Source organism: Rissa tridactyla, chromosome 23 (assembly GCF_028500815.1).
Source record: "Rissa tridactyla isolate bRisTri1 chromosome 23, bRisTri1.patW.cur.20221130, whole genome shotgun sequence".
Classification (NCBI taxonomy): domain Eukaryota; kingdom Metazoa; phylum Chordata; class Aves; order Charadriiformes; family Laridae; genus Rissa; species Rissa tridactyla.
Genome location: NC_071488.1, coordinates 1,442,592 through 1,579,112, shown reverse-complemented (window position 1 = coordinate 1,579,112; position 136,521 = coordinate 1,442,592). Strand labels below are relative to the sequence as shown.

Here is a 136,521-nt window from a genome sequence, read left to right as displayed (position 1 = left end):
TGAATTCGACTGTAGGTTTGCCAAATTCCTCGCAAACAACAAGACAAATTCAGAAAAGAATATTGTTATAGAAATTACTTTGCAGAGCTTATGGCACTTAACCAGTCTCAAAGGTACTTACTGGGAAAGAGATATATTTGAAGGACCATGTTGTTTTACTTTCTTGACTCAGGAGACAGGATGAAAGAGTATCAGCAGTCTGATCTATTCATTTTAATATAAAACTACCACACTTCCATGAAGGAATTTGAGACACAGCTCTTCAATTTAGAAGCTGAGTGCCAAAGTCCTTAATCTAAAGAGTTGGCAGTTTTAGCTTTCTTCCTACATCAAACTCCATGAAAACAATCCAGGTCAGACTGAGGATGAATGTGAATTTTAGGCTAGTCAGAGACACTGGTACTCAGAGTCTTGCACAAGCTTACCCATGGGGTCATTAAAGTCGCTAAGGAGTTTTACATTTGGCATTAAATTATTATTTTCCCCTACTGTGTCTCGCACTATTACACAAAATTATACACCAAATTAATGGTGGCTACTTACAGATGTTTATAATATTCTCCTTCTTTTTTCCTCTTTTGAAAGCAAATAATGTCTTTATTTTGCATGGTCTTAAAGAACGTTGCAATGTGCGACAATTCAATTTCTTTTTCAAAGACAATTTCTAGATTAAAAAGGAATTGCATGCAATGCCTAAGCAGACTTTAGGAGAGCAGAGATTGGAAAACTGATCCCCTCCCTAATGTTTAAATCACTTAGCTAGAGACATGCAAATTGTCTCTGAACTGTGAGTATCTTGAAGATCTCCTGGGAAATAAATGCTGATTGTATGCTTTTGAAGAACAAAAGGCTTCAAAGTCCACAACAGGTCTTCATCAATGGCTCAGACACGCAAATAATGCATTATCAGAAAATGCAAAGGTATGTGACACTATTTGAACATCATCATCAGTGCTTAAAATTTGTGACCAGTTCATTGTGACTGACGAATCTCACAAGCTTCCTCATATTATAATGGTGTCATAAACTGGAGCCCTTCCAGTTTTTACTTAAAATGCAAGTATTTTATTTGCACGAAATCACATGTTAAAAACCCCATTCCAATCAGCAGTCACTGGGTGTGAGGTATGTGATGACCCCCATCATTGACACTACTGACTGAAGCTCTTCTCTTCCTTGGGGTTTACCAGGCTTTCCCCAATGCTCTGACCAATGCACACACACAGACACACTACCGCGGTACCAAAATGTTAAAGAAAAAAAAAAAATCCTTTCCAGCAATAACTATCTATTGACCATAAGACAACTTGTGGTTTTGAAAACAAACTCATCAAAAGGTATAACAATGAGAAGAAGAATCACAAGTCCTCTCCCGAAGGTGATCACGGAATCACGGAATCACGGAATCTTCAGAGTTGGAAGGGACCTCTAGAGATCATCTAGTCCAACTCCCCTGCTAGAGCAGGGTTGCCTAAAGCACATCCCTCAGGGCTGCATCCAGGCGGGCCTTGAAAATCTCCAGAGAAGGGGACTCCACAACCTCCCTGGGCAGCCTGTTCCAGTGCTCTGTCACCCTCACTGTAAAGAAGTTTTTCCGTGTATTTGAACGGAACTTCCTATGTTCTAGCTTGTGCCCATTGCCCCTTGTCCTGTCGCTGGGAACCATTGAAAAGAGCCTGGCTCCGTCCTCCTTAAACCCACCCTTTAGGTACTTGTAAACATTAATCAGGTCCCCCCTCAACCTTCTCTTCTCCAGGCTAAAGAGTCCCAGCTCTTTCAGCCTTTCCTCATAAGGGAGGTGCTCCAGTCCCACAATCATCTTGGTTGCCCTACGCTGGACTCGCTCCAGTAGTTCCCTGTCCCTCTTGAACTGGGGAGCCCAGAACTGGACACAGTACTCCAGTTGTGGCCTCACCAGTGCAGAGTAGAGGGGGAGAATGACCTCCCACGACCTACTGGCCATCATATGTCAGGTTAGCCTGGCTGGCTCGATCTCCTCATCCCAGGAGCTGAAAGTTTTGGGATATCATTCATTGGAACGTTACAAAGGGTACTCATCCTAAATCTCACAGTCACTTATCAGGGATGAAATTGCACACTCAGGACTTAAATTAAAAGCTCCTGCTGTGACAGCAGGTGATACTCCCATGGGCCAGTGTGACCAAAATGCTAAAGAGCAGACAAAATTCCTAAGCAAATTGAATTTTGACTCATCCACAATTTGGGAAGGTGGAGTCAGTATAATGGAGCCAGGCATATTTAATGGATGCAAACCAGAAAGATGAAAGAGACACCACGGATCGTGGTTTTCATCCAACACCAGGATAAGTCCAGGCAATAAACATAAACAGTAAACAAAACCATTTCACTAGTGGGAACCCAGCCATATGCAAAAAAAAAAAAAAAAAAAATTAATGCAGGAACTAGTTAGTCAATGTGCAAGAATGTCTCAGATCCTCCAGGCAGCCTGAGAAAGCTATAAGAGCTTTTGGTCTTCAGAGCCTTCCTGCGCCTGCCCTTGCCCCTGTACGCACAGCAGACGCTACAATTCTGGTTTCAGCTTTACAAAATTTGGTATTGAAATACATTTTCACTGACAGCAGCAGCAAATACTTGGTGTCCTGCAAAACCAGCTCACGTTACTCTTTTTTTCTATGGGACTAGCTTGTTCCAGCTATTCAGTGATACGTATTAACAGATGTAAGTTTATAAATTGAGAAAGAGAAGATACAGACAGTTCTTTTGCTCAGAGCACATGTACTCTACCATGCACCAGGTTTTATGCTGCTGTTTTTTCTGGTTGGTACCTGATTAGTATCTGAAATAGTACCTGATTTCTCTGGTACTATGTGTTATTGCACACAGGCTGCCTGTTTATGTAGCCCACAGTCCACCACACAATGACATTTCCAAAGCCAACACAATAACAACTTGAGAGGCAGCGCCTGGTCTTGTCTGGCCTAGAAAATTCTCTCTGTAAGATGATAGTGTAGCTCATATTCTGCAGCAGTGAATAAAATACTTTGTTTTTAACTACAAAAACAAACAGAGAAACCTTTTACTTTGGGACTGTGCTATACTTGTTGCTGCGATAAGTTTTAACCCAAAGAAGGTAGTCTGGGACAGGTATGAAGCGGGGAAATGATGCTTGAGGAGTGGTTTTGGGTTTTGTTTTGACGAAGCGAGCTGCATACCAGGCTTTCTGCTACAATTTCTAAATGCTTGAATAAAAGATCCCAACTTTGGAAAGAGTGTACATGCACAGGGGCTACCTCTGTGGAGAGGTTTCGTGCAGTTGATCGGAAGAAAGCTTAACAGAGAATTGCATAAGGGGATTGCAAGAGGAGGAAAATGTACTTTTTCCATGGGAAATGTCATTATCTGTCCACCTGAATATGTTAAAGGTACCTTCACTAATGTTCCTCAGCCATAAAACTATATCACTACCATGGAATTGTAACTTCTCTGCTGCATTAGATACATTAGATACTCTCTCCGTAAGAGAAATCTATTTTGCAACTGCAAAAGTATGATGACTCCTTTGGAGTTCACCCGCTTTGATAAAACAAAAGCTTCACTTGAGATGGCAAAAAACCATATTACACATTTGATTCAGACCAACCTTCTGCTGTATTATAACATCACACTGATAACTTTCCATTCTCTTCTGTTGCGCATTAACAAAACCTACTCCTTAAAATTATTAATTCTTTCATGGAACTGATGTACCACCTTTAATTTAGCTCCACTGATGACTGTAGTCAATATAACTTTGTCAACATCTTTCCCCGGCTTTAATTACAGTTCAGCATCAGGCTGTGCAGACACAGACAAAGGTTCCATGCAAGAAATTTCCCAGCTATCAGGCTGTGAGCCCTATGGCTCATCCAGAGCCTTCAAGTGGAACTTTTAAAACCTTCTTCCCTTAGAGACAAATTCTCCCAGTTTCTAAACACAACCTTTATTGCAACACAGATATCAAGCTAGAACAAAGCAACACCTGATAAAGTCCGCGTGTACTAAGCACAACAGGTAGGAAGCAGTTTATAAAGACACACTGAGAAAGGGTTAGCACTTAAAATCTTTTATCCTCTTTCTCCTAGATGTGCATCCCAGGCCTGCAAATTTTAAAGGCCAATTCCCTCTCAAAAACACCACAAAGCCTTCAAGACTTACCAGAGCCTGATCTCAGCTGCCAAGAGGTTCTGCACCCAGCAGAAAGCTGCACTCAAAGGACTGCACCAAGCGGCTGCACCAGCTTCTGCCCCTCTCCCACCACCTCCGCCCTGAGCAAGCTCAGCTGGGCTCAGGAAAAGCATCCTCTCCCCCTTCTTTTAGAGGGGTCTGCCTAAGTATGACTGAGGGGGTAAAGAAAGTCACAATCTTCTTCCAGGTTGCCCAGGTAATAGCACATGTATCCTATTTGTGCAGCAAGCTGAAAACAGATGAGTGGAGTCAGTGCTTCAGAAAAAGGGTTATCCCTATAATTTCTAATGTTCTTCATGCACCTGTAAATTTTCCTGCTGCATCTCTGTGTCCTCTTTTCTACGTAGATACTTTTGTCTACTACATCTACAGAAGGACACGGAGAAACAGTATCCCCCACAGTGAGCTTTCTCCTGAAATGAGGCTCTTCCACTTCTCAATGAAGGGGATTTAATTCCCCTCCTCAAATCAGCTTATTGACCCATTCTCATCCCTCTTCAAAGACATCAGCCTCAAAAAAAAAAAAAAATCTCATAAAAAAGAAATATTAAGGCAGTTAAAGGGCCTTTTTTCACCTCCGTGTTACAGTAGGTAAAGGGTCCTTAAAGTGTAAAGAGAAGCAGCTCCCTTACTTTAAGATTTCCTGCTTACAGGAGATGCACCCATTGCAGGGGAACATCATCTACTTCTAGCCTTCAATAAATTGTCTCAGACTGGATTTATCACGTATAGACAAAAGAAAAAAAAATTTCCACAACTGAAATTGGACTTGTTCTCCCGTGGCAATTGGCATGAAGGTTTTTGCATTTTTTTTCTGGAACTGATGACTTGCAATGGGACCTGTTTCACCACAGACAAGCTGGGAAAGGGGCTGGGAGAAAATAGAAGTACAGGCAGACTCAGAGTATGATGCAGCACAAATTTAATGAGGCTGAGGAATGGAAGGAAGCAATGTAAAGTGTAGGGAATACATTTCCATGGTCCACTAAGGACGGTACCCACTCGCACAATGACACACACGGCAAAACGAGATCTTCCTTCTTCATTGTTTAAATGGACTGTACTGTCAGTTATGCAGAATGATTTCTAATAATTACATATTTTACCTAGTCACTGTAAAATACAAAAAAGCATAAGAGAACAAGACATTTGATCAGAAATATAAAGTAAAGCATAACAAAAGTAAGACAAGCAAAGGCCTGATTTTAGGAGATGCCGAGTTCCCACAGCTCCAGTAACTTGAGCTGGAGCTGTGGGTATCTAACATCACTTCTGAAAACCATGGCCATGAGCTCAGTCCTGCATCGGGTTGTGCTTCAGCATTCCTGGTCATTCCTTCCTGCTTGCTCCTCACGCTTTAGCACGGCCCATAGAAGCCACTGCGGTAGGTGTTGTAGCGACGGTAGGGCCGGCTGTACCCACTGCCCAGGCCTGGATACCCAAAGCCGCCAAATCCCAAGGAGCTGCCGGAGGAGATGGGGACACCTCCAGCACTGAGGGCACTCCCGATGGCTGCAGATGCTGAGGAACCCACGGCAGTGTTCTGAGGGAAGGAGCTGAGGATGGGTCCAGGCAAGGTCACCACCACGGGAGATGGTTGGATCACCACTGTGGAGTCCTGGCACTGCCTGACGCAGGGCTCGTTGCAGCTATTTGCCAGCGGGGTTGGGCCACAGGGGGTGGGAGAACACAGGTCATAGCAGGACATGGCTGTGGGGTGAAAAGTCTGAAACACAAAAAAAAGATGGAAATGCAATACAAGAATTTAAATAAAACTCTATTTGTACAGCTGAATTTCTCTGATAAAGGGAGCGTATAGCATGCTAACATGAGTTTCCGTGCGGAGCAAGATGACGTTTTTCATCAGATCCACAGGAAGCACTTCGAAAACAGGGTTGAGCTTGTATTTTCTTTAAGGAGACTGCTAGAGAAGGTAGCACAGGTGCACCTCAGTCAGGAACTTACCCTGAAGCCTCCACGGTTAGTCAGCACACCTGGGAACCAGCGTACATGCTGGTGCCAAAAGCCTCTTAATTCCCATTTCAGAGTGCCCTAACCACACGGCCATAACACTACCCTTGGGAAAAGGCACTTTCAACACTTCCCCTTGCAGTTGTGGCCACACACTGGGAAACTATTAGGGTTCTGTGTGTCCTAGAGAAATGGAGGATGACTCTGTAGCCTTCAGATGAAGGTGCTCTGCTGGAACAGGTAAGACTCAGCTTGGTATTCTTGATCCAAGGCTTCCCTCTTTGCTAAAGAGTCAATGATGACAAACATTCTACCTAATGCTAATACAGCAAATAACCTTTCTGATTTCACTCCTGTAGCTTCCTCTCATGCATATTCCATCTTGGAGGTCCCTTCTCCCAGTTTTAGAAAGTGGAAAATAGAAGCTTAAGTACTTAAAATCTGTTCAGTAAGAAACGGAAGCACAGGCAACCGAATTCAGGAACACTTCCATTTTTGTGTATTGCTATTAATATTAAAATCAGCAGCAGATCTAAGAAGCTACAGTGCAAATCTGTCCACAGTTGTTTGGAGGATGGAGAAGCAACTGGTTAAAGGTCACTCCTTGCCTGTGGAAGAACTACGAGTTGTGTTTCAAAGGCGGGATGGACCGATGATTGCTTTCTCTGTGGAGAGCTGGTGGCCCAGGACTTCCAGTATTGGCCAGTATCCCCGTGTTCTTCTGATCTTCCGGCCTTAGCTGAATTTTCCACAGACCAGAACACTACTCTGAAAAGACCCAAGAATTCACTACAGATATTTTATTTTCATCTGCAAGACCTGAAAACTTGTTTGGATTCCAGAGTTGAATAAATAGACCCAACTGGGTAACTTGTGACTAACTGCCCCATTCAACGATTTTTATAACTGCCCACCAACAGAAAACTTCCTCTTTCATATGAAAACCCCTTCGTCCCTCAGAGAAAAATAGCTGAATGTACTACAACATTCGTGAGGGAAAGCTACAAAATCATCAAGGCAACAGTTCAACATATAAGAAGAGAATAAATGGGTTCAGACTTACCTTATTCACCAAGGCAAAGGCAAGAAGAATGGATGGAAGAGTCTTGAGTTGCTCAGGTTTTTATACTGAGGCCCAAGTTGCCCAACAACCTGGGACATTCTTTGTGCATGAAGTTATTTATGAGCCACTACTGATTACATGTTTTTTTGCCCCAGTATTTGCGTTTATTACTGCCTCACTTCCTTATCTTGTGGCACGTATATCTGACCACAAGCTTCTTTCATCTTAAAATATTCTGGCCAAGTTAATTTCTGGGAACACTAGAATGATTAATTCAGAAGGATTTATTCTCTCTTCAAAACCCTCTTGGATCTGCCTGGTGTCATTAAAGGAGATTAAGCATAATTTCCATAATGCAGTCCCTTGTACCCTCCTCTGCAAGGTAAATACTGTTGGAAATCATAAAGAACTTCAGCTTTTGGAATTCAGCCCATGAGCGCTTGTAGTTTGGGCATTCAAGCTGCTTTTAGGGAAAAGAGAAGAGAGAAAAATCAGTCTCTCTCTTTTCAGAAAATGGCCAGGAATACACGTACAATTTTCACCCAACTCCAGCCCCAAGACGAGAGAAGCGGCACAAATACTGTTAAAAGGGAAGGACACTGGAGAACCTTGTGAGAGTTGGGAGGAACTGAAAACTGTTATGTACAGAGGCTGAAATATAACTAGAAAAACATTTAAGATTCTGCTTCTTTGACACAGAAGAAGAAACAAAAGAGTATTAGAAGTCCAGTCTAAGATAATATCAAATGATAGCACTTCCATGAAGGAGTGTGGTGGACAAATCTTATTAATAGAAGAACTTCTCCGGCTGTTTCTAATTCTGGGCCTGATCTCTTAGGAGTTCTTGAAAGAATCCACAAATTCACTTTTATTCTTATCTCAGCCCTCAAAACATCAGCAGCTGGTTTTAGATTAGCTTCCACCTGCATAAATACATTACATTGCTTGGTGACATTTGTTCTCAAGGAAGACTTCTGCACCAGATAAGGCTTGGCAAGACTCAGCTGCGGAGGCAGAAGAAATCACATTCAAGTATTCTTTTTTTCCTTCAGCAGCATCACTGTCCCTGCAGTGTCTGCTACAGACATGTTAGAGACCAACGGGAACCAGTTGGAGGAGTATTAAAAGGGTATAAAACGTCAATAATTTCTTCATTGCAGTCAATTTTGCTGCCACTTTACAGCAGTCTTTGGATTGCACAATGGCATTGAGCCTCTGCTACGGGGGCAGGCTTGCAGGGTAAATAGTAAAGGGATGAAACACAGCAGCAATCCTAGACACAGAGAGCACTGAGGGTTTTGCTCTCCTAGCACTTTAACTAGTGAGACATGTAAATCAGCGCTAAATTAGGAGTGTCTTTGTGAAGATCCCCTGGGAACAGAAACTTGTTTGACTTGGTCATGGGCTCCTGAGAACTTCAAAGTTTATCAGAAGCTTTTATTAAAGCGCAAGGCATGCAAAGCATCACATTATGTGCAAATTTAAGATATGTGACCCATATTTGAATTCTCATATCACTTCTGTAACAATCTATTATTAAGATATGGGTGTGCAGGTCAGTCATTGGCTTCTAAAATTTATGTCATTGTTCTTGGCTGCAGGAATTGCAGCAATTTTATTTTTAATTAAAAAATAGCTCAAGGTTTGGTTTAAGCCATCTCATATTCCAAGGAGATTCTAAAATAAAATGCCAAAGCCTTTTTTAGCTTCACCAACCCTATTTGTTCCTCAGTACTTCTCCATGTTTTAAAGGGATTAACAGCCTTTTTCAAAAATAATTTCCACTTTAGAAGCTATTTGAGGAATTAATTTGCATAACAGTATCCATAAATTATTTTCTTTTTTTTTTTTTTATTCTTCCTGCATCCAAGTTCTGCTTGGAAAACAAAATACTTTTAAAATCAGACTATGCATTTAAAAAAGGGATCTAGCAACATTTTCAGATATGTCTACAACCTTTCTTGAAAATAATTACAATAATTATTGTTCTAACTCCAGCCACTTTCTTGTACAGTCAGACTGACTTAATGGCCTGATCTTTGAGATGAATTAAAGTGAGTGAAGTTCACAGCTTCTTTTTTTTGTATAATCAAGGACAGACCTATATATTGAGATTATAATTAAAACTTTTTTGCATAATATAAGAACATCCTCCTGAGACACCTCTGCGTGACTAAACATCTGAGAAAAAATTCTAAATCAAAATGGAACTGGAAGGTTACTCACAATAATCCCCACATAATGGCTCCAGACACAAACAAGACCCCAAAAATCTCTGCATGGGGAAAAAGAAAATGGAAGTTTCCCTGGCAAGAAGAGTACCATGTGCAGGAAATTCTGAATTGTAATTAATTAGCCCATTATAAAGAAGTGGATGCCTCAGAGGCTTTAAGCAGTTGAACAAATCTGTAAAAGTTCTTGCAACTCAGAGCCCTCCTGATTAGTTCCTTCCTCTCACCCTTCACACCAGCTCTGACTGTTCTTCCTTTTATCTCAGACTTCATTCTTCACTAATTGTACTAATATAGATGCTTATTGGCAGCATTAGCGACAGCCTGCGTACCCTACACAGCCATTTGCATTCACACAATAATCTAGAGCACCTGGTTCCTCACCACCAAGAGTGAACTCTGCTCACGCCCTTAAATTATTAACAATTTCTGGCTTATCACTTAAACCAGAAGATGTATCTACAGCCTCTGACTGGATCTTCACAGCCTCAGCTCTGCTGCTCAAATAGCTCCCCTGAAGGCAAAGGTGTTCAGACATCACTAGATATGTAATCCTCAAAGTTCATACCTTAACATAGTTACTTTCATTGTTAATGTCATTCAAATACTGTTAAGAAGAACTTTAAATTTTGAGGTTTGGGTTTGCATCTTGCTGTGGTCTAATAAGCGTAAACAATTTATGTTACAATTTCCCTTTTTGTCAAAAAATAAATGTAACTAACTACTGCATACGGATCTGTGGAGTATGCCTGCAAAAAAAACAGGTGTAGTGTAGTCATTATGCCGGAATTCAGTGGGGAACAGCAGAAGAAAACAATAACAAAAGTTAGTTTACACTGGAGGGTAGAAATTATTTACTCACCAGAACCTCTGCAAAACACCCCACCCAAAATGGGTGGGCTTTAGTTATTGTTTAAATATGTTTGAATAATTTTTCAAATGCAGATTCTAATCGTATTTCCAATTGTAAGGGTGCAATTAGTATTTCTCTTCCCACAAGGCCCTGTGTGTCAGATCCACCCTCCTTGCAGAACCATGTCTTGGTGCCACAAAGGCTGATGAATGGCCACCGGTAACCCATCACCTCAGAGCAAGGCATTGCCTGCAATCATTGGTGTAAACCCTTTTCACAAGGCGTCTTTTCTTTCTGCCAAGGGTTACATGAGATACCACTCAACTGCATTTTGCTGCAATTACTTGCTAATTCTCTGATTTTACTTTTCCTTCCATTAGTCATTTAGGAAGGACAGGGTCACAGCCTGCTTGTTTGGAGCTGGAGACCCAGGATTAACACGTTCATTTAAAGCCTTTCCATCCCAATAAGAAGAGAAGGGGTTTCATACTGAAAATAAACATTGAAATTACAGACTTTTGCATGGGGTGAAAATTCAGCCTCTCATTAAACTCCACACATGCCCTCAACCAGTGAGCGCACACAAGTGCCTCTGCCAAACCCAACCAACCTCAACCCAAACAGCCAACATGGGCTGTCAGCACCAGCCCATGAAGCTCCACACAGAGGCACCAGGAGCTCAGTTTACAACACGAGTTCCAAATCGACATTTAAGATAACTTGGCATTAATTGCAAAAAAATAATATAATTGGCGGGGTGAGGAGGTCTCTTCTTAGATCATTCCCCCCAAATTCCCCATGGCCTTTTCTCTTGCAGGTCCCGCTTTGCTCGGACGGTGGCCACCCGACACACTTTCAGAAGAACAAGAGGAATTGGATAACAAGCACTTCAAGTGAAAGTTTAAGCCTTACCCCTGCGACGAAAGCCAGAGTTGGGGAAGGAAATGTAGCAAAGCGAAAGTACTTGTCAACAAAGTACTGATTCTGTAGCTAATACCCACTTTGCTATGATGTATCTAATCTAGTTCCACAGACAGCCTCTAATTTGCATATAGAAAGTAGATAGGTTGTGTATATATAAAGTAGATACTTCGTAACAATGTTCCCAGAGTTTTGCAGCCCTAAAAGAGTTCTTGGCATCGAGGTCACCAGCCACAGCCTTGCTTCTAGTCGACATGAAAAAGTAGCTTTCAATCAATGCAACAGAGGAACGGTAAGAAAATTTGCAAAAAGGCTAAAATTCTTTCAAACAAACACCAGGAGACTTGGGTTGTGATGCTGCGTAACTTTAATGAGAGCAAAAAGCAGAATAAAAAAATTACAAAGTATATATTTCTAGGACACAGTAAGACAACAGCTGATATGTCTTCTCATCCTGGGTTTCTTTTCTTGCTGCTGCTGTGACCTGAGACAATGAGGTATCATCTACAGCAGTAGAAAAAACATATGTTTGATTCAGAAGTATTCAGAAGTATTCTATTCAGAAGTATTCAAGGAGTAAGACAAGCAAAGGCCTGATTTTAGGAGATGCCGAGTTCCCACAGCTCCAGTAACTTGAGCTGGAGCTGTGGGTATCTAACATCACTTCTGAAAACCATGGCCATGAGCTCAGTCCTGCATCGGGTTGTGCTTCAGCATTCCTGGTCATTCCTTCCTGCTTGCTCCTCACGCTTTAGCACGGCTCACTGAAGCTACTGCGGTAGGCGTTGTAGCGACGGTAGGGCCGGCTGTACCCACTGCCCAGGCCTGGATACCCAAAGCCGCCGAATCCCAAGGAGCTGCCAGAGGAGATGGGCACTCCCTCAGAGCTGAGGTTGCTGCCCACGGCTGCGGAGGTGGTGGATCCCACGGCAGTGTTCTGAGGGAAGGAGCTGAGGATGGGTCCAGGCAAGGTCACCACCACGGGAGGGGGTTGGATGACGTACGTGGAGTCCTGGCACTGCCTGACGCAGGGCTCGTTGCAGCTATTTGCCAGTGGGGTTGGGCCACAGGGGGTGGGTGAGCACAGGTCATAGGAAGACATGTCTGTCGGACAGAGGGAAGTCTGAAACACAGGGAAGAAAGTAAATGCAACATAAAAGCTGTATTAAGTTTATAAAAGTCAAGTAAGAGGATAACATAAGTGAGAGTACCCAGAGAAGGTGGTCAGATAGGACTGGTAGTAATGGGATGGGATGAGAGGTAAAGTGAAAGAGGGGAGATTTACAATAGATATCAGGAAGAAATTCTTTGCTGTGAGGGTGGTGAGCCCCTGGCCCAGGTTGCCCAGAGAAGCTGTGGCTGCCCCATCCCTGGAGGGGTTCAAGGCCAGGTTGGACGGGGCTTGGAGCAACCTGGGCTGGTGGAGGTGTCCCTGCCCAGGGCAGGGGGCTGGAATGAGATGAGCTTTAAGGTCCCTTCCAGCTCTAACTCTTCTATGATTTATAGACCAAAATCCACAGCACACAGTCTGAAAATAGCATAGAGGTTTCTCTTGGTTTTTATAAGGCTGCTGGAGGATGTTCCTGCTCTGCAGCTAGCCTCTGAACTGCAGTGCCAGTCCTGGTAAAGTTTGCTTGACCCCTTATCAGCAAAGGCATTTCCCGTTGTTTGGGAGTTGTCCTTCATGCTGTCTCTCTGGAGAAGGTGCAATTGTGACTGTACCAGGAGGTGGAGACCAGCAGCTGGAGCTCCCACCAGGCAGAGAAAGTGGCCCTGAGCTGAACATTGACACATAACTGCATTTAGTGCCTTAACGCTAGAACTTAGTCACTCACAGCCCAGCCAGTGGCATTTGCAGAACTATAGAAAAGTGTCTAAGAAGCATGCTTTGCTCCCAAAGGTCATATGACCAGAACAGACAAACTTGGGATGCGAAGAAGGATTATTTTCCCAATTGTAGGTTTCTGCCTTGATTTGAATTCAATGTATTAGAATCTGCTGGGATCCCTGCTCTTCTGCCTGTGGAAAACAGGACTTGGGGATAGATCCTGGTACTCAAAAAAATTTAATCTTTTTCAAAATTTATTTCTTTTTTTTTCTTTTCTTGGCCCAGTTTCTTAAGATGAGACCATATTTCCAACTGGGTTTATTGGCAAGCTACTGACTTAGCATTGATCTCTAAAATGGAGCGTGAAGCTGCTTCTTTTGAGGGACAATATTGCCCATAACCTCTAAGTCCTGTCTCTTTACACCCTGCTTCAGAGGTAAATAAAGCCTTTCTTTTTGATAGAAGTAAGCCTTTCTAATTTTCCTCCCAAAAGCAAAAAAGCTAGCAACATTTATAAAGAACTAAGAATAACAAAAAACCAAAACAACAACAACAAAAAAGCAGTCATCAAAGTAACAGTTTAGCATTTAAAAAGACACTGGGCAGATTCAGACTTACCTGTTCACCTGGGCGACTAAGGCAAGAGAAGTGGATGGAAGAGTCTTGTGTTGTATAGGCTTTTATACCACGTTCCAGACTGCCTGCAGACCAGGGACATATATTATGCATGAAATTATTTAATGATGCGTACTTTTGCATGCAAAATACCCCAAACTGATCAACACCTTTTTTTTTTTTCTTTCAAAATCTCTTTTACTATTGCTCTGTTTTCTCCCCTCCCCTCATTACATTCACATTCCAGTATACACAAAGCTTTCATCTTCACCAATGGGCACCCACTTAATTGCTTGGAAGACCGCGGTGACTCGTTTGAATTACAGCACTAATTATGTTGCCTCCTAAGGCCAATGTACATTTTATGTTTCATTTTAGCCATCAAGACGCTGCTTAAGGGGAGCGTATGCGATGCATAGTCCTTATTCAAGACTTCACTCCTTTAGGTGAATGATCATTTAGCTCTGAGGTGAGGGCCTGGGCTCAATTCACAAGTATTTCCATTTCAAGGACTCAGCTTTACCACAAGCTGTATAATAGGTATTCCCAAATTTTGCACTACTGCACTATTTCAATCCCAGAAAAACACAGCTGAGAAGAGCATCACATTCCCATCGGCATTCCAAAGGTTAAAGACAATTAAGACTGGTGAAAATTGCTGACCAGAGCCAATAAGACACGTTCTAAAATTGCTTCGGCTAAACTGCAGTTTTCCTACTTTGTATGAATACAGCTAATACAAACACATCTAAGACCACATTTCTTTACCCAATCATAAATTTTGACTTCATTTTCCATGCTCAAGTCAAACAATCACCCTTATAATGAAAGAGTTTGATTACTTGATCTCATCACTTTGTGACATTTATTAACTGCCTCTAATTCCAGACAGGATTTCTGTGCAGTCTCCCATCTGAGGAATCACCATTATTCCTACCTGAAATCCCAGCAAGTCACCTGGATGTGTAGCAATTTTCACATAAAATTAAGTATGAATGTGCATGTTAAAGATTGCTTTCAAGTATTGGAACTTAGAGGCAGTGGTCTGCCTGAGCCAAACTGCAGAGTCAATAGAAGTTACACCCGGGACTTCTCCACTACATACATCATTACGTGATCTTTTTTTTTTTACCTCTGTGGCCTGTCCTGACTCTACCCCAACCTGCTGGAAATAATTCCCCAGATGGAAAGTATGGAAAAAACACGAATCAGGCCTCTTCTCTTAGCACCACCATCCCCCAGCGAGAGATATGAATTAACCCTAAATAAAGAGTGTCTCTATACAGAGGTTGGTCTTGGTCTTCAGAAGAACAAAGGACTTCAAAGTTCAGAACAGCTTTTTGCTAATGGCTCAAATATGCAAAGTTTCATACTAGCTAATGTTCAAGGTACGCGACAAGATCTCAGCATCACCTGGCTAATAACCTAATTTAAAAGTGTGTGAGTCAAGATCACTCAAAGGACTTCACAAACTAATTCCAGGTAAACACCTTCAGAAACTTTAATTATTCTATTAAAAATTTTCATAATTGATTAAAAAATAAAGCTTTGGGTTGGAAGGTTTTTGAAGGTTTGCTTCATCTTCTGTAAAATCCTATAAGTCTACATATTTTAATGATTCTCCACAAGAAAATTCTCCTCCCCCTTTCTATAAAAGGAGAGCACCTTTTTCTTCCCTTTCCTCACAGTCTCTGCTGTCCAACATACTACCTGTCATCTTTTTATATATTTTAAAAAATTATAGTGGGTAGAAACAGTCACTCACCTGGAGAATTAATTTCCCTTCTGTCTGTAAACTGAGATAGCCAAAGAATGCTAACTTTTCCTCATTCTTCCCTCTAGGGGCATAAACAGGTTTTCTTGGAGGGTATGTAATATTTTAGAAACAGACTCATTAACAGCCTGGAAATATTTTCATTGATATTCTGCCAATTTAGTCTAATTAGTGCCTAGAGTTTACCCAAAAGGTTGAGAGCCTTTGGATCTTGTTTTTTGGGATTGTTAAGGCTGGTGAAGCAGGACGTAACAGCTCTCACTTATGGATCAGCGATGGAGTTTCGCGTTCCACACACTCAATTAAAACCCTTTGTGTAAGACAGGCTGGTGAGCTACCAAATTGCCAAAGAGCTGACAAATTACTTATATGAATTGAAATCTGTCTCATCCTTATGTTGACTTCAGAGGCTTGAGTGTACAAGCACAAGGCATTCAAATGATCTGCAGGTCTTTGAGATGAAAGAAGCTTTGAGGGAGGCTTTCCATCTGACGCCAAGAGGAGACCAGACTGGTCCATAAACCATACGCTATTTAACTACTGGGAACAATTTAACTGTTGGGGACAATTTAACCAGCTACAACAGAATTTATATAACTGCAATTATTTGAATGCTTCAGACCTTCCCAACATGAGAAGCTCTTCAATTTTCCCCCAAAACCTACTGGTTTAGTAGCTTCAGTGGCTGTTGCAAATCTGTTTTAAATCTCAGGTCATTACTTTTATTTAGCAAAAATAATTTACTTGCGAGGATTTCTAAAGGTTTTAATGGCTACAAATGTCCTATATTTCTTTGATGTTAGCATGCTTCATCTCTTGACATGAGCTTTTTGTTGTAATTCTGTAGGGCTGCAACCAGGACAGTAATGACGGCCAGGGTTTTATACGGAGACCTAAAATACACAGTACTTCTGCAGTAAATAGCAAGTAAATAGATCAAATAGTTTTGTCCCAAAAAGCTATGTGTATACCTCCTTTGAGGCTTCTGCTGCTGTTCATGTTTTACTTCACAAATCCGATTATTCAAGCAGTGATTTGATGGTAAAAGAATGTAAATCTTTCTTTGCACCCTGCAGCTTCAGGTCAGAGTTATTGAGAGTGTGAATCACAACAGGATTCCTTAAAACAAATATCATTATATGCTAGATTAGATACCCTGCCATTCTGTTAGATCATAAAATGCTTCCAGCCTTGAGAATAATTTCTTGGCAGAGATGCAAAAAAGCCAAGTATTAAGATGAGTCAGTGTGGAATCAACATGCATTTCAGATGGAAAAGTAAATATTTTCTTGATCTTCAGCTCTAAACATACGTTCTTCTCCTCTGATTAGTGGCCCCAGCAGCATTTATATCACGTCTGTGTCTGGTAGTGATGAAGAACAAGAGGAATTGGATAACAAGCACTTCAAGTGAAAGTTTAAGCCTTACCCCTGCGCCGAAAGCCAGAGTTGGGGAAGGAAATGTAGCAAAGTGAAAAGTACTTGTCAACAAAGTACTGATTCTGTAGCTAATACCCACTTTGCTATGATGTATCTAATCTAGTTCCACAGACAGCCTCTAATTTGCATATAGAAAGTAGATAGGTTGTGTATATATAAAGTAGATACTTCGTAACAATGTTCCCAGAGTTTTGCAGCCCTAAAAGAGTTCTTAGCATCGAGGTCACCGGCCACAGCCTTGCTTCTAGTCGGCATGAAAAAGTAGCTTTCAATCAATGCAACAGAGGAACGGTAAGAAAATTTGCAAAAAGGCTAAAATTCTTTCAAACAAACACCAGGAGACTTGGGTTGTGATGCTGCATAACTTTAATGAGAGCAAAAAGCAGAATAAAAAAATTACAAAGTTTATATTTCTAGGACACAGTAAGACAACAGCTGATATGTCTTCTCATCCTGGGTTTCTTTTCTTGCTGCTGCTGTGACCTGAGACAATGAGGTATCATCTACAGCAGTAGAAAAAACATATGTTTGATTCAGAAGTATTCAGAAGTATTCTATTCAGAAGTATTCAAGGAGTAAGACAAGCAAAGGCCTGATTTTAGGAGATGCCGAGTTCCCACAGCTCCAGTAACTTGAGCTGGAGCTGTGGGTATCTAACATCACTTCTGAAAACCATGGCCATGAGCTCAGTCCTGCATCGGGTTGTGCTTCAGCATTCCTGGTCATTCCTTCCTGCTTGCTCCTCACGCTTTAGCACGGCCCATAGAAGCCACTGCGGTAGGTGTTGTAGCGACGGTAGGGCCGGCTGTACCCACTGCCCAGGCCTGGATACCCAAAGCCGCCGAATCCCAAGGAGCTGCCGGAGGAGATGGGCACTCCCTCAGCACTGAGCACGCTCCCGATGGCTGCAGATGCTGAGGAACCCACAGTGGTGTTCTGAGGGAAGGAGCTGAGGATGGGTCCAGGCAGCGTCACCACCACGGGAGATGGTTGGATCACCACTGTGGAGTCCTGGCACTGCCTGACACAGGGCTCGTTGCAGCTATTTGCCAGCGGGGTTGGGCCACAGGGGTTGGACGGACACCGCTCATAGCAGGACATGGCTGTTGGATGGAGATACGTCTGTAACACAGGACCAGAAGTGAATGCAATGTAGGCGTCGTATTGCACTTACCTTTTCTCAGCTCAGGTATCAGGACAACAGGAGCTTCCCAGGGATTCTTTTAAGAATGGGGAGTGAGTTGAGAAGGAAAACAAATTCTTAAATATGCTACAAGAAGATGGAGACTGAAATAATCCTCTCTCAGTTGTTGGTGATCTAGTAGAATAGCTGGCAGCAGAACAAAAAGGCACATATCTGTATCATTACTTTCATTTTAGTATTTTGCTTGGCTGTATGTCTGGACAGACACTACTGAGATCCAGCCCCAGGTATTCAGAGCATTGCAGAAGTAGTAATTATGAGTAACACCAAGCCACAAATGTACTTATGGATAGAGTTCAATAGACAGCTGGAAAATGAAATGAAGACTTTCCAGGTTGCAACTTTGCCTAGGAAGAGGTACAAATTTCAATATAGTTAAGCATACTTGAAGCTGAGGTCTCTGGAAATCTCTCCCGGACAACTTGTCCACAGATATGCCAGCCATGAGAAAGCCAGGAGTTCCCTGCATGCTCCTGTGTCTGGTTCCAACACACCAACAAACACAAATGTTGCTGTTTCCTATGCCCATCTCAGCCTGTTGGTGCTCAGCTCTCCTCTGGTTTTGCTGTTCTTTCCCCTTGTCCTCACAGTCCCCGAAACCATTTCTCTAAGCTTGCAGGTGTCATTGCACCCTGGAACATAATTTCAAAACTGTAAGACACCAAGCAGAACTTTTTGATGATGTCTATTGTATCGAAGTCCATGTTGATTTCTACAGCAGAAGAAGGTTGAGGATGCATGATTAGAGCCAGTATCCTTGCTGAACTCAGTATGACTATTCCTTACAATCTCAGTATGGAGCTTCATTTTTTCTTCATTTAGAAAGTGGTATTTAGAGCTCAAAAGCTTGTGGTTCAACATAATTGATTTTTAAAACCCACAAACCTCTGCTTTGAGTCTTTCTAGTTCCCCTGCTCTCCAGCTGTTTCTTTTAGTATCTGGTTCATTTTACCCTCTTGTTTCTTACTGTGCCCAGTAATAAATTCATCATAACAAAAAAAAAAGGGGGGGGGGGGGGGAACACTGAAGAAGCCTCTCCTGGAATGAACAACAAAGAAAAGGATTTTTCTGGATGACATTTCTGAAGATACATGCATCCACATCCTTTACAAACACTGTTCATATCAACCCAGCTGAAATTTCAGGCATTACAGAAGATGGATTAGACCCTTAAAGGTGTAAAATTCACATTGCTACTTGAAAGATGACTGAGCATGTAGATGTCTGTAATCATAGAATTGTTTGAGTTGGAAGGGACCTTTAAAGATCACCTACTTCCAACCCCCTTGCACAGGTATTCTACCCATTCAGTTTGATAATCTTTATTATTATTATTACTACTGTTATCTAAGTCACCAAGCATGCCTGAAAGCCCGCATTTAAATAAATTTATATCACCATTTCAAGCATCCACATGGCCAAGTTGGGGCCCCAGAAATACCTGCAATTCTAACAGCAAAACACAACTTTTAAAGAGAAAAAGCCTTCCCCCCAACCAACCCAGCAACTAGCAAAACACTGTGGAGAAAAAAGAACAGCAATCAAATTGTTATGAAGGCAAGAATTCAGCAAACACAAAAAGAGGAGTAGATTTGAACTAACCTTGTTCACAAAAGAGGAAAAAAGTAAGAGAAGTGGTAGAAGGACGTTGAGTTGAGTTAGCTTTTATACTGCATCTCGGATGGCCTGAGGACCACAGACATCCTTTGTGCATGAAATTATTTACCAACGAGTACGTCCTGAATGCAAAATGCTTCCAACTGATTAAATGTCTTTTCCTTACTGTTTATTATTTTGTTTTCATTTCCTTATCTTCTGACATACGTATTCTGTCATACAAGTTTCTCTCATCTTCTGGTATTATGGACCAAATTTATTCCAGTGCCACCTTTCAGTCACAACAAAATTTATGCTCCTAGTGTATGTTTCATTTTAGTCATAAAGAAAAATATTAAGAAAAATTTATACAATACATAATTCATCATTTAAAGGTGTCCTTTTATTGAGAATATGAGTGTAAATCCTTAATAAATTCTGGTCTCCACCATGTTTGCAAAACTCCAACTCCAGCCAAGCATAAGAACAATCTAGACTGAACTTTTGTGTTTTGTGAAGGCCCTGCAAAAAAGCACAAGCGAATGCACACCTGAAATCCCCGAGTCCAACGAGAAAGTATCAGAGCCCTCTGTGAATTTCAGAGAATAATACTATTATATTCCATCAAATTCAGGTAGTATCACCCTATTACACTTCAGCGATGCAGTTTGAGGCACAGCTGCTGGCACAAGGGGACACTGAAACCTGATTTATCAGTTCTTTTATGAAGGGAACCTATAACTCCCCTCTGTACCATCTCAGACCACAAATATGAATAGTACTTCACAAGTCATCTTGAGGACACAAATGAATTTTAAACTATTTTGAGGCATTATCCTTGCACAAGTTAACTGTGGAGTCATTGCGGCAAAAAAACCCACACAAGGACACGTTTGCCATTGTATTTTTTCCCTTGCTACAGACAGCGGTACAACAGTGGTTACATCCAGATTGATGGAAGTTTATTGCATAAGTGGGATATTTATACAAAATTTTAATACAATTTTTAACTTTACTTTGCAGTCTCTCCTGTACAAGCTGCAGGGTTTGAACCTCTCCTTGCAGAGGAGTTTTTGAATATTGTGCCTAAGAATTCTTAGATATCTGGAAAATGAAAGTTCTAGGTCTTCGGTTCCTAAAGAAGAAGGGTTTCAAAGTCCTTCAAAATTTTTGTTAATAATGTGCTTATTCACAGAATTAAGTTATCAAACTCTTCGTGATGTATGATGAAGTTTTCATACCCTCATCGTAGGGACTGTCTTTAAAACCTCTGAACCAAGAAGTTTATACCTTCACAAAGTGAAGCCGTTTGTATTTTAACACTACAAAAACCAACCCTGAACAATTCTTTAAATTAAAAAATCAACTTTTTACAATTTTTTAAAGTGCTTCTCATATCCCAATAACATTATCTAAAGTGACCCACCTACTCTCTTAAATATTTCCCTTCCTTTACATGTCTAAACAATGCTACCAACCCATAAACATGTAAACATGGACATTTTTGAAATACAAATTCTTCATAGCATCAGGTGCTTACTGACAACCTGGAGAATTATTTTCCCTGTAAAACTTGTAACAATAGCCACAGAAGTTTTCAACACTTCTGTTCTGCTTCCTTCCATTAATCCAAGAGCTTCTATTTGGTAGACTATCTCACATTTAAAAAACAAACTCATCATACATCACTGCTGTGTTTTCACAAAGACTTCTGATCTGTCTCCTGACCATGGCTTGACTCCAGGTTGGTCTGATTGGCTCAAAGAACTCATACAAGAGGCTTAAAGCTCTCCTTGGAGATCTCCTCTGAGATTTTTATTTTTTTTTTAAAGATGGTAAACAAATTACCTGGCAATTGTTCTCAAGTGGGTCAGGCAGGGAATTGCACACAAAGAGCTTTAGTAAATGTCTTGAATGTGATCCTAGATTGTTCTCCCAAGACACTCGCAAGCCAACATATTGCTGCGGAGCTGAAAAAAAGTCTTTGTTAGGCGGGCCTTGAAGTAATTTCATATCAACACTAATAGAGCCAGTATAAAAGTACCCAAAATTAAAAGTACCCATAAATTGTGAAGATGAAAGAATTTTTAATGGGTAGAGTATGCTTCTATAGCAATGCCAGGGTGAACCCAGACTGGAAAACAAAGCAAAACAATTTCTTATCAAGGTTCCACCTGCAAAAAATGTATGTGGGAACTAATTCACGCGAAAAGGGATGCCTCAATAGTCTCATAAATTTATGAGTATCCATATGCATAGCTATTGTACCCATTTCTCCACTCTTAACATACAAAGGGGACATGGCCTTCAAATTGATGTTCACATTCTTCAGGAACCGCCTCTCTAATGATACTTTTAATGAAGGCTTCAACATCCTGCACAAACACTCTGTGATGCCACATTGTCTGAAGATGGCTGGTTCCAGGACACTGCATTCTTTTTTTCTTTTAAATCATCAAGCATAGACTTAGAAGCTTACAGCAGAGACCAGCTCTCCAAGCTTTTTCATTCACAACAAGCACCAAAAATGTAGCTTCCAGGACACGTTGTTGTTGGATTCAGGCCAGTTAACCAGACGTTTCTTTCTGCTGAAATTCATTTCTGTACTCTTTGTGCTCCATGTCCATTTGCATCATAGAAAGACGCCTTCCTGCCACTAAGAATGAAGCCATTCTTTGATGTACATCAGAGTGCAATCAGCCATTCCTCACAGATCTGAGTGAATAACTAATTACTTCAATGACACCAGTTCTGTCAACAGGGCACCATATGCTTGTGTATACATTCCCATCCCTTCAATTATTTGTTTAGAAAATAGTCATGGAAACCAATTTTTAAGCAGAGACTCGATTCAGTCTAGTACCTATTGATTTACCATCTTTCATACTTTGCTTTTGCTGCCTCAAGCCACAACCTAAAAGAGGACATATCCCATCATCTCTCTAAACTATTGTTTTCTCCCACTTTGGTAACTTTGCAAGTAGGTAATTTTTAAGTAAAGAAAACTTAGAACATAGTGTAAAATGTTTGAAAAAAATAAACCTATCTCTTTTCCCCCCACTGTGTGGACATTTGGACTGGTTCCAGCACCAAACCTGAACACCAGATCTCTCCCCTCTGCTTCCTCCACTATTTCTCTCTCAGCATTATGATACTTCAATTTTCAAATGCATCTTAGTGGGCTTTAAAAGAGAAAACCCTGTACAAGGTGGAGTCATCAGAAATTACACAACTCCCATTCTTACTGCTTTCCTGTGCTGTGTCCTGCAGACACCACGTATCTACAGGGAGAGCAAAGGAGTCAATACAATTAAAAATTTGGATAAATTTCTCAAAGTTTATGTACCTACAGACAAAGGTGTTCTTTATTATTCTTTGATGTCTCTTAGTTGCACACAACGTGCTGAGTTTTAACATCTTTGAGGAAATTCCTAGATAACAGGATTAAAACCAAACTGCTCTTAAGGGAAATACCTACGGCCATTTGTCTAGTTCTTCACTCACGTAAATTTTCCTCCATATTATAAGAGTTCTTCTGCAGATTAGCTAAGGAATAAGATTCATTGGATTTCCTTTAATGTATGAAGAGAGGGCATCAAAACCCATCGTAAAAATTTAGTAATGATACAATCATCTGAAGACTCTTATCACTTTGATGAGATTTGAACACTCACTTCGCCTTTGAAGCCTTGAATCAAAATCACTCAAAGCATGTCATGGTTAAAGCCTCAGAGTCTGTTAGAACTCAATCGAACCAAAAATAGAAACCCAATTCTCCTCAAAAATCTTATGATGCACTTTCAAATTCTCAGAGTTCAGACATGCCAAATAGGGGATAAGATCAGAAAGCTCCCAACCCGAAATATAAAAATTGACTTTTACACACAGATGTGGAAAAAAAATAGCAAGAGAAATATATGTGTAAACCTGTTCAATGATTCACAAGAGTGTAAACAACGACTTATTTTTGTGAGGTTGATTGTGGTGACTATGCAGCTCACATTTACCATGGAGAAGGTACTCTACATAGATTTTCCATATATGACACATTCTTCCCCAAGGGGATGAAAAAAGAAGAAAACCACAAGGAAACCCAAATTCAGATGCAACATCAGTTTAATGATAAAAAGTCAAGTAGCCTTATGCAAAACAAAAGGAATATATATTTATATAAGGGAAAAAGCCATTTACACCATTCCAGATGAAAGACAGCAAGCAAGACTCCACTTATCCTTAATTCCTGAAAAAAGCCCCTCCGCTGATCATTTTAAAGTACAGCATTGTACACGTCAATGTGAAACTCAAAATAACAGATGCAAGGAAAGTCATCAAAAGCAGGAATTTCAAGAATAAGACATCAGTTGCCCATGTTTCCATACGGAACTCATATCCCTCCACCCTTTGCAGGAGGACACGAGGGTGCTCAACCCGTCTGGAAACCCTGGTCAGTAGTTCTGTCTTCAGACCAGCACCTGGCTCTGGGCTTCCTGGTTGGTGCACTCACTGGACATCTGGCCCAGCTTTAGCAGGGCAGGCACCTTCTGCCGTAGTAGCGGCCACCAAGGCCAGAGAGGCCAAAGCCCCCGGAGTTGATGGGCACTCCATCCTCACTCAGGATGCTGCCAACAGCAGCAGATGCAGAGGACCCCACAGCGGTGTTCTGGGGGAAGGAGCTGAGGATGGGTCCGGGCAGGGTCACCACCACGGGAGAGGGCTGGATCACCACCCGGGAGTCCTGGCACTGCCTGACACAGGGCTCGTTGCAGCTGTTGGCGAGCGGGGTTGGGCCACAGGGACGGCACAGATCGTAGCAGGACATGGCTGTGGAACAGAGGTGCACCTGGGAAAGACAGCAGGGAAAACACAGGCTACATGTGAGGTGCAGCCTGACAGCCTTCTCTGCAAGAGCAAAGGCACAGGCTGGGAAGCAGGAACAGGTGCATAGGACAGAAGAGAGATGTAGAAGCCCCAGTCCTGAAGGGGCCACTGCAAACAGAAGCAATACTTACTCCCCTCTCCAAACAGTGGAGAACAAGAATAAGAAAAACAATGAGAGCAGGATATAGGACCAAGGTACTCAGCAACAGCTACACCAAGATCAAGACTAGTTGAGGCCAAAAGACAAAGAAAAGAACAAGGGAAAGAGAAGAGGCAAAGCTGTTTGCAGCTCACCTTGTTCACCACGGAGGAGAAGGCAAGAGAAGTGGATGAGGGAGCCTGCAGTTTGCACTGGCTTTTATATTGGTCCAAACCGCCCCAGGCCTAGAGGCACCCTTTGTGCACATAATGTGTTTACCAACAAGCTCATCTTGCATGCAAAAGTAACATAATTAAAAAAATGAGGACTCTGCTTATGTTCCCTGTAATGCTGCCTTCTCATTTTCCTGTTGATGACGTGCCTGTTCAGCCACACAGGCTCCTTTCAAGTGACTGTATTAGAGGCCAAAACACTTCCAGGAGAAATGACAGAGAAGTAAAAGAAGAATTATTTCACTGCACAGTACCTGAGGAAGGACAACACTGAGACAGTAGACAGGTGCAGTCCAGAGTCCAGCTCAAACATCAGGTTCACAGCGATGAAGCAGAACAAAAACAAAAACACATTCCTCCGTTAGTGTGGGACTTCACCAGAGACAGGCAACTCTCTAATCACAGAGGTCAAGGCCAAATTCCTCATTTATGATGATGAAGCAAGCTTAGAAGATGCATAGTGTTAACCTGATCATGGTAAAAGGCCATTCAAAAAGAAATGCAGGCAAGAGCTCTGTGAGAGCCAGCTATTCCCTGCAGGGTGGGAGCCAGGAGATGAGCATGATTACAGGGCCAGGAGGGCAGCACCCTCACTGGCAATGGCCCCATTGGACAGTACCTGACAGTACCATCAGGTTCACAGCGATGAAGCAGAACTGAGTGATCATAAGGGCAGTCAGCCCACAGGTCAGGAACAGATCCAACAATGGCAACCCGCGTCAACAGAGCCCAGTGATTGCTGACCAGAGCCAGAACAACCAGACAGACCCACGAAGAGGATGGGAAAACTGTGGGAAATGGGCTCCAGATCCAGGCAGCTCATGGGTAGGCAGAGGCAAACCTGCAGAAGAACAGGAGCCTCACACTCCTGCCACCCAGCTGAAGAAAAGACCAAGGCCACAAGACAGAGCTTAAATAGAGCTCTGGGTCAAAGGGAAGAAGGAGGCGGGAGAGACCCCAGGTGGGGCTCATCAGGGCCATTGGGCCTGTTGTTACTGCACTCAGGCCATTGATGTGCAAGAAGAGGAAATCTCCTGTGCCCCTGGGACACAGGACACCAGCTCCATCTATCACAACAATGAGGGGAAGGACTTCTTCCTGCAAGGCGGAAGCTTCCATTTGCTTCATAAGTGGAAAATCCATCTTTCCTTCTGAGTCTCCTTTCAATCACATCCCTGCCCCACACAATCCACAGGCAGGGTCTCCTCCCAGACGGTGAAGCTGCCTCAGTCAGGGCCTCTGGTGGGCATCTGCCCAAAGGCTGCCATCTGCCCTGCCGCACCCTGCTCTCGCTGATCACTTGCACAGATGCTGCCTTCCCTTCCCAGCATGATCTTTTCACCCCACCGTGCTTCTGCTGTCAGCTCAGCATGGCTCATGAGTGTGGATGGAGAGTGTGTCTCCTGAGGGCCTTCCTGCACAGCAGGGCACATGGGTTTCACTGGCAGCAGCTGGCTTTCAGGGAAGAGAGGACTTTAGCTCTGGGGAAAGGCACTGTAGGGGATCCTACAGCATATGGGACAGCACAGCAGGTGCCCCTCACTCTACCTGAAGCGGGACTCCCCAACCCTGACTGTGGTGGTCTGCCAACATTGCTGAGTAGTTCAGAACAAGGTCTGGGGGTCATAGAGAGATGGTCTGGAGACAGACTGAAGGGATACAACTCCTGGGCACTTTGTCACATATAACACATGTCTTGGAGCCATGGAAAACTTCTCAGGGGTTTGCTGAGAGTCACAATAAGCCTGGTATTCAGGACAAGGGCATGTGAATGACTTTGTATTGCTCTGTCATGTGTAAAGGCAAGTCCCTTCCAGGTGATCATTATAGTGAGCCTTCCCTCCTCCTCTTCCCCCAAGAATGGCACAAGTCCACCACATACCTTCAGCCACCCTTTGCCCTGTGTGGAATACCATTTGCCCCTGGACAGCTTGGCTGGCTGTCTCAGAAGGGAAGGAACACGAGGAGACATCAAGCTACAATGCAGCATAAACTTTAATGAGCCTAAAGAGTGAAAGAAAGCAGCGCATGGTGGAAGGGACCCGGTCCAGGCTGCTACAAGGGCAGCTGGTAGTCAGGCACCGCATCACAGCAACGGGACACACGTCTTCCTCCCACGCACACGGAGAGAGGCTGATGAGCAGGGCCCCTCTCAACTCGCTTCAGGATGAACCCATGGCACAGGACAGCTGGAGACACCAGGGACTCATGAGGCGGAGAAAAAAGCAGGAGCACAAGAAGAAGACATAGGCTGGCACCTTGCTTCCCTCCCTCCTTTGCAGGAGGACACGAGGGTGCTCAACCCCTCTGGAAACCCTGGCCACCAGCTGCGTCCTGAGTTGGGCACCTGGCTCTGGGCTTCCTGGTCGATGCGCTCACTGGACGTCCGGCCCAGCTTTAGCAGGGCAGGCACCTTCTGCCGTAGTAGCGGCCACCAAGGCCAGAGAGGTTAAAGCCCCCGGAGTTGATGGGCACTCCATCCTCACTCAGGATGCTGCCAACAGCAGCAGAGGTGGTGGATCCCACGGCGGTGTTCTGGGGGAAGGAGCTGAGGATGGGCCCTGGCAGGGTCACCACCACGGGAGAGGGCTGGATCACCACCCGGGAGTCCTGGCACTGCCTGACACAGGGCTCGTTGCAGCTGTTGGCGAGTGGGGTTGGGCCACAGGGACGGCACAGATCGTAGCAGGACATGGCTGTGGGACAGAAGTGCACCTGGGAGAGAGGGTAGGGAAAGAAAAGGCATTATGTGAGGTGCAGCCTGACAGCCTGCTCAGCAAGAGCAAAGGCACAGGCTGGGGAGCAGGGACAGGCCACATAGAGAGGAAGAGAGCCTTGAGAGCCGCAGTCTCCAAAAGGGCCCTGAAAACACAGATAAGACCTTCTCACATCTCCCCTCAGTGTGGCAAAGAGAGGAGAGACAGGAGGCAATGGTCACAGGAAAGTGTGGCTCAGACAAAGACACAGTTGAGGCCAGAACACAAAGAGGAGAAAAATGATAAAGACAAGAAAGAGGCAAAGGAGGTTGCGGCTCACCTTGTTCACCACGGAGGAAAAGGCAAGACAAGTGGATGAGGGAGCCTGCAGTTGCACTGGCTTTTATACTGGTCCAGACCACCCCAGGCCTAGAGGCACCTTTTGTGCATATAATGTCTTTACCAACAAGCTCATCTTGCATGCAAGCAAAGCATCACAATTTAAGAAATGGGGACACTGCTTATATTCCCTGCAACGCTGCCTTTTCATTTCCCTGTTCATGACATGCCTGCTCAGCCACGCAGGCTCCTTTCAAGTGACTGTATTAGAGGCCAAAATGTTTCCAGGAGAAATGACACGTCAGCACAGGCAGATGATGCAGCCAGTGATGAGGAGTGTCCCACCTCACCAGGTGATACCATCCCCTTGCCCTCCAGGCCCTCCCTTTACAGTATTTCCTGACGAATGGGGCAGGTCTCCTCACAACCCTGAGGCTTCAGCCTGGACATCCGCATGCGAGGCTCCCTACCATCATTTGCGCTCTCTCATGCTCTGCCCACTCACACTGTACTAGGCATCGCCTTTCTAAGCAGGGCACCTCTGCTCTTGGGTTTTACACCCTCTCTCAGTGGTTGAGCTTTGCTCTTGGCAGAAGTCTGTCTGGCTCTTTTGCCATCTTCCTTCTCTCCTTCATCCCTACTTGCCTTAAGCAGCAGAATACCAGTGGGTAAGAATGAAGCCTATTCACCTCCCAACACTCTCTGCTGGACACCTCTGGCAAAGTCGGAGGCACCCCGGTGACCAAGGCATGTGCTGGCCAATCCATACATGTCCCTTTTCCTGCCCTCGTCTTAGCTATGGCCATCCAGACTGCTGGCACACCGGGCACCACCACATACTTGGCAGGATTTCCACAGGACACCCAACCCTGCTCAGCAGCAAGCAGGCTCCATGAGTCCTTGCAACGGCAGTTGGAGGAGCGTGGCACAAGAGCTGCCTCCTCCTTTACCTGAAGCACAACCAGAGCAGCAGGACCAAAGTATTTCCTCTGGAGGGCAAGTGCGTGGGAAGGAGACACGAAGAACAGAACTGGCAGGGTACCACTGCCACACTCTCCCCACCATGGGGCCTGGTTGGAGAGAGAAAAGAGTCACTGCGTGGGACCTCTGCAGGCACAGCCTCCACAGCACCTGAGTGTGGTTTCTGGAGTATTTGCTGCATGTCTGATCCAGAGCCGAGTCCCTTCAGGACACAGTGACACACGCAGGACTCCGCAACACTTAATGCTTTTGACCACAAGACTGCTCCAGTGGGGCCAAAGATGCTTTTCCTGCTCCCTTGTAGCTCTCTGCAGAGTTTCCGGGACATGTCACTGACGCTACCCATCGCTTTCAGATGAGGGAGGACAATCCCTGTCTGTCCATCCCCCTCCCTTACCCATTTTACACGCCTATGCTCAAACCATCACCATGATGCAAAAGCTAGTAGAGGGCTCACATGTCCCTTTACACAGTTGCCCTGGCTGCCACGTGGCCTTTCAATTCCTTTGTGCCTTTCTGCAGTTCCAGGGTTTGGAAGGAGTGCTTGGGGGAGTGAAGGGCAGGGTCACATTGCGAGTGGTAACATGCGATCAGAGCCTTGGCCAGTTGGGCGATAGCCTGCAGAGAAATGTCTTGCAGCAGGTCAACGGCTTGCCTCATCAACTGGAAGCCAGTATGCAACCTCAGTTGTTACTCACATATCCCATGTGGGAGCTCCTGGCCACTCTTTGCACACTCAGACAATACCACCTACCACTCCACGGTCTCATGTCTTTTCCAATATCCATGGCCTTGAGAGCACTCAGCTCCTTTGGGCACAACGGAGGTCCAACATTCACCCTTACGAGCCCACCCTTATCCCCTCCACAGCATCACATTTGCCCCTGGACAGCTTGGCTGGCTGTCTCAGAAGGGAAGGAACACGAGGAGACATCAAGCTACAATGCAGCATAAACTTTAATGAGCCTAAAGAGTGAAAGAAAGCAGCGCATGGTGGAAGGGACCCGGTCCAGGCTGCTACAAGGGCAGCTGGTAGTCAGGCACCGCATCACAGCAATGGGACACACGTCTTCCTCCCACGCACACGGAGAGAGGCTGATGAGCAGGGCCCCTCTCAACTCGCTTCAGGATGAACCCATGGCACAGGACAGCTGGAGACACCAGGGACTCATGAGGCGGAGAAAAAAGCAGGAGCACAAGAAGAAGACATAGGCTGGCACCTTGCTTCCCTCCCTCCTTTGCAGGAGGACACGAGGGTGCTCAACCCCTCTGGAAACCCTGGCCACCAGCTGCGTCCTGAGTTGGGCACCTGGCTCTGGGCTTCCTGGTCGATGCGCTCACTGGACGTCCGGCCCAGCTTTAGCAGGGCAGGCACCTTCTGCCGTAGTAGCGGCCACCAAGGCCAGAGAGGTTAAAGCCCCCAGAGTTGATGGGCACTCCATCCTCACTCAGGATGCTGCCAACAGCAGCAGAGGTGGTGGATCCCACGGCGGTGTTCTGGGGGAAGGAGCTGAGGATGGGCCCTGGCAGGGTCACCACCACGGGAGAGGGCTGGATCACCACCCGGGAGTCCTGGCACTGCCTGACACAGGGCTCGTTGCAGCTGTTGGCGAGTGGGGTTGGGCCACAGGGACGGCACAGATCGTAGCAGGACATGGCTGTGGGGCGGAAGTGCACCTGGGAGAGAGGGTAGGGAAAGAAAAGGCATTATGTGAGGTGCAGTCTGACAGCCTGCTCGGCAAGAGCAAAGGCACAGGCTGGGGAGCAGGGACAGGCTGCATGGGGAAGAAGAAAGTATGAGGAAGCACGGTCCCCAAGGTTTCCCTGCAGAGAGAGCCCAGGACATTGTCCCATCTCCCCTCAGTGGAGAACAAGGACAACTGAGATGATGGGAGCAGGATCAGGGACCAAGACTGTCAGGAAAAGCTACATCAAGAAAAAGACTCAGTTGAGCACAAAAGACTAAGAGGAGAAAAATGGTAAAGACAAGAGAGAGACAAAGCTGGTTGCGGCTCACCTTGTTCACCACGGAGGAAAAGGCAAGACAAGTGGATGAGGGAGCCTGCAGTTGCACTGGCTTTTATACTGGTCCAGACCACCCCAGGCCTAGAGGCACCTTTTGTGCATGTAATGTGTTTACTAAGAAGCTCATCTTGCATGCAAAGCATCACAATTTAAGAAATGGGGACACTGCTTATGTTCCCTGCAACGCTGCCTTTTCATTTCCCTGTTCATGATATGCCCAATTAACCACGCAGGCTCCTTTCAAGTGACTGTATTAGAGGCCAAAATGTTTCCAGGAGAAATGACACGTCAGCACAGGCAGATGATGCAGCCAGTGATGAGGAGTGTCCCACCTCACCAGGTGATGCCATCCCCTTGCCCTCCAGGCCCTCCCTTTGCAGTATTTCCTGACGAATGGGGCAGGTCTCCTCACAACCCTGAGGCTTCAGCCTGGACATCCGCATGCGAGGCTCCCTACCATCATTTGCGCTCTCTCATGCTCTGCCCACTCACACTGTACTAGGCATCGCCTTTCTAAGCAGGGCACCTCTGCTCTTGGGTTTTACACCCTCTCTCAGTGGTTGAGCTTTGCTCTTGGCAGAAGTCTGTCTGGCTCTTTTGCCATCTTCCTTCTCTCCTTCATCCCTACTTGCCTTAAGCAGCAGAATACCAGTGGGTAAGAATGAAGCCTATTCACCTCCCAACACTCTCTGCTGGACACCTCTGGCAAAGTCGGAGGCACCCCGGTGACCAAGGCATGTGCTGGCCAATCCATACATGTCCCTTTTCCTGCCCTCGTCTTAGCTATGGCCATCCAGACTGCTGGCACACCGGGCACCACCACATACTTGGCAGGATTTCCACAGGACACCCAACCCTGCTCAGCAGCAAGCAGGCTCCATGAGTCCTTGCAACGGCAGTTGGAGGAGTGTGGCACAAGAGCTGCCTCCTCCTTTACCTGAAGCACAACCAGAGCAGCAGGACCAAAGTATTTCCTCTGGAGGGCAAGTGCGTGGGAAGGAGACACGAAGAACAGAACTGGCAGGGTACCACTGCCACACTCTCCCCACCATGGGGCCTGGTTGGAGAGAGAAAAGAGTCACTGCGTGGGACCTCTGCAGGCACAGCCTCCACAGCACCTGAGTGTGGTTTCTGGAGTATTTGCTGCATGTCTGATCCAGAGCCATGTCCCTTCAGGACACAGCGACACACGCAGGACTCCGCAACACTTAATGCTTTTGACCACAAGACTGCTCCAGTGGGGCCAAAGATGCTTTTCCTGCTCCCTTGTAGCTCTCTGCAGAGTTTCCTGGACATGTCACTGACGCTACCCATCGCTTTCAGATGAGGGAGCACAATCCCTGTCTGTCCATCCCCCTCCCTTACCCATTTTACACGCCTATGCTCAAACCATCACCATGATGCAAAAGCTAGTAGAGGGCTCACATGTCCCTTTACACAGTTGCCCTGGCTGCCACGTGGCCCTTCAATTCCTTTGTGCCTTTCTGCAGTTCCAGGGTTTGGAAGGAGTGCTTGGGGGAGTGAAGGGCAGGGTCACATTGCGAGTGGTAACATGCAATCAGAGCCTTGGCCAGTTGGGCGATAGCCTGCAGAGAAATGTCTTGCAGCAGGTCAACGGCTTGCCTCATCAACTGGAAGCCAGTATGCAACCTCAGTTGTTACTCACATATCCCATGTGGGAGCTCCTGGCCACTCTTTGCACACTCAGACAATACCACCTACCACTCCACGGTCTCATGTCTTTTCCAATATCCATGGCCTTGAGAGCACTCAGCTCCTTTGGGCACAACGGAGGTCCAACATTCACCCTTATGAGCCCACCCTTATCCCCTCCACAGCATCACATTTGCCCCTGGACAGCTTGGCTGGCTGTCTCAGAAGGGAAGGAACACGAGGAGACATCAAGCTACAATGCAGCATAAACTTTAATGAGCCTAAAGAGTGAAAGAAAGCAGCGCATGGTGGAAGGGACCCGGTCCAGGCTGCTACAAGGGCAGCTGGTAGTCAGGCACCGCATCACAGCAACGGGACACACGTCTTCCTCCCACGCACACGGAGAGAGGCTGATGAGCAGGGCCCCTCTCAACTCGCTTCAGGATGAACCCATGGCACAGGACAGCTGGAGACACCAGGGACTCATGAGGCGGAGAAAAAAGCAGGAGCACAAGAAGAAGACATAGGCTGGCACCTTGCTTCCCTCCCTCCTTTGCAGGAGGACACGAGGGTGCTCAACCCCTCTGGAAACCCTGGCCACCAGCTGCGTCCTGAGTTGGGCACCTGGCTCTGGGCTTCCTGGTCGATGCGCTCACTGGACGTCCGGCCCAGCTTTAGCAGGGCAGGCACCTTCTGCCGTAGTAGCGGCCACCAAGGCCAGAGAGGTTAAAGCCCCCGGAGTTGATGGGCACTCCATCCTCACTCAGGATGCTGCCAACAGCAGCAGAGGTGGTGGATCCCACGGCGGTGTTCTGGGGGAAGGAGCTGAGGATGGGCCCTGGCAGGGTCACCACCACGGGAGAGGGCTGGATCACCACCCGGGAGTCCTGGCACTGCCTGACACAGGGCTCGTTGCAGCTGTTGGCGAGTGGGGTTGGGCCACAGGGACGGCACAGATCGTAGCAGGACATGGCTGTGGGGCGGAAGTGCACCTGGGAGAGAGGGTAGGGAAAGAAAAGGCATTATGTGAGGTGCAGTCTGACAGCCTGCTCGGCAAGAGCAAAGGCACAGGCTGGGGAGCAGGGACAGGCTGCATGGGGAAGAAGAAAGTATGAGGAAGCACGGTCCCCAAGGTTTCCCTGCAGAGAGAGCCCAGGACATTGTCCCATCTCCCCTCAGTGGAGAACAAGGACAACTGAGATGATGGGAGCAGGATCAGGGACCAAGACTGTCAGGAAAAGCTACATCAAGAAAAAGACTCAGTTGAGGACAAAAGACTAAGAGGAGAAAAATGGTAAAGACAAGAGAGAGACAAAGCTGGTTGCGGCTCACCTTGTTCACCACGGAGGAAAAGGCAAGACAAGTGGATGAGGGAGCCTGCAGTTGCACTGGCTTTTATACTGGTCCAGACCACCCCAGGCCTAGAGGCACCTTTTGTGCATGTAATGTGTTTACCAACAAGCTCATCTTGCATGCAAAGCATCACAATTTAAGAAATGGGGACACTGCTTATGTTCCCTGCAACGCTGCCTTTTCATTTCCCTGTTCATGACATGCCCAGTTAACCACGCAGGCTCCTTTCAAGTGACTGTATTAGAGGCCAAAATGTTTCCAGGAGAAATGACACGTCAGCACAGGCAGATGATGCAGCCAGTGATGAGGAGTGTCCCACCTCACCAGGTGATGCCATCCCCTTGCCCTCCAGGCCCTCCCTTTGCAGTATTTCCTGACGAATGGGGCAGGTCTCCTCACAACCCTGAGGCTTCAGCCTGGACATCCGCATGCGAGGCTCCCTACCATCATTTGCGCTCTCTCATGCTCTGCCCACTCACACTGTACTAGGCATCGCCTTTCTAAGCAGGGCACCTCTGCTCTTGGGTTTTACACCCTCTCTCAGTGGTTGAGCTTTGCTCTTGGCAGAAGTCTGTCTGGCTCTTTTGCCATCTTCCTTCTCTCCTTCATCCCTACTTGCCTTAAGCAGCAGAATACCAGTGGGTAAGAATGAAGCCTATTCACCTCCCAACACTCTCTGCTGGACACCTCTGGCAAAGTCGGAGGCACCCCGGTGACCAAGGCATGTGCTGGCCAATCCATACATGTCCCTTTTCCTGCCCTCGTCTTAGCTATGGCCATCCAGACTGCTGGCACACCGGGCACCACCACATACTTGGCAGGATTTCCACAGGACACCCAACCCTGTTCAGCAGCAAGCAGGCTCCATGAGTCCTTGCAACGGCAGTTGGAGGAGCGTGGCACAAGAGCTGCCTCCTCCTTTACCTGAAGCACAACCAGAGCAGCAGGACCAAAGTATTTCCTCTGGAGGGCAAGTGCGTGGGAAGGAGACACGAAGAACAGAACTGGCAGGGTACCACTGCCACACTCTCCCCACCATGGGGCCTGGTTGGAGAGAGAAAAGAGTCACTGCGTGGGACCTCTGCAGGCACAGCCTCCACAGCACCTGAGTGTGGTTTCTGGAGTATTTGCTGCATGTCTGATCCAGAGCCGAGTCCCTTCAGGACACAGCGACACACGCAGGACTCCGCAACACTTAATGCTTTTGACCACAAGACTGCTCCAGTGGGGCCAAAGATGCTTTTCCTGCTCCCTTGTAGCTCTCTGCAGAGTTTCCGGGACATGTCACTGACGCTACCCATCGCTTTCAGATGAGGGAGCACAATCCCTGTCTGTCCATCCCCCTCCCTTACCCATTTTACACGCCTATGCTCAAACCATCACCATGATGCAAAAGCTAGTAGAGGGCTCACATGTCCCTTTACACAGTTGCCCTGGCTGCCACGTGGCCCTTCAATTCCTTTGTGCCTTTCTGCAGTTCCAGGGTTTGGAAGGAGTGCTTGGGGGAGTGAAGGGCAGGGTCACATTGCGAGTGGTAACATGCAATCAGAGCCTTGGCCAGTTGGGCGATAGCCTGCAGAGAAATGTCTTGCAGCAGGTCAACGGCTTGCCTCATCAACTGGAAGCCAGTATGCAACCTCAGTTGTTACTCACATATTCCATGTGGGAGCTCCTGGCCACTCTTTGCACACTCAGACAATACCACCTACCACTCCATGGTCTCATGTCTTTTCCAATATCCATGGCCTTGAGAGCACTCAGCTCCTTTGGGCACAACGGAGGTCCAACATTCACCCTTATGAGCCCACCCTTATCCCCTCCACAGCATCACATTTGCCCCTGGACAGCTTGGCTGGCTGTCTCAGAAGGGAAGGAACACGAGGAGACATCAAGCTACAATGCAGCATAAACTTTAATGAGCCTAAAGAGTGAAAGAAAGCAGCGCATGGTGGAAGGGACCCGGTCCAGGCTGCTACAAGGGCAGCTGGTAGTCAGGCACCGCATCACAGCAACGGGACACACGTCTTCCTCCCACGCACACGGAGAGAGGCTGATGAGCAGGGCCCCTCTCAACTCGCTTCAGGATGAACCCATGGCACAGGACAGCTGGAGACACCAGGGACTCATGAGGCGGAGAAAAAAGCAGGAGCACAAGAAGAAGACATAGGCTGGCACCTTGCTTCCCTCCCTCCTTTGCAGGAGGACACGAGGGTGCTCAACCCCTCTGGAAACCCTGGCCACCAGCTGCGTCCTGAGTTGGGCACCTGGCTCTGGGCTTCCTGGTCGATGCGCTCACTGGACGTCCGGCCCAGCTTTAGCAGGGCAGGCACCTTCTGCCGTAGTAGCGGCCACCAAGGCCAGAGAGGTTAAAGCCCCCGGAGTTGATGGGCACTCCATCCTCACTCAGGATGCTGCCAACAGCAGCAGAGGTGGTGGATCCCACGGCGGTGTTCTGGGGGAAGGAGCTGAGGATGGGCCCTGGCAGGGTCACCACCACGGGAGAGGGCTGGATCACCACCCGGGAGTCCTGGCACTGCCTGACACAGGGCTCGTTGCAGCTGTTGGCGAGTGGGGTTGGGCCACAGGGACGGCACAGATCGTAGCAGGACATGGCTGTGGGGCGGAAGTGCACCTGGGAGAGAGGGTAGGGAAAGAAAAGGCATTATGTGAGGTGCAGTCTGACAGCCTGCTCGGCAAGAGCAAAGGCACAGGCTGGGGAGTAGGAACGGGCTGCCTAGGGAGGAAGGGAGATGCAAGATCGCTGATCCCTAAGGTTTCCCTGCAAAGAAAGCCCAAGACATTCTCCCATCTACGCTGTGTGGATAACAAGGATAAGAAAGATGATTGGAGCAGGATCAAGCAGGAAGGCTCTCAGCAGAATGTACATGAAAAAAAACAAGACTTGACTGAGGCCAAAAGAAAAAGAGGAGAACAAAAGACAAGAAAGAGGCAAAGGCAGTTGCAGCTCACCTTATTCACCACGGAGGAGAAGGCAAGAGAAGTGGATGAGGGAGCCTGCAGTTGCACTGGCTTTTATACTGGTCCAGACCACCCCAGGCCTAGAGGCACCTTTTGTGCATGTAATGTGTTTACCAACAAGCTCATCTTGCATGCAAAGCATCACAATTTAAGAAATGGGGACACTGCTTATGTTCCCTGCAACGCTGCCTTTTCATTTCCCTGTTCATGACATGCCTGTTCAGCCACACAGGCTCCTTTCAAGTGATAGTATTAGAGGCCAAAATTGTTTCCGGGGAAATGACACAGCAATGAAGGACGAAGATGAAGACAAAGAGAAGGAGATGGCCTGCCTCACTAGGTAATCACAGCCTCTCACCGTCCTGGGGCCTTTTTTTTGAGGTTTTGTCTTAATATATGGGTCTGCGTTTCCTTCCAACCTATCATTAAAGACCAGGCTTCCAACAAGGTTCCTATGTGAAGGCCATCCATATCCTCAGCTTTCCCTATTAACCAACTCAGGTTGTCTCGGGCACCAGTTTTCCCAGCATGTCAGCTCTGCCCTTAGGCTTTTGCCCTTCTGTGATATCAAGCATTGCTCTCCCAAGAAATAAACCAGGCTGTTTTCCCTCTCCCCTCTCTCAGCAGCATCTAGATGGCCGCAGTCACCACAATTTCACAAAGGATGTTGCTCTGCCATAACCAAGTATTGCTTTGTCATTCCTGTTAGACTGGCAAGCCCCACAAAAACAAAGGCACATTCTGGGGAACAAATACCTCCGCTTTCCTGCTCCCCATGGTCTATGCCTCAACTTCTGCTGTGGCTCTGTGTACTGACAGGACAGCAAACACAGTTCCAAAGACTCAGCAAGATTTCCATACAACACACAACTCTCCCCAGAAGCAAGAGAGGGTTGGCAGTGCCAGCAAAGACAGCCTGGAGAGCAGCAGGTGTCAGGATCTCCCCAGAGATGCATGCTAAAGGAAAGACTCAACACTCGGCACTGTATTTTCTGGGACAGAAGAGGAGTTGAATGTCCCCAAGAGGAACGACAGCCCTGCTTGGGGCACAAGCTCAACTCCTCTGACACCCCAACTGAGTCCTCATTGCAAAGGGTAGAAAAAACACATTCCTCCGTTAGTGTGGGACTTCACCAGAGACAGGCAACTCTCTAATCACAGAGGTCAAGGCCAAATTCCTCATTTATGATGATGAAGCAAGCTTAGAAGATGCATAGTGTTAACCTGATCATGGTAAAAGGCCATTCAAAAAGAAATGCAGGCAAGTGCTCTGTGAGAGCCAGCTATTCCCTGCAGGGTGGGAGCCAGGAGATGAGCATGATTACAGGGCCAGGAGGGCAGCACCCTCACTGGCAATGGCCCCATTGGACAGTACCTGACAGTACCATCAGGTTCACAGCGATGAAGCAGAACTGAGTGATCATAAGGGCAGTCAGCCCACAGGTCAGGAACAGATCCAACAATGGCAACCCGCGTCAACAGAGCCCAGTGATTGCTGACCAGAGCCAGAACAACCAGACAGACCCACGAAGAGGATGGGAAAACTGTGGGAAACGGGCTCCAGATCCAGGCAGCTCATGGGTAGGCAGAGGCAAACCTGCAGAAGAACAGGAGCCTCACACTCCTGCCACCCAGCTGAAGAAAAGACCAAGGCCACAAGACAGAGCTTAAATAGAGCTCTGGGTCAAAGGGAAGAAGGAGGCGGGAGAGACCCCAGGTGGGGCTCATCAGGGCCATTGGGCCTGTTGTTACTGCACTCAGGCCATTGATGTGCAAGAAGAGGAAATCTCCTGTGCCCCTGGGACACAGGACACCAGCTCCATCTATCACAACAATGAGGGGAAGGACTTCTTCCTGCAAGGCGGAAGCTTCCATTTGCTTCATAAGTGGAAAATCCATCTTTCCTTCTGAGTCTCCTTTCAATCACATCCCTGCCCCACACAATCCACAGGCAGGGTCTCCTCCCAGACGGTGAAGCTGCCTCAGTCAGGGCCTCTGGTGGGCATCTGCCCAAAGGCTGCCATCTGCCCTGCCGCACCCTGCTCTCGCTGATCACTTGCACAGATGCTGCCTTCCCTTCCCAGCATGATCTTTTCACCCCACCGTGCTTCTGCTGTCAGCTCAGCATGGCTCATGAGTGTGGATGGAGAGTGTGTCTCCTGAGGGCCTTCCTGCACAGCAGGGCACATGGGTTTCACTGGCAGCAGCTGGCTTTCAGGGAAGAGAGGACTTTAGCTCTGGGGAAAGGCACTGTAGGGGATCCTACAGCATATGGGACAGCACAGCAGGTGCCCCTCACTCTACCTGAAGCGGGACTCCCCAACCCTGACTGTGGTGGTCTGCCAACATTGCTGAGTAGTTCAGAACAAGGTCTGGGGGTCATAGAGAGATGGTCTGGAGACAGACTGAAGGGATACAACTCCTGGGCACTTTGTCACATATAACACATGTCTTGGAGCCATGGAAAACTTCTCAGGGGTTTGCTGAGAGTCACAATAAGCCTGGTATTCAGGACAAGGGCATGTGAATGACTTTGTATTGCTCTGTCATGTGTAAGGGCAAGTCCCTTCCAGGTGATCATTATAGTGAGCCTTCCCTCCTCCTCTTCCCCCAAGAATGGCACAAGTCCACCACATACCTTCAGCCACCCTTTGCCCTGTGTGGAATACCATTTGCCCCTGGACAGCTTGGCTGGCTGTCTCAGAAGGGAAGGAACACGAGGAGACATCAAGCTACAATGCAGCATAAACTTTAATGAGCCTAAAGAGTGAAAGAAAGCAGCGCATGGTGGAAGGGACCCGGTCCAGGCTGCTACAAGGGCAGCTGGTAGTCAGGCACCGCATCACAGCAACGGGACACACGTCTTCCTCCCACGCACACGGAGAGAGGCTGATGAGCAGGGCCCCTCTCAACTCGCTTCAGGATGAACCCATGGCACAGGACAGCTGGAGACACCAGGGACTCATGAGGCGGAGAAAAAAGCAGGAGCACAAGAAGAAGACATAGGCTGGCACCTTGCTTCCCTCCCTCCTTTGCAGGAGGACACGAGGGTGCTCAACCCCTCTGGAAACCCTGGCCACCAGCTGCGTCCTGAGTTGGGCACCTGGCTCTGGGCTTCCTGGTCGATGCGCTCACTGGACGTCCGGCCCAGCTTTAGCAGGGCAGGCACCTTCTGCCGTAGTAGCGGCCACCAAGGCCAGAGAAGTTAAAGCCCCCGGAGTTGATGGGCACTCCATCCTCACTCAGGATGCTGCCAACAGCAGCAGAGGTGGTGGATCCCACGGCGGTGTTCTGGGGGAAGGAGCTGAGGATGGGCCCTGGCAGGGTCACCACCACGGGAGAGGGCTGGATCACCACCCGGGAGTCCTGGCACTGCCTGACACAGGGCTCGTTGCAGCTGTTGGCGAGTGGGGTTGGGCCACAGGGACGGCACAGATCGTAGCAGGACATGGCTGTGGGGCGGAAGTGCACCTGGGAGAGAGGGTAGGGAAAGAAAAGGCATTATGTGAGGTGCAGTCTGACAGCCTGCTCGGCAAGAGCAAAGGCACAGGCTGGGGAGCAGGGACAGGCTGCATGGGGAAGAAGAAAGTATGAGGAAGCACGGTCCCCAAGGTTTCCCTGCAGAGAGAGCCCAGGACATTGTCCCATCTCCCCTCAGTGGAGAACAAGGACAACTGAGATGATGGGAGCAGGATCAGGGACCAAGACTGTCAGGAAAAGCTACATCAAGAAAAAGACTCAGTTGAGGACAAAAGACTAAGAGGAGAAAAATGGTAAAGACAAGAGAGAGACAAAGCTGGTTGCGGCTCACCTTGTTCACCACGGAGGAAAAGGCAAGACAAGTGGATGAGGGAGCCTGCAGTTGCACTGGCTTTTATACTGGTCCAGACCACCCCAGGCCTAGAGGCACCTTTTGTGCATGTAATGTGTTTACCAACAAGCTCATCTTGCATGCAAAGCATCACAATTTAAGAAATGGGGACACTGCTTATGTTCCCTGCAACGCTGCCTTTTCATTTCCCTGTTCATGACATGCCCAGTTAACCACGCAGGCTCCTTTCAAGTGACTGTATTAGAGGCCAAAATGTTTCCAGGAGAAATGACACGTCAGCACAGGCAGATGATGCAGCCAGTGATGAGGAGTGTCCCACCTCACCAGGTGATACCATCCCCTTGCCCTCCAGGCCCTCCCTTTGCAGTATTTCCTGACGAATGGGGCAGGTCTCCTCACAACCCTGAGGCTTCAGCCTGGACATCCGCATGCGAGGCTCCCTACCATCATTTGCGCTCTCTCATGCTCTGCCCACTCACACTGTACTAGGCATCGCCTTTCTAAGCAGGGCACCTCTGCTCTTGGGTTTTACACCCTCTCTCAGTGGTTGAGCTTTGCTCTTGGCAGAAATCTGTCTGGCTCTTTTGCCATCTTCCTTCTCTCCTTCATCCCTACTTGCCTTAAGCAGCAGAATACCAGTGGGTAAGAATGAAGCCTATTCACCTCCCAACACTCTCTGCTGGACACCTCTGGCAAAGTCGGAGGCACCCCGGTGACCAAGGCATGTGCTGGCCAATCCATACATGTCCCTTTTCCTGCCCTCGTCTTAGCTATGGCCATCCAGACTGCTGGCACACCGGGCACCACCACATACTTGGCAGGATTTCCACAGGACACCCAACCCTGCTCAGCAGCAAGCAGGCTCCATGAGTCCTTGCAACGGCAGTTGGAGGAGCGTGGCACAAGAGCTGCCTCCTCCTTTACCTGAAGCACAACCAGAGCAGCAGGACCAAAGTATTTCCTCTGGAGGGCAAGTGCGTGGGAAGGAGACACGAAGAACAGAACTGGCAGGGCACCACTGCCACACTCTCCCCACCATGGGGCCTGGTTGGAGAGAGAAAAGAGTCACTGCGTGGGACCTCTGCAGGCACAGCCTCCACAGCACCTGAGTGTGGTTTCTGGAGGATTTGCTGCATGTCTGATCCAGAGCCATGTCCCTTCAGGACACAGCGACACACGCAGGACTCCGCAACACTTAATGCTTTTGACCACAAGACTGCTCCAGTGGGGCCAAAGATGCTTTTCCTGCTCCCTTGTAGCTCTCTGCAGAGTTTCCGGGACATGTCACTGACGCTACCCATCGCTTTCAGATGAGGGAGCACAATCCCTGTCTGTCCATCCCCCTCCCTTACCCATTTTACACGCCTATGCTCAAACCATCACCATGATGCAAAAGCTAGTAGAGGGCTCACATGTCCCTTTACACAGTTGCCCTGGCTGCCACGTGGCCCTTCAATTCCTTTGTGCCTTTCTGCAGTTCCAGGGTTTAGAAGGAGTGCTTGGGGGAGTGAAGGGCAGGGTCACATTGCGAGTGGTAACATGCAATCAGAGCCTTGGCCAGTTGGGCGATAGCCTGCAGAGAAATGTCTTGCAGCAGGTCAACGGCTTGCCTCATCAACTGGAAGCCAGTATGCAACCTCAGTTGTTACTCACATATCCCATGTGGGAGCTCCTGGCCACTCTTTGCACACTCAGACAATACCACCTACCACTCCATGGTCTCATGTCTTTTCCAATATCCATGGTCTTGAGAGCACTCAGCTCCTTTGGGCACAACGGAGGTCCAACATTCACCCTTACGAGCCCACCCTTATCCCCTCCACAGCATCACATTTGCCCCTGGACAGCTTGGCTGGCTGTCTCAGAAGGGAAGGAACACGAGGAGACATCAAGCTACAATGCAGCATAAACTTTAATGAGCCTAAAGAGTGAAAGAAAGCAGCGCATGGTGGAAGGGACCCGGTCCAGGCTGCTACAAGGGCAGCTGGTAGTCAGGCACCGCATCACAGCAACGGGACACACGTCTTCCTCCCACGCACATGGAGAGAGGCTGATGAGCAGGGCCCCTCTCAACTCGCTTCAGGATGAACCCATGGCACAGGACAGCTGGAGACACCAGGGACTCATGAGGCGGAGAAAAAAGCAGGAGCACAAGAAGAAGACATAGGCTGGCACCTTGCTTCCCTCCCTCCTTTGCAGGAGGACACGAGGGTGCTCAACCCCTCTGGAAACCCTGGCCACCAGCTGCGTCCTGAGTTGGGCACCTGGCTCTGGGCTTCCTGGTCGATGCGCTCACTGGACGTCCGGCCCAGCTTTAGCAGGGCAGGCACCTTCTGCCGTAGTAGCGGCCACCAAGGCCAGAGAGGTTAAAGCCCCCGGAGTTGATGGGCACTCCATCCTCACTCAGGATGCTGCCAACAGCAGCAGAGGTGGTGGATCCCACGGCGGTGTTCTGGGGGAAGGAGCTGAGGATGGGCCCTGGCAGGGTCACCACCACGGGAGAGGGCTGGATCACCACCCGGGAGTCCTGGCACTGCCTGACACAGGGCTCGTTGCAGCTGTTGGCGAGTGGGGTTGGGCCACAGGGACGGCACAGATCGTAGCAGGACATGGCTGTGGGACAGAAGTGCACCTGGGAGAGAGGGTAGGGAAAGAAAAGGCATTATGTGAGGTGCAGTCTGACAGCCTGCTCGGCAAGAGCAAAGGCACAGGCTGGGGAGCAGGGACAGGCTGCATGGGGAAGAAGAAAGTATGAGGAAGCACGGTCCCCAAGGTTTCCCTGCAGAGAGAGCCCAGGACATTGTCCCATCTCCCCTCAGTGGAGAACAAGGACAACTGAGATGATGGGAGCAGGATCAGGGACCAAGACTGTCAGGAAAAGCTACATCAAGAAAAAGACTCAGTTGAGGACAAAAGACTAAGAGGAGAAAAATGGTAAAGACAAGAGAGAGACAAAGCTGGTTGCGGCTCACCTTGTTCACCACGGAGGAGAAGGCAAGACAAGTGGATGAGGGAGCCTGCAGTTGCACTGGCTTTTATACTGGTCCAGACCACCCCAGGCCTAGAGGCACCTTTTGTGCATGTAATGTGTTTACCAACAAGCTCATCTTGCATGCAAAGCATCACAATTTAAGAAATGGGGACACTGCTTATGTTCCCTGCAACGCTGCCTTTTCATTTCCCTGTTCATGACATGCCCAGTTAACCACGCAGGCTCCTTTCAAGTGACTGTATTAGAGGCCAAAATGTTTCCAGGAGAAATGACACGTCAGCACAGGCAGATGATGCAGCCAGTGATGAGGAGTGTCCCACCTCACCAGGTGATGCCATCCCCTTGCCCTCCAGGCCCTCCCTTTACAGTATTTCCTGACGAATGGGGCAGGTCTCCTCACAACCCTGAGGCTTCAGCCTGGACATCCGCATGCGAGGCTCCCTACCATCATTTGCGCTCTCTCATGCTCTGCCCACTCACACTGTACTAGGCATCGCCTTTCTAAGCAGGGCACCTCTGCTCTTGGGTTTTACACCCTCTCTCAGTGGTTGAGCTTTGCTCTTGGCAGAAGTCTGTCTGGCTCTTTTGCCATCTTCCTTCTCTCCTTCATCCCTACTTGCCTTAAGCAGCAGAATACCAGTGGGTAAGAATGAAGCCTATTCACCTCCCAACACTCTCTGCTGGACACCTCTGGCAAAGTCGGAGGCACCCCGGTGACCAAGGCATGTGCTGGCCAATCCATACATGTCCCTTTTCCTGCCCTCGTCTTAGCTATGGCCATCCAGACTGCTGGCACACCGGGCACCACCACATACTTGGCAGGATTTCCACAGGACACCCAACCCTGTTCAGCAGCAAGCAGGCTCCATGAGTCCTTGCAACGGCAGTTGGAGGAGCGTGGCACAAGAGCTGCCTCCTCCTTTACCTGAAGCACAACCAGAGCAGCAGGACCAAAGTATTTCCTCTGGAGGGCAAGTGCGTGGGAAGGAGACACGAAGAACAGAACTGGCAGGGCACCACTGCCACACTCTCCCCACCATGGGGCCTGGTTGGAGAGAGAAAAGAGTCACTGCGTGGGACCTCTGCAGGCACAGCCTCCACAGCACCTGAGTGTGGTTTCTGGAGGATTTGCTGCATGTCTGATCCAGAGCCGAGTCCCTTCAGGACACAGCGACACACGCAGGACTCCGCAACACTTAATGCTTTTGACCACAAGACTGCTCCAGTGGGGCCAAAGATGCTTTTCCTGCTCCCTTGTAGCTCTCTGCAGAGTTTCCTGGACATGTCACTGACGCTACCCATCGCTTTCAGATGAGGGAGGACAATCCCTGTCTGTCCATCCCCCTCCCTTACCCATTTTACACGCCTATGCTCAAACCATCACCATGATGCAAAAGCTAGTAGAGGGCTCACATGTCCCTTTACACAGTTGCCCTGGCTGCCACGTGGCCCTTCAATTCCTTTGTGCCTTTCTGCAGTTCCAGGGTTTGGAAGGAGTGCTTGGGGGAGTGAAGGGCAGGGTCACATTGCGAGTGGTAACATGCAATCAGAGCCTTGGCCAGTTGGGCGATAGCCTGCAGAGAAATGTCTTGCAGCAGGTCAACGGCTTGCCTCATCAACTGGAAGCCAGTATGCAACCTCAGTTGTTACTCACATATTCCATGTGGGAGCTCCTGGCCACTCTTTGCACACTCAGACAATACCACCTACCACTCCACGGTCTCATGTCTTTTCCAATATCCATGGCCTTGAGAGCACTCAGCTCCTTTGGGCACAACGGAGGTCCAACATTCACCCTTACGAGCCCACCCTTATCCCCTCCACAGCATCACATTTGCCCCTGGACAGCTTGGCTGGCTGTCTCAGAAGGGAAGGAACATGAGGAGACATCAAGCTACAATGCAGCATAAACTTTAATGAGCCTAAAGAGTGAAAGAAAGCAGCGCATGGTGGAAGGGACCCGGTCCAGGCTGCTACAAGGGCAGCTGGTAGTCAGGCACCGCATCACAGCAACGGGACACACGTCTTCCTCCCACGCACACGGAGAGAGGCTGATGAGCAGGGCCCCTCTCAACTCGCTTCAGGATGAACCCATGGCACAGGACAGCTGGAGACACCAGGGACTCATGAGGCGGAGAAAAAAGCAGGAGCACAAGAAGAAGACATAGGCTGGCACCTTGCTTCCCTCCCTCCTTTGCAGGAGGACACGAGGGTGCTCAACCCCTCTGGAAACCCTGGCCACCAGCTGCGTCCTGAGTTGGGCACCTGGCTCTGGGCTTCCTGGTCGATGCGCTCACTGGACGTCCGGCCCAGCTTTAGCAGGGCAGGCACCTTCTGCCGTAGTAGCGGCCACCAAGGCCAGAGAGGTTAAAGCCCCCGGAGTTGATGGGCACTCCATCCTCACTCAGGATGCTGCCAACAGCAGCAGAGGTGGTGGATCCCACGGCGGTGTTCTGGGGGAAGGAGCTGAGGATGGGCCCTGGCAGGGTCACCACCACGGGAGAGGGCTGGATCACCACCCGGGAGTCCTGGCACTGCCTGACACAGGGCTCGTTGCAGCTGTTGGCGAGTGGGGTTGGGCCACAGGGACGGCACAGATCGTAGCAGGACATGGCTGTGGGGCGGAAGTGCACCTGGGAGAGAGGGTAGGGAAAGAAAAGGCATTATGTGAGGTGCAGTCTGACAGCCTGCTCGGCAAGAGCAAAGGCACAGGCTGGGGAGCAGGGACAGGCCGCACAGGGACGAAGAGAGCCTGGGAGCCGCAGTCCCCAAGGTTTCCCTGCAAAGAAAGCCCAAGACATTCTCCCATCTACGCTGTGTGGATAACAAGGATAAGAAAGATGATGGGAGCAGGATCAACCAGCAAGGCTCTCAGCAGAACCTACATCCAAAGAAAAGACTCAATGGAGGGCAAAAGACAAAGAGGAGAACAACAGAAAGAGTGAGGCAAAGGAGGTTGCAGCTCACCTTGTTCACCACGGAGGAGAAGGCAAGAGAAGTGGATGAGGGAGCCTGCAGTTGCACTGGCTTTTATACTGGTCCAGACCACCCCAGGCCCAGAGGCACCCTTTGCGCATGTAATGGTTTTACCGACAAGCTCATATTTTATGTAAAGCATCCCACTTAAGTAAATTCAGCGCTTGTTTATGTTCCCTGCAATAATGCCTTTTCATTTCCCTGGTCGTGACATGCCTATTTTGCTACACAAGCTCATTCCAAGTGACAGTATTAGAGGCCAAAATATTTCCTGGGCTATTTAAAATCAAAATCAGGGAGATGTTTCATCCAACTGGGTGGAGTGGTGTCATATTTTCAGGTGATGTCAGCATCTTACCATCCTGAGGCCTGCTTTCAGCCTTTTTTGCAATGAATGCAGTTTTTTCATTATAAACCTAGGATTAAAGGGCAGAATTTCTTTATGCAGGCACTGACCAAATCCATTGCTCTCTGTGCCTCCAAGGCCTTTTAAGCTTTCTTAGACATCAGTTTTTCATAAGGGAGAATATGATCTTGGGTTTTTGAACTTTCTTTGGTGTCTCGCATTGCCCTTAGAACAAATTATCCTGTCTGTTTTGCCTTTTCACCTCTTTCAGCATTGCCCAGATTTTCCCAATCACCAGAACAAGAATGTTTCAGAAAGAATGACATTGCCTTCCCACAAGTATTAGCCACTAACTAATCTTGCAGGAACCACTCCCTAACAAGAATGTCTTCTGGCTTCAAAAGTCCATTCTTCCATTCCCCATGTCCATACCTCAACTTCTGCTTTGGCTCTACACACTGCCAGGACAGAAACATGGATACAAAGACTGAGCAAGATTTCCATACAACGTACAACTCTCCCCAGAAGCAAGGGAGGGCTGGCAGTGCCAGCAAAGACAGCCTGGAGAGCAGCAGGTGTCAGGATCTCCCCAGAGATGCATGCTAAGGGAACGATTCAATGCTCAGCATTGCATTTCCTGGGCCAAAGAGGGACCAAATATCCCCAAGAGGAATGACAGCCCTGCTTGGGCACCATTTGCCCCCTGACACCCCAACTGGGTCCTCAGTGAAAAGGGTGGACAAAAACCCTTCCCCCATTAGGGTGGGACTTGATTCAGAGACAGGCAACTCTCTCATCTCAGTGGCTCAAACAAATTCCTCATTCAGGAAGATGAAGCAAGCTTTTAGGCTGAAGGGAGATGTTTATCTAAGGAAATATGTATGCAGAAGGAATCCCAGTGTGACTGCAACACGGCAGCCCTGCAAGTAATGGAAGGATTTCCTTCAAACCTAAAAGAGTATTCATCACCTCAAACCATACTGCAGCCCAGTTTCCTACCCATGGCAATTCCACTTAAAACCCTTCCACAAGCAAAACATTAAATCCAAAGAAGAAATTTCCCACCATCTTTCCATTCTCCCCAACTCAGTCCTCCATACTGAGGGTCTACTTAAAGGCTCAAGCATCCTGACACAACATGATCCCTGAAAGCATGTACTGAGGATGTTACCTTCCTTCCATAGCTTGATCTTGACCTTCCTTCTGCTAATGGCTCAGCATGGCTTACGATGAATGGGAGTGCATTTCTACAGAGTCTATCAGTAGGTAAAGACAGACAAGTACTGTGAAGGACAGGTTTCTTTCAAGTAAGACAAGGTAGCAATCTGGTGCAAACATACACTTTTAACCCCAGAAGAGCGCACAAAGACCACCCATCTACAGCAGAGAACTGTAGGATCAGCTATAGAGCATTCCCCTTGGAGAAACATGAAGACTATAGAAGGGTGGGAAAGAGAAAAAGTTGAAAATCAGAACTTATATTTGCGTTTGCACAGGGCTGCCATATGGCCCTTCAATTCCCTCGTGACTCCTTCCAATTCCAGGGTTTGGAAGAACTGCTTGGAAGAGGGAAAGGCAGGGACACATTGCGAGTGGTAACATGCGATCAGAGCCTTGGCCAGTTGGGCGATAGCCTGCAGAGAAATGTCTTGCAGCAGGTCAACGGCTTGCCTCATCAACTGGAAGCCAGTATGCAACCTCAGTTGTTACTCACATATCCCATGTGGGAGCTCCTGGCCACTCTTTGCACACTCAGACAATACCACCTACCACTCCACGGTCTCATGTCTTTTCCAATATCCATGGCCTTGAGAGCACTCAGCTCCTTTGGGCACAACGGAGGTCCAACATTCACCCTTACGAGCCCACCCTTATCCCCTCCACAGCATCACATTTGCCCCTGGACAGCTTGGCTGGCTGTCTCAGAAGGGAAGGAACACGAGGAGACATCAAGCTACAATGCAGCATAAACTTTAATGAGCCTAAAGAGTGAAAGAAAGCAGCGCATGGTGGAAGGGACCCGGTCCAGGCTGCTACAAGGGCAGCTGGTAGTCAGGCACCGCATCACAGCAACGGGACACACGTCTTCCTCCCACGCACACGGAGAGAGGCTGATGAGCAGGGCCCCTCTCAACTCGCTTCAGGATGAACCCATGGCACAGGACAGCTGGAGACACCAGGGACTCATGAGGCGGAGAAAAAAGCAGGAGCACAAGAAGAAGACATAGGCTGGCACCTTGCTTCCCTCCCTCCTTTGCAGGAGGACACGAGGGTGCTCAACCCCTCTGGAAACCCTGGCCACCAGCTGCGTCCTGAGTTGGGCACCTGGCTCTGGGCTTCCTGGTCGATGCGCTCACTGGACGTCCGGCCCAGCTTTAGCAGGGCAGGCACCTTCTGCCGTAGTAGCGGCCACCAAGGCCAGAGAGGCCAAAGCCCCCGGAGTTGATGGGGACGCCCTCAGCACTCAGGATGCTGCCAACAGCAGCAGAGGTGGTGGATCCCACGGCGGTGTTCTGGGGGAAGGAGCTGAGGATGGGCCCTGGCAGGGTCACCACCACGGGAGATGGTTCAATAATCACCCGGGAGTCCTGGCACTGCCTGACACAGGGCTCGTTGCAGCTGTTGGCAAGCGGGGTTGGGCCACAGGGACGGCACAGATCGTAGCAGGACATGGCTGTGGGGCGGAAGTGCACCTGGGAGAGAGGGTAGGGAAAGAAAAGGCATTATGTGAGGTGCAGTCTGACAGCCTGCTCGGCAAGAGCAAAGGCACAGGCTGGGGAGCAGGGACAGGGTTTGTAGGGAAGAGAAGAGTATTAGGAACTGCGGTCCCTAAGGTTTCCCTGCAAAGAAAGCCCAACACCTTCTCCCACATCTCTCCAGTGTAGCAACAGAGATGCTGGGAGTAGGATCAAGTACCAATGCTCTTAGCAAAAGTTACACTGAGACAAAAGCTCAGTTGAGGCCAGAAGAATCATAGGATCATAGAATTGTTGGGGTTGGAAGGGACCTTAAAGATCATCTAGTTCAAACCCCCCTGCCATGGGCAGGGACACCTCCCAGTAGATCTGGTTGCTCAGAGCCCCATCCAGCCTAGCCTTAAAAACTTCCAGGGATGGAGCTTCCACCACCTCTCTAAGACAAAGAGGAAAAGAAGAAAGACAAGAAAGAGGCAAAGGAGGTTGCAGCTCACCTTGTTCACCACGGAGGAGAAGGCAAGAGAAATGGATGAGGGACCCTGCAGTTGCACTGGCTTTTATACTGGTCCAGATCACCCCAGGCCTAGAGGCACCTTTTGTGCATGTAATGTGTTTACCAACAAGCTCATCTTGCATGCAAAGCATCACAATTTAAGAAATGGGGACACTGCTTATGTTCCCTGCAACGCTGCCTTTTCATTTCCCTGTTCATGACATGCCTGCTCAGCCACGCAGGCTCCTTTCAAGTGACTGTATTAGAGGCCAAAATGTTTCCAGGAGAAATGACACGTCAGCACAGGCAGATGACGAGTGTCCCACCTCACCAGGTGATGCCATCCCCTTACCCTGCAGGCCCTCACTTTAAGGATTCTCATAATGAATGAGGCATGTTTTCTTGCAACCCTAAAATACAGGGCCAGACTTAAAAAGAATTTTCTGTGACAGGAATCCCTATATCCATTGCGTAGCCTAATACCTAACTTTATCAAATTTCGGTATAAACATCCCAGTCGCCTTGATTAACCTGTGAAGTTTTACGCTGAGCAATTTTACTTCAAGAAAAATTCATATACTCTTTGCCCTTCCTTACCTTATCTGGAGAGCCTCCAGCAGTTCCCAGTCAACAGGAGAAGGATATTTGAAAAGCAGAGACACTCCTTCGAAGACACACGAAATGTACTCCCCCTACACTGCTACAGCACCAAAGGTCAGTGTTGGAGCTTTCCAAATGTTCATTCTTCATCCTCAAGGCTACCAAATGCTTATTCTTTGAGCCTACACTCTAAATCAATAAGAGGCACAACAAAAAGCTTGGAAAGCTTTCCAGGAGACATCAAAACTCTTTACAAGTAATCGTGCTCTGAGAACGTCATCAGGAACACGCTGGAGGCAAGTAGACATCAGGATCTCTGTATCCTCCTCCCAAGCATTTCAGCACATTCAAACAGGCAGTTTCCCACTGGCCTGTGCTAGCCTCGCACTCAGCACCCGTAGTGAGGGTCTGCCCAAAGGCTCCAATGCCCTGCCGCACCCTGCTCTCGCTGATCACTTGCACAGATGCTGCCTTCCCTTCCCAGCATGATCTTTTCACCCCACTGTGCTTCTGCTGTCAGCTCAGCATGGCTCATGAGTGTGGATGGAGAGTGTGTCTCCTGAGGGCCTTCCTGCACAGCAGGGCACGTGGGTTTCACTGGCAGCAGCTGGCTTTCAGGGAAGAGAGGACTTTAGCTCTGGGGAAAGGCACTGTAGGGGATCCTACAGCGTATGGGACAGCACAGCAGGTGCCCCTCACTCTACCTGAAGCGGGACTGGGGCGCAAAGGGCAAAACATCACCTGTGGAGGACTATAGCCTGTGAGAGGATGGGATAGGCACCTTGTCCCTTCCTACTTCACCAACTACATGACAGCTTCACACATGACCAAGGCTACTGGCCTCCCTGATGTCGGTGGTCTTGCAGTTGAGGGCAGAAAGGCAGGAAGACACACTGGCTGCATCCTGGAGGCTTCCCTTATCTCCTTGCTCTGGTCAGGGAGCAAGGGACAGAGAAAGACTTGCTAAATGCCCTCTCTTCAGTGTCATGGGCCACAGGTTCTGCAAACTCCCCAACAGTGACTGTGGTGCTTTGCCAACATTCCTGAGTGGTTCAGAAAGGGGTCTGGGGGTCACAGAGAGATGGTCTGGAGGCGGAAGTGAAAGGATACAATTCCTTGGGCATCTGTCACATACCACACATGTCTTGAAGCCATGGAAATCATTGCAGGGGTTTGCTGAGAGTCACAATAAGCCTGGTGTTCAGGACAAGGCGAAGTGAGTGACTTTGGATTGCTTTGTCACATGTAAAGAACAGTCCCCTCCAGGTGACCATTTCAATGGGACACTCGCTCTCAGTTCCTCAAAAGGACACAAGTGCACCACATCCTTTCAGCCACCCCTTTACCATATGTGTGATCATATTTGCAAATGCAGCTTAATATTGTACCCTGGCTGCATTAGACAATGTATTTCCAGACGCTTGAAGGAGTTCAACATTCCCCTTCACTCTTCACTCATGAGGCCAGACTGGGAGTACTGTGTTCTGTTCTGGGCTTCTCATTGCAAAAGAAACATGAACATACTGGAGAGAGTCAAATGAAAGGCCGCGCAGATGATTCAGGGACTGGAGCATGAGACATAAGAGAAAAAACAGAGACCTGGGAAGAGAAGTCTCAGGGGAGGGCTGCCTCATTAATGTATTTAAATCCCTGAAAAGAACTTGCAATGAGGAAGGAATTAGGGTCTTTTAAGTGCTCCCCATTGAAAGGACCAGAGGCAATGGGCACAGAAGGAAACACAGAAATTTCCATGGGAATGTCAGGAAAACCTTTTTTACAGAGTTGGTGAGGGGCACCAAGCACTGAAACATGTTGCCAGGGAGATTGAGTCTCCATGCTTGCAGCTATTTAAAAACCATCTGGACTTAGAGCAATTGGCTCTAGGCTGACATCCGTGAGCAGGGCGTTGGACCAGATGTGCTCCAGAAGTCTTTTCCAACCTCAATAACGCTGCGATTCAGTGATTTACCATTGAGCATGTTGTCTGGGCATTCCAGAAAGGAAGGAACACGAGGAGACATCAAGCTACAATGCAGCATAAACTTTAATGAGCCTAAAGAGTGAAAGAAAGCAGCGCATGGTGGAAGGGACCCGGTCCAGGCTGCTACAAGGGCAGCTGGTAGTCAGGCACCGCATCACAGCAACGGGACACACGTCTTCCTCCCACGCACACGGAGAGAGGCTGATGAGCAGGGCCCCTCTCAACTCGCTTCAGGATGAACCCATGGCACAGGACAGCTGGAGACACCAGGGACTCATGAGGCGGAGAAAAAAGCAGGAGCACAAGAAGAAGACATAGGCTGGCACCTTGCTTCCCTCCCTCCTTTGCAGGAGGACACGAGGGTGCTCAACCCCTCTGGAAACCCTGGCCACCAGCTGCGTCCTGAGTTGGGCACCTGGCTCTGGGCTTCCTGGTCGATGCGCTCACTGGACGTCCGGCCCAGCTTTAGCAGGGCAGGCACCTTCTGCCGTAGTAGCGGCCACCAAGGCCAGAGAGGTTAAAGCCCCCGGAGTTGATGGGGACGCCCTCAGCACTCAGGATGCTGCCAACAGCAGCAGAGGTGGTGGATCCCACGGCGGTGTTCTGGGGGAAGGAGCTGAGGATGGGCCCTGGCAGGGTCACCACCACGGGAGAGGGCTGGATCACCACCCGGGAGTCCTGGCACTGCCTGACACAGGGCTCGTTGCAGCTGTTGGCGAGTGGGGTTGGGCCACAGGGACGGCACAGATCGTAGCAGGACATGGCTGTGGGGCGGAAGTGCACCTGGGAGAGAGGGTAGGGAAAGAAAAGGCATTATGTGAGGTGCAGTCTGACAGCCTGCTCGGCAAGAGCAAAGGCACAGGCTGGGGAGCAGGGACAGGCTGCATGGGGAAGAAGAAAGTATGAGGAAGCACGGTCCCCAAGGTTTCCCTGCAGAGAGAGCCCAGGACATTGTCCCATCTCCCCTCAGTGGAGAACAAGGACAACTGAGATGATGGGAGCAGGATCAGGGACCAAGACTGTCAGGAAAAGCTACATCAAGAAAAAGACTCAGTTGAGGACAAAAGACTAAGAGGAGAAAAATGGTAAAGACAAGAGAGAGACAAAGCTGGTTGCGGCTCACCTTGTTCACCACGGAGGAAAAGGCAAGACAAGTGGATGAGGGAGCCTGCAGTTGCACTGGCTTTTATACTGGTCCAGACCACCCCAGGCCTAGAGGCACCTTTTGTGCATGTAATGTGTTTATCAACAAGCTCATCTTGCATGCAAGCAAAGCATCACAATTTAAGAAATTGGAGCTTTTAACAGTGCCCTGAAATGCTGCCTTTTCATTTCCCTGTTCATGACATGCCTGCTCAGCCACGCAGGCTCCTTTCAAGTGACTGTATTAGAGGCCAAAATGTTTCCAGGAGAAATGACACGTCAGCACAGGCAGATGATGCAGCCAGTGATGAGGAGTGTCCCACCTCACCAGGTGATGCCATCCCCTTGCCCTCCAGGCCCTCCCTTTGCAGTATTTCCTGACGAATGGGGCAGGTCTCCTCACAACCCTGAGGCTTCAGCCTGGACATCCGCATGCGAGGCTCCCTACCATCATTTGCGCTCTCTCATGCTCTGCCCACTCACACTGTACTAGGCACCGCCTTTCTAGGCAAGGCATCTCTGCTCTTGGGTTTTACACCCTCTCTCAGTGGTTGAGCTTTGCTCTTGGCAGAAGTCTGTCTGGCTCTTTTGCCATCTTCCTTCTCTCCTTCATCCCTACTTGCCTTAAGCAGCAGAATACCAGTGGGTAAGAATGAAGCCTATTCACCTCCCAACACTCTCTGCTGGACACCTCTGGCAAAGTCGGAGGCACCCCGGTGACCAAGGCATGTGCTGGCCAATCCATACATGTCCCTTTTCCTGCCCTCGTCTTAGCTATGGCCATCCAGACTGCTGGCACACCGGGCACCACCACATACTTGGCAGGATTTCCACAGGACACCCAACCCTGCTCAGCAGCAAGCAGGCTCCATGAGTCCTTGCAACGGCAGTTGGAGGAGCGTGGCACAAGAGCTGCCTCCTCCTTTACCTGAAGCACAACCAGAGCAGCAGGACCAAAGTATTTCCTCTGGAGGGCAAGTGCGTGGGAAGGAGACACGAAGAACAGAACTGGCAGGGTACCACTGCCACACTCTCCCCACCATGGGGCCTGGTTGGAGAGAGAAAAGAGTCACTGCGTGGGACCTCTGCAGGCACAGCCTCCACAGCACCTGAGTGTGGTTTCTGGAGTATTTGCTGCATGTCTGATCCAGAGCCGAGTCCCTTCAGGACACAGTGACACACGCAGGACTCCGCAACACTTAATGCTTTTGACCACAAGACTGCTCCAGTGGGGCCAAAGATGCTTTTCCTGCTCCCTTGTAGCTCTCTGCAGAGTTTCCGGGACATGTCACTGATGCTACCCATCGCTTTTAGATGAGGGAGGACAATCCCTGTCTGTCCATCCCCCTCCCTTACCCATTTTACACGCCTATGCTCAAACCACCACTATTTTGCCAAAATCTATCAGGGGACTCACATCTCTCTTTATACAGTTGCCCTGGCTACCACATCTGGTGCAAACACGCACTTTTAACCCCAGGACAGTGCGCAAGGGTATTCTTTGACACTGTCAGCAGCAGGACTGTAGGACTAGCTGTAGAGCATTCCCCTTGGAGAAACATGAAGATTATAGAAGGGTGGGAAAGAGAAAAAGTTGAAAATCAGAACTCATATTGGCTTTTACACAGTTGCCCTGGCTGCCACGTGGCCCTTCAATTCCTTTGTGCCTTTCTGCAATTCCAGGGTTTGGAAGAAGTGCTTGGGGGAGTGAAGGGCAGGGTCACATTGCGAGTGGTAACATGCAATCAGAGCCTTGGCCAGTTGGGCGATAGCCTGCAGAGAAATGTCTTGCAGCAGGTCAACGGCTTGCCTCATCAACTGGAAGCCAGTATGCAACCTCAGTTGTTACTCACATATCCCATGTGGGAGCTCCTGGCCACTCTTTGCACACTCAGACAATACCACCTACCACTCCACGGTCTCATGTCTTTTCCAATATCCATGGCCTTGAGAGCACTCAGCTCCTTTGGGCACAACGGAGGTCCAACATTCACCCTTACGAGCCCACCCTTATCCCCTCCACAGCATCACATTTGCCCCTGGACAGCTTGGCTGGCTGTCTCAGAAGGGAAGGAACACGAGGAGACATCAAGCTACAATGCAGCATAAACTTTAATGAGCCTAAAGAGTGAAAGAAAGCAGCGCATGGTGGAAGGGACCCGGTCCAGGCTGCTACAAGGGCAGCTGGTAGTCAGGCACCGCATCACAGCAACGGGACACACGTCTTCCTCCCACGCACACGGAGAGAGGCTGATGAGCAGGGCCCCTCTCAACTCGCTTCAGGATGAACCCATGGCACAGGACAGCTGGAGACACCAGGGACTCATGAGGCGGAGAAAAAAGCAGGAGCACAAGAAGAAGACATAGGCTGGCACCTTGCTTCCCTCCCTCCTTTGCAGGAGGACACGAGGGTGCTCAACCCCTCTGGAAACCCTGGCCACCAGCTGCGTCCTGAGTTGGGCACCTGGCTCTGGGCTTCCTGGTCGATGCGCTCACTGGACGTCCGGCCCAGCTTTAGCAGGGCAGGCACCTTCTGCCGTAGTAGCGGCCACCAAGGCCAGAGAGGCCAAAGCCCCCGGAGTTGATGGGGACGCCCTCAGCACTCAGGATGCTGCCAACAGCAGCAGAGGTGGTGGATCCCACGGCGGTGTTCTGGGGGAAGGAGCTGAGGATGGGCCCTGGCAGGGTCACCACCACGGGAGACGGTTCAATAATCACCCGAGAGTCCTGGCACTGCCTGACACAGGGCTCGTTGCAGCTGTTGGCGAGTGGGGTTGGGCCACAGGGACGGCACAGATCGTAGCAGGACATGGCTGTGGGACAGAAGTGCACCTGGGAGAGAGGGTAGGGAAAGAAAAGGCATTATGTGAGGTGCAGCCTGACAGCCTGCTCGGCAGGAGAAAAGGTACATGCTGGGTAGCAGGGACAGGCTGCACAGGGAGGAAGGGAGATGAAAGATCCCTGATCCCCAAGGTTTCCCTGCAAAGGGAGCCCAATACCTTCTCCTACCTCCCATGGTGGTGACAAGGAGCTGAGAGCCTGGAACACGACAAGGGAGCAAGCATTTCAGCAAAAGCTGCGCCGAGGGCAGAAGACAAAGAGAAAATTGCCAAAGGAGACAGACGAAGGCACTTGCTACTTACCCTGTTCACTGAGGAGGAGAAGGCAAGAGAAGTGGATGAGGGAGCCTGCAGTTGCACTGGCTTTTATACTGGTCCAGACCGCCCTGGGCCCAGAGACACCCTTTGCGCATGCAATGTGTTACCAACAAACTCATCTTGTATGGAAAACACTCCCTACTAGCGAAGCAGGCTTTGATTTGGTACTTGCAATGCTGTCTGCCCATTATGGCATGCCCATTCCACCCTAGAGCCTTGTTTTATATGACATAATCAGAGATTAAATGAATGCCATGCGTAGTACTCTTGATTTAGGTAATTTAGACATTTATGGTGTTCTGCTTGGAAAGCAATGCATTTTTCCTCCTCTGTCTGTCATTTCTGTCACTGGCATGTCTTTCACAGGGTTATTTACAAATTAGAATGATGCGAGACTCATCTTAGATAGTTCCATAATTGTAAAATTTGCATGTGTCATGCAAATATTCTTCCCTGTATTTTTCTCTGTTTCTTAGGATTGCGCCACATATCTAGTTTGAACCTCTCATTAAGAGTGAAACATTTTTTTTAGATAAAAGCCTAAGTAGGTCACATACCCTGAACAGTAGCAAATTTTTAGTTTGTCAGTCATCATTAACTGTTTTATTTCAGAAACCACATCACGGTTTATAGCTTATTGTGTCACTAATTTTTTGGAATTTCCAACCACTTTTAATTCCCACCACAAAGCATGAGAACGTTTCAAAAACATCAGAATTTTAAAAAAATAATCAGAACAAACAACAGAATGTTTAAAAAAGTGTGTTCTTCCAAGCCATCTTAACACTTCGAGCCATACTTAAAAATAATTTGCCCCTTGAATAGCAGAGCAATTTCTGTAAAGACTCGAAGAGTGTTTTTTTCCTTCCCTTCTTCCATTAGTAAGCTGAGGTCTGGCTGGAGGATATCATATGATTTCATGTGGAGTCAGAAAATGGAGCAACTACTTGTAGGGAGAATCCTCTCCTGACATCAGTTCGATTGATGTTCGGCTTCTACCTGGCCAGATACTGAATTGCACGTTCAAGATATCAATTAAAATCCATTGTGCAATATTGGACAGTCCAGACACCTACAAAGTACAGACAAAATTCGTCTCACAACAGGACACTGAATCATCCATGTACTGACAGCAGTGAAGATTGTGATAGTGCAAGATACAGAAACATTCCATTAAATGTTTGAGATGAAACTCAATGGAAAAAGTGCTGCAGGTGTTGCGAGACACTGACTTGACTTCAGAATTCAGCACAGAAAATCGGTGGTTTTTTAAAGCAAACCAGAATTGTTCTACAAAGCTTTCCTCAGTGGAAACATACTGTTCAGCATCTGGCATTGGATATGGGCTGTTGAACAAGTTGCTTCCCTGGTCTAATTAGGGGTGTAATATGCTAAGGCCTTATGTACTGGCATAACAATTTAGTAACCAGAATGTCCACTTATAGTATTCAGACAACTCTCCTGTAGGAAAGAAATTAAAGCAATTGAGAACACATGAGAAGATGGCATTAGTGCAATTGCTTGGACACATACTTTCGGTCAATTCATTACCATACCCAAACACAGAAAACCAAATGCTTCATTCAGGTGGTGTAGAAAACCATCATTTATACTACATTCAAATAATTTGAGTTGGTAATTTTGGCTAACCAGGTGAAGAAAAATTAAGAAAGACTGAATCTTAAATTTTTACACCATTGCATGAAACATTTCTGAAGAGAAAATTGTTTAATTTCGTTCATTAAAACACCACAACTACTGCAACACAAGAATTAAACTGACTGTGATGCGATAAAATTGTCTACACAGCAGAGTTCCTACAAAACATCACACCCAATACAGAAAAAAAATGAATTCATTTGGAATGTGTCCTGTCATAATCATTGAGGTGGAATAAGTGATCTGTTAGAGGATTAATGGAAATGTTTTTATAAAATATTCTGTCATTCAAAAAAGTATATTTCACTTAAAGTTTTCTACCTAGCAATATCAGAATCTTGATCTTTCATTTGCCTGTACTACATATTTAGAAGCCACTGAGGTGTGTCTGTCTGCACATCCCTTGGGCTGTATAATAATATTGAAACTTCTCCTTTGGCTTCTTTAAAGGAAAGAACTTCAAAGTTAGTCCCAAATATTCATTAATGGTTGAGACATACAAAGTATCTATACTATGTAAATATTGCAAGTATATGACAAAATTTAAATAGTTATGTCACTTGTATAATAACATCACTTTAAATTTGAGAGTCATGGTTACTCCCTAAGTAGGCAATATTTAATAGCTTCAGCAACCAGGTTTATTAATTTTTTCATTAAAAAGTAGTTTTGTGTGTGTCATAATAATAACCTTTTATAAAACTTCTGGAGCAGATCGACAGCTACTCTAAATTCTTACGACTATATAATGCAGCAGCTCTAGGCAACAAAATAAGGTTGGAATATGGACTTTTTGGAAATCACCAACACAAACCATCCATTTTCTCAGGCATTAGCCTGCTGCCACAAGTCTTGTGCTTGTCCCTGCTGTTACCACAAAAACGTATTTTATATACATCCTAAGTTATTGCTTCTCTCCCTTTATCTTTCACAGCATGTCCTTCTCAGTGAAAAATAACTTCCTCAGCTCTGCCAGGAGAAGATTAAGTTGCCTCCCTGCAGAGCTAGAGCTGTGTCTGCTCCACATTCACAGTGAAAATCCACATCCAGTGACCCCGCTGTAAGTGGGCTCCTTCAGGCTGGACTAGGAAGGTTCTGTGTCTTGCCATGACACTTTATTGCACCAAAAAGACTAGTATAGTGTAATCACTTCTATTTCAATGTGCTGTCTAGGGAGAAATTGATATTTTGTTTCCTGTTCTTTAGAAAATAACATTTCTGGCCATTCTAACCCTTTCTGGTAGATAAAGTGGCATTCTGCACTCAAGCGTTGGTTGCTCCCTGGGATGCATGTTTGGGCATCAACCCTGATTAAAGGGTCTGCCAGTAAGAATCAGGGTGAAAAGCTGCAGCCACCAAAGATGACAAAGGTGTTTTTGTCCCCACGTATCTTGTCTTTGGGCTGTTTGCCAAAAGCCGTAAGCCCATGGGACAAGCGAGTCAGGGAAAGTGTCTCTGGTACCCTGAGATCTGCCCTTCCCTACAGCCAGATTTCCTGTCTGGAGTTGTTTGCCTGCTACTTGTTTGCTTCTTTAATAGAGCAGTAACAATTTTTCTCTCTAAATCCCTCCTAAATTATGAGGTGTGTTGGAGGCATGCCTGGGGCAGTAACTCTTATCAGGAAGCTCTGCGTCCTCCTTGGATCAAATGTCATATCACAAGTATTCATTAATGATTTATACATGCCGAGTGACATGTTATTATACTTGAAGTGTGGTATTGGCTTCAGACAGCCACGAATTGAGTAATAATACCCTTTTAAGATAAACAGATCAAAGTCATGAATGTCATTCCACTAATCTACTCCTAATCAGGTCATGATTCCTTGCTTTTTTATTTTATTTCCTATGCTGCATTCATATTAGATCCCGCTCACCCCTTGCAGTCTCAGGTGACCCTGGACCCCAGTAGATGCAGATAAACTCCATTCCATGGATTTGGATGTCATTGCAATGGTTTCTACCATGAAGGATAAAGCCTTATAATTTTAATCGATTTTTTTCTCAGGATCCTCAGTGACAGATTATTTTCCTTTTCTGTGAGTGCATTTCAAGGACCATCTCTTCTTCAATGGCACAACTGCTAGGGTTTTTAGTCAGCTGCCCATCAGTGGTCTGATGCTCTTGCTCCCCAGTCATCTTTCCCCTCAAATTGTATTTAGCTCTGATACTTGTAGACAGATGGACTGGGAGCATAAACAGACTTTCAAAACTACTAGTTACTTCCGGCTTAAAATTTGGAAAAACTCTGAGATGCCGTGTCTTCAAGGCAAATGATTTCTAAAAATCTGTATTCTTCCTTTGGCAATGAAAATCTCATCATTTTTCCACAGGAGCGAACCTTGGCTCTCGCTGTAAAGCAGGAGTAGTTTGGGTCACTTCTTTTTAATTCTGTCTCCCTGGACGTCCCTCACAGCTCAGACAGCTCCAAAGCCAGACTCATGGGGGTCTCAGAGGAGGGATTACAGGGAAGAAATTGTTCCTCTTTTCTCCTTAATTTTAGTACTCCTATACTCCAAAGCAGCTGGATCCTACCATGAGAGAGGTGGCATGATTTTGCAGCAGACAGTCTTAGCAGTCAGCTCTTTGGTCAAGGGTGATAAGCAGCAAAGGGAACTCACTTTCTCCACTAATGTTGGGATTACATTTGTTGCCGGGTGTAAAAAACTTCCCTTTGCAGGTTAAATGTACAATCTGCTGTAACTCTGCAAAGAAATCTCTTTGGGCAAGACACTGCCACTGCTGGATACCACCTTCGCTTGTGGAAGATTGGGAGATTCCAGTATAAAAAAGCATTCATGCTCCACCGTGTTTCTCTGAAAAGCATTTAGTTTTCTTAGTTGCTCGTGTTTTCCTTTATTTAAAAAGTCATTCAATTTTTGGTCCTCATCATCTAAATAATTCCTGTAAAGTAGATGTCTCTGTAAAGATCCCAAAGCAATGACAGTCATTGGGAACAGCCCGCGGAAGTTTCAGATTAAAGGATTTCAAAGCACTTTGCAAACTCTCATTAATGATTTATCCATGCAAAACACTTATTATCATATTTTAAGTATCCAGCATGATTGCAGTGTTTTAAAACAGAGTTACAAAGTCACCCTGAAATACATGACAAGGTTATTAATGTACATTCTCTAGTTACGTATTAAGGTGCTTGCATCATACTACATTTTTGTTTGATTTTTATTTGAAAACTGGCTTTGCACTGCTACCAGATTTCTCAGAACAGGCAACAGACAAAACTTTTTGCAGAGAAAACCTGAACCTTCTAAGACAATACTGATACAGAAATTACCCAAACACGCACTTGCTCACTAGCTGTGTGTGAAGACAGAGAATAATTGTATAAGCACGTGTGACCTCCACATTGGGCTTAATTTTGTTTGCATTTAGGGGAGTGGGTCTCAGAAAGAGCTGGACTACTCATATTGCTAAGGGAATAACAAAATAAAGACCCTTTCAAAAGACTCAGAGGTCTTCTTAGAAGAGTCTGGAGAACAATTTGAGCAAAGGATTAGGCTCTTCTCCATCTCTAGTGAAAGAACATGAGCAGAATGTGAAGCTCAGAAAATGTGCAAATCAGGCTGGTGTGACACACACAGGCAGTAGGCAGAACCTAATCTTAGAAAAAACTCCAAACAACTGACTAGCTAATTAGGCGCTCACATACAAAAGGCTTCTTTAAGTTTTCAATCAGTTTAAGAAAGTTCATACAACATAGGTCTCCTATTTCTCTTCTTATTCTTTCCTTTACTGGTTTTATTTTTCCTTCTTTAACAATTCTCTTTAGAAAAGCAGAAAAGTCCATGTTGATACCATTGTTCCTTGGTAACCAACCATTACCTGAGGGATGATTTTTGATGTAGAATTTTAATTTAAAAGGTATTTTTTTTAACAGAGATCATTACTCCATAGTTAGTAATTTGCAGGCGTTGGTAATTCAAAATTTCTTAAGGGACATCTTAGGTTTCATAATACATAAATGAAGCCATGGATTTTAACAGGGATGATGTCATAGAATCATTTAGGTTGGAAAAGACCCTTGGAATCATGGAGTTCAACCATCAACTCCACTCTACAAAGTTCTCCCTTACACCATATCCCTTAACACCACATCTAAACAAGTCTTAAACACATCCAGGGATGGGGACTCCACCACTTCCCTGGGCAGCCTATTCCAGTGTCTGACCACTCTTTCTGGGAAGAATTTTTTCCTAATGTCCAGCCTAAACCTACCCTGCTTCAGCTTGAACCCATTCCCTCTTCTTCTATCACTAATTACCTGTGAGAAGAGACCAGCACCAACCTCTCTACAATGGCCTTTCAAGTAGTTGTAGAGAGTGATGAGGTCTCCCCTCAGCCTCCTCTTCCTCAAACTAAACAGTCCCAGCTCCTTCAATCGCTCCTCATAAGATTTATTCTCTAGGCCCTTCACCACCAGCTTCGTTGCCCTCCTCTGCACTCGCTCCAGCACCTCGATATCTCTCTCATATTGAGGTGCCCAAAACTGGACACAATACTCAAGGTGTGGCCTCACCAGTGCTGAGTACAGGGGGACAATCCCCTCCCTTCTTCTGCTGGTCACACTAGTTCTAATACAAGCCAGGATGCCATTGGCCCTCTTGGCCACCTGGGCACACCGCTGGCTCAAGTTCAGCCGCTTGTCAATTAGAACCCCCAGGTCCTTTTCTGCCAGGCAGCTCTCCAGCCACACTGCCCCAAGCCTGTAGCGATGCATGGGGTTGTTGTGGCCCAAGTGCAGGACCCGGCACTTGGCCTTGTTGAAGCTCATACTGTTAGCATTGGCCCATCGGTCCAATCTATCCAAGTCTCTCTGCAGAGCCTCCCTATCCTCTTAGATACTTTAAGCAGCTTTGAAAACCTTGGTACTTTTTTCCTTTGGTTTGTGGAGAGAGAAAAAGAAAATTTTTTTAAAAAGTTAATTTTTACTATTTATTCTAAGTAGGGGGAAAAAAAAAATAACCCACAGTTTGAGAATTTCCAGCCCGGTTGAATTGCTACTTTTGTTCAGACCAAGTGGATCTCCACTACGTTAGGATCTCTAATCTCTTTGGATACTTATCTCTTCAGATTCCATTGCAGGTCTCTTATCTTTCCTGTAAACGCAGCTGTCCCAGGGAGAAGGATGTCCCGATGTCCAAACCACTGTCTCAGTTGCGGTTGTGCGCACTTCAGCCATCCTAGAGACTGAGCTGTGACACCAAAACCCTCCATTTACTGTGAAAACAGCACTGGGAGAGTGTGAATATAATGGGTACTCTTAATATTAAATAATTTATTAAAACTCGGGTCTGTGTTTACTTCCTGACTGCCAGAGATTTCCTATGTAAAACTGGAAAAGTCATTCCAGGACATATCAAAAATTGCTCACTCTGCTCTTCCGTACTGACAACCCCTCCCTTAATCCCCGTGCATTAATATTGCATTTGTAAAAGAGATAGCAATCCCTTCTCTTTTGTTTCTCAGGTCTAATCAGTCCAAACGCCTGTTGTTCAGTGCAGGGACTTGCCCTTTGTTTGCCCAATGCAGTGCAATCTCAGTTAAGACTTCAAAGAGCTGCTGGAATTCAAATTATAAATAATATGATAAATGCCAATGAGGAAAGCCTGTTTTACTCCAGGCTGTTCCATTTGCTCACCAAGTGACCTCTGACAATTCATTTAGCTACTGTGCTTCACTATTAAACCTAGATAATAACTAGAATTAAAATCTGCCAAAGGCAATGAAAAATTCAGTTGCAAGGGAAGTGCGAGGTACCATTTTATATAGTGCCCCAAAACTGCAAAGAGAGTAAAAGTCTCAAGGAGTCTCACAACGTACAATGGCACAAGGGGCTGTAAAAAGGGGATGGAATGAACACAAAGCACTGTCTTTGGGAGATTATTTAGAAAAGAGAAGGAACACGGGTTACGCTAAGCCTGGATTAATGACACAAGAGGTTTCAACTACAGAAGACGAGCATAGTTGGCAGATAAGGCTTTTCTTGCCAGGCATTTCCAGCTACCTTCCTGTGATGTTTGTTAGAGGTCATATCCAATTTGCGGTTGTGGAAAAGCCTCCATGGGGCATTGCCCTGGTTTAGGTGATGTCCAGGGCCACTTGGCTTGCCTGGGCACAGGGAAGGAGCTGCCACCCCAAAGCCACCACCGCTCCTGGGCTCCTTGGCAGCAACCCTCCTGCTGTGGGGGCTCCACACCTGGACCATCACCGGGTGTCTCGCTGCTTTGTCTATAAAGCTCAGCTACTGGCACAATCCCAGTAATTAAGGGATCTACTGCACTGACAGCTCTCCTGTCCAAGAACAGTGCCTGTGGTGGTTTACAGTCAGTTAGAAATTTGATACTTCTTTTTATCTACAAGTTTTTCAGGTTTATCTTCACTTGGCTTGCGAGCCGCAAGTTGTGTGGATTTTATATTGATACAACCAATTGTCTTCTTTCTCCATGATTAAATTGCAAGAACCAGAATCTTACTATATGATTTCTGGATTAAAATAAACATATACAAATCCCCATATATATATATGAGACTCTTCAGCCAAATTAATCCTGCAGCACAGCTTTAATGTTCCACAGCTCCTCAGTGTCAGAGAAGTGCTTAGGCAGATTAATTAGAGGTAAATCTTAGGCCATTCCCACCTGCCTTTATTCCCCTTTTGCCTGGGGCCCTCAAAAAGTCTACTATCAGAAAACTGTACTCATTTTTTCCCCGTTTCTTAATATGGCCCTAAAAAACAACCTGGTTAATATGTAATAACATTTTACTCAAAAAATAAAAGTCCAAACATTGGTAAGTGTGAAACACACGTACACCTTTTTACTCCAGAGTTGGGGTTTTTTTGGCCACCTTCCAGCAAAAAGTGAAGCACTTCATAAATAAAATAAAATATTTTGCCTCCCTGAAGAACAGCGGCCTTAACAAATAGGAAAGGCTTTATCTGCTGTATGTTATGCAGAAGGAATAGGCAATTTCCCCACCACCACCCCATAGCTCCAAGCAGCCAGATTTGATGTTGAAATATTTTAGACAAATCAGTGTAAATGCCCTGGTAACCACCCCGAGGGCTGGAGGCACACGGATGTGTGGGCAGGAGCACGATTTATCTAGCAGGGAGTCTGAGCGCGAAGGTTCCTAACCAGGACGGAGCAGAGAGAGGGGGAAAAGGGACCAAACCACAGGAAAAATCAGCTACAAATAAATTATGCAAACTTGCAGCAGCCTTGGCTCCAGTCATTCTGCAGGGTTGTAAAGTTCTCATGAAATTCTGGATTTCAGCCTTTCAGCCTTATTTACCTTCTCGAGAGCAGCTGGTGCATCTCTGAACAGGACAGTCCCTGCTGGAGTCCTCTCTCCTTGGATCACTTTTCTCAGTTACTCCAGTCCCAGAAACCTTTTTAAGTCCACACTGTCTTCAAGCAACCATCAGGGCCTGGAACCTCATGGCAAAGACTATCAAAATTGTTATTTCTTTTTCATATCCAAAGCAAAGGGCAGCGGTTGTGCGGTGCTAGGAAGATGGCATCGTCCCTTCCTTGCCTTGCAAACTGGGAGGAAGGATTCCTTTGTTCATAATTATTATTTACTTAAATTTTGTCTTCATATCATAAATTATCTGTAGCTTGGGAGGATGTTAGTAGGGGTCCTGAGGCAAAAGCATTTACGGGAACTTGTGAACAGAACAAAAGCTTTCAGACTGATTCCCAGTCATTTATGCAGATAAAGAATTGCGTGTCAGGTACGCTAATGCAACACAGCGAGATGCATTGTACTAGTTAAGTGCGTCCCCAAATATTTAAGTGATCCCTATCCCTGGTATTACAATAAGATTTTAATTAAGAATAGCTTTTATGCATTAAAAAAACCTGTTTCTGCTTTATGAGCTGGCACGTCAGCCAAAAATCTCCTAACTGCACTAAGTAGTGGCTTTTTCAGAAAGCTGTTTCCACGTGAATCCTGATTTCCCTCTCCATCTTCAACATAATATTTCTGTGATATTGATTTCCTCTTTAAAGTGTTTATAAAAACATTTTTAAATCTACATGTCTGCCTCATTCATAAAAGTCTTGACAAACTGACAGCCCCCGTTATCTCCAATTTTTTGATAGTCTTGCATTAAACTTATGTCTCTTGTTTGTGTTAAATTAAATTCTCATCAGGATAGAGCTATTTCTTGCTTACTTCCCCCTGCCCCGCCTTCACCTTAATACTGTCACAGAAAAACACAGCCTGGACGGAAACACCAGTTTCAGAGCACAGTCTGTCGCAACCTTCCCTTTCCTATGAGGTTGTCCTTTTCAACCCAGTCAAAAAGCTGGAAGAAAAAAAGAAAAAAAAAATCCAACCACCAACCCAGCTGTGTGATTCTCTGTGACTTCACTTTGAGTCAGTGGCAGAGAAACATGGGTGGCATCTACCTGACTTTAATTGCAACACGGTCAAACCCTGCAAAGACACCTGAAACAAATCCACATGCTCCACTTAAACCCTGTGCAAGCGCTATTTGTAAAGCCTGAAGTGTATGTTAGATAACACCGAGCTCTTTCCAGAGGAATCCATCCTATGAGAGATGATCGGTCGCATTGGGAAAAGGGCTACAAATTTATTGAGTTGTTCTCCTCATCCGTGAATATTCACTGTGAGGAATAACAGCTGAATACAGTTAAGTTTAATGCTCTGTAAGACATTTCAGAGGAAAACTCTCTTCTCTTCCACACTGGACTACACGCCAGATTTGGGAAATGAAAATAAAACCCTGTTCCCTGACAGCAAATAGTGCTACTGGTGCTCCCTTGAATCCCTTTCACAGACCGAATTTGAGGCTGGAAGGGCGGGGGGAGGGGGGGAACAACAAAAGAAAGCTTGATCAACTCATGATATAACTGAAATGTGGTTAATGAAGTATATCAAGTTCTTTTTGACCTGTGAAATGTTAAAGTGAATCCTGCCTGCAGGCTGTAGTATGTATTTAGCACGCTATGTGAAGATCCAATAGCTAACAAACACAGAGAGCAAAACAGTTTCATTACCTGCAGAAGTTATGCATGCAGCAAAGTTTGTTTTGCAACTAATTAGGACTTCATGCAAAAAGGGTGTCACATCCTCCAGGCAATTTGACTAAGTGTATAAAAGCATTTGCTACGTAGAACTCTTCTAATCACTTTTCTTAAACTCTTCTCCTTGGTGATCCGGGTAAGTCAATTTTGAATCAATTACTTATTGCTATCTAAATATTATCAAATGATAGGTTAAACTTAGGAAGTGGCAAGGGGGTATTCTTCCAGAAATATACTTTCTATTGTCCTTTAGTTTTAAGTCAATTTAAGTTTTACACTTCAGAGGTGAAAGCTGGCATTGGCAAACTACGTTAGTGTTCAGGACAGAAGTTCATTTACACCAGGCATGGCATATAAAAACCCTCAGAACTCTAAAGAGTCCCAATAATTTCATACTGGCAAGCATTCTTTTCATATTGTAAAGACTAGGCTTCAATAAAGAAATTATCATTTTTTAAAAAATAATTTTCTATGATGTTCTCACCCTCAGCTGTCTTCAAGGAAGCTACGGTGTCTTTTAACTGTTGGAGAACTTGTCCTAAATATTTTCAAAATCCTAGAGACAGGAACTCAAATTTTTTTCTTACTAAAAAGCCACTATACTACTGGGTTTGTTTAAAAACTATTTATAGTGCTGAATTCCAAATCTAGAAGTAATGTACAAGAAGGAATGCTCCTTCATCCCCTCTTTTCATGAGTACTAGGATAAGTTTTGACAAATTGTCCGCCTGCATTGGACCACTTGAGTATCCCTACCCTTAAGACTGATCTATGGTAGGGATTTTTTCCCAAGGCAAAATGAGCCATTTCCAACCCAGGTCTTTATCTGGTAAAAATATTCTGTTGTTGTTGCCTTTTTCTTACCTTGAAGTCAAAGGCATGGGGTCAATTGGGAAAAGCTGAAGGTGCAGCCCTGAGGACTGGAGAAGGCAACGATGGTGTGCGGCTAAAATTAGATGTTTAGATGGAAACACAAGAAATCTGCCCTGAATTTTCTCTCCTGCACAGACCCCTGGGGTAAATGGTGGTACTCATTTGGGAAATCAGTTCAGGCCCATCGTTTATGCCAGCCCTTAATCTCTTCCACATCAGTTTCATACTGATGAAGTGAAGAAAATTATCACTTCTCCCTCACTCTGTTTGCCTTGCCTAATTAGTGTGGGCACAATTCAGGGCAAGAACTGCCTGGTAATCTATAATTATACAATGCCCAGGAAAATCTGGCTTTGATATCAGGTACAGTTTTAAAGAGCTGTGTGATTTCAAATATAAGGTAATGTAATTCAGATGATATTTAATGAGACTAATAAAAGATGGGTGGATCTCCATCCCAGATCATACTGTTCCACTTCTAACCAGGTGAGATGAGGTAACTAGCTTCACCCCCATGTTTTGGTTTTGCCAGTGCTGTGAGGATTAAAATTGAAGTTTAAAACATAGAGTTGAGTAGGGGTTATGGCTTTCAGCAGGGTTTGACTAGGCAATAGGAGTGAGACAGAGCAGTGCACTACGTTGAAAATCCTGGGAAGAGAAGAGAAGAAATAGCACAAGAGTATTTTAGGATAAAAATAGTGGTGATCTAGAAAATATCATCAGATATTGAAACAATGAAGTTCAAAAGGGTTACTTAAGAAGGAGAAGAGTTACTGGATGGGAAAAGGAAACTGGACAAATATTTATCTATCACCTGAGCTATTTGCACCTTGTAATTCCCCCTTTTGCCAGCAATCACAATATCAAGCACGCAACCGTCTCTTCCCAAAATCTTGATATCTAATGCGTAAGTGTCTTGCTGGACTAACAACTGCCTTTTCTCCCCTCCTCCTGTGTTTCAGGTCTGGATCTCCCACATGTCTCCCTACGAGTGCTGCCTGCCGCCGGGGGTGATATGCCCTGAGCCGTTTGCCCTCACCTCCAATGAGACCTGTGTCATTAAATACCCCGACACAATAGTGGACATAGTGGACCCTGACTCACCACCATATTCTGTGATATATCCTGGCCCAACTCTCACCACTTTCCCCCAGCAAACCATAGTGGGATCTACTGCGTTGTTCGATATCAGAAACTTACTCAGTTTCAAGGGATCTCCCGGGTTTAGGGGTATGTGTGGTTCTGGGACGGCATGTAACTCAGGATTATCATTTTATGAGACAGGAAACTTTAATCCTTTTTCTCCTCACTTTTCCAATCCATTTTGTTATAGAACTTGCAGGCCAACCTAAATCCAACATGGATATCTGTGGATAAACTGAAAAGCAGAACTGAACAGTAAGACAGATCACGGCTAAGTTTATGGATAATGGATCATAGAAGTGCTGAGCTCCCACAGTTCCCAGTGGAGTCCATAAAAGCATGGCTTCCTGACACTAGACCTGCATGAGGACTAGAATTTCCAATCTGCAAGAAATTGAAATTCCACTATTGATCTTATTCAAAATTAGGATGAAATTTAAAAAAATAGAATTTTTCCAAGAAACAAGATATTCAAAAATATATTTTTGGTTTGATAAAAATGTATGTCTCAATAAATTCAAGTTTTTATGCCAACATTGACTTTTTATTATCAATTTCTCTCAAAATAAAAAGCATAAAATATTTCAAAATTACATGACTGAAAATCTTGGGTTCCAAAATGAAATTTTATCAAATTTCATATTCACTTGTATATTTTGCTAAAACAGCATTTACCATTAAAAAAAAATAAATCAGCTCTACTTGGCATTTCTTAAAATTAGCATTCGTAAGTCTTTCTTGTACTTTATTTCTGCTTAGACCCGTGATGTAATGGTTTCCCAGCTTATTTTTCTGCCTATATCTCGTTAGATTCAAGCCAGGGCAAAAAAATAACTTCAAGCAATTGTAATCACAGATTTCTCTGTAAAATACTTCTGATCAAAAAACAATCTATGCAAAATCATGCAACTGGAGATTCATTGTAGACCCTCATGAAGTCCTGGAACTCTTCTGATTATATCTTATCCATCTAATTTTGCGCATGTATATTCAGCTTCTCTTTCCCATTAAATATTGTCATGCAGCATGAGGTTTTTGGGTTTCCTTTTTTCTCTACACTTCATTTTTTAACCCTTGTGAGTCCCACCATAGGTGGCATCGTCCCCTTCCTGAGGCTCAACACCCATGCCAACATTCACAGCATGTACATGTACAGCACCACCCAATATTTATGACTTTGGCATTTTTCAAGAACTCATCCAAACTGTATTTCTGCATGGAAGACAGACACTGCTGTACCCTGTGCAGGGCAGTGCCAGTCCACCTCCAAAGAGGTTCATGGAAAGCTGCATGGAGCACCATGAAACCTCCTCCACACTCCTTCCCAGGCAGGTGCCTCCTCAGCAGATGCTGATTTTTTTGATTAATTGAAGTACTGGAATGAATTTCACAGCCTACTCATAAGACTATACCCCAAAAATAGGACAAAAATCATTGACCAAGCATGTAGAGGCAGCAGCAGGGCACTATAACCCTCTCTGAGTTACATCGTTGGGACCACTTGCGCAAGAAGAATCTGCAATGCAACTTAATAGTGCTAAGAGAATATATGTATATTGGGCAACACACGGTAATAGCTAGGACTAATGAGTTATTAATGGGCTCACGTTCTCCCCCAAGAGACACTGCGGGCCCAGCAGAGGAGCGATTCTGCTTTTAATTATCTATGTTCTGTGACTCAGAAGGATCAATCACTCCTCCCCCTCCCCCGTAATTCTGTGCTTTCAAATGTATTTATTTTTTTAAAAAGGACCTTTTAAAAAGTGGACAATTTTTGGCTGGGCCTGGAGCAGTAAATCCATGAAAAATTACATCAAAGTCCACAGCCTTAAGTCAGAGACAGAAGCTGCTACCTCACAAGATTTTAACACAAGGACCTTTTCCCCACTATAATTTCCAGGGCACTGCGTTTCCAACAGCCTTCCCCATCCCCCAGGATATTTTCTCCATACTAATCTACTCAAGTTCCTGAAGTCTGCAAATTAAATCCGCAACTTCTTTTTCCATAAATCAAACCCAGCTTCACATGGCTCCTGTATGATCCTTTCAGTAATAACAAATACAGTTTTCAGAATGTTTCATAAACATTAATTATATTTGTACACATGCAGAGCATTGCAAAACTAAGCTTCTGCCTTCAGATTTAGGCATCCAAATGTTGAGCAATACCTACACTTTAGAAATACTTGTATGAGGATTGCAAGCATCATTATTCAGGTGAGATCATTATTTTGCATTTTTTCCATAAAAAGCTGTTTTTATTTTAAACAAATTGCCCCAGGCATACCCCAATGCCTTTTAAAGTGTGCGGGACAAATCCCAGAACAGTGGAATCCAGATATCGCTCTTCCCTTCATCAATCTGTTACGCGTCATGCTCAGTTTGCTTTGTGCATGAATACATAATCATAGAACCATAGAATGGTTGGGTTGGAAGGAACCTTGAAGACCACTTAGTTCCAATGGCCCTGCCTTGGGCACAGACACCTCCCACTAGACGAGGTTGCTCAAATATATTCATGTATTTTGAGTATCGGTACCCTTGAACACTCTAGCCCCATGAATGTGTCTCCAGTAAAGGTCTATTTAACAACAGATCAACAAGTGGATCATTCGTAGCTGCCATCCACCACTAAGGTCACACCGCTGTTTACCACCACCACTCCTGCCCTACAGATTTAGCCACGATGCTTGTCCTATTGCCTACACTGGAAGATCCTTCCTCATTTGGACCAAAGCCTGCAACCAGTCGATGTGGTCTGTCCTTTCTTTCTCCTTCCGCAAGGTTCTGTGCAAAACCCACATTAGTCAACGTTACCATAAGTGACATTACATATGAGCCACAGGTAATTTTGCTGTGAACACACTCAGCTGCAATGTGGGCCAGCCCTTTGGGCAATAGCCATGCTCTAAAGGAGGGCAGGGGCGCGCAGCACTGGTGTCAGTGCTGGGAAGCTCCATGTGGCCGTGGTCTGCAGGAAGGGGAAGGAAGGATCACTCAGGCCAAGATTGTGTACTAAAAGTCTGTTCTTATTGCTTTGCACGGTTTCCATACTGGCTGGGTTTTGATTTAATCAGATTTACACACCCAACTGCTTCTAGCAATGGGAAGTGCCTCTCTGAGGGTCGGCCGGGGCAAAGTTATTCAGTGGGAAATCTCTAACTGTCCTCAAGGAAAGAGTTTTGAAATACTTCTTAAGTGTTTTGTATTGATTTACATAGGCAAAGTGCCTATTATAAAGTTAATATCATGTGACTCAATTTACATGTCCTGGAATCAGATCTTTACTATCAAGGAGCTATTCATCTAGCTCAGGTGCATCTGATAATAAGCTTTGAATGTGCAAAGGGATTGTTCATCACTTCCAAAATTTTCCCACGCAACAGACTCTCCGTTCCCAGTTCTCCCAAACATCCTTCAATTTCCCTCTCCAGTTTCAGAGAGCTTCTCCTAGGTGCAGGACTAGGAGACACCGCTGTTAGTATTTACATTCTTGTTCTTTCCTTATTTCCTAAATTTGCAACTTCTTTTACATTGTTCATACCAAGTTTTTGGTCTGCCCTCTCAAGGAACTTTCGTGCAATAACACCTGCCTACAGTTATTGAGAAGAAACAAGATGAAAATCCTCATCTCAAACATGTTTTTGCTTTTCCTGCACAAAACATCGGAACAAACAAATGGGATGAATCAAACCATATCTTATCTGACTCCTTACATTCAAATGTCAAGTAATAACATCATTTTAAATGATGCATAAAAGTTTCATTCATGATACTTTGTCCATATATCATTAGTTCTAGCTCTCGAGCCTTGAGTCCTTCAATGTCCATTAGAAGTCACCCCCCCAGGGCAGGTATGTGGGAGCTGAGGTCCAGGTACTGGGCAGCATTTCTCACCCTGTAGCCATCCCAAGTCTGAGGTCTGTCAGGGAGGACACAGGATGACTCACATCAGATTTAGCTGCTACGCCCACAGATTGCTAAAAATACTTCTTTCATTCTCCTGCATAATTTGTTTACATTCCTGTGGTTTGTTCCTGATTAAATAACTTCAGGTTTCCATGCCATAAATCGTCTTTAAAATTTGAGATGAATATGTGGGATTCCCCCGGGGGAAAAATTCACTTGTTAAATACATCCTGTTGAAGGCTGGGCACAAATACTTTCAAAGAACTTTGGGAAGGTTGTACATCGTCTTCTACAGACACCACACTACAGTATTATAAATCAGTGTTTCAGCAAGCTCTGATGCCACACAACTGAAAACTGTCCTTCCTTTTTATACGCCAAGTCTGATGCTGTATGTTCCCTATTCATCAGGAAACAACTATTCTTTAAAGCCGTGTTTCAGATCTGCACACGACATTTCAGATAAAATAACTGAAAGTGATAGAGAGATGTTAAAGCTTGATAAAGCAAACCTACACCAGCTGAGGGTCTAATTCTTTATTTCTAACATTTTCTTAGGTCTTTCATCCACCTTTTTCTTCAAAACAGGACCAATTCTGAAATCAGACTATGATGCTGAAGATCCCCTTCATGGGCATTTTTTTTCTTTATATTTTTTTCCCTCCTCCTTATGCCAATGTGAACCTCTCGTTTCAGTTTGTACCCATCACCTTTCATTCCCCTGCCACACACCTCCACAAATGGCCCAGCTCCATCTTCTCCTTAACTTGTGCTCACCTGGAATGTCAGTTCAGCCTTTTACTTTCATGCATTTGTTCCTGATCTATAAATGGTGACAATAGCTCCTTCCCCATCCTTCAACAGGTCAGACTGATGATCCAAGATGTGATCCCATTCAGGGACTGTCCCTTATGTTGCTATTTCATAGCCAACGCAATGTAGCCTTCATTTTGATTATGACATTACAGGTAATATAAAGCTGATGTACATATAACCCAGTCTGGTCTTATCTAACTCCAGGAAACCAACCAGCATCTTCAGCATCAATATTTATATGCATATTGAAGAAAGATAACAATTCACTTAAGACAAGAACTGAGCACCTTACACATGACAGAAGGAAACCAGTTTGTTACCTACATGCTGTTGCCTAATGCTGTACAGTGCAGAGCAGGGGTGGGTGCTTGGGAATTGGGTGAGAAACGGGAAACTCAAGACTTAGAGGGAAAATGAGGCAGGTCGTGTAATGCCATGTGGGGCAACCAGAGGGAGCTGTGGGGACCAAATATTACGGAGTTAAGTCAGCATCTTGTGACCACATGACTCTGGTTTTCACCTACACAGCAAGAAACAGGTTTAACCAAAAAGAAAAAAATACTTGCTGGGATCAGGGAGAGCATGCAACGTAGGTTACTCCAAACAGATTGTAGATAATTTAAATAATTTGCTTTCCTGCTTTGAACACGCCAGCATTTCAATTTTGTTGTATTGCGATACATTTCGGTACAGTTCTGATCAGCACATGGTGAGGGAGATGTCTTTCTTCTGCCCTACTCCCTTCATTCCCTTTCCTTCTGTGCTCCTTCAACATTCATTTCCTCTAAGCTTCTCATGCCAACTGATATTTTGTGGGCAGTTCTTTGTTATATTCTGTATTCAAAATCTATTTTAATCCCAGCTAGAAGTGAAGAAAAAGAAAAAGTCCTGGGTTCTCCCACTGCATTTAGGGGTTCTTCGTCACTCTGCTAAGCCCTAGAAATGATGTGGTAAAGACAAAGAAAAGCCAGTGAACCCCAGCCCCCCAAAACTGTGGGAGTCCTGACAAGGCTGGAAAGCAAGAAGCCAGCCAGCGCATATCATGAGGCCATCATACCTGAAAATTTCCCCTTTTTACCTGCCAAATGTTATCAAAAGACCTTCAGAAAAGGGTCTGTTCTCTTGATCTGACAAATATGCTTGGAGAAGACCATCCTTCACCCTGTCATATACCCAGTCCACGCATTATTTTTTTTCAGGTAGCTATAGAGTTTTGTTAAATCACGCTCTTTCTGCCATAAATCAGGATTTATGAGGTGTTTCTGGAAACACCCTGCATAATTAAACACCATGGGAATGTTCTGAGGGCTGAAAATGTTTCACAAACACTTATTAATATGTTGCCTATGCAAATAGTTGTATTATGATAATAGCTGTAGGTGACGCCTAGTGTTGGGCAATAGCATCACCTTAAAGGAGATATATCAAGGTCATTTCTGGCCTTGTCCTAATTATCTTGTGATTCATTGCCTCAAATTTTGGATTATTCAACTTTCACTCGTAGTTTGTATAAAATCAGAAAGCCACAGTTTCCGATAGTGTAAAAACCAGTGGATCTATACACTAATACATAATTGACTCTTACTACAGATCTGCACCTATATTTCAGTTTATACTTGCCTAATGGGCAGAATTCTTGCTGATAGAATATGTGTTCAGATGATGTAAGAAAGTAGAGCCTCTTTGAAGTGAAGAGAATGAATGTTGCAGACCAACATCAGCAGAGAATCCATCCCCAAGCATTTTCCTTTGATTATTTCTTCATTAGCAAGTGTTCCTGACTCAGCTTTACAAACAAAATTTCTGTGCTCTGAAGTTGAACAGAACTGGTTTGGCCACACAAACCATATCTTAGCTAGGCAAAAGTCATTATTATCCCATCCCTGCCTTACACAAGGATGTAATTTTCTAAAACAATTTTAAATTAATAGGCACTGACAATATTAACATTCTATATTGTGGTGTGTGCAGTCTGCATTACTCTTTGCCCTTTATTCCCTTTGTTAGTCACTCCAGAGCGCAACACAAAAACTGTGGGGAAAAAAAGAAAATTCTGTATAGTATTACTATATTATAAGAGAATTTTGAAGAGTTAATTATGTTGTAGTTTAGCGACTGCATCTTAATATGACAGCAGCATTCAGTTCCGATTTCTCTCAGGAATCATTGAAATGCCACAGAGATCGATTGGGAAGAGAATCCAGAGTGCGGAACTAGAATCCTTCTGTAGGGCTGAATTTCATGCTTACTATATGTGCTTTAATACCCATGTTTTGAAACAGCAATTTTGGGGCGCATCCTTGGTGGGGAGTGGTCTTCCAGTTAGGAATTACCAAAAAGAACCAAGAGATATTGAAAATCTAGGGAGGAGAAGAAAAAAAAAATAATAATCCAGACTGTATTTTCAGCTGAATTGTGAGCTCCTCTGACATACACAACGTTCATCCTACCTTCTTAGGACCAACTCATGAAAAGCTGAGGCTACCTCTGCCATGGCACATGCCCACAGACTGAGCACTGCCGCAGCCAGGACTGAGGGATTCAGTTCTAGCCCTTTGCGCCAGGAGGTGCTGTGTGCGATGGGAGGCTCCATGGACACAGAGGCTCCCTCCAGTGGCAGAGGCCACCAAGAGGACCTTGTCCAAGTGCACATGTAGTACACCCATTTTCCCAGAAATCAGTTCACTCTTCCCTCCAGAGGGAAGCTTCTTGCAGAAAAAGGCTAAGCACATTTAAATACATGTGTTTATGACACGATGCACCGATGGCATTAATTATTCTTATTTTATGAGGCACCCCTAAAGATCCCCTGGGCTGTGGAGCTTATCAGGAATATTCTGGAGACATCAAGAAATGAGATTTCAAAGAAGTTCACAAACATCTGTTAGTTAGTATGTCATACATGGAAATTATTTTATGTTAATAGTAATAACATCCTCGTGGATTTGGAGACTGCTCTGACCTCATGCAGAATGAAATATGTAAAACATTTATTTAATCAACTCCTCATTTTAAGCTTCATAATTGGAGATGGCTTCATTTTTATTTAAAAGATAACTCTGTGACAGTTTTGCTCTTTCAAGTTTTTGCACCAGATACTTCCTCTGGCTTAGGCAAGAAGACCTCTGTAAACTCCATTAACATCATATCAGATGAAAAACAAGCCCTATGTTTCTAGAAATTTATCTAGGCATGGAGATAAATACTAGATAATAGCTGGCATTTCCAATAAGGAAAGTAAATCTTGTGTGTGCTGGCACGCTGTGCCACTGACATCTTGGAGACTCCCTGTGCAGTCATGCTTTTAGCAAAGATAAGTCACCAGAAGTCCATTAATTCTTCGTGTATTTTGAATTCTTAATGAAATCAGTGGAGTGAAACCAGGAAATTTCAAGATGAAAAGAACTTGCAAGTTACCATCTGCATTTTGCATTATTACCTAACTCAGCTTTAGATAATCATAAACAGTGAGCAAAACAATTACTGCAACTACAGGACTAATACATGCAACAAAGTTTGCTTCATAAGTAATTAAGGCCCTTTACACAAAGGGTGTCTCAGCTCCTCCAGGCGATCCGAGAAAGGGTATAAATACTCTCTCCACGCAAGGCTTTTCTAGCTACTTCTCTTGACTTGTTCTCTCCGGTACACTGAGTAAGTCCGATTTGACCACTATAAAAACCTTGAGTTTAATTTTGCTTTAGCATTAATTTTGTTAAAATCAGGACTAAATCCTGCATAAATATTCTGATTCTCAGAGGCATTAGTAAGCATCTTTCTACAGATGCTTTCTATGCTGGATAAAGAATGTAAAAATAAAAGCAAGGGACTTTCAAGACTGCTTTGGGCTGTTAATTTTATGGGAGAATTAGGAATTTCAGTCTCTTAGTTCTGAAAAAATTTCAGAAGAGCTCTGAGAATAGATTTCAGCATTTTTTATTTTTTTTTTTTTTTTTTGCATATGTAGCATAATTATGGGATCCAGCAGTTGTTAGGTTGGGGGGATTTCAGAGATAATCATCCTATGATTCTGTGATTCTATAACTATTGAAGTAAAATCCTTGTTGGAAGCTAGTTCTGTGTAGCTATAGACATGCAGCATTGCTGCTGTTTGTAACCTACCCATCCTTAGCTAATTTAATTGAAGTTGCAACAAGCTACACTAAGTGATTATTAGATATTATTACTTAATGTAACTGGAAATAAGCTTTCATTTTTCTCTATTTAAACTTTGCTAGTATTTCAATGTGTTTTTACAGAAATTAAATGAAGCATTTTCTCAGGTCAAAGCTACATTCTAACCTAAGGGTATTTGGGGGGAAATGATATGCATGGGTTTTGCCTTCTTCCCACCACCCCCACCCCCCCGCACCCCCCCCAATGGTACATTTGAGGATACTTTTGCTTTCCCCTGAATATAGTTGAGACAAGTAAATAGCCCCAAAAGCCAGTGCCCTGCCCATTCCCTGGTCCCGACATGCTGCTGGCCCTGGGGCAAAACAGCACTGAGCTCCTAAAGTGGAGGAAAGTTGATTTCAGGATTTTTTTACTTTCTGCTTGGCAATGTAATAGTTTATATACAGAAAGTGTTGCTGGCTACGTATTTTAGCATCCTGTATACTGCTTCTCCGTAGATAAGACTTACTGATTTCAGAGTTTAGCTCCAAATCACCCACCATCTGCTTTAGAAACATCCTGCATTTTCTGTGTACTTATTGTAAGGATACTGCAAAGCTGCCACCTCCCCTGGTCCTCATCTTCCAAATGGTCTCAAGGACTGCAGTTCTAGTATACTGCAGCACACAGGACTTAATTGAGAACAAAATAATACCTTTGCCTTTTTCATCACTATAAGCTATCTTTGATTTACAAGTGTGGGTTTTTTTAAAAAGGTGCAATGCTATACCATGGAGAGCTAGCTTTTATGTGAAGGTTTAATCTGAAGACAGAAATAAACACTATTCAATGCGTATACCCTAGCTGAAGCTACAATTTTCTGATTTGGGTTGATAATATCACCACAACATAAATATTTTAAGTGATATGTCTTACCAATTAAACCAGTATTTTTAACCCCCCATTTATTCTTAGCCATTCATTTTTCTGTGTTTTAGTGGAACATTTTAGTGCCTGATAATAACAGGTATCCACAAGGAAAATAATATAGGAAATTAAGCAGGCTGCTAAACAGATTACTCAGCACTTAAATCTATTGAAAAATACAGATTTTTATTTTTCACCCCCCTCGCTGCCTTACACCCCAGCTGCAAACCACAGGCACTGCTCTGAGAAGCTGTGTGTGGGAGGAAGGGAGATGCTGGGGGAACAGGTTGAGACTTGTCTCCAGGAATATTACATAGGACTGGAAGGTTTTGGGGCAGATGGCTGTTTTAGAGCAAGCACACAACAGGGAGGATTTTTGCTCCCAGAGGAAGAAAAGGAAAGAGAGCAAGCTTAAAGCAGCAAATTCAAAAGGACAAATGGGTGCTGGCTAAGTAAAAGGGGGCAGATACAAGGAGAGGAGTTCAACTGCTGTCTTTATTGGATTTATCTCTGTCTAAAGATCTCTTACAGCCAAGCTTACAAGTGGCAATAACTAAGTGCATAGTGGCTTTTTTCTTTTTCTTTTTTCCTTTTATTTGTTTTTTCTTAATTCTGCACACAAATTGCAGGCACTCCCCTGCCACAGCCAGGCGATGGCTTCCAACCAGCTGGCATGTACCAACCCCTGCGAGGCAAAGTGTCCCCAGCCCCTGGCCACCAGCAGCAACGAGCCCTGCGTGGTGGCCTGCGGTGACTCCCGGGTGATTATCTACCCGCCACCCGTCGTTGTCACCTTCCCAGGGCCCATCCTCACCACCTACCCGCAGCAAACCGTCGTGGGAGCATCCGAGCCCTCCGAGGTGGCCCTGGCAGAGCCCCCTGCTGCAGCACCTCTGCCAGCGGAGGTGATGGGGAGGCTGGACGCAGCAGTGGAGAAACTTGCCCCCAAGATCGTTGCCCGACCTGAGCCGCGGTGTGCCCCAAAGTACTCCTACACCTATTCTTCCCAATGGACACATCCATGCAATTCATACCGCTCTGGGAAACGGCGGACATACTAAAGCTCATGCCTGGTGTGCACAGAGTAATTTAAAGAAGCAACAAAGGAAACTCGAGATGTAAATTGGGGGTGGAGCTCACAGGTTCCAGCCCCAGTGCTGGGTGCTGCCTGGCTCCAGCTGAAAAGAATGAGAGCTGCAAATGCTCAGCACCTGGGAAAGGCAGGCTCATGTGTGCATATTCTCATTTTGCCTTTAGTTTAGATCTGTTATCCTCTAGTTTTCCGGTTTAGTCATCTGCTTACATTGTGCTTTGTCTTATTTCAGTTATATTCTTGGCACTGAGTTTAGAGAGGTGACTTAGGATGCTAGAAATTGCGCACAGCAACTGTGCTAAAGGAGAAAAAAACATTTTTTTATAGACTGTAACACTTTGACCCTGGTGATTAGCCAGAGCCTTACTGAACCCCTGGAAAGATGGTCTTTATAGTCTGTATGATTTTGTTCCAGAATTGTAGAAAAGCTGTCTCATTCCAAATAAATTTTATGTACCAAAGTATGTCTTCTGGTTTTCATTACCACATAATCATTTCCTTCTTTTGTTTATCAATTGAATTTATAGTATATTTATCTTTGCTCATAGGTATTCCGTGTTTCTTCTTTGAGTGCAAATGTTACAAAATCCCGGGAACACTTTTCTACTCCATGTCATTAAACACGTGCTGAACATTTGACACTCCCCAGGACCAAGCTGAGTCCCTGGCAATTGCCCCTTGTAAGAGCAGTCCCTGTGAATGCTCAGGTAGCTCAGCTCCAAGTTTACCACATCTATCTCAGGACAGAGCACCTTTCCAGCACTTTGAGCGAAGCCCAAAGTAAGACATGAATATCTGGGTGCAGCTGGCAGAGTGGAGAAACACACAGCCCTCTGATACACAGAATCATAGATTTGTCTGGGTTGTTGGAAGGGACCTTTAAGATTATCAAGTCCAACCGTCAACCTAACACTGCCACAACCACCACTACATGCTGCAGAGCTTCCCTGAGGTGACAGGGGGAAGGATGCCCCCAGGCTACCTAAAGGTGACAGCACTGGTCAATGCCCTGGCCATGTTGCAGGGTGCATGCTCTGTGCATCACCCCGAGCATCATCACTGACCCATGGGCACAGGGCGCAGAGTATGAATGGGAAAGAAATACGCCACTAGTTTAGTTTTCATTCCTCTATAAACCTCACACAACAGAAAGTGGTATTTCACCTTTGAAATCTGTCTTCGGTAACAAAACTAAGCATTTGCTAGTAGCTCCCCTACCTTGCAGTTCAAAAGCCTTTTATGAGAGAAATTCAGAGCTTCCACAAATGTTTTTAGCAAATGAACTGCCATCTAGGGGTCTAGAGATCAAGTCCTGTGAGGAGCAGCTGAGGGAACTGGGGGTTTTAGCCTAGAGAAAAGGAGGATGAGGGGACACCTTATCCCTCTCTACAACTCCCTGAAAGGAGCGTGTAGCCAGGGGGGGTCAGTCTCTTCTCCCAAGGAACAGGCGATAGGAGGAAACAGCCTCAAGTTGTGCCAGGTGAAGTTTAGATTGGCAGTTAGGAAAAATTTCTTCACCACAAGGGTTGTCAAACATTGGAACAGGCTGCCCAGGGCAGTGGTGGAATCACCATCCCTGGAGGTATTTAAAAGCCGGTTAGACGTGGTGCTGAGGGACACGGGTTAGTGGTAAATTGACAGTGCTGGGTTAACGGTTGGATTCAATGATCTTAAAGGTCTCTTCCAACCTACAGGATTCTATGATTCCATCTGAGATTTCACATCATTGCTCCGCTCTTGACATAATTCCAGCCACAGTGAAGAACAAATTCAGACCAAAAAAAATTGTTGCTGCAATGCAGATTCTTTAATTGGGATGGAAAATGCAACAGACTGTAACGGCGGGAAACAAAACAACACAGAAACAATTAATTGGAAACAGCAAAATCATAAGGCTGCAGCGAGGCACAACCCAGGGCCCCACGCCAGAGATTCCCCCTCCTATCGCAGGTTGGGGGTCTCAGAGTCGGGCAGAGCAGAGGAGTCTCATCCGAGGACAAGTACAGCTTCGTTGTACGGCAGATGGAGGGGAGCTTTTGGAGGCAGTGCCGGAAACACTAAAGTCGCCAGCTGGAGAACTGCAAGGTTACTCTGTGCAAACAAGCAAGGACCATCAAGTTCAAGTCGCTGCTTTGCCACAGCCTAAAGAAGGGCTGACAGCTTTGTTCTGCATCTGGTGGTGGAAGACAAGAGGTGCTGCCTGCGGGGACTGAGGGCAGATGCAGCGCTGAACTCCATGGATATTTGGGGCTTAGCAGGGCCCGCAGTTGCCACTGAGGTACCTGTGGCCACTGCGCCAGCCACCATATCTGCAGCTCCCAAAGCCTCCGTAGCCCCCAGAAAGCCCATAGCCTCCGTAGCCCCCAAAAAGGCCGTAGCCTCCGTAGCCCCCAGAAAGCCCATAGCCTCCATAGCCCCCATAGCCCCCAAGGCCTCCATAACCACCACGGCCTCCAAAAGTGCCGCCGTAGCCCCCTGCAACGCCAGGGGCTCCCGCTGAGCCAACAACGCTGTACTGCGGGAAGGAGCTGAGGATGGGCCCGGGGAAGGTGACCACCGAGGCCGGGGGCTGGATCACCACCGTGGAGTCGGGGCACTGGCGCACGCAGGGCTCGTTGGCGGTGTCAGCCAGTGGGGCCGGGGCGGACACCCCACAGGAAGGGATGCACAGGCTGGCGCAGGGCATCTTTCAGGCAGGCAAGGAGTCCTGGAAAAGACGCCAGGGATTAGGCAAGGGTGCGGGGAAGGGGCTGCATCAAGGGAGGCAGGGAGAGATCCCCAAGAGGCTTCCAGGAGCTGGACTTACCCTGTTGATCAGGAGAGTCAAGTGGAGGAAGGTGGATAGAGGGCTGTGAAGCCCTCAGCTCTTTTATACGTGTCCCAGACTGCCCGGGGCATCGGCCAAGGGGCGGTGGCTGGAACCCCAGCTAGTCATGAAATCCAGCAGACAAGCGTCATGGTACAGATTGTGATGCGAGAAAATTATATCCTTCTTCATTGGGAACACTGGTGTGCAAACGTGCCCTGTAGAAGAAAGAGGTGATGGGAGGGACAGACAGTGATACAACACTATATGAAAGAAAAATTTCTGCGGTAGCTGACCTGGCATCATTAGCAAACCCTAATCTATTCCTAATCCCCCCACACTTTACTTATGTTGAAGAGTCCTGAGCATCTTGCAGAAGTGCTTTCAATTCTGCGCACAGCCATCACACCTTTCATTAGCTCCCTTTTACAAGCCAGTAAACTGAGGCACCAGGAGGCTGGGCAGGCTCAGGATGTTTTCCACCATGTCCAATTGCCAGCAATGGCTACACATATCATGGTCTTGGGGTCCAAAGACGCTTCTTAATTCGCAAAATCTAACATTCTGCATGACATTGGTATGTTTAGGTCCTGCTTTCACTTGATGACATGCAAAGACAAGAGGAGATGGGTCCCATGCATGACAAAACCCCAAATGCACAGAGCACTGGTAGAGACGTGGTGGGCACAGCAGTGGGATAGCACATAGGAGACCTCTGAGAGTGGGGACGTATAAGGAGGAGCAGACGAACAGCAATGGGACCAGGTCACTGCTGGATCCTACGACCTCATGTCTCTGGGCATGGTCCTCCCTGAGTCCTCTGTGGAGATGCTTGATTACTCAGCTGGGCACTCAGGGCTGTGCTGGGACATTCTGGCCGAGCACCCACAGAGCACCAGACTGCACGTGGCCATGCTCCCCACAAGCACACTGGGCACTGCTGGCTATGAGCACATGGCTGGGCTTCTGCTGAGTCTGGCGTGGTTGGTCACAGCAATCTTCTGCAAGATGCCCAAAAATCCTTCTACGTCAGCAAAGTGAAGGATTATGGACAGATCAGGGTTAATTGGTGCCATGAGTTCAGCCACATCAGCGCCCTGACTTTCATGTAATGTTGTGTCATAGTCTGTCCCTCCCATCACCTCTTTCTTCTCCAGGGCACAATAGCAGGGCATTGTCCTCAATGAAGAGGGGTTTAATTGTCCCGCATCACAATCTGTGTCATGAAGCTTGTCCTCTGGATTTCGTGACTAGCTGGGGCTTCTGCCACCGCCCCTTGGCCGATGCCCCGGGCAGCCTGGGACATGTATAAAAGAGCTGAGGGCTTCACAGCCCTCTATCCACCTTCACCCACTTGACTCTCCTGATCAACAGGGTAAGTCCAGCTCCTGGAAGCCTCCTGGGGATCTCTCCCTGCCTCCCTTCATGCAGCCCCCTTCCCTGCACCCTTGCCTAATCCCTGGCGTCTTTTCCAGGACTCCTTGCCTGCCTGAAAGATGTCCTGCGCCAGCCTGTGCATCCCTTCCTGTGGGGTGGCCGCCCCGGCCCCGCTGGCTGACACTGCCAACGAGCCCTGCGTGCGCCAATGCCCCGACTCCACGGTGGTGATCCAGCCCCCGGCCTCGGTGGTCACCTTCCCCGGGCCCATCCTCAGCTCCTTCCCGCAGTACAGCGTTGTTGGCTCAGCGGGAGCCCCTGGCGTTGCAGGGGGCTACGGCGGCACTTTTGGAGGCCGTGGTGGTTATGGAGGCCTTGGGGGCTATGGGGGCTATGGAGGCTACGGGCTTTCTGGGGGCTATGGAGGCTATGGGCTTTCTGGGGGCTACGGAGGCTTTGGGAGCTGCGGATATGGTGGCTGGCGCCGTGGCCACAGGTACCTCAGTGGCAACTGCGGGCCTTGCTAAGCTCCACACTGGGTCCGGCCACAGACGAAGGAGAGCTCCGTAAAAGCCCCTGGCATATCTCAACATGGCACTCAAGGGAAAAACATCCCTTTGGCATTGCTGGGCTCCAGAGCTCTGATGTCTCGCACCTGCTTGCTGCCCAGCTCTACCTTCCTCTTGCCCTGCTCGAGGATCCTTTCAAGAGTGGTTGCCCCCTTTATGGCAGAGACTCACTCTTGGTGCCTGCTCCTGCAGCATGGCTGATGCTCGGTTGAGCTCTGCCTAGTGCCACAAGACAGGGCAAGACCCTGGCCACGACTCGGCTCTTCTCCCAACTCCCTCCTCCCCTGCAACTCCAATAAAAGCTGTCTTGCGTCGCAATGTTGACTCATGGTATTTCTTGATCCTTCCTTCTTTTTCCTCACTTCCCCCAAACATCGGGGCATCTCAGTCTGGGCTGTTTGAATCTCCCAGGGTGGTGCCCTTGGAGCCTTTGGGCACTTTGCTCAGTGTGTTACAGGTGAAGATGATGGTCCCAGCGGGGTCTCGTAGAGCACATCCCACTGAGCTTCCTCTGGTCTCCCACCAGCAATGAACACAATACGCTCCCAAAGCCCACTTCAAACATGTGGAAGTGCCACAGGTGTCTTGCAGCAGCTCTTCCAAATCCTCTGCAGAACCAGCATGCCTGGCATCACCTCCTTTTATTGGCTTGTTAGTGGTCACATCTGTAAGTCCAGGGAAATGTAGAGACAACCACTGCATGTAGAGGACTGCTGTCACGTGCTGGCCATGCCCTTGTGTCTAGCTTGATTTGGAGGCCACTGGGAAGGGGCGGGAGAGACACAACCAAGTTTCCTCTTAGAGACATGAAATGGCCATGGGTATCCAGTGACATGAAGGACTAAGCTCTTTGAGCAGGAGGTTGGACTGCCCACCCTCCTGAGGTCCCTCCCTTCCCCAAGTATCTGCTGATCTTTTGATCCTGGCACTGCAAGGTGGTCTTGGGCAGAGACAGTTCCAGCCAGAGGCATCAGGAAGGGCAGTGTGGCAGCATGTTGGTCACTGCTGGTGAGCTCAGGAAAAGATGGGTCATCCATCCCCATATCTACCCAGCTTCCCCTGCAATGACTCTCGGCCATCTGCTGTCTCCTGGCTCATGTGATGTCCCCTATGTATCCTCTGACGGCACGGTGCTGGAATGGCATTCTGGTGACCCTGTCACGGTCCTGTGGATTTTTGCTTTGGGGGATGTGGCGGTGTGGGCTACTTTTTTGTCTGGTGTGTGAAGAAGCAAAGCGCCAGTAAAATCTGGTCCAGAGCCCTGGTCTGTGGGAAGCTGTGCTGTCATTGCTGGGCAGAGGCGTGTCCTCAGGCTGCTGGTGGGAATTCTGGGAAGAGCTTCTGCTCAAGCAGTGTGGGAAGAGAGGACCAAAAGTGCTCCAGGGAGCAGTGGGAGATGGAGGAATAACAGGAAAAGGGCGTGAAGGATGCATGAATGTGGAGAGGATGGAGACAAGGCAGCTGGGGAGGTGCTGGGGGTTGCTCTCCATTTCCCTTAACGACCTGTGGCCTCCCAAATGACTCTGACCTGGACTTTTGCCCTTGGGGTGGCTCCATTGGTGTCCCAATCCCCACAGCCCTGGTGCAGCCGGGAGGAAAGACAGAGCAGGGAAAGAGAAAGAAGCTTTTGTAGAGGGAGATGAGAACTGTCCTGCTCTGGGTGAACCTCCGGCAGAGGGACGTTATGCCCAAGGGCAGGCAGGAGGAAGCCAGGCAGCTCTCGCACGTGCTCCTAACAAGGCCACGGGTGGGAGCTGGCTGGGACACTCCTGGGAGCCCGTGGTGTCACTTGGGGTATTGGGTATGGGGGAAGGACCAAATAAAATCAAAGCTCAACATTGCGATGCAAGACAGCTTTTATTGCAGTTCCAGGGGAGGAGGGAGTTGGGAGAAGAGCAGGGCCCGTGCCAAGGGCAGACACATCTCCTGCCAGTGGGCAGAACGACAGCGAGTAGCAGCCATGCTGCAGGAGCAGGTAGCCAGCAAGGGGCTGTGTCTTCACGGGGCAACAAGTCCCGGAGAGATGCTGAGGTGGGGCAGGAGGGAGGGAGAGTTGAGCCCCAAGCAGGCACCAGATGTCCACGTTCTGCAGATCAGCAATGCCAAAGGGATGTCCTTCCTTCAGGTGTCATGTCACGATGTGCCAGGGTATTTTCCAAAGCTCTCCCTTGACTTTGGCCAGACACGGCGTGGGGCTCAGCAGGGCCCGCAGTTGCCACTGAGGTACCTGTGGCCACGGCGCCAGCCACCATATCCGCAGCTCCCAAAGCCTCCGTAGCCCCCAGAAAGCCCATAGCCTCCGTAGCCCCCAGAAAGCCCATAGCCTCCGTAGCCCCCAGAAAGCCCGTAGCCTCCATAGCCCCCATAGCCCCCAAGGCCTCCATAACCACCACGGCCTCCAAAAGTGCCGCCGTAGCCCCCTGCAACGCCAGGGGCTCCCGCTGAGCCAACAACGCTGTACTGTGGGAAGGAGCTGAGGATGGGCCCGGGGAAGGTGACCACCGAGGCCGGGGGCTGGATCACCACCGTGGAGTCGGGGCACTGGCGCACGCAGGGCTCGTTGGCGGTGTCAGCCAGCGGGGCCGGGGCGGCCACCCCACAGGAAGGGATGCACAGGCTGGCGCAGGACATCTTTCAGGCAGGCAAGGAGTCCTGGAAAAGACGCCAGGGATTAGGCAAGGGTGCGGGGAAGGAGCTGCATCAAGGGAGGCAGGGAGAGATCCCCAAGAGGCTTCCAGGAGCTGGACTTACCCTGTGGATCAGGAGAGTCAAGTGGAGGAAGGTGGATAGAGGGCCGTGAAGCCCTCAGCTCTTTTATACATGTCCCAGGCTGCCCGGGGCATCGGCCAAGGGGCGGTGGCAGAAGCCCCAGCTAATCGTGAAATCCAGAGGACAAGCTTCCTGACACTGATTTCATGTGATGCGAGAAAATTATATAGCTCTCTAATTGGGAAAATGGCATGCTAGTGTTCCCTGACGAAAGAACAGGCGATGGGAGTGACCATGATAGGCCATTACCTGTAAGACAAGATGCTGCTCTAGCACCCATAAATGTAAACGTTTCTCTAATCCCCATTTTGCCTACATTGAAGAGTCCTGGGCATCTTGCAGAAGTTTACTGTGTTCAACCACGTCACACCCAGCAGCAGCCCAGCCACGCGCCCAGAGTCAGTGGTGCCCAGCGTGCCTGTGGCTGCGGGGAGCGCGGCCACGTGCAGCCGGGTGCTCTGTGGGTGCTCGGCCAGCATCTCCTGGCACAGTCCTCAGTGCCCAGCTGAGTAATCCAGTCCCTCCGGAGATGGGTTGAGGAGGACCACACTCACAGATATGTGGCCAAGGAAGCTGAGAGTGTCCTAGTCCCACCCTTCCTGCCCTCCCGCACCCCTGTGCATGTCCCCCTTCACACGCCGCCTTGCCGTCTGATCTCACTGCTCCCTACCCACGTCTGTGTTGAGCCCCTGCATGTTTGGGTCTTCACCCCACGCAGCAAAGTGTGCCCCCCTTTCTTTGCATGGCTGTTAATCAGGGAACCCCAAACACACCCTGTGAAGCAAGGGCATGGAGATGGCCAAGGCTTAGGGATGCTTGTCACCTGTTGCCCTAAAAGGCCCCCAGCCCTCATGAGCACTGGGAGATGGTGGGCATTTAGGAGTCACTCGGAGCACGTGGAATGGCTTCTTCCTTTGCCCAACCTCCCAGTGCCTCAGTTTACCAGCTTGTAAAAGGGAGGTAATGACAGGCGTGATGGCTGTGCACAGGATTGCAACGCGCTTCTGCAAGATGCTCAGGACTCTTCGACATAAGTAAAGTGTGGGGGGATTAGGGACAGATCGGGGTTTATTGGTGATGCCAGGTCAGCTACAACAGCAATTTGTCTTTCATGTAATGATGTGTCAGTGAGGAGGCATATAATTTTCTCGCATCACATGAAATCAGTGTCAGGAAGCTTGTCCGCTGGATATCATGACTAGCTGGGGTTCCAGCCACCACCTCTTGTCCGACGCCCCGGGCAGTCTGGGACATGTATAAAAGAGCTGAGGGCTTCATAGCCCTCTATCCACCTTCCTCCGCTTGACTCTCCTGATCATCGTGGTAAGTCCAAGTCTTACCTGCATCTTTCCTTCCTCAGCAGTGGCTTTCTCAAGGCATCTTTCCTGTGTGTTCTACCACGCTTTCATAGTGCAGAGTTAGGACATGATGGGACTGTTTCAGAGCTATGGAAAGGATGGAAATATAAAACTTGCAGGTATGATGCCCTGAGTACACCAATGCACTCGAGTCCTGTGGGAGCTTGGTGATTTTCCATCTGCTTTGGAGGAGGGAGTTTTTCCTCTCTCCTGTGGGCAAGTCAAGTCCAGGGAACGTGAAGGGAGCAAAGGTTTTACAGCAGCATTTTAACTCTGGAATGTATTTTTGCTCTGCCCACCTGAGATGATGCAGAGCGTGTCCTGGGACACAGGTTCCAAGTGTGAGAGAGCCAGGAGGGGTTTGGGATGAGGCCTTGCACTGAGCCATAGCTCTGCCTTGTCTTGCAGCTTCACCTCCTGAACCGAAGGATGCCCTGCTCCAGCCTGTGCGTCCCTTCCTGTGGGGTGGCCGCCCCGGCCCCACTGGCTGACACCGCCAACGAGCCCTGCGTGCGCCAGTGCCCCGACTCCACGGTGGTGATCCAGCCCCCGGCCTCGGTGGTCACCTTCCCCGGGCCCATCCTCAGCTCCTTCCCGCAGTACAGCGTTGTTGGCTCAGCGGGAGCCCCTGGCGTTGCAGGGGGCTACGGCGGCACTTTTGGAGGCCGTGGTGGTTATGGAGGCCTTGGGGGCTATGGGGGCTATGGAGGCTACGGGCTTTCTGGGGGCTACGGAGGCTATGGGCTTTCTGGGGGCTACGGAGGCTACGGGCTTTCTGGGGGCTACGGAGGCTTTGGGAGCTGCGGATATGGTGGCTGGCGCAGTGGCCACAGGTACCTCAGTGGCAACTGCGGGCCTTGCTAAGCTCCACACTGGGTCCGGCCACAGACGAAGGAGAGCTCCGTAAAAGCCCCTGGCATATCTCAACATGGCACTCAAGGGAAAAACATCCCTTTGGCATTGCTGGGCTCCAGAGCTCTGATGTCTCGCACCTGCTTGCTGCCCAGCTCTACCTTCCTCTTGCCCTGCTCGAGGATCCTTTCAAGAGTGGTTGCCCCCTTTATGGCAGAGACTCACTCTTGGTGCCTGCTCCTGCAGCATGGCTGATGCTCGGTTGAGCTCTGCCTAGTGCCACAAGACAGGGCAAGACCCTGGCCACGACTCGGCTCTTCTCCCAACTCCCTCCTCCCCTGCAACTCCAATAAAAGCTGTCTTGCGTCGCAATGTTGACTCATGGTATTTCTTGATCCTTCCTTCTTTTTCCTCACTTCCCCCAAACATCGGGGCATCTCAGTCTGGGCTGTTTGAATCTCCCAGGGTGGTGCCCTTGGAGCCTTTGGGCACTTTGCTCAGTGTGTTACAGGTGAAGATGATGGTCCCAGCGGGGTCTTGTAGAGCACATCCCACTGAGCTTCCTCTGGTCTCCCACCAGCAATGAACACAATACGCTCCCAAAGCCCACTTCAAACATGTGGAAGTGCCACAGGTGTCTTGCAGCAGCTCTTCCAAATCCTCTGCAGAACCAGCATGCCTGGCATCACCTCCTTTTATTGGCTTGTTAGTGGTCACATCTGTAAGTCCAGGGAAATGTAGAGACAACCACTGCATGTAGAGGACTGCTGTCACGTGCTGGCCATGCCCTTGTGTCTAGCTTGATTTGGAGGCCACTGGGAAGGGGCGGGAGAGACACAACCAAGTTTCCTCTTAGAGACATGAAATGGCCATGGGTATCCAGTGACATGAAGGACTAAGCTCTTTGAGCAGGAGGTTGGACTGCCCACCCTCCTGAGGTCCCTCCCTTCCCCAAGTATCTGCTGATCTTTTGATCCTGGCACTGCAAGGTGGTCTTGGGCAGAGACAGTTCCAGCCAGAGGCATCAGGAAGGGCAGTGTGGCAGCATGTTGGTCACTGCTGGTGAGCTCAGGAAAAGATGGGTCATCCATCCCCATATCTACCCAGCTTCCCCTGCAATGACTCTCGGCCATCTGCTGTCTCCTGGCTCATGTGATGTCCCCTATGTATCCTCTGATGGCACGGTGCTGGAATGGCATTCTGGTGACCCTGTCACGGTCCTGTGGATTTTTGCTTTGGGGGATGTGGCGGTGTGGGCTACTTTTTTGTCTGGTGTGTGAAGAAGCAAAGCGCCAGTAAAATCTGGTCCAGAGCCCTGGTCTGTGGGAAGCTGTGCTGTCATTGCTGGGCAGAGGCGTGTCCTCAGGCTGCTGGTGGGAATTCTGGGAAGAGCTTCTGCTCAAGCAGTGTGGGAAGAGAGGACCAAAAGTGCTCCAGGGAGCAGTGGGAGATGGAGGAATAACAGGAAAAGGGCGTGAAGGATGCATGAATGTGGAGAGGATGGAGACAAGGCAGCTGGGGAGGTGCTGGGGGTTGCTCTCCATTTCCCTTAACGACCTGTGGCCTCCCAAATGACTCTGACCTGGACTTTTGCCCTTGGGGTGGCTCCATTGGTGTCCCAATCCCCACAGCCCTGGTGCAGCCGGGAGGAAAGACAGAGCAGGGAAAGAGAAAGAAGCTTTTGTAGAGGGAGATGAGAACTGTCCTGCTCTGGGTGAACCTCCGGCAGAGGGACGTTATGCCCAAGGGCAGGCAGGAGGAAGCCAGGCAGCTCTCGCACGTGCTCCTAACAAGGCCACGGGTGGGAGCTGGCTGGGACACTCCTGGGAGCCCGTGGTGTCACTTGGGGTATCGGGTATGGGGGAAGGACCAAATAAAATCAAAGCTCAACATTGCGATGCAAGACAGCTTTTATTGCAGTTCCAGGGGAGGAGGGAGTTGGGAGAAGAGCAGGGCCCGTGCCAAGGGCAGACACATCTCCTGCCAGTGGGCAGAACGACAGCGAGTAGCAGCCATGCTGCAGGAGCAGGTAGCCAGCAAGGGGCTGTGTCTTCACGGGGCAACGAGTCCCGGAGAGATGCTGAGGTGGGGCAGGAGGGAGGGAGAGTTGAGCCCCAAGCAGGCACCAGATGTCCACGTTCTGCAGATCAGCAATGCCAAAGGGATGTCCTTCCTTCAGGTGTCATGTCACGATGTGCCAGGGTATTTTCCAAAGCTCTCCCTTGACTTTGGCCAGACACGGCGTGGGGCTCAGCAGGGCCCGCAGTTGCCACTGAGGTACCTGTGGCCACGGCGCCAGCCACCATATCCGCAGCTCCCAAAGCCTCCGTAGCCCCCAGAAAGCCCATAGCCTCCGTAGCCCCCAGAAAGCCCATAGCCTCCGTAGCCCCCAGAAAGCCCGTAGCCTCCATAGCCCCTATAGCCCCCAAGGCCTCCATAACCACCACGGCCTCCAAAAGTGCCGCCGTAGCCCCCTGCAACGCCAGGGGCTCCCGCTGAGCCAACAACGCTGTACTGCGGGAAGGAGCTGAGGATGGGCCCGGGGAAGGTGACCACCGAGGCCGGGGGCTGGATCACCACCGTGGAGTCGGGGCACTGGCGCACGCAGGGCTCGTTGGCGGTGTCAGCCAGCGGGGCCGGGGCGGCCACCCCACAGGAAGGGATGCACAGGCTGGCGCAGGGCATCTTTCAGGCAGGCAAGGAGTCCTGGAAAAGACGCCAGGGATTAGGCAAGGGTGCGGGGAAGGGGCTGCATCAAGGGAGGCAGGGAGAGATCCCCAAGAGGCTTCCAGGAGCTGGACTTACCCTGTTGATCAGGAGAGTCAAGTGGAGGAAGGTGGATAGAGGGCCGTGAAGCCCTCAGCTCTTTTATACATGTCCCAGGCTGCCCGGGGCATCGGCCAAGGGGCGGTGGCAGAAGCCCCAGCTAATCGTGAAATCCAGAGGACAAGCTTCCTGACACTGATTTCATGTGATGCGAGAAAATTATATAGCTCTCTAATTGGGAAAATGGCATGCTAGTGTTCCCTGACGAAAGAACAGGCGATGGGAGTGACCATGATAGGCCATTACCTGTAAGACAAGATGCTGCTCTAGCACCCATAAATGTAAACGTTTCTCTAATCCCCATTTTGCCTACATTGAAGAGTCCTGGGCATCTTGCAGAAGTTTACTGTGTTCAACCACGTCACACCCAGCAGCAGCCCAGCCACGCGCCCAGAGTCAGTGGTGCCCAGCGTGCCTGTGGCTGCGGGGAGCGCGGCCACGTGCAGCCGGGTGCTCTGTGGGTGCTCGGCCAGCATCTCCTGGCACAGTCCTCAGTGCCCAGCTGAGTAATCCAGTCCCTCCGGAGATGGGTTGAGGAGGACCACACTCACAGATATGTGGCCAAGGAAGCTGAGAGTGTCCTAGTCCCACCCTTCCTGCCCTCCCGCACCCCTGTGCATGTCCCCCTTCACACGCCGCCTTGCCGTCTGATCTCACTGCTCCCTACCCACGTCTGTGTTGAGCCCCTGCATGTTTGGGTCTTCACCCCACGCAGCAAAGTGTGCCCCCCTTTCTTTGCATGGCTGTTAATCAGGGAACCCCAAACACACCCTGTGAAGCAAGGGCATGGAGATGGCCAAGGCTTAGGGATGCTTGTCACCTGTTGCCCTAAAAGGCCCCCAGCCCTCATGAGCACTGGGAGATGGTGGGCATTTAGGAGTCACTCGGAGCACGTGGAATGGCTTCTTCCTTTGCCCAACCTCCCAGTGCCTCAGTTTACCAGCTTGTAAAAGGGAGGTAATGACAGGCGTGATGGCTGTGCACAGGATTGCAACGCGCTTCTGCAAGATGCTCAGGACTCTTCGACATAAGTAAAGTGTGGGGGGATTAGGGACAGATCGGGGTTTATTGGTGATGCCAGGTCAGCTACAACAGCAATTTGTCTTTCATGTAATGATGTGTCAGTGAGGAGGCATATAATTTTCTCGCATCACATGAAATCAGTGTCAGGAAGCTTGTCCGCTGGATATCATGACTAGCTGGGGTTCCAGCCACCACCTCTTGTCCGACGCCCCGGGCAGTCTGGGACATGTATAAAAGAGCTGAGGGCTTCATAGCCCTCTATCCACCTTCCTCCGCTTGACTCTCCTGATCATCGTGGTAAGTCCAAGTCTTACCTGCATCTTTCCTTCCTCAGCAGTGGCTTTCTCAAGGCATCTTTCCTGTGTGTTCTACCACGCTTTCATAGTGCAGAGTTAGGACATGATGGGACTGTTTCAGAGCTATGGAAAGGATGGAAATATAAAACTTGCAGGTATGATGCCCTGAGTACACCAATGCACTCGAGTCCTGTGGGAGCTTGGTGATTTTCCATCTGCTTTGGAGGAGGGAGTTTTTCCTCTCTCCTGTGGGCAAGTCAAGTCCAGGGAACGTGAAGGGAGCAAAGGTTTTACAGCAGCATTTTAACTCTGGAATGTATTTTTGCTCTGCCCACCTGAGATGATGCAGAGCGTGTCCTGGGACACAGGTTCCAAGTGTGAGAGAGCCAGGAGGGGTTTGGGATGAGGCCTTGCACTGAGCCATAGCTCTGCCTTGTCTTGCAGCTTCACCTCCTGAACCGAAGGATGCCCTGCTCCAGCCTGTGCGTCCCTTCCTGTGGGGTGGCCGCCCCGGCCCCGCTGGCTGACACCGCCAACGAGCCCTGCGTGCGCCAGTGCCCCGACTCCACGGTGGTGATCCAGCCCCCGGCCTCGGTGGTCACCTTCCCCGGGCCCATCCTCAGCTCCTTCCCGCAGTACAGCGTTGTTGGCTCAGCGGGAGCCCCTGGCGTTGCAGGGGGCTACGGCGGCACTTTTGGAGGCCGTGGTGGTTATGGAGGCCTTGGGGGCTATGGGGGCTATGGAGGCTACGGGCTTTCTGGGGGCTACGGAGGCTACGGCCTTTTTGGGGGCTACGGAGGCTATGGGCTTTCTGGGGGCTACGGAGGCTTTGGGAGCTGCGGATATGGTGGCTGGCGCCGTGGCCACAGGTACCTCAGTGGCAACTGCGGGCCTTGCTAAGCTCCACACTGGGTCCGGCCACAGACGAAGGAGAGCTCCGTAAAAGCCCCTGGCATATCTCAACATGGCACTCAAGGGAAAAACATCCCTTTGGCATTGCTGGGCTCCAGAGCTCTGATGTCTCGCACCTGCTTGCTGCCCAGCTCTACCTTCCTCTTGCCCTGCTCGAGGATCCTTTCAAGAGTGGTTGCCCCCTTTATGGCAGAGACTCACTCTTGGTGCCTGCTCCTGCAGCATGGCTGATGCTCGGTTGAGCTCTGCCTAGTGCCACAAGACAGGGCAAGACCCTGGCCACGACTCGGCTCTTCTCCCAACTCCCTCCTCCCCTGCAACTCCAATAAAAGCTGTCTTGCGTCGCAATGTTGACTCATGGTATTTCTTGATCCTTCCTTCTTTTTCCTCACTTCCCCCAAACATCGGGGCATCTCAGTCTGGGCTGTTTGAATCTCCCAGGGTGGTGCCCTTGGAGCCTTTGGGCACTTTGCTCAGTGTGTTACAGGTGAAGATGATGGTCCCAGCGGGGTCTTGTAGAGCACATCCCACTGAGCTTCCTCTGGTCTCCCACCAGCAATGAACACAATACGCTCCCAAAGCCCACTTCAAACATGTGGAAGTGCCACAGGTGTCTTGCAGCAGCTCTTCCAAATCCTCTGCAGAACCAGCATGCCTGGCATCACCTCCTTTTATTGGCTTGTTAGTGGTCACATCTGTAAGTCCAGGGAAATGTAGAGACAACCACTGCATGTAGAGGACTGCTGTCACGTGCTGGCCATGCCCTTGTGTCTAGCTTGATTTGGAGGCCACTGGGAAGGGGCGGGAGAGACACAACCAAGTTTCCTCTTAGAGACATGAAATGGCCATGGGTATCCAGTGACATGAAGGACTAAGCTCTTTGAGCAGGAGGTTGGACTGCCCACCCTCCTGAGGTCCCTCCCTTCCCCAAGTATCTGCTGATCTTTTGATCCTGGCACTGCAAGGTGGTCTTGGGCAGAGACAGTTCCAGCCAGAGGCATCAGGAAGGGCAGTGTGGCAGCATGTTGGTCACTGCTGGTGAGCTCAGGAAAAGATGGGTCATCCATCCCCATATCTACCCAGCTTCCCCTGCAATGACTCTCGGCCATCTGCTGTCTCCTGGCTCATGTGATGTCCCCTATGTATCCTCTGATGGCACGGTGCTGGAATGGCATTCTGGTGACCCTGTCACGGTCCTGTGGATTTTTGCTTTGGGGGATGTGGCGGTGTGGGCTACTTTTTTGTCTGGTGTGTGAAGAAGCAAAGCGCCAGTAAAATCTGGTCCAGAGCCCTGGTCTGTGGGAAGCTGTGCTGTCATTGCTGGGCAGAGGCGTGTCCTCAGGCTGCTGGTGGGAATTCTGGGAAGAGCTTCTGCTCAAGCAGTGTGGGAAGAGAGGACCAAAAGTGCTCCAGGGAGCAGTGGGAGATGGAGGAATAACAGGAAAAGGGCGTGAAGGATGCATGAATGTGGAGAGGATGGAGACAAGGCAGCTGGGGAGGTGCTGGGGGTTGCTCTCCATTTCCCTTAACGACCTGTGGCCTCCCAAATGACTCTGACCTGGACTTTTGCCCTTGGGGTGGCTCCATTGGTGTCCCAATCCCCACAGCCCTGGTGCAGCCGGGAGGAAAGACAGAGCAGGGAAAGAGAAAGAAGCTTTTGTAGAGGGAGATGAGAACTGTCCTGCTCTGGGTGAACCTCCGGCAGAGGGACGTTATGCCCAAGGGCAGGCAGGAGGAAGCCAGGCAGCTCTCGCACGTGCTCCTAACAAGGCCACGGGTGGGAGCTGGCTGGGACACTCCTGGGAGCCCGTGGTGTCACTTGGGGTATTGGGTATGGGGGAAGGACCAAATAAAATCAAAGCTCAACATTGCGATGCAAGACAGCTTTTATTGCAGTTCCAGGGGAGGAGGGAGTTGGGAGAAGAGCAGGGCCCGTGCCAAGGGCAGACACATCTCCTGCCAGTGGGCAGAACGACAGCGAGTAGCAGCCATGCTGCAGGAGCAGGTAGCCAGCAAGGGGCTGTGTCTTCACGGGGCAACGAGTCCCGGAGAGATGCTGAGGTGGGGCAGGAGGGAGGGAGAGTTGAGCCCCAAGCAGGCACCAGATGTCCACGTTCTGCAGATCAGCAATGCCAAAGGGATGTCCTTCCTTCAGGTGTCATGTCATGATGTGCCAGGGTATTTTCCAAAGCTCTCCCTTGACTTTGGCCAGACACGGCGTGGGGCTCAGCAGGGCCCGCAGTTGCCACTGAGGTACCTGTGGCCACGGTGCCAGCCACCATATCCGCAGCTCCCAAAGCCTCCGTAGCCCCCAGAAAGCCCGTAGCCTCCGTAGCCCCCAAAAAGGCCGTAGCCTCCGTAGCCCCCAGAAAGCCCATAGCCTCCATAGCCCCCATAGCCCCCAAGGCCTCCATAACCACCACGGCCTCCAAAAGTGCCGCCGTAGCCCCCTGCAATGCCAGGGGCTCCCGCTGAGCCAACAACGCTGTACTGCGGGAAGGAGCTGAGGATGGGCCCGGGGAAGGTGACCACCGAGGCCGGGGGCTGGATCACCACCGTGGAGTCGGGGCACTGGCGCACGCAGGGCTCGTTGGCGGTGTCAGCCAGCGGGGCCGGGGCGGCCACCCCACAGGAAGGGATGCACAGGCTGGCGCAGGGCATCTTTCAGGCAGGCAAGGAGTCCTGGAAAAGACGCCAGGGATTAGGCAAGGGTGCGGGGAAGGGGCTGCATCAAGGGAGGCAGGGAGAGATCCCCAAGAGGCTTCCAGGAGCTGGACTTACCCTGTTGATCAGGAGAGTCAAGTGGAGGAAGGTGGATAGAGGGCCGTGAAGCCCTCAGCTCTTTTATACATGTCCCAGGCTGCCCGGGGCATCGGCCAAGGGGCGGTGGCAGAAGCCCCAGCTAATCGTGAAATCCAGAGGACAAGCTTCCTGACACTGATTTCATGTGATGTGAGAAAATTATATAGCTCTCTAATTGGGAAAATGGCATGCTAGTGTTCCCTGACGAAAGAACAGGCGATGGGAGTGACCATGATAGGCCATTACCTGTAAGACAAGATGCTGCTCTAGCACCCATAAATGTAAACGTTTCTCTAATCCCCATTTTGCCTACATTGAAGAGTCCTGGGCATCTTGCAGAAGTTTACTGTGTTCAACCACGTCACACCCAGCAGCAGCCCAGCCACGCGCCCAGAGTCAGTGGTGCCCAGCGTGCCTGTGGCTGCGGGGAGCGCGGCCACGTGCAGCCGGGTGCTCTGTGGGTGCTCGGCCAGCATCTCCTGGCACAGTCCTCAGTGCCCAGCTGAGTAATCCAGTCCCTCCGGAGATGGGTTGAGGAGGACCACACTCACAGATATGTGGCCAAGGAAGCTGAGAGTGTCCTAGTCCCACCCTTCCTGCCCTCCCGCACCCCTGTGCATGTCCCCCTTCACACGCCGCCTTGCCGTCTGATCTCACTGCTCCCTACCCACGTCTGTGTTGAGCCCCTGCATGTTTGGGTCTTCACCCCACGCAGCAAAGTGTGCCCCCCTTTCTTTGCATGGCTGTTAATCAGGGAACCCCAAACACACCCTGTCAAGCAAGGGCATGGAGATGGCCAAGGCTTAGGGATGCTTGTCACCTGTTGCCCTAAAAGGCCCCCAGCCCTCATGAGCACTGGGAGATGGTGGGCATTTAGGAGTCACTCGGAGCACGTGGAATGGCTTCTTCCTTTGCCCAACCTCCCAGTGCCTCAGTTTACCAGCTTGTAAAAGGGAGGTAATGACAGGCGTGATGGCTGTGCACAGGATTGCAACGCGCTTCTGCAAGATGCTCAGGACTCTTCGACATAAGTAAAGTGTGGGGGGATTAGGGACAGATCGGGGTTTATTGGTGATGCCAGGTCAGCTACAACAGCAATTTGTCTTTCATGTAATGATGTGTCAGTGAGGAGGCATATAATTTTCTCGCATCACATGAAATCAGTGTCAGGAAGCTTGTCCGCTGGATATCATGACTAGCTGGGGTTCCAGCCACCACCTCTTGTCCGACGCCCCGGGCAGTCTGGGACATGTATAAAAGAGCTGAGGGCTTCATAGCCCTCTATCCACCTTCCTCCGCTTGACTCTCCTGATCATCGTGGTAAGTCCAAGTCTTACCTGCATCTTTCCTTCCTCAGCAGTGGCTTTCTCAAGGCATCTTTCCTGTGTGTTCTACCACGCTTTCATAGTGCAGAGTTAGGACATGATGGGACTGTTTCAGAGCTATGGAAAGGATGGAAATATAAAACTTGCAGGTATGATGCCCTGAGTACACCAATGCACTCGAGTCCTGTGGGAGCTTGGTGATTTTCCATCTGCTTTGGAGGAGGGAGTTTTTCCTCTCTCCTGTGGGCAAGTCAAGTCCAGGGAACGTGAAGGGAGCAAAGGTTTTACAGCAGCATTTTAACTCTGGAATGTATTTTTGCTCTGCCCACCTGAGATGATGCAGAGCGTGTCCTGGGACACAGGTTCCAAGTGTGAGAGAGCCAGGAGGGGTTTGGGATGAGGCCTTGCACTGAGCCATAGCTCTGCCTTGTCTTGCAGCTTCACCTCCTGAACCGAAGGATGCCCTGCTCCAGCCTGTGCGTCCCTTCCTGTGGGGTGGCCGCCCCGGCCCCACTGGCTGACACCGCCAACGAGCCCTGCGTGCGCCAGTGCCCCGACTCCACGGTGGTGATCCAGCCCCCGGCCTCGGTGGTCACCTTCCCCGGGCCCATCCTCAGCTCCTTCCCGCAGTACAGCGTTGTTGGCTCAGCGGGAGCCCCTGGCGTTGCAGGGGGCTACGGCGGCACTTTTGGAGGCCGTGGTGGTTATGGAGGCCTTGGGGGCTATGGGGGCTATGGAGGCTACGGGCTTTCTGGGGGCTACGGAGGCTATGGGCTTTCTGGGGGCTACGGAGGCTACGGGCTTTCTGGGGGCTACGGAGGCTTTGGGAGCTGCGGATATGGTGGCTGGCGCCGTGGCCACAGGTACCTCAGTGGCAACTGCGGGCCTTGCTAAGCTCCACACTGGGTCCGGCCACAGACGAAGGAGAGCTCCGTAAAAGCCCCTGGCATATCTCAACATGGCACTCAAGGGAAAAACATCCCTTTGGCATTGCTGGGCTCCAGAGCTCTGATGTCTCGCACCTGCTTGCTGCCCAGCTCTACCTTCCTCTTGCCCTGCTCGAGGATCCTTTCAAGAGTGGTTGCCCCCTTTATGGCAGAGACTCACTCTTGGTGCCTGCTCCTGCAGCATGGCTGATGCTCGGTTGAGCTCTGCCTAGTGCCACAAGACAGGGCAAGACCCTGGCCACGACTCGGCTCTTCTCCCAACTCCCTCCTCCCCTGCAACTCCAATAAAAGCTGTCTTGCGTCGCAATGTTGACTCATGGTATTTCTTGATCCTTCCTTCTTTTTCCTCACTTCCCCCAAACATCGGGGCATCTCAGTCTGGGCTGTTTGAATCTCCCAGGGTGGTGCCCTTGGAGCCTTTGGGCACTTTGCTCAGTGTGTTACAGGTGAAGATGATGGTCCCAGCGGGGTCTTGTAGAGCACATCCCACTGAGCTTCCTCTGGTCTCCCACCAGCAATGAACACAATACGCTCCCAAAGCCCACTTCAAACATGTGGAAGTGCCACAGGTGTCTTGCAGCAGCTCTTCCAAATCCTCTGCAGAACCAGCATGCCTGGCATCACCTCCTTTTATTGGCTTGTTAGTGGTCACATCTGTAAGTCCAGGGAAATGTAGAGACAACCACTGCATGTAGAGGACTGCTGTCACGTGCTGGCCATGCCCTTGTGTCTAGCTTGATTTGGAGGCCACTGGGAAGGGGCGGGAGAGACACAACCAAGTTTCCTCTTAGAGACATGAAATGGCCATGGGTATCCAGTGACATGAAGGACTAAGCTCTTTGAGCAGGAGGTTGGACTGCCCACCCTCCTGAGGTCCCTCCCTTCCCCAAGTATCTGCTGATCTTTTGATCCTGGCACTGCAAGGTGGTCTTGGGCAGAGACAGTTCCAGCCAGAGGCATCAGGAAGGGCAGTGTGGCAGCATGTTGGTCACTGCTGGTGAGCTCAGGAAAAGATGGGTCATCCATCCCCATATCTACCCAGCTTCCCCTGCAATGACTCTCGGCCATCTGCTGTCTCCTGGCTCATGTGATGTCCCCTATGTATCCTCTGATGGCACGGTGCTGGAATGGCATTCTGGTGACCCTGTCACGGTCCTGTGGATTTTTGCTTTGGGGGATGTGGCGGTGTGGGCTACTTTTTTGTCTGGTGTGTGAAGAAGCAAAGCGCCAGTAAAATCTGGTCCAGAGCCCTGGTCTGTGGGAAGCTGTGCTGTCATTGCTGGGCAGAGGCGTGTCCTCAGGCTGCTGGTGGGAATTCTGGGAAGAGCTTCTGCTCAAGCAGTGTGGGAAGAGAGGACCAAAAGTGCTCCAGGGAGCAGTGGGAGATGGAGGAATAACAGGAAAAGGGCGTGAAGGATGCATGAATGTGGAGAGGATGGAGACAAGGCAGCTGGGGAGGTGCTGGGGGTTGCTCTCCATTTCCCTTAACGACCTGTGGCCTCCCAAATGACTCTGACCTGGACTTTTGCCCTTGGGGTGGCTCCATTGGTGTCCCAATCCCCACAGCCCTGGTGCAGCCGGGAGGAAAGACAGAGCAGGGAAAGAGAAAGAAGCTTTTGTAGAGGGAGATGAGAACTGTCCTGCTCTGGGTGAACCTCCGGCAGAGGGACGTTATGCCCAAGGGCAGGCAGGAGGAAGCCAGGCAGCTCTCGCACGTGCTCCTAACAAGGCCACGGGTGGGAGCTGGCTGGGACACTCCTGGGAGCCCGTGGTGTCACTTGGGGTATTGGGTATGGGGGAAGGACCAAATAAAATCAAAGCTCAACATTGCGATGCAAGACAGCTTTTATTGCAGTTCCAGGGGAGGAGAGAGTTGGGAGAAGAGCAGGGCCCGTGCCAAGGGCAGACACATCTCCTGCCAGTGGGCAGAACGACAGCGAGTAGCAGCCATGCTGCAGGAGCAGGTAGCCAGCAAGGGGCTGTGTCTTCACGGGGCAACGAGTCCCGGAGAGATGCTGAGGTGGGGCAGGAGGGAGGGAGAGTTGAGCCCCAAGCAGGCACCAAATGTCCACGTTCTGCAGATCAGCAATGCCAAAGGGATGTCCTTCCTTCAGGTGTCATGTCACGATGTGCCAGGGTATTTTCCAAAGCACTCCCTTGACTTTGGCCAGACACGGTGTGGGGCTCAGCAGGGCCCGCAGTTGCCACTGAGGTACCTGTGGCCATGGCGCCAGCCACCATATCCGCAGCTCCCAAAGCCTCCGTAGCCCCCAGAAAGCCCATAGCCTCCGTAGCCCCCAGAAAGCCCGTAGCCTCCATAGCCCCCATAGCCCCCAAGGCCTCCATAACCACCACGGCCTCCAAAAGTGCCGCCGTAGCCCCCTGCAACGCCAGGGGCTCCCGCTGAGCCAACAACGCTGTACTGCGGGAAGGAGCTGAGGATGGGCCCGGGGAAGGTGACCACCGAGGCTGGGGGCTGGATCACCACCGTGGAGTCGGGGCACTGGCGCACGCAGGGCTCGTTGGCGGTGTCAGCCAGTGGGGCCGGGGTGGCCACCCCACAGGAAGGGACGCACAGGCTGGAGTAGGGCATCCTTCGGTTCAGGAGGTGAAGCTGCAAGACAAGGCAGAGCTATGGCTCAGTGCAAGGCCTCATCCCAAACCCCTCCTGGCTCTCTCACACTTCGAACCTGTGTCCCAGGACACGCTCTGCATCATCTCAGGTGGGCAGAGCAAAAATACATTCCAGAGTTAAAATGCTGCTGTAAAACCTTTGCTCCCTTCACGTTCCCTGGACTTGACTTGCCCACAGGAGAGAGGAAAAACTCCCTCCTCCAAAGCAGATGGAAAATCACCAAGCTCCCACAGGACTCGAGTGCATTGGTGTACTCAGGGCATCATACCTGCAAGTTTTATATTTCCATCCTTTCCATAGCTCTGAAACAGTCCCATCATGTCCTAACTCTGCACTATGAAAGCGTGGTAGAACACACAGGAAAGATGCCTTGAGAAAGCCACTGCTGAGGAAGGAAAGATGCAGGTAAGACTTGGACTTACCACGATGATCAGGAGAGTCAAGCGGAGGAAGGTGGATAGAGGGCTATGAAGCCCTCAGCTCTTTTATACATGTCCCAGACTGCCCGGGGCGTCGGACAAGAGGTGGTGGCTGGAACCCCAGCTAGTCATGATATCCAGCGGACAAGCTTCCTGACACTGATTTCATGTGATGCGAGAAAATTATATGCCTCCTCACTGACACATCATTACATGAAAGACAAATTGCTGTTGTAGCTGACCTGGCATCACCAATAAACCCCGATCTGTCCCTAATCCCCCCACACTTTACTTATGTCGAAGAGTCCTGAGCATCTTGCAGAAGCGCGTTGCAATCCTGTGCACAGCCATCACGCCTGTCATTACCTCCCTTTTACAAGCTGGTAAACTGAGGCACTGGGAGGTTGGGCAAAGGAAGAAGCCATTCCACGTGCTCCGAGTGACTCCTAAATGCCCACCATCTCCCAGTGCTCATGAGGGCTGGGGGCCTTTTAGGGCAACAGGTGACAAGCATCCCTAAGCCTTGGCCATCTCCATGCCCTTGCTTGACAGGGTGTGTTTGGGGTTCCCTGATTAACAGCCATGCAAAGAAAGGGGGGCACACTTTGCTGCGTGGGGTGAAGACCCAAACATGCAGGGGCTCAACACAGACGTGGGTAGGGAGCAGTGAGATCAGACGGCAAGGCGGCGTGTGAAGGGGGACATGCACAGGGGTGCGGGAGGGCAGGAAGGGTGGGACTAGGACACTCTCAGCTTCCTTGGCCACATATCTGTGAGTGTGGTCCTCCTCAACCCATCTCCGGAGGGACTGGATTACTCAGCTGGGCACTGAGGACTGTGCCAGGAGATGCTGGCCGAGCACCCACAGAGCACCCGGCTGCACGTGGCCGCGCTCCCCGCAGCCACAGGCACGCTGGGCACCACTGACTCTGGGCGCGTGGCTGGGCTGCTGCTGGGTGTGACGTGGTTGAACACAGTAAACTTCTGCAAGATGCCCAGGACTCTTCAATGTAGGCAAAATGGGGATTAGAGAAACGTTTACATTTATGGGTGCTAGAGCAGCATCTTGTCTTACAGGTAATGGCCTATCATGGTCACTCCCATCGCCTGTTCTTTCGTCAGGGAACACTAGCATGCCATTTTCCCAATTAAAGAGCTATATAATTTTCTCGCATCACATGAAATCAGTGTCAGGAAGCTTGTCCTCTGGATTTCACGATTAGCTGGGGCTTCTGCCACCGCCCCTTGGCCGATGCCCCGGGCAGCCTGGGACATGTATAAAAGAGCTGAGGGCTTCACGGCCCTCTATCCACCTTCCTCCACTTGACTCTCCTGATCCACAGGGTAAGTCCAGCTCCTGGAAGCCTCTTGGGGATCTCTCCCTGCCTCCCTTGATGCAGCCCCTTCCCTGCACCCTTGCCTAATCCCTGGCGTCTTTTCCAGGACTCCTTGCCTGCCTGAAAGATGTCCTGCGCCAGCCTGTGCATCCCTTCCTGTGGGGTGGCCGCCCCGGCCCCGCTGGCTGACACCGCCAACGAGCCCTGCGTGCGCCAGTGCCCCGACTCCACGGTGGTGATCCAGCCCCCGGCCTCGGTGGTCACCTTCCCCGGGCCCATCCTCAGCTCCTTCCCGCAGTACAGCGTTGTTGGCTCAGCGGGAGCCCCTGGCGTTGCAGGGGGCTACGGCGGCACTTTTGGAGGCCGTGGTGGTTATGGAGGCCTTGGGGGCTATGGGGGCTATGGAGGCTATGGGCTTTCTGGGGGCTACGGAGGCTATGGGCTTTCTGGGGGCTACGGAGGCTTTGGGAGCTGCGGATATGGTGGCTGGCGCCGTGGCCACAGGTACCTCAGTGGCAACTGCGGGCCCTGCTGAGCCCCACGCCGTGTCTGGCCAAAGTCAAGGGAGAGCTTTGGAAAATACCCTGGCACATCGTGACATGACACCTGAAGGAAGGACATCCCTTTGGCATTGCTGATCTGCAGAACGTGGACATCTGGTGCCTGCTTGGGGCTCAACTCTCCCTCCCTCCTGCCCCACCTCAGCATCTCTCCGGGACTTGTTGCCCCGTGAAGACACAGCCCCTTGCTGGCTACCTGCTCCTGCAGCATGGCTGCTACTCGCTGTCGTTCTGCCCACTGGCAGGAGATGTGTCTGCCCTTGGCACGGGCCCTGCTCTTCTCCCAACTCTCTCCTCCCCTGGAACTGCAATAAAAGCTGTCTTGCATCGCAATGTTGAGCTTTGATTTTATTTGGTCCTTCCCCCATACCCAATACCCCAAGTGACACCACGGGCTCCCAGGAGTGTCCCAGCCAGCTCCCACCCGTGGCCTTGTTAGGAGCACGTGCGAGAGCTGCCTGGCTTCCTCCTGCCTGCCCTTGGGCATAACGTCCCTCTGCCGGAGGTTCACCCAGAGCAGGACAGTTCTCATCTCCCTCTACAAAAGCTTCTTTCTCTTTCCCTGCTCTGTCTTTCCTCCCGGCTGCACCAGGGCTGTGGGGATTGGGACACCAATGGAGCCACCCCAAGGGCAAAAGTCCAGGTCAGAGTCATTTGGGAGGCCACAGGTCGTTAAGGGAAATGGAGAGCAACCCCCAGCACCTCCCCAGCTGCCTTGTCTCCATCCTCTCCACATTCATGCATCCTTCACGCCCTTTTCCTGTTATTCCTCCATCTCCCACTGCTCCCTGGAGCACTTTTGGTCCTCTCTTCCCACACTGCTTGAGCAGAAGCTCTTCCCAGAATTCCCACCAGCAGCCTGAGGACACGCCTCTGCCCAGCAATGACAGCACAGCTTCCCACAGACCAGGGCTCTGGACCAGATTTTACTGGCGCTTTGCTTCTTCACACACCAGACAAAAAAGTAGCCCACACCGCCACATCCCCCAAAGCAAAAATCCACAGGACCGTGACAGGGTCACCAGAATGCCATTCCAGCACCGTGCCATCAGAGGATACATAGGGGACATCACATGAGCCAGGAGACAGCAGATGGCCGAGAGTCATTGCAGGGGAAGCTGGGTAGATATGGGGATGGATGACCCATCTTTTCCTGAGCTCACCAGCAGTGACCAACATGCTGCCACACTGCCCTTCCTGATGCCTCTGGCTGGAACTGTCTCTGCCCAAGACCACCTTGCAGTGCCAGGATCAAAAGATCAGCAGATACTTGGGGAAGGGAGGGACCTCAGGAGGGTGGGCAGTCCAACCTCCTGCTCAAAGAGCTTAGTCCTTCATGTCACTGGATACCCATGGCCATTTCATGTCTCTAAGAGGAAACTTGGTTGTGTCTCTCCCGCCCCTTCCCAGTGGCCTCCAAATCAAGCTAGACACAAGGGCATGGCCAGCACGTGACAGCAGTCCTCTACATGCAGTGGTTGTCTCTACATTTCCCTGGACTTACAGATGTGACCACTAACAAGCCAATAAAAGGAGGTGATGCCAGGCATGCTGGTTCTGCAGAGGATTTGGAAGAGCTGCTGCAAGACACCTGTGGCACTTCCACATGTTTGAAGTGGGCTTTGGGAGCGTATTGTGTTCATTGCTGGTGGGAGACCAGAGGAAGCTCAGTGGGATGTGCTCTACAAGACCCCGCTGGGACCATCATCTTCACCTGTAACACACTGAGCAAAGTGCCCAAAGGCTCCAAGGGCACCACCCTGGGAGATTCAAACAGCCCAGACTGAGATGCCCCGATGTTTGGGGGAAGTGAGGAAAAAGAAGGAAGGATCAAGAAATACCATGAGTCAACATTGCGACGCAAGACAGCTTTTATTGGAGTTGCAGGGGAGGAGGGAGTTGGGAGAAGAGCCGAGTCGTGGCCAGGGTCTTGCCCTGTCTTGTGGCACTAGGCAGAGCTCAACCGAGCATCAGCCATGCTGCAGGAGCAGGCACCAAGAGTGAGTCTCTGCCATAAAGGGGGCAACCACTCTTGAAAGGATCCTCGAGCAGGGCAAGAGGAAGGTAGAGCTGGGCAGCAAGCAGGTGCGAGACATCAGAGCTCTGGAGCCCAGCAATGCCAAAGGGATGTTTTTCCCTTGAGTGCCATGTTGAGATATGCCAGGGGCTTTTACGGAGCTCTCCTTCGTCTGTGGCCGGACCCAGTGTGGAGCTTAGCAAGGCCCGCAGTTGCCACTGAGGTACCTGTGGCCACTGCGCCAGCCACCATATCCGCAGCTCCCAAAGCCTCCGTAGCCCCCAGAAAGCCCGTAGCCTCCGTAGCCCCCAGAAAGGCCGTAGCCTCCGTAGCCCCCAGAAAGCCCGTAGCCTCCATAGCCCCCATAGCCCCCAAGGCCTCCATAACCACCACGGCCTCCAAAAGTGCCGCCGTAGCCCCCTGCAACGCCAGGGGCTCCCGCTGAGCCAACAACGCTGTACTGCGGGAAGGAGCTGAGGATGGGCCCGGGGAAGGTGACCACCGAGGCCGGGGGCTGGATCACCACCGTGGAGTCGGGGCACTGGCGCACGCAGGGCTCGTTGGCGGTGTCAGCCAGCGGGGCCGGGGCGGCCACCCCACAGGAAGGGATGCACAGGCTGGCGCAGGACATCTTTCAGGCAGGCAAGGAGTCCTGGAAAAGACGCCAGGGATTAGGCAAGGGTGCGGGGAAGGGGGCTGCATGAAGGGAGGCAGGGAGAGATCCCCAGGAGGCTTCCAGGAGCTGGACTTACCCTGTTGATCAGGAGAGTCAAGTGGGGGAAGGTGGATAGAGGGCTGTGAAGCCCTCAGCTCTTTTATACATGTCCCAGGCTGCCCGGGGCATCGGCCAAGGGGCGGTGGCAGAAGCCCCAGCTAGTCACGAAATCCAGAGGACAAGCTTCATGACACAGATTGTGATGCGGGACAATTAAACCCCTCTTCATTGAGGACAATGCCCTGCTATTGTGCCCTGGAGAAGAAAGAGGTGATGGGAGGGACAGACTATGACACAACATTACATGAAAGTCAGGGCGCTGATGTGGCTGAACTCATGGCACCAATTAACCCTGATCTGTCCATAATCCTTCACTTTGCTGACGTAGAAGGATTTTTGGGCATCTTGCAGAAGATTGCTGTGACCAACCACGCCAGACTCAGCAGAAGCCCAGCCATGTGCTCATAGCCAGCAGTGCCCAGTGTGCTTGTGGGGAGCATGGCCACGTGCAGTCTGGTGCTCTGTGGGTGCTCGGCCAGAATGTCCCAGCACAGCCCTGAGTGCCCAGCTGAGTAATCAAGCATCTCCACAGAGGACTCAGGGAGGACCATGCCCAGAGACATGAGGTCGTAGGATCCAGCAGTGACCTGGTCCCATTGCTGTTCGTCTGCTCCTCCTTATACGTCCCCACTCTCAGAGGTCTCCTATGTGCTATCCCACTGCTGTGCCCACCACGTCTCTACCAGTGCTCTGTGCATTTGGGGTTTTGTCATGCATGGGACCCATCTCCTCTTGTCTTTGCATGTCATCAAGTGAAAGCAGGACCTAAACATACCAATGTCATGCAGAATGTTAGATTTTGCGAATTAAGAAGCGTCTTTGGACCCCAAGACCATGATATGTGTAGCCATTGCTGGCAATTGGACATGGTGGAAAACATCCTGAGCCTGCCCAGCCTCCTGGTGCCTCAGTTTACTGGCTTGTAAAAGGGAGCTAATGAAAGGTGTGATGGCTGTGCGCAGAATTGAAAGCACTTCTGCAAGATGCTCAGGACTCTTCAACATAAGTAAAGTGTGGGGGGATTAGGAATAGATTAGGGTTTGCTAATGATGCCAGGTCAGCTACCGCAGAAATTTTTCTTTCATATAGTGTTGTATCACTGTCTGTCCCTCCCATCACCTCTTTCTTCTACAGGGCACGTTTGCACACCAGTGTTCCCAATGAAGAAGGATATAATTTTCTCGCATCACAATCTGTACCATGACGCTTGTCTGCTGGATTTCATGACTAGCTGGGGTTCCAGCCACCGCCCCTTGGCCGATGCCCCGGGCAGTCTGGGACACGTATAAAAGAGCTGAGGGCTTCACAGCCCTCTATCCACCTTCCTCCACTTGACTCTCCTGATCAACAGGGTAAGTCCAGCTCCTGGAAGCCTCTTGGGGATCTCTCCCTGCCTCCCTTGATGCAGCCCCTTCCCCGCACCCTTGCCTAATCCCTGGCGTCTTTTCCAGGACTCCTTGCCTGCCTGAAAGATGCCCTGCGCCAGCCTGTGCATCCCTTCCTGTGGGGTGTCCGCCCCGGCCCCACTGGCTGACACCGCCAACGAGCCCTGCGTGCGCCAGTGCCCCGACTCCACGGTGGTGATCCAGCCCCCGGCCTCGGTGGTCACCTTCCCCGGGCCCATCCTCAGCTCCTTCCCGCAGTACAGCGTTGTTGGCTCAGCGGGAGCCCCTGGCGTTGCAGGGGGCTACGGCGGCACTTTTGGAGGCCGTGGTGGTTATGGAGGCCTTGGGGGCTATGGGGGCTATGGAGGCTATGGGCTTTCTGGGGGCTACGGAGGCTACGGCCTTTTTGGGGGCTACGGAGGCTATGGGCTTTCTGGGGGCTACGGAGGCTTTGGGAGCTGCGGATATGGTGGCTGGCGCAGTGGCCACAGGTACCTCAGTGGCAACTGCGGGCCCTGCTAAGCCCCAGATATCCATGGAGTTCAGCGCTGCATCTGCCCTCAGTCCCCGCAGGCAGCACCTCTTGTCTTCCACCACCAGATGCAGAACAAAGCTGTCAGCCCTTCTTTAGGCTGTGGCAAAGCAGCGACTTGAACTTGATGGTCCTTGCTTGTTTGCACAGAGTAACCTTGCAGTTCTCCAGCTGGCGACTTTAGTGTTTCCGGCACTGCCTCCAAAAGCTCCCCTCCATCTGCCGTACAACGAAGCTGTACTTGTCCTCGGATGAGACTCCTCTGCTCTGCCCGACTCTGAGACCCCCAACCTGCGATAGGAGGGGGAATCTCTGGCGTGGGGCCCTGGGTTGTGCCTCGCTGCAGCCTTATGATTTTGCTGTTTCCAATTAATTGTTTCTGTGTTGTTTTGTTTCCCAACATTACTGTCTGTTGCATTTTCCATCCCAATTAAAGAATCCACATTGCATCAATAACTCAGCTTTTGCTTCGTTTGTGTGATTTTGATCTTCTGATTTTCCATGTTGGCCAGGGCTATGTTGATAATGAAGCCTAAGCCAGATGGTTAAACATCAGGTGGCATATGGGTTGGTAGACATGGTTTGTGAGAGGTTCACCAGCTTTTGATAGACACCCTTGGGTTGTAGCACACAGCGGATACAAATAAGCTATTAACCCGTGTGTAAGGAACAGATTGTGAAAGAAAAAGTATCAGTGAATTTATTTGTTACTTTGTGGTCCTTTTCTCAACCAGAAGTATCCAACGTCTTCACATTTTTCAGCGCTACGTAGTTCAAAGGACTTCTCAGACTCTCCTATTTTATACATTTATAGTGTGTTATTACTCCATTAAAAGCTTACTGCTCTTGTTAGGTGCTTCATTATTGAATAATAGTCACTTCAAAAGTACATGTTCAGACATTTCAATATATGTGTTAGTCAGAATGTGATTTTATAGCCTTCATATTTTCCATTCAAATGCGGCTCTGTACAACCACCCGTGACAGACCCTACCATTAGTTACTTTGCCTTCTCATCCCAGAAATGCGGAATTCTTTCTAGTTTTATCTTAAGATTTCCTGGAGTGGAAGAAACATATATGTGTGTGGCATTCCATGAATTTCTAACTCTTTCTTTTAAGTAGGTCCCCTGTTAAAGCAGCTAAAGCCATAAACAGTCTGTAGAACTACTGAGATATTAGCAATTATTTTAAGTTAACATTGTCTTTTACTTGTGCACTCCGAGACACTTAAGCCTTTCCAATTTTTACCAACTTATTCATAACTTTCAAGATTTTATTTAATAGATTTGGCTACTGAAAAAAATGAAAATATGCCCAGTTCCAGCTGAATTTATAGACCTTAATGTCAAGATACATGTTGACCAGCAATTCACGCTGTGCTTCCACAGGGAACATGTCAGGCACCAGAGTCGGTGAGTGCTTTCATAGAATCACAGAATGAGTTGGGTTGGAAGGGACCTCTAAAGGCCATCCAGTCCAACCCCTCTGCAGTGAGCAGAGACATCTTTAACTGGATCAGGTTGCTCAGAGCCTCATCCAGCCTGGCCTTGGATGTCTCCAGGGATGGGGCCTCCACCACATCTCTGGGCAACCTGGGCCAGTGAATAAAGCTCCTCAGAAGCGATGAGAAAGCTCCATCCACAAAGTTGATGGAAGTGTAAACCACAACTTCACTTGCAAAGGTTTTCGATGAGTTTTGCATTCATATTTTGTATTGTAGCACAATCAAGCTCTGTTCCTCTTGTGAGACTGCTCTCAAGGCGCCGCTGCGTGTGTTCTTCAAAGGGCAGCAATTACATTCACAATAAGGGTTCAAGGATTTAATAGGGCTTTCAAAGCACTTCAATGGCTGGTTTATGCCCAGACCGTGTTACAGCAGCGTACTATTAAGAGGTTATTGCTGCTGCCAGTTAGGTACTTCAGTCATGAATAATAGAGTCACTTCAGACTTGCATCAAGGGATCTCACCCTAATAACCGCGGTATGATTGTGCAGATGGGGAAATTCATGCCATTTCATTGTCATTCAAATGGAGCCTTGCAGTAGTATTTGCAACCGCTTCTCCTTACCAGCACTTAATAAAGTGAATGGAAAGTGTGCAATTTTCTGCTCTATATCAGGTCGGGTCTCTAAATCCAGAAAGTATCCCAGACACTGCCAGCAAAAAGGCACTTGAGAAAAGGGGACTTTTCTCTCAACTTCTTGGCTTACTCCCCAGTGAAATTGAGTTTGCCCGCAGGCAGTCTGTGCATTTGCAAAGCACTCAGATGTGGTGCTGTTACGTCCAATGTCTGCGCACGCACTGTGATGCTGAGGCAAATTCAAAAGAATATTTCCAAATCCTTCCTAGGAAATTCCAAAATGGGTGACTTAATTTTCTGAGATACTACTGGGTTACTTCTTTGCAAAAGCTGTGCTCAGGTTCAGCTGACATTCATAACAGCTACAGGATGCAATATGTCTCCATAAAACATATCAAGCAGGGGACAAAAATCTGTGTACACCCAAGTCAGAAAAAGAAAAACAGGGACATGTAATGATGCTATAGTGTTTTAATAAGAATAAAGCTCACAATCACAATCTAAAATAATACAGAAAGCAGAAGCAGAAAGAATGCGTACAGAGATTAATTTATATGTGCAGAAAAACTCCCAATTTCGTTGGTAACATTTTTGCAGCTACAGCTGCAGCATTTGACTATCAATTTCCAATTTCAAACTTTTCCACTTGCTTTAAGTTCAATGAAACAATTAGAATCAGATGATTTACTGTTTCTTTGGTATAGCTTCAAAAGCGGTTAAGTCAGAAATATATCCATAGGAAGGCTAGTACAGGCACACTTTAAATTTTGTTAATGTTAGCTGGGAAGAGCTATAAATGAATTATGAAGTTGTTTATCCATGTTAAGCCCAGCTTGCTTTACATCACTAAATCCATGTAGGGTTAAGAAGTCAGTGGGCAAAAAGGAAGACAAAAAATTTTGGAAAACCATTGAAGAAGTTCACAGAAACACTGAGCTCTCCAAAATACTACAGCTTTCAGTCGCAGTCCCGGACTCAGTGCTCCTGCAAACCCTCCCCTTAAGAGCAGCCGTGAATTTGGTAATTAATTCTCAGTCCTTGTTTCCCATTAAATCCTTCTGGATTTAGCAGGGGTAGCAGGGGTAGCAGCTCCCATAGCTGTATCTACGGCTGTAACAAGAAGAGTAGGGGTAGCAGTAGCGGGAGCTGTAGGAGGGGTAGCAGTCACGGTAACCGCACTGACTCCCGTAGCTGCGGTAGCCGCAGGGGCTTCCACAGTCGTAGGTCCGGTAGCTGTACACGGTCCCATAGTTGCAGGGAGAATAGCAGGAATCCTCACACTGGTTCTGGTAGTAGAAAGTCATCTTGGAGTGATGGAGGGAGGCAAGCCTAAAACATCGCAGGGAAGAAAAAGCCTGTAAGACAATGCTCCCAACAGCAAGTAAATCTCAAATAAATGCTGCAAACATGCAGGGAGGGAAGGAGAGCCAGCAAACCCAGGCACGCTGCTGGACCCCCTCTGTGCTCATCTATTGTTCTATCCTGATTTTAAATGGCAGGTCTTCCCCCTAATCCTCTGTCCTGACCCGCCTTTCTCATCTCTCTTGCACAGACCCGCTGTGGATCATGATGGGAGATGGGATTGTGAACCGTGATGCCTGTGTCAAAAGGGAGCTGTCAGGAAATAAACTGGAAAATCCTTCGTAGCCATACCAAGACAAAGACTTAAAGGGAAAAGAGGGATACGCACAGGACTGACACAGTTTCAAACACACAAATATTAATGAAAATCCAAGGAGGAGAGAATACCTTACACATAAATAATTCTCATCAAATCACAACCTTAGTTCCCAATGCATTAATCTAGATTAGAAACTGGGAGCAGGGGGAAAGAGAGGGGAATCAATGTCAAATAAACCTCTTCATTATTCACTAGGTTTTCTAAATCTATTCCGACTTACCCACTTCTGCAAGGAGGATAAGGCAGGAGAAGTGAATGCATTATTCTCGGCGGCATGGGTTTTTATAGAGCGCCTGGTCCCGCCCAGCGCGTGAAAGACACGTCTGCACCCCGGGTCAGCTCCAATTACCGAACACATTCTGCTTCCTTCATGACTCCTTCTCATTGAGATACCGGTTCTTCCCGGGGTTTCTGATTATTGGTCCGGCACTGTGACATGCAGGCTACACCCTCCAGGTTTCTTTCATCTCAAAACTATATAGGGCAATTAAGCCTTGGTATCATTGTGCTGAATTCACCACTTCAGTAGAGCAACAAATTGACAGAATATACAAAGACGTACAAATTACCAAATACGCCGCTTTTGGAAGACCAGCCTCGCTATCCGTGTACTTTGTTGTACCTCTTTTTTCTGAAATATTTGTGGAAGGGGTAGCCTCTCCTTTTCATGTATTTCATAACTTCAATGACACGTGAAACACCACGTTCTTACCAATCCCTTCCAACATTTCCTGTGACCAGCAAAGGGGGAAAGACCATTTCTTTGATTTGATGCCGTCATGCAATAGGATATTGCTGTGCTGATTGATTCAGCTAGAAAATTGGCCTATAAGCATTAAAATGGTATGTATATGACATATTTTCAGAGAAAAAAACTTCCAGACACACAATTCTGAAGCTATAAATTACAACCTTAATAAAGCATAGAAACAGGATAACCCGATATACGTTTTTAGAAACTGTGTTACATAACACTAGGGCGGTTTCCAGTAACGTAGTATTAATATTTAAATAATAAATCTCTTTGTACATTTAAATCTTTAATAAGTATTAATGAAGGCTTTGATATTCAAAAATTTAGAGAAAGGCACGGAACATCTGACGTGCCTATTATTATCCTTCCTTTAGCTGCGAGTAAACAGCGTTTTGAGCTGAAGGTCACCAGGGAAGACTGGGATGTTGCTGCTTACCAGGTCACATTCACAGGGCTCTGCATTATTCACCGTCATTATTAAGTTAAACACCTCAACAACATTGAGAAGATGTCACGTTGAACCATATTTAGCATTTGAGGGACTTCTCAGGAAAACTACAGTTATTACAGAGACATGTTCCTGGTTGTTTTATCTTGCTCCTTGTAATGAACCCCTGAGTGAGTCATTTTCTGATCTACGTATAAACAATCACTGAGCAGATGGTTTTGGATCCAATTAAATTGGCGGCGCTTGGGCTGGTTCTCCAGAAGACTGAGTTTGTAAGTTTATTTCACCTATGGTTCAAAGCCTGGAAATTGCAAATATCGTTATTTCTGCTTGAAAGCTTTTAGATTTATTATTGATTGCTACCTGCTTTATGGTTCTCCTAAAGTCTTGTCACTGACCTCTTCAAAAATAATTCCACTGTTCTTACACCAAAAAAAGGACCCCAGTTTCCTTCTATGTAGACTTAGGAGGTTGCTGTTGAAGTTTGGTAAAAGTAATTGATAGAGCTTAGCAAGCAAATAAATTGGATTTTCTACAGAATGACTTTCCTGTGGCAGGCCACAGTATACAATTGACATGTCCATGCATATTTGAGTGCAGCAAGGTACAGACCAGTCTCATCCTCTAACCCAAACACCTTTCTTTTACTTCTGCTTTTGAGCTGGAAACAATACGAACAAAATGATAAATAGAAATAAAACAAATATTTTGACCTAAAAATGCAATTTTGAAATAAAAAGAAACAAGAAGTGCTTTCTAAAGATTAATATTTCTGTAAAAAATCTGAAATTCTTTCTTCCTCAAACCAATCATGAGTCATTGCAGGCTTCATATACCGAATTTGTCCATTGCTCCAGAAATGGGATTGTGAATGTCAATCAATTCTGCTCTCAATATCCTTCCTTCCCTTTCCTGTTATAACTCAGATTTCACCACACTAATTCTACAAATATAATTGACCCAGGAAGTCCAAACATGAAAGAAAATTGCAATGCAGTGTCATGCTTTTGGAAGCCAAGAACTGACTAATAATCACAAACCATGAAAAACAATTACATCAACTGAAGGAATGACGTGCATAAGTGAATTTGTTTTGTGATGAATACAAGTTTAAAGCACAGTAGGCTTGGTCAGATAAATATATAAAAGGGAGAGAAATTCAAGGCTCTCTACTCGCATCTCCAGACTTACGTTCTCACCGAACTTGGTAAGTCAGACTTATTACAATGTCTTTATTGCTGTGTAGATGCTGCGTTTTTGAGATATTGCTATCCAGATGGCAGTTATACTTTAAAAGCAAAGGCTGTGTTTTCACGGCCATGCAAGTACATTTCTTTTTTGTTAAAAATGGGATATTAAGATGCCTACATACACTTAGGAAACTGTCTCATCTAGCCATGCACTATGAGAAATTACCTTATTTTATGATATACTGAAGCATTTCAGGATTCTTTATTTTGAAGCCGACAATGCATTAATTTTTTTTCAATTATTTTGAACAAAAAGCAAGTATATATTCAACTGGCAATTAAGGCACGGACACAGGTCCAAGCAAACAAGCTGCTTTTTTCAGCAGAGCCCTGCTGACTTGCACAAGGGGAGGATATCTTCTGTGGTGTCTTCTCTCGACAGCAAAAACTGGCAGAATTCATTCCTGAACTAGTGTCTGTTCACTTACAGTTTCTAGAGAAACATTGGACACTGATACAGACAACCTAATCCTAACAATATCCTCTCTAAAACACCATCTGAACCCAGACTGCCAATTCTAAGCAATGGGAACAAGAAAAGCAGCATAAAATATTTTTATGTAGAAAAAAAAAGGGAGGGGAAAAGAAAGGAATGAGCTGGGCAAGAAGGAGCCAGGGTATAGCCTTGAATGGAGATTCTGTGAGATGTTGGGTTGGTTCACAGAATCACAGACTGGCAGAGGTTGGAAGAGACCTCTGGAGATCGTCTCCTCCAACCCGTTGCCAAAGCAGGGTCACCCAGAGCAGCATCACATCCAGGCAGGTTTGGAATACCTCCAGAGAAGGAGACTCCACAGCCTCTCTGGGCAGCCTGTTCCAGTGCTCTGGCACCCTCAAAGGAAAGAAGTTTTTCCTCATGTTCAGACGGAATTTCCCGTGTTCCAGTTTGTGCCCATTGCCCTTTGTCCCATCCCCAGGCACTGCTGACAAGAGCTTGGCCCCATCCTCTTGCCACCTGCCCCTTAGATATTAATGAGCATTGATGAGATCCCCTTTCAGTCTTCTCTTCTCCGGGCTGAACAGCCCCAGGGCTCTCAGCCTTTCCTAATGAGAGGTTCCCATATTCACCCTTCTCCCCTCTCCCTCTCTCCCATGCTCACTCAGGGTTTGCTAGAAGCAGCGAGCTGTCACTTGGTCTCTGGGGCAGACCTTATCTTCTCTTCTGTTGTGTTTCAGACTTGCCTCCCTCCATCACTCCAAGATGACTTTCTACTACCAGAACCAGTGTGAGGATTCCTGCTATTCTCCCTGCAACTATGGGACCGTGTACAGCTACCGGACCTACGACTGTGGAAGCCCCTGCGGCTACCGCAGCTACGGGAGTCAGTGCGGTTACCGTGACTGCTACCCCTCCTACAGCTCCCGCTACTGCTACCCCTACTCTTCTTGTTACAGCCGTAGATACAGCTATGGGAGCTGCTACCCCTGCTACCCCTGCTAAATCCACCCATGTAACGACCAGATAGGAAACGAAAGGCAAAATAGTGATTTATGGCTCCTGTATGAATTTTACTTTTGCTAAGCTCCCACAAGAGCAGTGGTTCAGGAATGATCCTGAGTGCTTAGCATCTCTCTTCAATGTCTACAGCTATTTCAAATAACTTGCTTTTAGGGTCAACTCTTCCTTCATAGCCTTTGTTGGTGGATCTACTGTGTATTTCGATGTGTAGTTTTGCAACAGGAGATGCAGACGAAGCAGACGCCTCATCTCACCGTATGTTACGCTGACAGCTCTGCTCTTCACCAAACACCACCACAGTCCCAAAAGCATCTGCTGTGAAATGCAGTAACTCCTTGCTTAAAGACTGAATGAACCTCTGGATATTCCTATTCTGTATTACTACAAGCTGTAACTGCTGTGTACAGTGCTCTTACTCTCATTAAAAGATCTTGCATCGCAGTACTGCTTTCTGTTATATTTTTATGGGATTTTTCTTTTATATTTGATTTTATGAATTATTTATCTGACACATAGCAAAAAAAAAAGGAGGCACTAGCTTTTCAGATCTACAGTTCTAAGCAACCTGTGGAGTCTGAGGTGACTGAGAATGTATTGAACACTACATTTTCTGTCTCCTCCAAGCCAATCCTGAAAACTCACATCTGCCATGTCTTAACTCTGCCCCTCTGTCACCAAACACGCCAAAACACTGCTTATTTCCCAAATATTAGCTTAGAAATGTGAAGATTTAAGAAAATTAAATCAGTGCTTGCTGACTGCATTCCAGCCTGAGTTATGCCACATTTGAGGATTCAAAATGCACTGCGACACCAAATGCCAAACTCCCTAAATTTTCCACAGCTCTGAAATAGTTACCTGATACAAGAACACACAGGAGCTCACGTTCACCTCTTGTGAGAGGTGAGAGACACCACATGTGTCTCAAAGTATAAATATTGCTGTTTCTCCACCGGAGATTACTTTGTGCAGTTGATTTCTATGTGTGAGCCCTGAGCTTAGTCCTTCCCATTGCTGCCCTGGTGGGGCTGGCTTTTGGGCACGCGTCCTGCAAGCGTCTGCCAGCCCTCGTCATCAGGAAAAACTGTTTTACAAAGGAAGACGAGAAGTATGCACATACCAGATAAGGCGAGGCTTCAAGAGGAAGCCTCTTCTTCCCCGTAATTAACAGGAAGGCACCTGACAGGGCGGGAGAAGAGTTGCTTAAAGTAAAAGTGACTGTCAGCTTGATGACAAAGGCATGAACCTACTGGGACGGTTCCCAGGCAGGAGCCATCTGGAGCCACAGGAAGACTGAGTTTTGGAAGTGATTTCCAAGAGGAAACGTTTCTCCTCCCAGTCCGCAGGAGCTTCAGCTCTCCAGCAAACCCTGATCTGCGTGTAGGAGGCAGAATTATGGACTTTGGTGCTGACATTTCCCTGGTGGGTAGACCACAAGGGAAGGGATCGCTGTAGGGTTTCTTGCCTCATCCCATAAATGCCAGGTGCGACCAATTCCCGGCAGAAGTAAGGTTCATGTGAATTTGCATCCAGGTAAAAGCGAAGCATAGAAATGAAGCAGAACCTAGACACTTATTCAACAGGTTATTCAAGAGGCTGGCAGAGGAGACTGCAAAAGAGAAATCTGAAGAAAACAAGCCCGTGAGTCCCGAGGTGAGCCGCCAAAAACATCCATCAAACCTGCGTTGAAAATTCACCATTCTGGTCTGCAGTAACACACTGGGCGATTCTGGAGAATTATTTTGGACAAATTACCGACTAGCAAAGGCTTTTCATGTTCACCATGTAAATTGTTATATTAATTTCCTTGAACTGAAAATGTTCTCATCTGATATAACAGTCTAGAAATGCAAATCAATGTTTCCTTCAACTGGTCATGAAGTGCAAATTCCACATCTGAAGGTATTCATTTTTTATTTAAAAGTAGCTCAGGTTTATGCATAAATGTGTTTTAAAAATTTAAGAGAAGTTATCAGTTGATACCGTATAGTATAGAATTTCCTATTTTGAGAGTAACAAAGAAATTGGAAATGGTTTGTCTTTCAATTAGTACAGCCTATTTTTTCACTTGTTTAAAATGTTCAGATTTAAATTTTGTATATAATGCAAAAAAAAAATAAAAAAAACAATAAAAATATTTAAACATATATGAAATACCCTTAATTATTTTAAAAAAATGAAATTTCTATTGTTGAAATAAATATTGTTGGTCATAGGATATTGTCAGAATAAAAAGGGAAAAGTGGATCACATCTCAAGAAATTATGGGTTTTTTCTGTACACACACAAACACACATAAATATACCCTATTTGTATATATTTAGAATTACACGTGTTATTTCTATGTAATCTTATTACTGATGTGATAGGAGACAAAATAACTATGCACTTGGTAAAAGTTAAAGAGAAAGTAGAAACACCAATCTTGAGAGAAAATATCAACATTTTCCTTTAACTTTTTCAGAAGTTCTTTTTAATACACACTTTTTAAGTATTTATGTTAGTTCTGACATAAACTCTACCACAGAAGAGCCACAAAAAACATCAAATGAAGGAACAACGTAGGAAAAATCATTTGACAAATGAAAATGACAAAATACAATTGAAATCTTGTAGGGATTAACACCCTTAAACCTGCCACAGTCTCATGAGTCAGGACTCTTAACTAAATCTCTTAATCTATTTTCCTCTCTGTGAATTTGACTCCATCTTTCTATAATTAACAAGATTTTTTATAAATTGCATTTCCAGTTAGTGACTGAATGCTGTGGTGTGTCTTAAAGTCTATTTAGGGCACTTCCCTGCATTACTTTTGTTTGTAGGTACAGAAGTGCAGGCATTAGTGAATTCACGCTTCCCAAGCTCAAGTTCTGATTTTCAATATTTGAGACATCAAAATATTTTATTAATTTTGAGCAGCTGAAAAATCTCATGTATTTAATTTTCCAGAATAATTAATGGCCATTTTAGTGCCGTTTGTGAGGCACTTGGCCTCAGCCGCCATGCAGCAGGTTGCTTGGTCACTCTGAAATAAAGACCTTCTGACCTGCACAAACAGCGACAAAACTAAATTTTTTTGCACACGTCACAACTTCAATTAATATAACTCGTTTCTTCAATGTCAAGGATCATTAGTCTATTCTCATCTCCACATAACAATGCAAAGGTTACCAGCTTCTTCCGTCTTAAAACTTTTTGTATCACCCTCAGTTTTAATTATCAAAGCAAGATACCAGAATGGACAAGAGAATGACAGATACTTAGAGTAGAGATGACTGAGAATCAAAATTAATATATTTGGGATATTTTTTACCTTATTAAACTTGTATGTAGCCTAAATTATGTCAGCATCTCCTGTAGGAAAAAGAAAAGTTCTGTACACTTACGTATACCTAATATACATTTAAAAATAAAACCTAGTGCACTCTCCCTTCCTCACAGAATAAAAATTCCTACTCTCACAGTAGCAGGGGAGGCAAAAATATTTTGTGCCATTTTTCTTTGCCTCCTACTTGTGCCTGTAAAACCAAGTTTTATTTTTGAGAAAAAAATAGATATTTTCTCCTCTTCTTCTGAAATACTTTCATTTTATGCCTTTAATATTTCCTTTAAGTCTGGGTCACTAATGAAAACCAGAGAATTTATAAAAGTCCAGCATTCATTTATATACATATAAAAAAGGAGGGAGGAAAAATTAATCACATAGTCTATATCTCGCCATTGCACCTGCTCGCTCCATAAAAAAATTCTTTCGGAATGTCACCAAAGCAAATGTAAATTAAGTTCTGTAATAACACTGATGTTAGCAGAATGTTTACAAGTTAAAATTGTAAATTTTATTTTGCAGCAAATCTTATTGATGCCGGTTTCCAACCTTACCAAACGCTGGCTTCTCAAAGGAAGCTGAGCACAACACAGAAAGTCAAGAACCGCCTTTTGTTTTTTTTTCCTCAACAAACACCTCCTTGTATGACCTTCACTCAGTGAGCCACGGCTCATTTGCATATTAAATGAGGATAATAACAGACATTCTAGGAGTGCTGAGCTTCATCAGAATTTATGGTATCAATGCTCTTCCAAAACAGTCATTAAAGTCTTACTTTAGCAATGTTTGCATTATTTAAATATTAATGGTTTGTTACTGAAAGGTGCCTCAATGTTGTATAATAAACAACAGAACAGGGAAGGGAGCCCCTGGGCCAAGCAATGCTTCTCTTTATTAAAACCAAGGCATCACAGTCATTATCCCCACATGGCGCACACTGGCAGAGATAGAGCCGTATCTCACCAGATAACACCACCACGAAAAATCAGAGCAGTGATTTCTTCCTTCCTGGCTTAGAAAAATCCCTTCTGCAGTGGGCAACTTACAGCACTTCCCCTGCCTTTTTATTCTGCTAAAGCCCATCGCAAAGCAGAGGAGTCCGTAGGACACCTCAATGCTAGTAGAGTCTCCAGCTGCCCTTCCCAGTAAATGCTTCCCACCAGTCAGGAATGGTCTCCGTCCTCCTGGCTTCCACTGCCTTCCTAAAAGGCTGTTCTCCCCCTTTTCTCTACTGCAGTCCTTGTGGCAGACCAACAGGAAAGCCAGGTTTGTTCTGCACTACCAGGCCCTGCAGAAACACTTGCCCCAGTATTATAAATGCATATATGACTCTCATACAGATATATCTCATATAAATATATCATGTGTGTGTGTGTCATATCATGAGACACTCATTCAAGTAAGATTTTCTAAGAATTTCACCCAGAAAAGAGAGACAAAAGGGAAAAAAAAAAAAACAGACCTTAAGGCTCAACACACGTTGCTCATGTGCTCATTTAATTGATCCTATGCCTTGGCCTGAACATCTCATAGTGCGTATGCCAAATTATAGGCAGTAGAAGAACATAGAGGAATCAATGGAATGCCTGTCATTAATTGTGACGGAAATGAATCAAAACGGCTGGTAAAAGCCTGAAGCACATAGTATAATGCCTCTTTCCTCCTCAGGTATTTTACGTCACCCCACAACGTGCAGTATCCACCTCCCTTTTAGGGACATAACCTAAAGAAATAGTCTATGGACTCCCCAGCTAGGCAGGCAGTGTAACTAGAACTGTTCTGTGCATCCTCCAGTTTCATTCTCAGTTGTCCTTTGTGTGAATTCCCAGAAACCCATTTGTCCTGGAAAGTTTTAAGATGGAAGAATCTCGCAGGCTGTAATCACAATGGGCTACCAGAGGAATTTGAAAATTGTCCTAAATGTGGAGGAAAACAATTATAGCAATTGGACTGGTGATGTACTTCCCAAATTTGTCTTGTGACTAACAGGCAATGGAAACAAATGGAGAATTGCGTTGACTTCCACGGGTCTGAGAAACCATATAAAAGTGCTCACAACCCCACACTCCTCACAACGCTCCTCTTGGTTTACTCTCCTCAGTGAACTTGGTAAGTTCAGATCCTGTTCTCTTAGAGATTCCTTTAACTTGGGAATAGCTCCTTTGCTAGCATTCTCTGATTTGTAACAATGGTAGAAGCATTTTATCCTGTATGCTTTTAATCTGTATAGTAAAAAAAATGGGTACATTGGTGAATGAACAGTCAGATATCTTTGGTAAGATGTGAAGCTTAGTAAGAAGTTTTGTCTTCACATAGCAAGATAGCAACAGCTCTACTTCTTTGGATTTTAAACAGAACCGAAATTTTCTTTTTTTACTTGGTGATACTTAACACTGCAATTTGGGTCCGTAGGCAGAATTGCATGTCATGCAAAGTGGAAATGGCTTTTTGATGGAAAGATGTTGCAATACTGAGTATGGACGGTCACATGAATTGCTTTAGTGGCTTTGAAGTCACTGGAGCAGCAATAGAGGATTTAAACCTCAGCTCTTCACTGCGCAGCAGGGTATTTTCAGTAGCCTTGCTAGAACCGGCACTAACATAGTGTGTGAAACAATGTTACACAGGAAAAGGAACAGTTTCTTAAAACCAGACAAGGAGGCTGACTCTACTGAACTTGTCACGTTGTGTATGAATGCTTCTGAGAACGTTTGAAAACGTGCTGTGTGACTTAGGTCTGACATTAGGAGACCTACATGTGCATATCCTGAGCCACAGAGCAACTGTCAAGGACTGACCTCAGCTGCCTGTGCTGGGAGCTCGGACTCCCAACACAAACACACCCATTTGGATGTGTATCTGCAGGCTGAACCTCCTGGAACCAAAGTCCAAAAATACAGGGTATTGTGAGGGTGGTGAGCCCCTGGCCCAGGTTGCCCAGAGAAGCTGTGGCTGCCCCATCCCTGGAGGGGTTCAAGGCCAGGTTGGACGGGGCTTGGAGCAACCTGGGCTGGTGGGAGGTGTCTCTGCCCAGGGCAGGGGGGTTGGAACTGGGTGATCTTTAAGGTCCCTTCCACCCCAAACCATTCTCTGATTCTATGTTGACTTTTAAGGGGAGAAGCTAGTAGAAACTGAGGCTGAGGGTTGAATCTAACAAGGAGGAAGCACTTGGAGGAAAGGGGCTGGATAAAATGGAAGCTAAAATCACATCCAAAGACTGAGTGGTTTCTCAGTGTTTCTTTCCAAACCCACCACACTCATGCCACCAAGCCACCTCTGCTGCTGCTCCCTGCAAGCTGAGCCTACCCTTTACCTGCTGCTTTCTTTCAGGTTTGCCTACCTCCCTCCACCACACCAAGATGTCTTGCTGCTGCAGTTACCCATGCTACACCATGTGCTACACACCCTGCTACAGGACCGTCTGCCGCTCCCGGAGCTACAGCTACTGCAGCCCCTGCAACTATAGCTGCTGCAGCCCCTGCAGCTACAGCTGCTGCAGCCCCTGCAGCTATCGCAGCTACCGACGCAGTTACAGCTGTGGAGGCTGCTGCAGGACCAGATACTACTACCCTTCCTGCTGCAGCTACAGCTACAGGTGCTGCTACCCTTGTTGTTAAACCCGGGGATGATAACCCTGCAACAAGAATCCACCCCGACCCGGCAAGCAAAGACGAACGGTTAATCTCAGTGGCGATGACTACAGAAACACCGAGCCCCTGTGACAGCAACTGAAGTTCCTGAGAATGGGGAGCTTGGCTTCTCTCAAATTTCTTGGCTTCTCTCAAATTTCTTGGCATTTGTATTTTTGCTGTTCTTTCTGTCTGTTTCTTCCTGTCTTTCCCAACTATGAGCTCTCGCTTGATATTCTCCTGCATTTAAACCCCTTCACACCCCTTCAGCAACAGGAACAATGATCTACACTTCATTTGAAGCTTCTTACAGCTGCTGCAGCGGTGTTAAAGGACTTCTGCAGAATTAGCTTTTGTGTCATCTGCATTTTCAATAACTACTTCCAGTAAGGTGCTGCAGTGCTGTGTAATGGAGACGTATTACAGCTGTCTCTCCTTTGATCTGGATTTACAAGGACCTAAAGGATGAACAACAAGGCTTCAACAAAAAGGAATGTTCTGTGCAGCATGGTGCAATGACTCACCTTCTGTAGCTCTTTCCAGTATCCCAAAACTATAATCTTTCTGTATCTGTGCCATCTCCTTTTCTTACTGCATTAAAATTTTTCTGCATAAAAAAAATACTCTAATTCCAGTTGTCTTCTTTCCTCTGTCCCTACTTTACATGAATATCCTGAGAGTGGTGGCATCCTGAAGGGACATTTTGTCCCTAGTGCTGGCAGAGCACTTCATACCCCTCCACATTCAGAGCAGCTGGTCCCAGTGAATATACTCTTTTCTTCCCTTCTAACCCCCAGAAATTTGGGAAATGCCACAATTTCTCCCTTTACTTAATTGAAACTATTACCAGATTTAAGGTTAATATACTTCAGCATAATAGGGCTGTAACAGCCTTTGTTATCATGTCTTAAAATGGAAAAGAATTAGTCCCAGGCCTCTATAGAGAGTATAGAAAAAAGTTCAAGTGAGAAGAATATTGTTCTATTCCTGGAAACCAAATGCAAATATTCTTGTTCCAGAGTCACAATTTCCTATCACATTCCAATTTAACAGACAAATTTCATTACCAGCCAGTGAAACATAAGAAAAAATAAAAGCCTATATTAAAAGCAATGGGGAAAGTGTCAAAGTGGAAGTGGTGGCTTTTCCTGTCTTGATGTTGGCCTTGAAAACTCAAAATACTGCCTTGATCTTCCACACAGACACTGGGTAGAAAAAAAAAAAAAAAATCCATTTCTACAGGTGTGGTTTGAATAATTCACTAAATATGGGGGGGAAAGGCTAGAAGACAGAATGAAAAGTTGAAAAAAAGAGACACAGATAGTTCTTTAAAATAAAAATAAAATTACAAATAAAAATAAAGTGAAACAGTACTCACTCAATCTCCCCAGGGCATTTTGGTAGCTCTTGTCTGCCAGGTGCCCCTGGACAGGGAAGCAGTGAGAAAGTACCATCATCTTCCTCCTCATACAGCCACAGCCTCTTGGTTTGTAACCAAGAGGTCCTATAGCCTCTGCCCATAGCACTCAACAGGAGGAAAAAAAAAAAAAAGCCAGTAAAAATCAGCTCTGGTTTCCTCTGACTCTGCTTCCTTCCAAAATGAGGGCTGTGAGTACGCTTCCCTGAACTGACAAAACCACCCCGCTGCCGTGCCTCAGGGGCACTGGCCACTGGATACCCATTTCTCCTACCAAATTATTTACACTCCAAAGGGCAAATTCCTCCCACTTCTCCATCAGGGAACCCCTGATCTTTCAACACTGATCTTCCCAGGTCCCTTCCAACCTGGACTTCTATGATAATATATAACACACAAAATTCTTTCAAAGTTAAAAACCTTATGAGTCCACACATTTGCAGTTGCCTATGACCTCTTCAACAGCAGATCGCAGCCAGTGGTGGATCTTGTCCTAATCACATCACTTTAGCCAACAGCAGCACTAAATTATTCTAAATGAACCATTATTTCGGAATACACCAAGCAAAAGCCCAGAGTTGTAGAAACATGCATAACCAGAGCTACAGCTGAAGTTCCTCGCAGCTGCAAAAGTCCATGTTTCTCAGCTTGAGGAGGGCAAGTCTCTACAAGCAAATAACTTTGTCACCCAATCCGCGTGATGCGGTTGATTTCAAGATATTTAAGAAATGCAAGTGAAAATAAAACCAGAAATACAGTATTGATGCAGCATAATTTTTAATGAGTGAAAGGCAGATATGCTTTTAAAGGCATACAGAACTGAAAGACGACGTTCCCAAAGACACATTACACCCTACCTACACCGTTCAGTGCTAATGTTTTGTACATTGTTGCGACAAACATAAAAGCCTGTTTACAAAGATCTGCAGTACTGAGGAGAAGCAAGCTTTTGATCAAAAGGAGAGTTTGGGTGGCAAGAGAGCAAGCAGACACACAGCAGAATAAAGACAAATCATCGCAAGCACTTCAAGAGCAGCACAGAGCACTCAAAGCCTCCATGGGAGGTGGCTGCTGTCACCGGAGCTCTGCACATCAGGGACCGCTGCTGCCGAGATCTCCCGTCAATCCGTGCTTGTCAGGCCTGGGTTGATCTTCCTTTCAGGGATGTTCCCGTTGGGTTTAGCAGGAGTAGCAGCTCCCGTAGCCGAACCTTTGGCCATATCGTGAACCGAAGGGGTAGCCATAGCGGCCAGAGAAAAAGCCTGGGTAGCCATAGCAGTCCCCAGAGCCATAGAAGCCCCTATAGCCGCCATACAGGCCCCCGTAGCCGTAGCAGTCCCCAGAGCCATAAATGCCCCGGTAACCGTACAGACCACCATAGCCATACCGGTCACCAAACCCGTAGAGGCCGCGGTAGCCGTAGAGGCCCCCATAGCCCCGGTAGCCACAAGGGCTCCCACAGTCATAGCCCCGGTAGCCATACAGGCTCCCATAATTGCAGGGAGAATAGCAGTCATCATCACACTGTCCTTGGAGGAAAGTCATCTTTCTGCGATGGAGGCAAACCTGAAACGCAGCAGCAGGGAGAAAAGCAAAAGTAGTAAATACTTCCAGTGGCAGTAACAGTCTCAGAGCCCAAAGACTTCTTCACTGGCCCCGTGAAGGACAGAAACAAAATTATGACCAAATTCCTCAGCTTCTTATTACATCCCATTCTACCAGTTTTTCATTTACCTACTGTTTTTAAACTATTTTCTTTTTTTTCCTCACTTACTGAGATCAGTGAAAGCACTATGGAACATACCTGCTACAGATCAAAACCTCCTTGGTGGTGTTTCAGGATTTTTCTTAGAGAATATTATTTGGAGTTAACAATCCTAAATTTTGTTTAGAACATCAGCTTTGTTGTTTAAGCTCTACATTCACAAACCCTTCAAGAGAGCTTAAAGTGTCTGATGTTTGCCATGGTAACACACTTCAGCTTTTGGGTCCCTTGCTGCAAGTCCCATTTCAGTAATTTACACCAATTTTGGCATCTGGAAATGTTGACAGCACACACAAGAAGCTACAGAGCGTTAGCACACATGAGAACATCTGCTGTCTTGCCAAACAGTCCTGAAGACATCCCTTAAAATAAAACAGATTTATGGAAGAACCCACTGAGGGCCATGGTGGGGAAAACCACCTCTAGCTCTGCTGGAGGCAGCTCTGCAGATCTACCAGCCAGCGATTCGTATCAAGGAGCCGGATACCCCACGTACCAACAGCACCAGGAAAGTTTCAGTCCCAGCTTTAAAACTTGAACCCACCAGCTCCTGCAGCGCAGCAGGCGCAGGTACAAGGCGACAGAGAAAGAAATCTTAAATTTCAGAGAAGCCACAATCCCAACATAAACTATTAAACCCCAATTTCTCTAATCCTTATGAGGAGACTAAATGGAGAAAAGGCTTACCGAGTTCACCAGGAGGAGGAAGGCAAGAGAGCTGATGAGGAGCCTGGAGCTCTGAGCCCTTTTTATACTGGTTCTTGGCCCGCCTGGCTTATCTAAGACGCCCTGTGTATTCAAAAGGTTTGTAGCCTTATTGGCTGAAAAACAAATTTGCCTGTACACGTCATATCTTCAATTAATATAATTTTCTTCATTGTTTGGGATTATTAGTGTGTTCCCAGCCTCCCATATGTCACATGTATTACAGGTTTCTTTCATCTTAAAATTTTCTGGGCCAACTGCATTCCTGATACCATTTTATTGTCTTCACTGTCAAAACTGCAGTTTATTTTTATATTATATAAAGTGTTTATAAATTCCCAAAGCCATTGGAGGGAAAGAAATATTCAGTAAAAGAGGAAAACCTTCACACTTGTGTGAAAATATCTGTTCTTCTCCAGAAACTCCGATGTACTATGGTACGGGCTTCCCATTTAAAGGAAACAAACACATATTTAGGTATTTTATATTAAACTATGTAGCAACTTCAGGAAACACGACCTGCACGAACTACAAATAAATCTTAATTGCATTCCTCCAAAGTGTTCAAGGTGTATGAAAGTCATGCTACTGCATGAGCAGAGAGAATGTTTTCAGCAGAAATAGGACTATGGCATTGTTTGCAGTTTAGTTCACTAGAGGGCTTGACCGCCAGTTCAGCAGAACAAAGTGGAGAAAGCAAGTATGAACTTGGTCAGGAAAATAATAAATGATAAGAATTTTGTGAGATTTACAAAAAGCTATTTTCCAAGGAATCATGTTAATACTTTCTTTGCAAAGAATCAACCACATGTATCAAATATGGTACAATAGTGAGGAATGCTGGAGTTTACTGCAAAACTCCTTGTATGACCTTCACCTAATTTCTGGCATTAATTTGAATATAAAATAAGGGTAATAATGAGCAAGCAGGATGTTGAGGCTTCCTCAGAATTTTGAATACCAAAGCACTTCACAAACGCTCATTAATGTTTTCAATTTGCAAAGTGTTGCGGTATTTAAATATTAATAGTTTGTCACCGAAAGACACCCCCAGATTTAATAATATGGTCACTTACAAGACACATCAAGGTCTCTTGTTTCTAAGTCCTAATAAGGTAATGCATTGTGTTCTATGAAAGTCAAACACTATTAAAAATAACTCTTCTAAATTAGGAAGAAATATTTGGGAACCTTCCTAAGACAGCTGAAAAATTTCTTCCAAATCACTGTTGTAGAACCTGAGACAAAAGAAAATCAAGTAAAGCTGCTGGGAAGAGATCTCCACCAATGTCACTGGGCATTATGGGCAGGTCATGACGATGCTGAATAGAAGCTCTACTATGTTTCGGCACACCAAAGACAAGCCAACTCCTTTATTCCCCTATGCATTGCACTACAGATGCAAAAGCCAAGCAAATGGAGTACCTACAAGCAGATTGTGCAACCAGTAATGGTCTGCACATCTTCCAAAATTATTCCTATCCATCCAACTGCAAATAATTCCATGCAATTTTACTAGAAATGTGCTGAGCCCATTTCTTCTTGTTTTAAGATGAAAGAAATTCTAAAGGTGTTACATGTGCGTCATAACATCAAACTTTGAAAATATGAAAATCACTGACTCCAATTACATCAATTGAAAGAATAACGCATGCAACAAGATAAGTTGTATAACACCTAAGTTTAAGAAGGTATATATACGGACCCACAACTCTGAAGTTCTATTCACTTCTCTCGATCTACTCCCCTCGGTGAACCAGGTAAGTCAATACTGACTTGACTCTACTCTCTGATATATGTATATTTGCATGTGTATGTGTCTACGTGTTCTTCCATATAAATATTTGTGTGCGTGCGCATGGACATATACATATAAAGGCACTGGTGTGTACATATATATGACTTATGTAACATCTGTCTACGTATGTGTACAAGATGTTCTGTAAGAAATTTTGTGACATTTTGGAGCTAATCACAAGCATAAAATTCTCTGCAACATCAAGGAATTCCTTCACCGAAACTTTTTGCTCTTCCTGTGCTTATTTAAATGTTAGCCTTAAAGCACTGAAAATTTGAAGTTTACTACCACAATTTTGAAGTCATAAGTCTTTTTCAGTTCCAGATTATTTCCATTAGGTTTTGGGAATTCAAATCCCTAGATAAAAACTTTATGAAACATTTACTACTTTAAGTAGACGTTCTGGAAGGAAATTCCTCCATTTCTTTGCATTCTTTGAGTTTATCCCACATTGAGTGGTACACAGCACTATGGGACATAAGGGGATGCATGTGATAGGCTGTTGGACTCATTTGAATAAGCATGGGTGTCCGAACTGGCATATTTTTTGTTACTTTATTCCAATTTCTCTAACCTTTGGGGCAGGAAAGTTCAGTTCTCTGTTGGTTAAAACCATATTTTCTATGTATCGTCAGCCATTTTCAAAAGTTGAGGGAAAAAAAATAGAACTGTTGTTTGAGATTCAAGAGATTAGAAAAATAAATGAGGTAGTTAAGAGGAGGAAAAAGACCTGCAGGAGGGAGAGAGTTGCATTTCCTCAGCTCTGTCGAAGCTTTGAGCCTTTCCTCCTGCTGTCAGCAGCCCATAAACTCACCTCGCTTCTGGGTGTTTGTTTCAGGTTTACCTGCATCAACAAACAATGACTTTCTACAGGGACCTCTATGATGATGGGTTCTACTCACAGTTTGGCTACGACGACCTCTATGGTTTTGGGGGCCTGAATGGCTACCGATTTGGGAGCCCATATGGCTACTACCGGGACCAGTACCGATATGGGAGCCCGTACGGCTACAGAAGCTTTGGGAGCCTGTATGGGAACAGAGGCTTGATTGGTTATGGGGGCTTTTATGGGAATGGGGATTTGTATGGATTTGGGTACGGCTACCCCTTCTTTTCTCGTTTCGGAAACAGATACAACTATTGAAACTGCTATACATGCTGGACCAGCAGAAATAGCAGCCAGGAAATGAAATGCAGGACACAGATTCATGGCTAAGGTTACGGTGCTGAGAAACGCTGAGCACCCATGGCTCTTGCTGAGTTCAGTGGGACATGTGGGTGCCAGGCTGTGTAAGACTACCCCATAGGTAACCCTCTCAAATATCTCCTGTCTCTTCAACTGTTACTCTAAAGGGCAACTTCAATTACAGCAAGCATTGAGGCATCTTTACAGCATGTTGAGGGAGTAAACCAAGACTTTCTGGTGTGAGTAAAGTGCCTTTTAAGTTAGTTCACAAAGTGTATTGCCATAGTAATAGGAGTTTTCTGCAACCACCATGAACAAGTCCACTTTGCTCAGCTATAAACTTCACCAAAGATGACACCTAGTAGAGAAGCTCCTGCTATATATCCATGCTGTGCCTCATCCAGCAATGAACATGATTTACAACCAACTCTGCAAGCAAGAAATACTTTTGGACTGTCAGACTCTATGGTTTTCATAAGAAGAGAGCATCATCCAGCATTGGGGACACTCTGCTTGCTGAAGATCCTTTTGTAAAACTTCAGACTTACTTTTTCTGTTACTTACTGTTTCTTATTTTCATTAAAATTAGTCTGCTTAATAGTATCAAATATCCAGTCTTCTCCTTTTGTCTGTGCTCATACACCACTGTAAAGGGACCAGCAGCACTGCCACTCTAACCAACCATGCAATAAGAGGGAGGTCTAGACTCCAGTTGTTAGAGTATCACCACATCTCCATTTGAAATGCTCTAGCTGCAACTAATTTCCCAGAGTAGGAAGAAGTTCTACCTTATTTTAACTAACCTGTGACCCTGGGTTTACACAAATACTTCTCCTGGAAAGGCACCACCTGATTGTCTGTATTACCAAACACACACTGCTGGAGCAAGCTGGGTTTAGTGCTTGAAAACTAACTTTCCAAAGCAAGAGATTGAGCGGAAGTCTCGTGGTCTGATGAGGAAAGATAGCAATGATGCTCAAGGTTAAAGACACCTAAGAGAAAAGACCAAAGGCAACCAAGTCATGACCACCTGCTGGAGAGAACATCTCCTTTGCAAACTGAACAGCCAGGTTATTCAGGGAGTTCCTGTCAGCCTCTACCGTGTCACTTCAGGAGATTGAGTAGTCTTGATGTAGATTTAAAATATTAAAGATTATAATCTGGCACAGAACAAGGTGGTTCAACAAGCATAGCCTAGACAAAACCGCATGGATCCCATGCAAGCCCAGTTTCTTTACATCCATGTCATTGCTTTCACTGAAAACATTTGACATTCAACTGGACTGTGGGAAATGATGAGCCCCACAGACCAATTTCCTTGTCTAGGAAGGAGCAGCCACAGCCACGAGATGGGCTTGGTCTGCTGCCTCGCTGCTCAGACCTCACCTCTTTGTGTCCTACTTTGAGCAAGACAGAGCCGAATCAGGGCATCCCAGGAAGAGGGTAAGGGCAGCAACCTCCACCCAAGCCTCCTCGCAGGGCACAGTCGGCAATAAATTAGTACAACTCTTTGAAACTGGCAAAGCTATTAAGATATTTTTGTAATCCTTCTGCTAGCTGCTGTCAGCAGCAAGAAGGGCTGGGTTCCCCAGGGAAAACATTAAGAAACAGTAGATTCTCCTACTGCAATAAATTCAGCTTATCTCCCTCGGATGCCCTCTGGCACGCAAGGCTTTTCCCACTTGCACGTACAGTGCAGAAGGGCTTACACAGAGATGCACAGGAAGAGAGACAGAATAAAACATGGAAAGACAAAGATTTGAGTGAAATTTGCAGCCTGCCCAGGGTTCTTTGGCGCCAGCTTAACTCTGGGTCCATGTTTGCTAATGCAGCAGTATTTATGATGTTTCTTCCCATCACCACATCCCACTCAGTTCATTACCAGAGGCACTATCACTTCCGACAGTGGGTGCAATCACCAGCCATGCCTGGGGAACATCCCCCACAGGCTGTAATTGCCTGCCAGCCCCAACCTTCCCAGTCCTGTCACCTCCCTCCACCACACTGCCTCAGAGCCACCTGGGCACCACCTCCCTCCCCTGTTTGCTTTGAAGACACCACTGCTCTAGTTCCAATTCCATGCAGAGCACTGGGGGTGCCCTGATGCCCCTCGCTGTTGCCTCCCAGCAAAGCAGCCTCAGCCCTCCCTTGCTCTCCCCAGCTCCAGGGATCCAGGGCACAGTCTCTCCTGCCCTGCTGCAGGTCCAACTTACAGGAACACTGGAGCCCAACCACCACATGGGGAGGGAAACCAATTTCCCACCTGCCACAGGGCTCTCAGCCTTTAATTACCAAACTGGGACTGAATCTGTTTATTTCCTATTCATTCTTGAATCACCCTGGTGCTCTTGAAGTCCCAAATCTGGTCTGGACCGCAGAACTGGGTTCCAGACCATTCCCTGGCCTCCCAAGCATCAGCCAATAGCACCAATGCTCATTTCCCATTGATCCATCCTAACATCTCAGGAAGCTCTGATTTTCTCATACACCTGTTCAGTGGTGCACGAAGAGCATTTTTCCTGTTTCATAGGCTTCTACACCCTAAGGCTTAAGAAAAGTTGAATGATTAGAGGAACTTTGTGCCTGTCTATGAGATATTATCATAATAGATGACAGATGGTTAATTTAGCTAACAGAGAACTAACTCTTGTAATTTCATTTAAACTCCTGAATGCCAGTCTGAAGCAGGATGTATTTACTGCATGCATGTGGGAAATTACCAATTTAAATGCACCTTGTGAACAACCCACACACGAGGCACGCTGCAGGACATGCCTCCAGCACAAAGATTCACTGCAATAGCAAAAATCACTTTTGGAGAGTAAACTTACCCAAAAATGAGAAATCGGGCACCTGATTATTGCACAAACTGGACTAGAACATTTTTCAAAATATTTCTTGAAGAGTACAATATTACAACAAAACCTTTTAAGAGAAGGGAAAGTGGGCAAATAGGAAAAATGGCCTTACTGGAAGCAACAAGAGAAACACAAAGTATTTCAAAACTCACCATATTCAGATGGGAATACTCAGAACATTCCTATCCCTTAATGCAATAATGAACCTAGTAGACATCAACAAATGCTTCTGCTATCTTAAAAAGGTATTGGTAGCTTCTTAGTAAGATACTTGGTATCTTTAGTCCTCTGAAAGCCTCAGAGCATTTCACATGAGTAGCTTTTATACCAAAAGGAATAAAAGGCATGTTATAAATTGTTCCACTGAAATCCACTGGCAAAATTTCCTCATTTTACCGCAAAACACCGAGTGTCAGGAACTACAAGCCTCAACTTATTATATGAAAAGTGCAACTTGAGAGGCCTCAATAATAAACTTAATTTCCTTTCCAAATACACGATTAGCATAACAATAAAGATTCCTTCAGCTGGCTTTTGAGGTTTGGGGGATTTCTTTTTTGTAGGGAAGGATTTCTGTGGTTGGTGAGAATCTGGTTTAATCACCTTGTCTAAGGCTTGCCAACAGTAAATTACACACTATTACAATGCCTGGTGAACTATGTTTTCCTTACACATAAGGATAATTCTCCAAAGAGTGGCTGCTATGAAATAACCCAGCATTCTCATGTCAGCTTGCGATACTGAATTATACTGTTTCTGTAACAGAGTATAATACATTACATAACATTTCAAACACATACAGCAGCATGGAAAGCTTGTAAAATGTTTATTATCAATATATCCCTGAAGAAATTTAAAATTCCATCAGTGAACATCACCATCATTTTTCACATGCATAGGTTACATTATTGCAAAACGTTGAGCAGAGCAGTAAAGCCAGAAAATTAATTTTTATACTCAAAAAATAGCTGCTCTTGATTAACACTTGGCTTCAGCTTCCTCTTAGTAATACTAACTCTCCATGTGCTGTCCCAAATACAGGTTCTTTACCCGGTGTGCAAAAGCCAATCAAGACAGAGTGGAGATAATTGTTTTATTCCAGTTCTGCACAGAAAAGGGTGCTAGGCAATAGTTTGCAAAGCTAGCACACCTTTCGAGAAATAAGCAGGGTCTTGTATACCAAATAACAATAAAGAAGAAACTCCAGTAAAGTAAAGCATTGGTCAATCATCCTTCACTCCTAACTTTGCATACAGAAGCAGAAATTTACCTTTCTCTTATCGCAAGACTCCTACTGTCTTTGAGATCATTTTGGCATCACGAAGGTCTGATGCCCTGGGACAGTCTCTTCTCCTACCCCCATTCGCCATCTACATAAACCCACCAGGCTGTGGAACCTTGAGTTTTTGTGACTGTTATCTCTTTTCTTTTGACAGCAAATGTGTCTCTGCTCTGGTGCATTGTGTCACTGCCTGGATGGGGATGTTGAGCCTGAGGACAACAGGTACCACTGTGCCAGAAAAGCCAATATTGAGGAAAACGCTCCACAGAACTGAGCAAGACCAGGAGCAATGAAAGCAAAGATGCAGGCAGCATTTTCATGAAGGGACAGCTACAGCATAAATGTTGCTGTGGAAGAAAGATGTACGCACAACCCACCGCCAAATCTCTCAAGAAGATCATTGTCGTGAAGCAGAGAGATAGGATCAGCTTGGTGCAGCAGGCACCTGAATTAGGAGGAGCAGAGGGGAACACAGACATGCACACAGGCATAGAGGCCAATAACATGTTGCAATGTCATGTTTAATGAGAAAGAAGCAGATCATACAGAGGCAGGA

The 136,521-nt window shown here is 47.5% G+C and overlaps 29 protein-coding genes and 2 pseudogenes across 30 annotated transcripts; 9 read left to right on the top strand and 22 right to left on the bottom strand.

The window, feature by feature from the left end:
- Positions 1–5,563: 5,563 nt before the first annotated feature.
- LOC128900902 (feather keratin 4-like) lies at positions 5,564–5,920 on the bottom strand. The gene has a single exon (XM_054182555.1). The coding sequence runs from the start codon at positions 5,912–5,914 to the stop codon at positions 5,564–5,566; it is 351 nt and encodes a 116-aa protein (XP_054038530.1). The 5' UTR covers positions 5,915–5,920.
- A 6,076-nt stretch (positions 5,921–11,996) lies between these two features.
- On the bottom strand, positions 11,997–12,347 carry LOC128900953 (feather beta keratin-like). Its single transcript, XM_054182651.1, has one exon. It carries the CDS (start codon positions 12,345–12,347, stop codon positions 11,997–11,999), a length of 351 nt encoding a protein of 116 aa, XP_054038626.1.
- Positions 12,348–17,651: 5,304 nt separating this feature from the next.
- Positions 17,652–18,002, bottom strand: LOC128900924 (feather keratin 1-like). Its single transcript, XM_054182586.1, has one exon. The coding sequence runs from the start codon at positions 18,000–18,002 to the stop codon at positions 17,652–17,654; it is 351 nt and encodes a 116-aa protein (XP_054038561.1).
- Positions 18,003–24,223: 6,221 nt separating this feature from the next.
- LOC128900910 (feather beta keratin-like) lies at positions 24,224–24,910 on the bottom strand. The gene is made up of 2 exons (XM_054182567.1): positions 24,882–24,910; positions 24,224–24,548 (listed from the first exon to the last, which is right to left on the bottom strand). Exon 2 carries the CDS (start codon positions 24,518–24,520, stop codon positions 24,224–24,226), a length of 297 nt encoding a protein of 98 aa, XP_054038542.1. The 5' UTR covers positions 24,521–24,548; positions 24,882–24,910.
- A 2,438-nt stretch (positions 24,911–27,348) lies between these two features.
- LOC128900914 (feather beta keratin) lies at positions 27,349–28,055 on the bottom strand. The gene is made up of 2 exons (XM_054182571.1): positions 27,995–28,055; positions 27,349–27,653 (listed from the first exon to the last, which is right to left on the bottom strand). Exon 2 carries the CDS (start codon positions 27,643–27,645, stop codon positions 27,349–27,351), a length of 297 nt encoding a protein of 98 aa, XP_054038546.1. The 5' UTR covers positions 27,646–27,653; positions 27,995–28,055.
- A 2,271-nt stretch (positions 28,056–30,326) lies between these two features.
- On the bottom strand, positions 30,327–31,052 carry LOC128900928 (feather beta keratin). Its single transcript, XM_054182617.1, has 2 exons — positions 30,992–31,052; positions 30,327–30,631 (listed from the first exon to the last, which is right to left on the bottom strand). The coding sequence occupies exon 2, from the start codon at positions 30,621–30,623 to the stop codon at positions 30,327–30,329; it is 297 nt and encodes a 98-aa protein (XP_054038592.1). The 5' UTR covers positions 30,624–30,631; positions 30,992–31,052.
- A 2,267-nt stretch (positions 31,053–33,319) lies between these two features.
- LOC128900920 (feather beta keratin) lies at positions 33,320–34,045 on the bottom strand. The gene is made up of 2 exons (XM_054182578.1): positions 33,985–34,045; positions 33,320–33,624 (listed from the first exon to the last, which is right to left on the bottom strand). The coding sequence occupies exon 2, from the start codon at positions 33,614–33,616 to the stop codon at positions 33,320–33,322; it is 297 nt and encodes a 98-aa protein (XP_054038553.1). The 5' UTR covers positions 33,617–33,624; positions 33,985–34,045.
- A 2,267-nt stretch (positions 34,046–36,312) lies between these two features.
- Positions 36,313–37,036, bottom strand: LOC128900919 (feather beta keratin). The gene is made up of 2 exons (XM_054182577.1): positions 36,976–37,036; positions 36,313–36,617 (listed from the first exon to the last, which is right to left on the bottom strand). Exon 2 carries the CDS (start codon positions 36,607–36,609, stop codon positions 36,313–36,315), a length of 297 nt encoding a protein of 98 aa, XP_054038552.1. The 5' UTR covers positions 36,610–36,617; positions 36,976–37,036.
- A 3,094-nt stretch (positions 37,037–40,130) lies between these two features.
- On the bottom strand, positions 40,131–40,856 carry LOC128900921 (feather beta keratin-like). The gene is made up of 2 exons (XM_054182579.1): positions 40,796–40,856; positions 40,131–40,435 (listed from the first exon to the last, which is right to left on the bottom strand). The coding sequence occupies exon 2, from the start codon at positions 40,425–40,427 to the stop codon at positions 40,131–40,133; it is 297 nt and encodes a 98-aa protein (XP_054038554.1). The 5' UTR covers positions 40,428–40,435; positions 40,796–40,856.
- A 2,267-nt stretch (positions 40,857–43,123) lies between these two features.
- LOC128900918 (feather beta keratin) lies at positions 43,124–43,849 on the bottom strand. Its single transcript, XM_054182575.1, has 2 exons — positions 43,789–43,849; positions 43,124–43,428 (listed from the first exon to the last, which is right to left on the bottom strand). The coding sequence occupies exon 2, from the start codon at positions 43,418–43,420 to the stop codon at positions 43,124–43,126; it is 297 nt and encodes a 98-aa protein (XP_054038550.1). The 5' UTR covers positions 43,421–43,428; positions 43,789–43,849.
- Positions 43,850–46,116: 2,267 nt separating this feature from the next.
- On the bottom strand, positions 46,117–46,805 carry LOC128900917 (feather beta keratin). The gene is made up of 2 exons (XM_054182574.1): positions 46,777–46,805; positions 46,117–46,441 (listed from the first exon to the last, which is right to left on the bottom strand). The coding sequence occupies exon 2, from the start codon at positions 46,411–46,413 to the stop codon at positions 46,117–46,119; it is 297 nt and encodes a 98-aa protein (XP_054038549.1). The 5' UTR covers positions 46,414–46,441; positions 46,777–46,805.
- Positions 46,806–49,498: 2,693 nt separating this feature from the next.
- Positions 49,499–50,423, bottom strand: LOC128900912 (feather beta keratin-like; annotated as a pseudogene).
- A 2,935-nt stretch (positions 50,424–53,358) lies between these two features.
- LOC128900913 (feather beta keratin) lies at positions 53,359–54,084 on the bottom strand. 2 transcript variants are annotated; one of them, XM_054182569.1, is made up of 2 exons: positions 54,024–54,084; positions 53,359–53,663 (listed from the first exon to the last, which is right to left on the bottom strand). In XM_054182569.1, exon 2 carries the CDS (start codon positions 53,653–53,655, stop codon positions 53,359–53,361), a length of 297 nt encoding a protein of 98 aa, XP_054038544.1. In that variant the 5' UTR covers positions 53,656–53,663; positions 54,024–54,084. The 2 variants fall into 2 exon arrangements, with proteins under 2 accessions (XP_054038544.1, XP_054038545.1); XM_054182570.1 differs by having other exon boundaries at positions 53,359–53,683; positions 54,025–54,053.
- Positions 54,085–56,550: 2,466 nt separating this feature from the next.
- LOC128900911 (feather beta keratin-like) lies at positions 56,551–57,289 on the bottom strand (annotated as a pseudogene).
- A 23,074-nt stretch (positions 57,290–80,363) lies between these two features.
- Positions 80,364–80,771, top strand: LOC128900859 (feather keratin 4-like). Its single transcript, XM_054182439.1, has one exon. The coding sequence runs from the start codon at positions 80,364–80,366 to the stop codon at positions 80,769–80,771; it is 408 nt and encodes a 135-aa protein (XP_054038414.1).
- A 2,283-nt stretch (positions 80,772–83,054) lies between these two features.
- LOC128900975 (claw keratin-like) lies at positions 83,055–83,489 on the bottom strand. Its single transcript, XM_054182678.1, has one exon. It carries the CDS (start codon positions 83,487–83,489, stop codon positions 83,055–83,057), a length of 435 nt encoding a protein of 144 aa, XP_054038653.1.
- Positions 83,490–85,105: 1,616 nt separating this feature from the next.
- LOC128900962 (claw keratin-like) lies at positions 85,106–85,513 on the top strand. The gene has a single exon (XM_054182665.1). It carries the CDS (start codon positions 85,106–85,108, stop codon positions 85,511–85,513), a length of 408 nt encoding a protein of 135 aa, XP_054038640.1.
- Positions 85,514–87,751: 2,238 nt separating this feature from the next.
- Positions 87,752–88,186, bottom strand: LOC128900960 (claw keratin-like). The gene has a single exon (XM_054182663.1). It carries the CDS (start codon positions 88,184–88,186, stop codon positions 87,752–87,754), a length of 435 nt encoding a protein of 144 aa, XP_054038638.1.
- A 1,925-nt stretch (positions 88,187–90,111) lies between these two features.
- On the top strand, positions 90,112–90,546 carry LOC128900972 (claw keratin-like). The gene has a single exon (XM_054182675.1). The coding sequence runs from the start codon at positions 90,112–90,114 to the stop codon at positions 90,544–90,546; it is 435 nt and encodes a 144-aa protein (XP_054038650.1).
- Positions 90,547–92,784: 2,238 nt separating this feature from the next.
- On the bottom strand, positions 92,785–93,219 carry LOC128900979 (claw keratin-like). The gene has a single exon (XM_054182683.1). The coding sequence runs from the start codon at positions 93,217–93,219 to the stop codon at positions 92,785–92,787; it is 435 nt and encodes a 144-aa protein (XP_054038658.1).
- Positions 93,220–95,144: 1,925 nt separating this feature from the next.
- LOC128900974 (claw keratin-like) lies at positions 95,145–95,579 on the top strand. Its single transcript, XM_054182677.1, has one exon. The coding sequence runs from the start codon at positions 95,145–95,147 to the stop codon at positions 95,577–95,579; it is 435 nt and encodes a 144-aa protein (XP_054038652.1).
- Positions 95,580–97,817: 2,238 nt separating this feature from the next.
- On the bottom strand, positions 97,818–98,252 carry LOC128900977 (claw keratin-like). Its single transcript, XM_054182679.1, has one exon. It carries the CDS (start codon positions 98,250–98,252, stop codon positions 97,818–97,820), a length of 435 nt encoding a protein of 144 aa, XP_054038654.1.
- A 1,925-nt stretch (positions 98,253–100,177) lies between these two features.
- On the top strand, positions 100,178–100,612 carry LOC128900971 (claw keratin-like). Its single transcript, XM_054182674.1, has one exon. The coding sequence runs from the start codon at positions 100,178–100,180 to the stop codon at positions 100,610–100,612; it is 435 nt and encodes a 144-aa protein (XP_054038649.1).
- A 2,238-nt stretch (positions 100,613–102,850) lies between these two features.
- On the bottom strand, positions 102,851–103,258 carry LOC128900982 (claw keratin-like). The gene has a single exon (XM_054182690.1). It carries the CDS (start codon positions 103,256–103,258, stop codon positions 102,851–102,853), a length of 408 nt encoding a protein of 135 aa, XP_054038665.1.
- A 1,925-nt stretch (positions 103,259–105,183) lies between these two features.
- LOC128900963 (claw keratin-like) lies at positions 105,184–105,591 on the top strand. The gene has a single exon (XM_054182666.1). The coding sequence runs from the start codon at positions 105,184–105,186 to the stop codon at positions 105,589–105,591; it is 408 nt and encodes a 135-aa protein (XP_054038641.1).
- Positions 105,592–107,829: 2,238 nt separating this feature from the next.
- On the bottom strand, positions 107,830–108,264 carry LOC128900961 (claw keratin-like). The gene has a single exon (XM_054182664.1). The coding sequence runs from the start codon at positions 108,262–108,264 to the stop codon at positions 107,830–107,832; it is 435 nt and encodes a 144-aa protein (XP_054038639.1).
- A 1,616-nt stretch (positions 108,265–109,880) lies between these two features.
- On the top strand, positions 109,881–110,315 carry LOC128900939 (claw keratin-like). The gene has a single exon (XM_054182629.1). The coding sequence runs from the start codon at positions 109,881–109,883 to the stop codon at positions 110,313–110,315; it is 435 nt and encodes a 144-aa protein (XP_054038604.1).
- Positions 110,316–113,472: 3,157 nt separating this feature from the next.
- Positions 113,473–113,712, bottom strand: LOC128901174 (keratin-associated protein 20-1-like). Its single transcript, XM_054183012.1, has one exon. The coding sequence runs from the start codon at positions 113,710–113,712 to the stop codon at positions 113,473–113,475; it is 240 nt and encodes a 79-aa protein (XP_054038987.1).
- Positions 113,713–117,742: 4,030 nt separating this feature from the next.
- LOC128901173 (keratin-associated protein 20-1-like) lies at positions 117,743–117,982 on the top strand. The gene has a single exon (XM_054183011.1). The coding sequence runs from the start codon at positions 117,743–117,745 to the stop codon at positions 117,980–117,982; it is 240 nt and encodes a 79-aa protein (XP_054038986.1).
- A 9,568-nt stretch (positions 117,983–127,550) lies between these two features.
- Positions 127,551–127,916, bottom strand: LOC128901172 (keratin-associated protein 21-1-like). Its single transcript, XM_054183010.1, has one exon. It carries the CDS (start codon positions 127,914–127,916, stop codon positions 127,551–127,553), a length of 366 nt encoding a protein of 121 aa, XP_054038985.1.
- A 3,582-nt stretch (positions 127,917–131,498) lies between these two features.
- Positions 131,499–131,783, top strand: LOC128900941 (scale keratin-like). The gene has a single exon (XM_054182631.1). The coding sequence runs from the start codon at positions 131,499–131,501 to the stop codon at positions 131,781–131,783; it is 285 nt and encodes a 94-aa protein (XP_054038606.1).
- The last annotated feature ends 4,738 nt before the right edge of the window (positions 131,784–136,521 follow it).

Bases quoted from the DNA above. Each gene is read 5' to 3' on its own strand.
- LOC128900902 (XM_054182555.1), bottom strand. From the start codon at position 5,914: ATGTCCTGCTATGACCTGTGTTCTCCCACCCCCTGTGGCCCAACCCCG.
- LOC128900953 (XM_054182651.1), bottom strand. From the start codon at position 12,347: ATGTCTTCCTATGACCTGTGCTCACCCACCCCCTGTGGCCCAACCCCA.
- LOC128900924 (XM_054182586.1), bottom strand. From the start codon at position 18,002: ATGTCCTGCTATGAGCGGTGTCCGTCCAACCCCTGTGGCCCAACCCCG.
- LOC128900910 (XM_054182567.1), bottom strand. From the start codon at position 24,520: ATGTCCTGCTACGATCTGTGCCGTCCCTGTGGCCCAACCCCGCTCGCC.
- LOC128900914 (XM_054182571.1), bottom strand. From the start codon at position 27,645: ATGTCCTGCTACGATCTGTGCCGTCCCTGTGGCCCAACCCCACTCGCC.
- LOC128900928 (XM_054182617.1), bottom strand. From the start codon at position 30,623: ATGTCCTGCTACGATCTGTGCCGTCCCTGTGGCCCAACCCCACTCGCC.
- LOC128900920 (XM_054182578.1), bottom strand. From the start codon at position 33,616: ATGTCCTGCTACGATCTGTGCCGTCCCTGTGGCCCAACCCCACTCGCC.
- LOC128900919 (XM_054182577.1), bottom strand. From the start codon at position 36,609: ATGTCCTGCTACGATCTGTGCCGTCCCTGTGGCCCAACCCCACTCGCC.
- LOC128900921 (XM_054182579.1), bottom strand. From the start codon at position 40,427: ATGTCCTGCTACGATCTGTGCCGTCCCTGTGGCCCAACCCCACTCGCC.
- LOC128900918 (XM_054182575.1), bottom strand. From the start codon at position 43,420: ATGTCCTGCTACGATCTGTGCCGTCCCTGTGGCCCAACCCCACTCGCC.
- LOC128900917 (XM_054182574.1), bottom strand. From the start codon at position 46,413: ATGTCCTGCTACGATCTGTGCCGTCCCTGTGGCCCAACCCCACTCGCC.
- LOC128900913 (XM_054182569.1), bottom strand. From the start codon at position 53,655: ATGTCCTGCTACGATCTGTGCCGTCCCTGTGGCCCAACCCCACTCGCC.
- LOC128900859 (XM_054182439.1), top strand. From the start codon at position 80,364: ATGGCTTCCAACCAGCTGGCATGTACCAACCCCTGCGAGGCAAAGTGT.
- LOC128900975 (XM_054182678.1), bottom strand. From the start codon at position 83,489: ATGCCCTGCGCCAGCCTGTGCATCCCTTCCTGTGGGGTGTCCGCCCCG.
- LOC128900962 (XM_054182665.1), top strand. From the start codon at position 85,106: ATGTCCTGCGCCAGCCTGTGCATCCCTTCCTGTGGGGTGGCCGCCCCG.
- LOC128900960 (XM_054182663.1), bottom strand. From the start codon at position 88,186: ATGTCCTGCGCCAGCCTGTGCATCCCTTCCTGTGGGGTGGCCGCCCCG.
- LOC128900972 (XM_054182675.1), top strand. From the start codon at position 90,112: ATGCCCTGCTCCAGCCTGTGCGTCCCTTCCTGTGGGGTGGCCGCCCCG.
- LOC128900979 (XM_054182683.1), bottom strand. From the start codon at position 93,219: ATGCCCTGCGCCAGCCTGTGCATCCCTTCCTGTGGGGTGGCCGCCCCG.
- LOC128900974 (XM_054182677.1), top strand. From the start codon at position 95,145: ATGCCCTGCTCCAGCCTGTGCGTCCCTTCCTGTGGGGTGGCCGCCCCG.
- LOC128900977 (XM_054182679.1), bottom strand. From the start codon at position 98,252: ATGCCCTGCGCCAGCCTGTGCATCCCTTCCTGTGGGGTGGCCGCCCCG.
- LOC128900971 (XM_054182674.1), top strand. From the start codon at position 100,178: ATGCCCTGCTCCAGCCTGTGCGTCCCTTCCTGTGGGGTGGCCGCCCCG.
- LOC128900982 (XM_054182690.1), bottom strand. From the start codon at position 103,258: ATGCCCTACTCCAGCCTGTGCGTCCCTTCCTGTGGGGTGGCCACCCCG.
- LOC128900963 (XM_054182666.1), top strand. From the start codon at position 105,184: ATGTCCTGCGCCAGCCTGTGCATCCCTTCCTGTGGGGTGGCCGCCCCG.
- LOC128900961 (XM_054182664.1), bottom strand. From the start codon at position 108,264: ATGTCCTGCGCCAGCCTGTGCATCCCTTCCTGTGGGGTGGCCGCCCCG.
- LOC128900939 (XM_054182629.1), top strand. From the start codon at position 109,881: ATGCCCTGCGCCAGCCTGTGCATCCCTTCCTGTGGGGTGTCCGCCCCG.
- LOC128901174 (XM_054183012.1), bottom strand. From the start codon at position 113,712: ATGACTTTCTACTACCAGAACCAGTGTGAGGATTCCTGCTATTCTCCC.
- LOC128901173 (XM_054183011.1), top strand. From the start codon at position 117,743: ATGACTTTCTACTACCAGAACCAGTGTGAGGATTCCTGCTATTCTCCC.
- LOC128901172 (XM_054183010.1), bottom strand. From the start codon at position 127,916: ATGACTTTCCTCCAAGGACAGTGTGATGATGACTGCTATTCTCCCTGC.
- LOC128900941 (XM_054182631.1), top strand. From the start codon at position 131,499: ATGACTTTCTACAGGGACCTCTATGATGATGGGTTCTACTCACAGTTT.